This window comes from Chelmon rostratus, chromosome 24 (genome assembly GCF_017976325.1).
Source record: "Chelmon rostratus isolate fCheRos1 chromosome 24, fCheRos1.pri, whole genome shotgun sequence".
Classification (NCBI taxonomy): Eukaryota; Metazoa; Chordata; class Actinopteri; order Chaetodontiformes; family Chaetodontidae; genus Chelmon; species Chelmon rostratus.
Genome location: NC_055681.1, coordinates 10,411,525 through 10,555,703, shown reverse-complemented (window position 1 = coordinate 10,555,703; position 144,179 = coordinate 10,411,525). Strand labels below are relative to the sequence as shown.

Here is a 144,179-nt window from a genome sequence, read left to right as displayed (position 1 = left end):
GTGGAGTCGAGACAAAGATAGGCAGCAAACTGACAGTTCACGCACACACACACACACACACATGCGCGGCTACATTAATTGAGGGAAAATCAGCAGGTGCGCTCAGGTAGCGCCGTCCACTGTTGGGAAGTGCTGATGCTTCAAAAATGACCACTGCTGCTCGTAATGCTCCCGTCACGCATCAATCAGTTGTGCAGGTATCATTATAGGCATGTAGGGAAGGGCGAACAGTGTGATTGGTGAGGGCTGACTTATTGGAGGTAAAGTGCAGCGCTGCTCGGGAGGATAAATCTCTCCTGATGTATCATCTGCAGGCATAACATCCCAGTTTTAACGTACCTGACAGATGAGCTCACATTTGCGCCGTGAATTTGTTTACGATGGATGCATTAAAAAACACAATGTCAGCACATCAACAGCTGAGAGCATCGCTGATTTTTAATCAAGCTGTCCTTTTTTTCAGTCTATGCCTCATCCCCCCAGCTGCTGCCTGTCGTCTGACTTGTAAAAAAAAAGGGGGGGCGTTGAGGGATTTAATTGGCTATTGCAAATGCTTTGGATGAAAATGTGAAAAGGTTGCACTCTCCAGGTGTCTGTCAGTTTACACTGCAAACAATGTTTGATAGCAGGGGTGGGTGGTCATGCACTAAGTAAGAAAACTACTTGTCTTAACTTGAGTACAGTCATGCATTGTTAATTAAATTTCCACAAATCGGGCAAAATAAAATGCTGTTTGGATGTATGAATGTCAGGGGTTGCGTGCATCAACATAAACAGCAGGTGGCACTAGTTCTCCAAGCGGCACCATTAAAACATTGCAGAAAACTTTTAGCGTTTTAATTGCTGAACCTAGATCTACTCTATTTGCCATAATCACGACCTCAGTTCCACCAGTTGTCATGAGCAAATATTGGAGAAAAAAGAATTAAAAATGGTCTCATTTGGACGTGATCAAAGGATTTGAACAATCGTAGAATAGCACAGGGTTTTGTGGTTTTCCCACAAAAAAAGTGTTCCACTCCTCCAGTTCTGAGTACACCTTTGTGAAACAGCAGGTGGTGTTTGGAGTGAAAGGCCAACGGATTGATTTTACCCTCCACTTCCATCGTCGTCTTTGACTCCAGACAGTGCACATTTGCAAAACTAACAGAGGCCGGGTGGCGCCGCCGCGGGTCAAAGCAGCATTAGCCCGACGTTAGGCCGAGCCACCCCGAGGCAATCAAGGCAAGCATCCCTCGAGGCTCTGGTGTCTGGTGAAAGGAAAACTAACTTCATCACCAACAAGACGCAGGTAAAGAGACAGAAATGTCACGGAATGAACTGGAAGGAGATGCGGGCTGCCAACTGTCTCACTTGTTGTCTAGTGCTCAGGGCAATTACGCTAAGGTACAACAGTTAATGCGAAAATCACATTTGATCGGTCTGAAAATGTTTCATGCAGCAGCAGTTTCTTTTAATCACCACTTTAAAGCCATTCATGTGATAAAAAAAAAACACGGCCTTACAATACAATGCACGCTGTGTAAAGCAATCATCGAGACTTTAAGGAGATTTAAACTCGATGGCGTACTCTTTTAGCTGCAAAGAGATCTTCAAAGGGCCCCCTCACGGAGAGTAAAATCAGAATGGAAAACCTTGCAATTTAATGCAGAGGCCAAGAGAAGTAAATTATAATGTCTGAATGGCATGTCTTTGGCCTCAATTTTCCAACTCCCCCAATACAAACGGCACCCTGAAGAGAGATTTGGGTGTTGAACAGCTTTGAGAAGCAAAATTAGCACAGGTCACCCACTTATGAGAGCTGCTCCGAAGGGTGGAGGGGGTGCCCCTAATAAGGGAGATACTGCCTTTTTTAGAGGGGATGCGACCACATAAACACTTTTATGAGTCTATTACAGGAAGTGTGCCGAGGATGAAATTCAACAGCCGTTTGCATCCGGCCACGCTTGGCTGAGAACTGGAGGGTCGCGGCTAATTGGTTGGTAAATTTAAAGAGCGAGGAGTAGCGCTCGCCGCCCAGTCATGAGGAAGACTGTCAGGAGTTCAGCAAACAGGGCCTGTGATGGTGCGGCGCACGAGGGATGGGCTTCATTCAGTAGGTTTTGGCCCCGTTAATAGGGGCCTCCTCTTTCCTTTGCAGGGACGGAGCTGGATTCAGATTGCGGTGGTGGTCACCGGTTGGATGAGTAAACCGCCGAGCTGGTCGAGCGCTGCAAGGCTGAATCATCTTTGTTGTGCAAGAAATGTGAGCAACATGCAACCAATTTGACTTTTCAGCCCGGGCTGGGGTGTTAATTTCCTCACCCTGCCAGATTCCAGATGGGACCTTGCTAAAAAAAAAAAAAAAAAAGCGCTAAAGAGCTTCAAATGTCCCGGGTCCACCTCCAGACGTAGCTGGCGTTGTTGTCATCTTATTATGTCGGCGAACGGCGACGGTTTGCTCGGCCGAACCTCGAAAAACACTCGAGCAGCAGCCCCTCGTGAAATGAATAGTTTTTCACAGCAGTTGGCGAACTGTGAGTCACCCAAACACTTTGCTGCCTGTGAAAGTTGTTTGATCCGGCTCCAGATATTAGCCGTTGTCATGGAAACGTGACCGAGACGAACATCGAGCAGCCGCTCGGCGCCGAAATGCGCATTTTTGCAGATGTTTGCGAGCAGATTTTCCTGCCACTCGGCTCATTATTTTGGCGCTCCCGCTTTTGTTTGCCGACGACGATCTCGCCGAATCCTTCATCCCTCTCAACCTGAGAGCGAACCACCTCAGACAACAATCACCCAGACATCCCCCTCCCTTAAAAAAAAAATCTATAAAATCAATGTGTGCAGGCAAATCCAAAACTTCACTCCCGGCGCCGCCTGGACAGAAATGAAACGGTCCCTCCGCTCGGTTGTTTACACTGCTGCTGATTGTCTCAGATACAACTGGGTGAGAAAATCATACATATCGCCTGCATTCTGATGAGTTGTTATCGGCCAATTATTTTCTTCCGGCTGTCAACAGAAATGAAGCTGTATTTCTGCAAGCATGGCTAACAACCCGCAGGGAGGCCTGTCTGTCGGGTGTGTGCGCTGCTGGTGTGTGTGTGTGTGTTTGGGGGAGTTGCACTACATAAGCCAAACAAATAGACTCCCTCCTTTTAATGCACCCCTCTCTCTCTCTTTCCCCCCTTTTTTTTGTTCCTGCTCACATTGCAGCACTCTGTTTTACTTTTCCTTTATTCCCTGAGCCTCTTCCTCATTTCCCCTTATTATACTTCCACGGCTCTCTACAAGCAGCTCTGTCTCTGGCTTTGGTACACACTGTTCCTCCACCTCTTTATTTTTCTCCAGCTTTCTCTGTCGCCCTCTCATTTATACTGTTCCTGTCCCACCACATTCATGCGCTCTCTCCTGCTGATATTAAGCTCGGCGCTGTGATTCATTGCTCTTTTTCTCCTCGGTTTTCTTGCATTTGCTGGCAGAAATGCTCAGTCATACGCACATGCGCCCTCCACGCAAGGGGGGGGCACATCGGGGCACGCCCGAACGCAGACGGGCAAAATAAACAGCAGCAAGCAACTGACACAGTCTCAGACTCGGTGCAAGGGAGCACAGGCATAACAGGCCAGAAACAATTAAGCACAGAGAGGAGACGGGCCCGCTGGTGAGGGACATTTACATTATTGAAAAGGACTTTGAGGGGAATGGTGGAAGCTGCACGCCCAGAAAACACACACAGGCTGCCTGCTTCACTGTTGGACGTGCCAAATAATGATCTCTCCTCTCCACCCGTCCCTCTCTCCCCCTCCTCCCACTCTATGTTTCTGTCTCTCTGCCGGATGTGCCCTCTGGTGTCACCCGAATCACGGGCCTAATCTTTACAAATGGCACACCTACGCGGCTGCATGACGTGACACTCCGCATCACGAGCCAGGCCCCCAAACGCGAGCGGACGTCCATTGTGCTTGACATTCCCCTCCCTCCGCTGTCATTTCGCCACGTAAAATGCCAAAGTGTGTGTGTCTGTGTTTACGTCGGCGGGCATGAGAGTGTGTGTGTGTGTGTGTGTGTGTGTGTGTGACTTTGCTCGCGGAGAGATGCTCATGTGTGTGAAAATGTGCTGTTTTTGTCTGCGTCCCTTGCTGGTGCGTCCCTCACAGGAACATGCTATGGGGAAAGGGCCGCATCAGATACCAAACTGCATGTGGTAGTGAGTGTGTGTGTGTGTGTGTGTGTGTGTGTGAGAGAGAGACAGATGTATGATGCTTTGGCATGTAATTTTTTTTTTTTGTGGGGGGTTGTATGTAATTGATAGAAGGCGTGTGTTTGTTAGCATTAGATGCACTTGCATACATGCAGGTTTGCATGAAAATACACACACACACACATAGTCATGTTCCATCACTTCAGAGGATATCACATTGACTTTCATTCATTTCCTGGAGACTTATCCAAACCATAACCAGACCACTACTCCCTTAAACTAAACCTAACCCTAACATTAACCAAGGTCTACACCCTATATACACGCTATTTAGATATATGCTATGTGTGTGTGCGTCAGAGAAAGATTAGTTCTGAAATGCAGAATGAAAAAGTGACGGCATTTGAGCGAGCGAGAGGGAGTCTGACTGGAACAGGAGGAGACGGGGGACTCATGGAAACGATCGGCCGAAGCCAGCTCACAGCCAACCCGCCCCCCGGAGGGGAAGCATTCAGAGCGCTGTTCTTAGCAAGAGCTTGTCAGCCGAAGCAGCCAGGGGTCCAAAAAAAAAAAATCACAAACGATTATATAATCTTTAAGAACACACACACACATACACACACAGGCGCGGACACGTGACGAGCTGTTCTGGAGTCGCAGACAGAATTTCAGCCACAGGTGGTGAAAAGGGTTGAAGCTGCATGTGTTTGAACAAAGCGCACTCATTAATACTGCAGAGGTAGTTTACCCCACAGGTGTTTTCAGTCGGCTGTCATGTTGTAAATGCTTGTTCTTTTTATCTTTAATACGCCGTCGCGTTCTTATCTGCAGCATATCCCGCTCCCCGCTTCTGCCGCGTCCCAATTTTCCTGCAGGGATCATTAAAGTTTCATCTCACCTCAGCTTATCTAATTTCAAAAAGTCACCAAAATAACATCTTGCGTCAGTTCCGTGACATCAACACGCCTGCCCCTTTAATTTAAAGACAGGGTGAAATTCTCATCTTGTTTGGCTGCAAAGTGGCGCGACTCAGCAGGCTCGGGGCTAATTTTAGACACGGAGGCATTGACCTTTCATTCGGGGGGACTCTGATAGTCGCTGTTTTGGTGTATCCTTGTTTGTATAACTGCCTGCTGGAGGAAAACAAGCAGCAGAATAGCAGGTTGGTGCTCGGCTGGCAGCGGATGCAAGGACAGGGACAAGGCAGGAGCTTTGAGAGGCTTGTTGGTGAATATATGTAGGCTATTAAATCTAAACGCTGTTGTGTTTATGCTAAAATATCATTTAGCGACTGAAAATATGGCCCAGGAATCCCATTTGCCAATCCCGTAACGCCTCGAGTCCATGCCAGCGGCGTCCGTGCCAACACGCGCTCATAATCGAGTGCACCTTTAGGCTACTCAGGGGCTGTTGGATGTGTTTGGACACAGCCGGGGGCGAGCTCCTTCATACCCCTCGGAAGGTGGGCAAGGCCACTCTTTTATGTTGTGTCCTTTGCAGCGCTGCAGTGGCTCACGCCGTTCCTCGAGCACCTGGAACAGAGCCGCAGAAATGCCTTTCACGCCCGTCACCATGTCCCTCACGGCATCCCGGAGCCTGTTTGCGTTGCCACTTCATCAGAATGCATAGGTGTTATTCTGGTTGGGTTCATTAATTAGAAAAAAAGCACAGATAATTGCAAATATCATCTCGGATCTCATCACTTTCACCACAATTTCTTGGAGATATTCCATTTATCTCCAGTCAATCGTCAGCCTGGGCAGATCAGGCGAGCCTTGTCCTCCACCTGTTTCCTGTTTCTTTGTCTTCTGGTCTTTTATTCTTTCTGTCGCATCAACTTTTATGTCAAGCCATTTTTTTTTTTACCCCAACCACAGCCAATATCTCAGGGGATACAACATTCACTGCCTCGTTTATTGGAGCCCGAGCCCCGTTTTTTGTTTTTATCATCGTCACTCCCGAGGAAACACAAAGTGTGCCTCTCCTGGCTTCCACCTCGGACTCGATTGTTTCAATTTCTTCAGTCGTGAAATTCCTTTGCTTTAGGGTCGTGCAACATCTTCACTGCTCTCTCGAAGACACACCTCTTGGAAAACGCTTTTCTATACATCCACATGTCATCAATCCCTATTTTGTGTGCACAGTCAGAACATTTCTACACAAATATTAATGCATGAGATGCAATGCCTGATCAGACGAGATGCAGAGGAGCATCAATTGCTGGAATTAACTTTCAAATATGACGCCTGCTCTTGTCACTACTGCTTTACTGTAATTCGACATCCAAAATATAATGTAGCAAAGACAGAGGGACAAAAATTAACAGCTGTAACACTATAATTCTTTAATCTGCTTAATAATTTCAAAATAAGTCTGTTGATGTTCTACAATTTTCTTACTGTCAACAAATCCCATGAAAGGCAACCAAAACCAGCAATGAGTTGATGCTACTAGCAAGTGCTACGAACTATTAAAAACACACACGTGAGTCTGACTGTTGCACCGGGTCGACGTCCCTTCATCATGATGAACACAGCATTTTAGTTGAATCAATGCCAAATGACCACCCTGCTGCTGGAATGCTCACTGGAACACCCAATTTTCCCTAATTTTATTTTGTAATGCACGGCATAAACATCGCATATACACACAGCCCACAAAGCCTGCGCATGTTGAGTGGAAATGTTTAAATTCGTATCATCAAAGAATGGAATGTATCCATGTTTTGTGGCATTAAAGCTCAAATACCAAAAGCTATTGATGTGTGCAAAGAGTTTCAAATATGAAAGAACAATTGAGCACTGCACTCCCATAATGCTGGAGGACTCACCACAGTTAAAATTAAAGAGCAAGGCTTGATATATCCTGGCTTTTTGTGCTCAGTAAGGGTCAGTTTCAAAACCACCGGAGCCTACATTTCCCATAATGCAGCTTGGCAGTGTCTTTCATTCAACCCTCTATTCTGTTCTCTGAAACCCCACAGCCCTCTCCAGTGTGTATAATAGGCTTCCTGTTTGCATTTGTAAATCTCAAACCCAAGTCAAGAAAACCCCGATGACATCATCAGGGTTATTCTTTTTTAATATCGGAAGACACGTTGCGACAGGTCATTTATTTTAAATCTAAAATGAGCAACAGCCCCATCAGTTGTCAGTAATAAGGAGGACCCCACCATTCAGGTGTGGGTATGCATCCTTCTGCAAATACTACACTCCAGTCCAATGCACACACACACACACACACACACACACACACACAAGCACGCACACTCAGACATCTCATTCAGGCGCTCAGCCGCCTGCCTCCCCCACGTTGTTGCTGGGGAGTTGCTTGCTGAAATATCACCTTGAGTCTTGCCATTTCCCAAACTCATTTACTTTATTACAGCAAGTGTCTGCCATGAGCGGGGGGGAAAACAAATGGGAGGTATGGAAGACCGGAGATAGAAAACACACACACACACACACACACACGTTGTTGTGTGGACACCTATGTACGCACAGACCACCCTAATCAGTCTCGAGGGGGACTCCATGCTAACGCGGAGGAGAGAGATTAATAGAATGTGAAGGGGAGTGTGTGTCTGTTTGTATGAGTGTATGAGGGTGGGTGGAGTGTGTGTCGGGCTCGCGAGGGGGGGGGTGGCTCTGTTAGCAACAGCAGCACGAACCAGAAGGGAAATGACAGTGTCGGGGTTGCCACAGCGCTGTGTAAGAGATGCTCCCCCCATTCAGTCTCTCCCTTCCAGTCATCCCCCACTTCATCCATCAATCCCTTGCTCGTGCAATCTTTTTTCCTCTGCTGCTCCCTCCCCGTGCCTCTCCATCCCTTCGCTCCACTCTCTGTCCTTTCGCGCCGTCGTTTCCCCCCGCCATCGCCTGGCACAGCTCTCCATAAACATGCCAGGGACAGTGCCTCCCCTCTCCTCTTCCAAATTGTCTTCCTCTGTCTGAAACGGCCGTGATGATTGCATTCTCACACTCCATTGTAAAACAAACAAACAAACAAAAAAAAGGGGGGGGGGGGGGCTGGAAAGGGGAGAAACGACAGTCGCCGTGCAGCGTGGCCCTTTTGTGGACCGCTGTTGGGAAACTGAATTGCCTGTCAAGCGGGGGGACTTTCCGGCTCGGCGACGGGACACAATGAAGCTGTTTTGATGGCGCGCAGTCATTATGATGTCCTGACTCACTGCTTGGCGGCCCGCGCCATATTGCGACAAGCGCACACGCTCTCGCACGCACGCACACACAGGACGTAGCCCACGTAAATTATAGCTTGATGGTACAAATCAAATGCAAATTGCATACACAAACAGAAGGAAAGTGAGTGGATGTTAATGATATGACAGTCACAAATGTGTTTTGAAACGTCGTTTGGCAAATACCAATTAAAGGGCAAAAGGAGCAACAATGTGGAGAGCTTTCTTTGTATGAATGACGCTGACAACATATTTTGCACTGACATACATCCTCTTTGATGTTGTTTTCTCTATTTAAAACACGAAATCACCCAAATGCTTTGGGCAGGTTTGAAATATGCCTTTGTGTTTGCATGATAGGCTTCTTTTTATATGCATTTGTGGCATTTTTACACCCAGAGAGTGCTGAATGATCAATGGATTGAAATTTAAATTGTGATTTATTTTTCATGTGCTCGCTCTCATTCTGTTGGCAAACCAGATGCATTTGTGTCAAGCATAACCAGAAGCATAGCTTGCTTCTCCATGAAAAAAAAATCAGCTAAAATGATGCATTCGCTTGTCGGTGTTTTCCAAGGATTCTTTAACCTCTCAGTGCACTTGGATGGGTTTTTAAAGGAGACTTTTACTGACACTTGGATAGTTTTTCTGAAGAAAAAATGGCCAGTTAAGCTCAGATTTTTTTCAAATGCAATCATGACGTGACATTGACAGGAATAACTACTGCACAGCTCAAAATCTGATTGGTTGAGCTACAAGGAATGATGTGACACAATTAAAATATTAACTAAAGGCTTCCGCCTATTCGCCATTGGCCAGCTGCCAATCATTTGCCCTCGGCTACAATGAGCTAGCTGCTAGCTACTTATATCAAAATGTGATGCAATCAGCTACATTGTTTCCAAGGCTCACCACTTTTGTTTCTTTTTTGAACATCAAAATGTGACAGAGTGGCGATTCATTCTCATGGAACTATCTGTTTTATTTTTTCTATTTCTGTTCATTCTGTAGTTTGTTACTGATGTTAACTAGCACTAGCTATTATAGCCGCAAAACTGACAAGCATGTCCTTTAGCTTGCTAAATGTTGATTTCACAGCCACTTGGGGGAAGCAGAACAAGCTAGCACAACATTGTCATGCTATCACTACCCGCATGTGTTATTGCTAAGGATTTAGCAGTTGCCTATTTACTCATCCAGTGAGCAACATTAGCATTTGTTTGCAGTTGTGTTGTTGTGTGTATAGCTCTTCACTTTCTTTTAGTATTCACCAGCTCCTTAAGGGAAAAATCTATTCCCCAGCTAGCCACTAACTTTGCTGCTAGCATGTATGCAGTTTTATTCAATGCGAAAACATGCTAACATACTCCGCAGTGCTGAGGGGAACTGCAGTCGGGTGATAATTCTCTGAAGCTTTGTCAGCACTAAGTGATAACTCAAAATGATTTTCAAGCCATTTTAACCCTAAATATGAAAATATTTATAGCATGTTAGAAGACAATGACATGTTAGCTGTTTTTAGCAAACACTAAAACAACAAAAACCTATTAACTTCACTGTTAGCTCTCTGACATAGCTGCATCAAGACTAACTCCCTTCCAGTATCTCCTAACAGGAAAAACAAACATCCCCTTACCTCTCTGCCAATCACAGGTGAGCAATCGCACACACATTTCGCATGTCACATTTGTCACAGGAAGCCGGAATGATTGACAGGCATCAAAGCCTCTCAGCTTACGACATGTTCACTGACACCCTGGAAATCTCAGCGACTGCATTTAAGTCCTTCTTATCTAAGATGTGGTTTTATCTCTGAACACAGCAACACTCGTAGCATTACAGTAAATTACTAACATGTCACTCAGTATTTCAAAATATTCATATTCATACTCATGCAGCTTAAGACATTCTTAATAATGTGACTCAATTGTAATTGCACTTTTTATTTAACTATAATTAAATAGTCAGCCCCTCGTCCTGCACTGTTCTGTAATTATATGACCTATTTGTTATATATAAGTATATATTTTATATGAATATGTTTTCAAAGGGGAAAGTCGTTAAACAGTTCCAGCTTATGAAAAACAAGAAAAAAGATAATCTTCACAAGCGGCACCAGGGGAAGGAGGGTCACACACACTCACACTCACAACATTACAGCTTGAAGCCAGGAGGCATCACTGACATTTTGGGGATAAAGGTCTTGATGAAACCTTGCTGTTTCACACATACACACACCCCCACACCCACACACACACACACTCACCCTGGCGCTGCTGACAAATGCTAAAACGAGCGTGGTGCCAAATTTCCCTGGAACCCAAATGCCGGTTTGGAAGCACCTATAAGGGCTTGCTTCCTGATCAATAGGACGAGCCTCTGCAAATCCTGAACCTTTCCTTTTTCCTGCAACTCTCCCCGCTCTTCCCTAAAGTAAGCTGAACTCTGCCTTCGCCGTGTCTTTCCCCCTCCACATTACTGCTATGTAGTCTTGACTCATCTAGGCCAACTGGCAGAATAATAAGCAGAGAGGGATATTTGGTGGGACTGTAAGAGAGCTGAAACTACAGTGCCGTATTAATGCTACTTTCACTCACTCAGATGAAGAAACACTGCCAGTGATTAAGCCTCTTGTGGATGTGTGTGTTTGCTCGTGTGTGCACGCGCGCCTTGGCTCTATTGGGAGCCTGTAGCAGAGCCTTAAATTATACATATGTTCTCATTCCATTACCAGTGGCAACTACTAAAGGCTTCCCAGCATTTCCATTACCAAAATGAAGGGATGCACGCACTCACTTACTCACAAGCTCTCTCTCTCTATCCACACACACTCTTATATGAGTGTGAGGATGCTTAAGGAGGACAGTGTCAAACTTGAGCTTTCACTCATGCACTTACGCCAAATAGTGACAACCCTGACAAAAGTGCAAGAAATAGTATTCACTTTAATAGCCTCCAGAGCATCTGTGACCAAACAGTTGCCAGTTCAGATCCTCAGACAGGCTGGCGAAATCTGGGTGGAGGGAATGAATGATTAATGCTCTGTCCTCTCTTAACAACTGCCACTGAGATGCCATTGAAGAAGGCATTTAATCCCCTTCTCCAGCGGAGCTGCTCAGTGGCCGGCGGCAGTGGGCTGCCCTTGTACTGGGCAGCACCCAGTCGCGAACAGCTCGCCGCGTGTGAGCGAAGTCAGACATCCAGTTCGCTAATTCTGTCAAAGCAAGAAAAAGTAACCGCTGTGACCGGCAGATCCGCTACGGGTATCTCGGAGAGGCAACATAACATATTTGTCCTTTTCATGACTTTTAAAAACATGAATAATGCATTTGTGTGATATGATTCCCGTTTCCAGTGTCACACTTGATGCGAACATGCATCTATAATGGGAGATAAAGATGTAACGCGAGAGGCTCGGCTCATGCAGTTGCGTGCCGGAGCGGCATGCATAAGCCAATAACATTACTTAGCAAATTAGATGCCACATGCATGTGTATGTAAGTGGTGAGATTATTACTGCTTGAATAGTCATTAGCGAATGTTACACATGTGCTGTGCTGAATCCCATTCACTTTTTTGCTGTTTTTCTGCTTGCTGGAAGCTGTTTTCACCACTGCTTTGGACAGGTGGATGAGATACATTGGAGAGTAGCCTTAACAATTCGACTGTACTGTTCTGTGCGGTGAACCTTGCTCCACTTCACTCCATCCCACTCCACCCAGCTGGGTGCCAGATCTTAAAGCTTCTCCGGTAAACACCGGTACCTCGCTGTGGCTGCTTCTCATCAGCTTTCAGATCAGATCGGAGTGGCGGGCTCTGAGGAGAGGTGTTATCAGACAGCTGAACGGAGAGGCCCGGGCGGCCGGCGCTGCAGTCATTTGAGCCCGGCTACGAGCTGAGACAACATCAGACAAGGATTAAATCAACAAACCGGACTGACCCAGGGTGACGAGGCAGGCTACTTACAACTCTGTGGAGAGAGGAGTATTTAGCCTTTTGGGGAGGGGAAAGGATCCAGAGAAGGAAAAGTGGGACAAATGAAGGAAGGAAGGTACATTCAAGGGGACAGCTTTGCAAAAAGGGTCAGGAAGCAGCCATTCCCAATATCTGTGAGTCATGCGAGGAATATGGAATAATGATTTAATAATAAGCAAGTGTCAGTGGAATAGCGCCCAGGAGCTGATGGCATATGAGGTTTTTTTTTTTTTTTTTTTTGTCGGCTCAGCTTGTCAAGAGGAAGTCTCACCTCCCCAGCTGCATCTGAGATGTCAAACTGCATCCTGTTTACCATATGAGGCTCTGGCTTCGGGGCTTTAATAACAGTAAATATCCCAGAAGTTCAGTATATCAAAGCATCCAGCATTACCTCTGACCCCCTGCTGCGACACAGGACTGAGAATCTTAGATATTATCGCAGCAATGTTGCAGCTGACCCCTTTTGACAGCGTAACATGACACGACTCTGACGCCACAGTGAAATTTGATGTTGTGCCCCCCGAGTCGTGCTCTATGCAGTATGGGCTTTTTCAGGTCCAGTAACTTTCTGTTCATCTCAGCTGTGTTTAAGTGAGATGGACATGCTTGTAACCTCTGGAGGGCGGCGGGTTTGACAGAGTTATGGTCTCAGACAGGCTAACAGATCGCTGTTTGTCACACCAGATATCAGGTCGGCTTTAAAGGCGAAGCTGTGACACACAAGTTTTAATATTGTATAATAAGCAACATTTTGCCTCAGGTCGGCAACTTTACAGTCCAACATTTAAAACTTGTCCTGATGAGCTGTTTGACGGACCCACAGCTACTTAGCTTGGTGCCCTTTTGCCTCCTCGAGTGCCAGCACAAGAAAGACATTTACACAAACTGAACAATTTACAGAGCAGATGTCAAAGTGCGACGCAGATGTGCCTCGGCTGTTGTGCACTCAGCGCCGCTCTTCATTCCCTTCTTCAGCAATGTGTCCACTAGGCATCTTTTGCTGGCGGGGAGGCACTGAGGGGGCCGTGCGAGGCCAAGTGCCCCGATTAAAAAAAAAAAAAAAAGATAAATAAATAAAGAATACTCAGAGGTGCTTTTAGACACTGGGTGAAATGCAGTAATGTTCGCTAGCTGGTTGGTAGCCAGCGCTATGCTACCACAGGGACACACACACTCAAACTTAGCGGGAAGATTCATTGTCCAGCTAAAGAGCCGCCATTGAACATCCTTTCAAAACGCTCATTACATCTATATTTGTATTGCTGTCCATGCGTCCTGCCGCTGTAATATCCACAGATATTGAATAATAAATGTTAAGCACATTGTAGTTGTAATTTGGTCGTCCTGACCGATCAGGTCAAGTGGACTGAATAGTGGCTGCGGCGTAACGTTGTCTGTGTTCGAGGTATCCAAGCTCCGGTTCATCCAGCTCACTTCTTCATCTTTTTTGCATGAGCGGCGGCATAAATGAGCGAGGCAAATTGTTTTTTGATAGCTTATTTTCCCCTCTCTCTTTCCCCGTAAGCTCATTGGGAAGTGCACCTGTTATTGCATGTGAATACATGCCTGTCACAACAAGCGTTGTTATGTATCTATGATGTCTGTAGACTCTAAAACTTGCAGATTTCAAGATCCAAGTATTTAAATTCTGTGGCTTCTAATAAATTGTACATATGAAGGAACAGGAGCTGAAATCGCAGTTTCTTGTTGTCCCAGTACCTTGTAAGCACTCAAACCCTCTCGGCAAACACTAGTTTCATATGCAGCACAAGTTTTCAGCACAGGTTTCGCCCCTCGGGCCGAAATCACGATATCATCCAGTCGAGTAAAATAAGCAATTTTGCGGCGGGTTTTTGGAGATTAGACTGACTCGAACTTAAGTATCATTCGCAGCCGCACAGATAGGAAGTGAAAACGGGGCTGTTGGCCGTTTTATTCAAACGTTCACGATTCAGCCGAACCGCTTTATCAGATCCTTCCATAATGGCGATGTGGTTCAAAGCTGCGGGTGGATTCAAAATAGGTTTCTGTTACAGTTCGTAAACAATCTGATCATTTACTCGGCACTACAGAGGAGCGAGCAGGAGGGAAGCAGAGTTAGCAAAGCAGAGCCGCTGAAAAGGCAGGAGGACGTCTGCCAATTCAATGATAATTTTTGAACTCAAATCAACAAGAAAAAAAAAAAAAACATATTGAGCTATGGATTTCGGCCTGAGGTGAGGCGCTGACAGTATCTCTCCCTGCAATCTGAATCTGTCACAGAGCTTATTCCTCAATTTTAGTCCTCTGGAGTGCAAGAAGAAGTAGAAGAAGATGATGAAAAAACTCCCCTGCACTAAATCTCACCCACGGGCGAAGCCATCACTCACACGGTCACATTTGAATTAGATGTCTAGACATACAGTTTGCCAAAGGACTCCTCTGCTTTGTCGCCGAGGGTTTCCGTGCAGCCCTTATCCTCTATCAAAATGATAGAGTCCCAGAAAGGATCCAAGGCTAGAAATGAATGTGGGTGTAAATGGATACGATCTGGAGGGGTTTCCTGGGAATAGGAGTCTGAAGTCCTGTAAAGCCTCTTTTTCAGGGAGGGAAAGGAAAAGAAACATCCATAAGATGCAATAGAATCAATACGGTGCTGTGTGGTATTCTGAGAATTGACACGGCAACAGCAATAACGCTGCGCGATAAGGGTAGAAGTAACCGGCTGCTCGAGCGATCCTCGCGCTATTTGTCACGTTTTCATGGCATATTAAGAATGGGAGCCATCCCGCTTGGGGTCTGGTCATGACTCCAAATCTCAACGATGACCTTGGGAGTGAAACCTAAAGAGAATGTCTGAGCTCTTGGCTGCCGCGCCGGATCACATTTGCATCGGATAGCTGTAAAAACAGGAAGATGATGCCTGGGCCACACTGTTCTTCAATTTTATAACATAGAAATGATCATAAAATAAACAGTGAAAAAGCGTTTTATCTTCTCATGCTTATTAAGTCAAGTTTTATGCAAATTGTCTATTGATAATGATCAGCTAATTCTCAACTGAATATGTCAGTAAGTTCAGTTAAACCTCCTGAAACAAGTTGATTACTTGAGCATTGTTATATTGATTTCTATAGTGGATTGTGTGCCAGACTACTAACCAGACTCTGCAGCCATGCCTGTGGCTCTGAGAGGCTTTATTTAGGCACAGTTGCGCTTCGAGCTAAATGCTAACGTCGGCATGCTAGCATGCTCACAGTGACGAAGCTGCTGATGTCAGGCTAATTTTTGGATCTTAACACCTGCTAATTAGCACAAAAGCACAGCCGATGCTGATCGGGATGTGATTAGTTTCTGGGTATTGGTTCAGAAAGTGTTGGACAAAGTCAAACTTTTGACTAGATGAAGGTGCTGGATGACAAGTAAGTGGGTCACTAAAGGTGCTGAAGCTCAGCCTGATGATGGCCATCCATCCGTGGACTGCCAAGGCACGAGCAGAGCTGAAAAGAGATGCTTTCCAAACGATAATCGGTATTGGAAGGTCTAACTCCATCATTGTGGTCAATTATTGTATTTGTTTTCATGCTACTGGACTCTACAAGACAGGATTTTGTCTGGTGAGACACAGCAACATCGGTGCGACATTCATGATAACCATTCTTCAACATTACAAACAGATTTGACTCACCGTCGCAAACAATATCAAGCGATCCACCCGCCTTTCCCACTCACCTACACTTGACTTCTACGATTGGGCGACAGCTTGCCCACACTCCTGCATCCATTTCCACTCATCTCAACCTGGCAGAGATTGCACCTCCTCTCTGATTAGCAAGCATTATTTATGCACTCATCATCCTCTGTCTTTCGCCTCTCCGCCGCCAAGAAAATAGGCCAGCTCCAGCATTTCATCCAGATGTGCGTGGGGCTCTGTGTGTCTGATTATGCACAAATGTTTATGTGCGTACACATTTGTGAGAATGAATAGGCGCCTCTGAGTACGTGCGTGGCAGGGTGGCAGTCAATTAAAGGAACAGACACCGTCCGTGGATAAGCTTTCCGGGTTCCTCAAGCACCTTGCTTCGATTCGGGGAGCCACGCAGGTTTTGTGTGTTCAATTCCCAGCTGTATAACTGGCTCCATCATACATGCCGAGCATAGAAAGAGGGTGTGAGAGAAAGAGAGAGCAGGGGAGGGAGGTAAAGAGAGGGAGAGAGGGAATATAAGGGGGTAGAGGAAGAGACAACATGAGATAGAAACAGACCTAGAAAAGGGAGGAGAGGACGAGGATACAGAGAGGATGGGGAAATTAAATCCACCACACAACAGTGCCATCTAGTGGGCTGCCTCTTCATCCATCCCTTCATCCCTCCTTCCTTCAATTCACATTGTTCCTTCCTCGTCCCCTCGCCGCGGCGCCTCCCAAATCTTACACCTCGCACTTCCTCCTTTTTTTTTTTCTTTCTTTCCTAGACACACATACATCACACACGCCCACATGCGCACCCGCACACATTAATATGCATGCAGGGCAGTGCATGCACGCCTGCACAGATTCCTGATTTGGCATGCTACGGCAGCAATGACTCGTAATCTTCTCTGTGTGCTGTGCCCGTGTACTGCGATGATTCAAAACAAGCCAACAGGACCCACACACTCACAGGGAAGAAGTTGCAAGCTGGTATAAAAACACTTGTTTGTCCCTGCTGTCCTCTTACCCTTGTTTACCTCTATTTCTCTGTCCCCTCACACAGCTTTTTTGACCTCCCTCTTTTCCCTCACCCCTTCAACACATTCCCCACCTCTCTCCCCAACCCTCCCTTCCTCTCCCTCTCCAGAGCGCCACCACCCAGACTGTAAACAGCGGTGATGGATTACTAATTGTCCTGCTCTAGATGCAGGGGGTGGAGACAGCTGCAGGCGGGCGGTGTGTGTGTGTGTGTGCGTGCGTGCATGACTGTGAATCACGCAATCAGCACGGATAGGGTTTATAAAAAAGCCTCAACACACACACACACACACACACACACAAACACTTCAAGTGTAGCATGTTAGTGTGCTCTGTGTCATACATGCCGTGGCTACAGAAATGATGATACGTCACGTGGCAGGACATTTGACCTTCACACTAAGCATATGGCCTTTATCGAGCATTTGCAGTTTGATACCTTGCCCATTAGTTTTGCTTTGATAGCTGTAATTAGGCCCTTGGGGGATCTGCTGCAATCTTCAAGCAATAGACTCTGTCCTGCAACATAAAAATGAAGCAGGGCTTTACTGCAAAGGTGTTTTCTCTCAAGTGAGAGTCTTGCTAAGATATGAAAACGATTTCAATAAAAACTTTGCAAACACACAGATTTAGTGTCTCCTTTTTTATGATGGAGTGTCATTGACTTCCCTCAGTGGCAGTTTTAATGCCATGGTGGACAGTCTGGAGGATTGCCGTGGCGCATGAAAATAAAAGCAAACAAAGACAGACCAGACTTAATATAAAAACGGGGCAAATAAGGGAGCTTAGCGAGGTTACCAGCGGGCTGCATTCCCTGTCGAGCCGTCAGTCTGATCTCTTGAAATTTTGTGACAGGCTCGCCGTTTGTCCCTGCTTCCAGTCTTTATGCTAAGCTAAATGGAGCTAATTTACTGCTGGCTTCGGCTTCATATTTACCATACACACATGACGGTGTTATCAATCCTTCACCTCATCCTCAGCAAGAAAAGGAATAAGCATGTTTCCCAAAACACATCTGAATACATGTTTAACTGTTCACATGGTACATTTTTAACAATAAAAGATGCCTGTGTTACAAAGCAGAGGCACAGCGTTTGAATGACATACGTACCAGGGCTGAATGAAAATGCGTTGCATCATGGGAAATGTAGGATCCAGTATCCAAAAATGTAGGTTTTCTCAGTCTCTATGAATTGTCCTGCAAAGCACTCACATTTGTTTGTCTGTTTGTTGTAAAAGTGTAATACAAAATTGCAGTGATACCGTTTTATTTAACTTATTTTCGAATCTTAAAGACGCTTTTTTTTGGGTTTTCAGTGTGTTGTATAGTCCACGCCAAAGGGAGTTATTTTCTCTCACAGAAAACACTGCTTCTGAACTGCCGAAACACCCCGTCAGTAGTCCAGTCTTTTCTCCCGTTACTTGTTTACATCACCGAGTAACACAGCGCCGCCTCCGGCTCGATGAACCTCTGCCGAGGTCGCTGTCTGCCTTTGCCGTACGAAGATGCAGTTAAGGTAACGGTGCGAGCAAAACAGCCAATTCTTCTGGCACTGACTCCAAGGTCAACACAAGTTTTCATCTACTCCAACCATCTGAGGTTAGACACAGTGGATTGACTTTATTTTTAATGGAAAAGTGATGAAAATCTCCCCACCAGTACTGGAAAACTGTGTGTGAGTTACTCTGTTGGACTGCTTTGTCAACGAGGGCCGGTAATGGTACAAGCTCAAGGACAGATCGATACCGGCTGTGCACGGCCTGACCTTTGCTATGTTTTAGGTTGTTTTACTGTTTATTTTGTTGCTTAGCCTGTTTAGCATGTTGCATAGCTATTGTGGCTACTCCCACAGACTGGGACCAATGCTGTTGTGTTGAGGGACAGTCGAGACAACCTGTGTCTCATTTGAAGCCAACTAATTAATGAGAGTAGTGGGTTGGATGCTGGTAACTATTTTTTCATGTTTTTTGTGTGTGTTTATGCTGCAGTGCTAGCTCAGCTAGCATTCACTAATGTGGAAACTCCCATAGACAGGGAGCGATGTTTGACTAGTGTAAAACTGAGCGAAAGTCAACTGTATGAATATTAAGCCTCATTTGAAGCAAACTAAATAAGAGTAGCAGATTGGATGCTGGTAACTTTTTAATGTTGCTTTTCAGCAGCGCTAGCTCAGCTAGCATTAGCTTTTTTGCCACAGGGTCCTCACTGTTGTGTGTGTGTGTGTTGCTGCTGAATGTACATTTACTTGATAGACGTGCCTTGAAGGTAATGATGTAGTTACGTGTTAATTTGCTTGGCAACATTGTGTGACTTCAATTAGCACCCTGCAGCTAGCTTGCTCAGACCATAGAAAGACCATTACAAAGCTGTAACTTTAACTTTGGCTCAGGCCTGTGTGAGCTGTCCAATCAGAACACTCTGGACTTCTCAGGAGGGCCTTAATGGGGTAAAACAGTATCAGCCTGTAAATAAAAGTATGAACCTGAAATAAGCATCATTTGGCCTCTTTCACCTTAATTAGGTTATTTGTCTGAACCTTTGTGCATGAGTAACAATGGAAAATTGCATATCCAACACTCACAACACTTAATATTCATGTCCACAATGGAAAATCACACCATTGTTGAGTTAAAGTTGTTAAAGTTCCTGGTGAAGTTTTTCTTGCCTCTATGAATCCAGACAGGGTGGTTGTCCTTTAAAATTCTCCGACACATTTTACTGCGCCTGCACCAGTTGTGCTGCTGGATTTACAGATCGTAGAACAGTGCTGCTGTAAAACCCATAAACTGTAAAGCCTTAATGCCACACTAAAACCGAGCTTGAGTCAGCACACGCGCGCCCACGCACGTCTCCTTATCTTTATCTCCACCCTCCAATCCATCCTCCCCTCTGCTTCCTGTTCCCTTCCTCTCTCGATCTCAGTGGTCACATCACCCATCAATTAAAGTGACACAGGCCAACAGAGATGTTGTCTGTGTGGGGGGTAGAACGAGTTGATTGCCCTAATGAATTATATATGCATTATTGATAAGGTCTACTTTTGCCCAGCTTCTATAAATATATATTTATATAACGTGTCACTTTGTCTAATCGTCACCGGCTGGCCCTCTGTCCTCAAGCTTCTGGCAGGGACGACGGTCCAGGAGTGGTGCCAACTGTGTTTATATGCAGGTTTGCAGCTTGGATTATTTGGAAGGGACTGTGTTTGCATGCAGACTAAAAATCTGGTCTATGCGCAAATTCGCTTGCATTCAAAAGAAAAGTTTCTTGGAATAAATATTCGAAGCAGACAAGCTGAAAATGACTAATTTTCCCCTATGCGATACAAATTGCATAGATACATAGACTCATTGATCGAATAGTTGATTTTGCCGGCTAAGAACAACCTCCATCTTCTTCTGGCAGATATCAAGCAGCTCCGCTTCTCGGCAAATGTCATTCATAATTAAAATGGACCAAAAAGATGAGTTCGGCTTCAGGAGTTCAGGCAGCAGCCCAGCAGGCCGGATCTTCTTGACTTCTTTGCAGCTATGAGGATTGACTTGATCAATCATCACGCCCGCCCTCCCCTCCGAAATCTCCTCTGGGCTCGAGCTGCTCGGTGAATAATTTAAATGCAAACTTTGGCAGCTTCTATGCGGCCGTCTTGGGAGGAGTGGCTTAGCCGAGCAACATCAACATTTGATTGTTGTGTCATTCCATTCTGAGCAAAGCCGATCTCCTCATTACCGCCTCGAGCCGCAGGCACATCAGAGCGAATTCACAGGCGCTTTCATCAATAGTTTCTGCTCATGCAGACATGCAGAACAGTTTGGGAGGGTGCAGCACAGCAAGTTGTGCACAGGATGAAGATGTACTCATTGCATGCACGGGAGGCTCCCTGTCTCGCTCAGATGTACACACGCGCGGAAACAGAGGTACCACTCTCGATTCAGAGCGAGAGCAAACACACACAGCACGTGCGAGACAAATGAACTTGATTCAAAGCATTTGTTCTGCCGATTGTCCTCTGAGGACAGGACAAAGCGTGCAGCACGCTGACTCATAAGTTATAGCAAAACGCACACCGGCGGACGTCTTCAGATGTGCTTCGTAAGGCAGTCGGAGCAGATAAATTCCCTGCCTCCGATCATCATTCAGTGCAACGTGCAACAAATGTATTGTGCAGTTGCGTGCCGCTGGTGAGAATGCTAATTTGTGCTACCTGTCAAACCAAACTGCGTCAAAGGCGCACAACAAGTTGTGTCGCTGTTTTTATTCAGTCAGCCGCGGTACAATCTCTATTGTTTGCTGTTTACCAGCAGTCCAAACGGAGACAAAATGATATGTCACCAGCGATGTGGATTGGTGCTCTGATTGGAGCATCGCGGTGACAAGTCTGTCGCTGACTGTTGCAATCAACAGCGGAGCTCTCTCTTTCTCCGCCTTCTGATCTTAGTAATCAGGAACAAAAGAATCCCCGTGCCGTCAATTGTGGTGACATTTCTTTCCGTACGTCTGACGGACAGCAAAAGAGCTCTGCATTTAAGCAGCTCCAAAGTACAGTAGGTCTCCTGTGAGGCAGGAATTGTTCTAATTGCCATCATTTCCACGCCGGAGCCCCTTTCATTTCCCAGCGTGGCCCCGAGAAATTCAACTTGACATTCTAAGAAGCATCAAGCCACTTTTAGACCCTCGGCTCCATCTGCTACCATTTACTTTGTCTCTCTGCCCCTATGTCATAATTTCGCTTAGTTTCCAGATAATTTTCACACTTTTTGCAGAGGTTCTGCAAAAAAAATCTGTCGCAATTACATTTTGAGGCTGGGGGGTGGAGAGGGGAGAGGAAAAGGGTGGGGTGAGGGGAAGAGAGGAAGTTGGAGAGGGTTGAGGATATCTGGGTGCGATTGGTCATGCCTTACCCTCCCTGCTGAATCTCAAAGAGACAGAGAGATGAGTGGAAAGGGATTGCCCATTTTGTTCCTGGATAGAGGAATATAGCGTCCTCCCCGGATCCACGGCTTTGAACCCTCTCACATGTCAAAGATAGACAAACACACACACACACACACACACACACACACTCAGTAACTACGCCCTGTGGCCCAAATGATGACTCAGTGCTTTAATCGTATTTGAAGGGGATTGATGCCCAGAGAGGAGTTTCCTCGCTGCAGAGTTGGGAGAGAGCAGGAAAGAGATGGGAGCGATAGAGGGCGAGAGAGAAAGACTCCGACCAGAGCAAAAAGAGAGAGCCATCAGAATCAAAGGTGCAGCCATTGAACCGCAACGACTGTTTCACAGAGAACTCATTATTGCTCCCGCCGATGAGAAGAGACGGCCTTATTATTCTCCTGTGCATAACAAGAACTCATAACAGGAGATTGCTGGCAGCGTTTATGGAGTAGGGATAATGCTTAGGTGCTTCTTGTCCTTACCTTTGGCACACTCCTTTCTCACATAATCCAATCACGGAGGTATTCTCGAGCTTATTTTACTTGTTAGTGCTTCTCATTCTCCTGGAGAGGGGAAGGTGAGGGCGGCGGGAGGCAGGAGGAGATTGACGACGAGGAGGGAGGTGGGAGGTGAAGGTAGGGGATTAGAATTTTTTTTTTTTTTTTTAAATGTAGTGCACTCTGGATTGTGCTTTGGTGTATTTTCTTTTTTCTTCTCTGTTTCTGTTTCTACCCTGACAATTTGGCATAAATTAACAGCTGCGCCGTCATCAAAAAGAGCCTGCGCACTCAACGCTTCAGCGCGGTTTAATTTCTGACAACGTCCTTTTCTAAATGTCGCTGTTACACACACCTCTTATGCTTCTCTCCCACTGTTATCTGTTATATTACCTGTTTAAATTTTCAACAGTAAAACAGTCACGAGAAAGCCTCAATTATTTCCATTCACCCAAATTCAAATTTACTGCACTAATCCAAAATTGGGGGGATTAGGTACAAACAGGGATAAAGCCCCTGAACTGTGAACCCTGTCAAATACAACTCTTTATGCTGAGCCATTATAACTGGCCTGCGGATGTGAAATCACATCCGGAGGTTCGGACTGGCTTTTCCTCAAGCAGTAAATAACAACTGATGTTGCAAACAAGCTCTGAACTAAAGGATATGACGCTGCAATGTAACGTTTAATGGTTTCATGCAACATTATGCGACACAGTGGTTATTCTAAGACGACAAAAGCCTTTAATGTCATGTGACCCGCGGTACATATAATACAGCATATGTGCAATGCCCAACAAAATAAATAAATAAACATGCCAACTATGGTCCATCTTGACTTGAGAAAAGCCACCTGTCCAAATAAGGATTCATATTAAATAAGGATAAGTTGCAAAAGCTGGCCAAAACTTGGTCAGGATGTCTTTTTCCCTCATCCTCCTGTCCTTTGTATCCCGAGATCAGGCCCCAAATGTTCAAAAACAACCTTGCTCTATCCTGTGATTTAAAGTTCTATTCTGGGAAGTTTCTCCTCCTCACTGGAAATGAAGAAGAATACAGCCGCGGGCTCGCTCTGAATGGTTCCTGGCAAGAAAGTGCCCCTTGGTGATTACAGTAATGATACTGAAAGGACTCCTTGACTCAGTTTGCTATTGGGAGATGCTCAAGATGTTGCCATTTGCATCGGCACTGCAAAGGACAAAATACAGAGGCTCTTAATGGACTTTGTGCATTGTGAAGCACCGTTCACATGCGCAGTCCATCCCGGAAATGTTCAGGAAGTTGTCCTGCGCGTGGTCCCGCATGAATGGGAGCAGGGCTCTGTATTCAGAGAGGTTTGCTACGACACCCGGCCTTGCCTGATCTCTTTTTTTTTTTTTCTTCTTTTGACTTTTATGGCAGTTGGCATCCATCAGTGTTGCATTCCCGCCATCTGCTGTTACTGTCCCTTGCCCTGTCTGTTCCAGGATTTGCAATGCATGTGTAACGAGGCACAAGACGGAAATGCAGCCGCATGTGCGAATGCTAAAAAATCACCAGCGACGCCGTGATTAGCCATGATCGCATTTGCTGTGCTCGGAAAAGTTGCTCATGGACTCTGGCCTTGTGTATCCATGCCGATGAAGGTTGTGTTCTCTAATTTAAGGCGCACCTCTTTATCTATGAATGATTAGTTGCGAAGTTTTCAGCTCACTGCTCCAGCAAACTAAAACAACTCCAAGAAGGTTGATTTCAAAGGAGTGACTGTGCACTGTGTCTGCATCTGCACGCGACAGGCTGCTCAAACCCGAGGTCACGTTTAATCTCATATTTTTCAAAAAGATAATGGGAAATCAAAGCGTTCACGGCTCCGGCACAAGCTATTGACAAAGTATTTGCCATGCAAGGGGAATGAATGTGGAGAGTTTATCTGTGTTTCTCTGCTTCCACACGCTGCTGCGGCTGAATGGGCCACTGCCATTAATACTGTGAGCACCACTTTGAGTGTTCACTCAAGTCAGAAAGCAGTCTTAAGGTCCCTCAGTACCAGGACTGCTATCGCGAGGGCTGTCTGCCAAGTGGCTGAGTGCAAATATGCAAGGTGTTTTACAGAACCCCATATATAATTCCCAGATTTTTAAGGAATGGGATTGTTTTTTTTAATCATCTGTTTATTTATTGTTTTATTTTGCAGGAGTTTGTTCGCCGCAGTGGCAGCGCTGCCTGCGGAACAAGGGAGAGCATTAAACCATCTGAATTCTCTTGGAAAAAATAATCAGCCGAGCCGTGCAATAAGAGCAACAAAGGCTAGCGTAATGAGCACAAGGCTTTCACAGCACCATTATTAGCCAGTGCGGAGAGATGAGGGCCCTCGCACAATTACAAGTCGCGCACTTATCTCGTCGAAGCAGATTCTGCAGGGGAGAGCGAGAGGCTTGTGTGTGTGCTGGTGGGCAGCAGGGTGCATATCCAAACCTTTGAACAAAACCAACAAACTATCAATCTCTGATGGTCCACTATTCTGCAGAATTCCACAAAATAAGCAGGACACGATGATGTTTGCCGATTCCTATCGTGTCATATGGGCCAGTCATTATGTCAGACCTTGGCATGATTTATATCAGGCCTTGTTAACCATTATAAAGTGCTGAAATGTCATGTAACGATGATGGATTGGGTCATACAGCATTTATTATGGCTGCAGCATCTGTGTTAAAGGGTAAACCCACACTGAATCACGCAGGGCGGAAAACTGCTGCTGGCTGATTCTGTAATTGTGGTACATATCATGTCTGTGGGATGTCCTATGATGCACTTTTTCGAAAGCATTTTCCCACAAAATGCCACCGCTCGTTATAGCAACTCCAAGGTGTTAAAGCTATGCTGTTTTTATGAACAAACAGAGCTATTTTTACATTCACTGTTGCTCACCAAAAAGTGTCTCCTTGAGGCCTCGTAAAGTCCTTTTCTTCCTCACAAAACATTTGCAGACCCGATTTCTGGAAGGTTTTCAAACCTGCTTTGTTTACATCCGTTTGCTCGCTCGCAGTCCTCCTCTTCCTTGCCTTTCTTGGCACATTGCTGCATTTCAGATTTTCTGACTGGCACGGAACCGTTGGCTGGACTTCGCATCGCCCGCTCGTACGGGCGCGTTCGTGCACGTGCACGAGACACAAACAAACCCACTTTTAAAAGCACTGCTCCGTAGCCATGAATTCAACAAGGTAGCTTTAATTTTAAAAGGTGGAATATCAATCAAAACCCTGTTTATCTTGTCTATAGGAGAGCATTAACTATTAATTTTTAAATCACAACTTCCGATTTAAAGTCGCAATTGAGATTGCATGTAAATGAAAAGAAAGCATTCTGGAAATAGTTGTTTTAGTGTTTAAGATGTCTTATATGTATTAATTATTGAGGTAATTTCCGATTGAACAGCACTGCTCTCTCTGGGTTGATATTTTCAGGCATACTTCCCGGCTGGTCACACCCCAATCTGTGATTCACTGCGGATTTACGAAGAGCGCAACACTAACACATCGGTTCTTGTGGCCGGTGCAGCGCCATAATGTTTGTCATTGCCATGGAAGAATATGAGGATTTCCCTTCCAACCAAACTGTACAGCATCTGAAATCAGTGGGATTGTATGTTTGGCTGGAGAACCTGCGTATTCTTCCACTGCAGAAGGCTGAAGAGCCATGAATCACAGAGAACAATGACAGTGTTCACAAGTAAATCTCATCACCCTGCACGTGCATCTCTGCACTTATTTTCCATCTTTCTTATCATTCTCTGCAGAGCCGTAAAGAGAAAATAACAAAAAGCTATTTCTTATCCACCAAAAGTCCTTGTTAAAAATGAAAAATTCTTCACTGTAAAATTTGTCCCTATTGTGTCTCTGTGAAACCCAGCGACTTCTTCCACTGAATATTTTTCACTTTTCTGAATAAAATATTGAACAGACTCGAGTGTGGCGACTTGGGCTACATTGCTGGGCATGTCCCCCGTGTGCTTGTTAGCATGATAAGCAGCTAATTGTGAACTTAGAGACCGTAAGAGTTGATTTATGTGAGAGCAGGCAGCAGGACCGTGCTCGTGCACACCACCTACAGGCAAGGAAAGATACAGCACCGGCAATCGTCACTTCAGAGCTTTCTTTTCATTCTTGTCTCACACTCTGCCTTTATTCCTCTATAGGGAAATGTTATTTTCTGCTGTTATATTCCTCTATGTCTCTTCCTCTTTCCCACCCTGTCAATATCCTTACATTCTTCTTCATCACTATGTACTTGACCAACGTTCTTTCTGCTCCCCCCAGTTCACTCCCTGATTGCTGTTCTCTCATTATAAAGAGAGGTAAATATCAGTAGTTCCATCATTCTGTCTTTTAGACCTACTATTGCTAAACCCACCTCCTCCACGAAAATAACATGCACAGCGGCTGCAGCGTGGTGCAGAACATCACGCACTCACGCACGTATTACTGCTGAAACCACTCCACATTCTTGCTAAACATCCCAACTGAGGACGGCGGATACAGTCGAGTGTGTGGACGGGTCAGTTTTGCATTACAAAGGTCACCGCCCGCTTTAAAAAGTGTGGGTGGGCTGCAGTGTGTCTGTGTTCGTAGCGGCGGTGGTTGTTTAATAAAGTTCACTTGGGTGTATTTATGAGACTCTTCTTCAGCAGTCTTATGGCTTCAGGGCGAAATCTGCTCCAGTCCAGAAATGCTGCAGTGCCATTTGCGAGACAGCAAGGGACAAAACAGTTTGTGGTTTGGGTGGGTTAGATGTTGCCTTCCTCCCACACAGCTTCTTGTAAGCCTTCTGCACAGGTGGGAATTACCAACAGCCGATTCAGAGGCCATGCAATGCTCATATAAAGCTGCAGTGCAACTAAAGATTTCCCTCTCTGTCGTGCATCTACTTTTATGTGGTGGCTTCTCGGGTTCCTGTTTCCTTGCAAAAGACGCTCCTTTTCGACGTGGGGTTTCGAGGAACTTGAACCTTGCAGACTTTGTCATCCTCAAGCTCATCATCAAGCACGCGGTGTGGTCACTTTGTAGCCTCCCGGTGCCAGCTTTCGGCTCCTTTGTCTTGTCGGAAGGGACAGATTGTTGTCTGCGCGCCACGACTCGCGTCACGAACCCCCTGCGGGCTGATTCATTGCAGTCTGCGAATTGGCACGCCACGGCGGTGTCCTCTGCAAACTTTCAAGTATCACATGCGCATGGTACTATTGCTCCACAATGGAAAAATCTGACCAATGACGATAATGACATGGGATGAAGAGTAATGCTGTGCAGGACAATGGGAAAAAGCCAGTGTTTTATTCCAGCGATTGAGCCCTCGAGCCAACAAATCACTCCTCTACAGTGACCTCTTACAATGTGTGATTTAGTCGTTGACATTCCCCCTCTGATGTTGATTCTGGCTTCTGGCTGGTGGTTCACTCAGCAGTATTCACATCATCCAATCCCTAAAAGATGTATTTAATCAGAAACACTTTGGCACCCTCTGAAAGGCTTGGGCGATCAGATGGGGATGTGGGTTGGCTTGTCAAATTTGTGAACAAAATCATTTATCAGTATAGACTTATTTTTTGCCTCGTGCCATATTTTTTGTCTTGAAGCTGCCCTCGTCTTAGAGATATAGATTAGATTTGTCCATGGCATGGTGCCCCCCAGCAGCCTGGTCTTTTTCTTTTGTAACCATCAAAAACGGCGACTGATGACGAAGTTTTGCTCCGCGTCGAAAGAGAATTAGTTTGAAAGAGTCACAACTTTCTCTGCTAACAGCTTTTGGGAGTTTCTCAGATGCGCAGCCAATTAATTGGAATGGACAGAAAGATCTGTCTCGGCAACAAATCAAAAGATCCCTCAGATGTTCTGCAGTTCAGAAGAGGAAACCGTAAACCGCGGCACAGCCAATCGCCGATCGTCGTGGAACAACTGCATTGACTCAGAGTTGTCCTTTTCTGTTCGCAGCTTCAAGTCTGGTGGCTGTTTTCACAGCATACACAAAAAGTTGTTTTACAGATGGCATCTGCATCTTCGCTGCGAAAAAGCTTGAAACTTTGAAACGGGTACAACGCAGAGCTTGTTTTGGCGCTCGCACACTGGCGCTTTTAATGCTAGTGCCGGAGAGGATATATAGTAGGTGACCTAACACGGAGGCTTACTACTGATGGTCACAATGAGAAGGCTCAGAGTCAAAGCCATTATACAAGCCTCTGAGAAAATACACACACGAATCAACCTCTGCCGGGATGCCAACATTTTTGACTCCACACACAGCCTTGGGGGAGATTTCCCTTTTCATCAGCTTTTCTCTTCTTCTCCCAACCAGAACCGGTTAAAAGATTGGGATTTGATATGCTGTCACTCATCCTCCCGCCTGATCTGGATGACAGGCGGGCTCGGGCGCCGGCGCGGAGCTGATGCGCGCCGAGCGGGCAGGAAATTTCGAGGCTTCGGAAGATTCCCCGCTGAGCAGAGAGGCAATCATTAGGAATTAGAAAGGGGTGGAGGAAGAGGGAAAATAGTTCAGGGGAAAGGGGAATAAATTTAATGGCTAGCCAATAGGTATTGATTTTTATGTAAATTCCAACGCAGCAGAGAAGCGCCTCTTCATGGGCTATCAGGATCCAAAATAAGACTGAAACAGATGAGGGGATATTATTCAATATTTGTTCTGTCGACTATTTTTGACTATTCTGCATCTGCTCTGCTGCCTCTCTGCTCACTGACAGTTTCTCATTCACCACCGCTTCACCTTTCTCTGTCTCATTCTCTTTCCCTCTCATTCGCTCCCTCCCTCCTCCATCCCCTTTGTATTACTGCCAAGCAGTCAAATGGATGTTGGCATATTTTAGAGCCCTGTTGTCCAACTCTCTCTCATGCGCAGGCCAAGTCCGTGGCTCAGCAGAGTGCAACTTGGCAGCCGACGAGACAAGCACACAAAAGCAATTAGCCCGGCCACCAACAGTCGCTTGGAGAACCGTGCATCCGTTCTGTTCACGAGTCAAATAGAGAGTGTTATTTATATCCAAAGGTCAGAACCCTCCCTGTCAAAGGATTTCAGATCTGCTAATGTGGGACGTTTACACTGCGGGCATATGAAAAAAAACAGAAGAAGCCCAAGCAGAGTCATGTTAAAAGGGCAGGGCTGCGACAACGCCGCCTCCCCCTGCACGTGCACGCAAGCACAGCAGCGGTTGAAGCTCGGTGGCGTTGAAAGATCAGGATTTTTAACAACCTCCCTCACACACACACACGCAGACAGAGAGTGCACGAGAAGGCGCGCCCGAGCAAAGAGGTCAGTCAAAGCGGCGCACTGTTAAAGGCAGTGGAGTACGACAACCTCAGAGGGGCTGACTGCCCTTGCTGTCAGAAAAGATGACCCTCATCTCACAGTCTTTGTTCCGAACAAGAGGGGAAGCAAAGCGGACAAAAATGACAGCGGAGCCTAAGAATAGTATGTGCTGCTGGGATACCTGAGAGTGGCCGGCCTGACGTGACGTGCTTGGCATGAATGTACTGTGCAGAGCTGCAGCGCATTGCTAAATAGTTGTTTCTGGATCTGTGATCGTGGGGGCCGTGTGAAAATTAGCAGCTAAGGTGTGAATATTTATGACTTTCCATGTGTAGAACTGTGCCCCATCCTGTGTTGATAGTGATGTTTTTCTGTACAAAGACTTATAGCTGAGACTGCTGATGTCTTGCACGTTTGAGCACTAATTCCCAGGTGGTCCATGACGTCTGCAGAGAATATGCATGTCGTACCTCCTGATTTTCACTGTTACAAACATAACCCTGAACAATTCCCTAATATTTCAGACATTCAGAAAGCGATGCAGCGTTTGCTTTCTTTTATTATTTAGGTACTTCTCAATAAATGTAGACTCCCCATTATTCTGAAACCCCAATAGTCTGAAAAATGTCCAAAAAACCAACTCAGTGTCCCTCTGACGAGCTGGTGTGCATTGCTTAATTTGGGTTAATGGTTGGTGAGATGGTCAGGGTTTGAAAGAAATGTGAGGGTCCTAGCCAATCAGAAGCAGAGTTGGGGCAGGTCTTTGCAGAATCTGAGCGGGGATAAAAAAAAAAAAAAATAGCGCAGGGAATCAGAATAATGGGCCATCAAGTGCCGACATATGTGACTGCTGACTGATCTGAATTTGTCCTTCAGTGAGGTGTTAAAATGTGGTTTGCTGCTGATTCTCTTGAAATTATCTATAAATGCCAGTTTGTTTCTTTTTTTAATTGATTATTGCTTCATTAAGAGTGCCAGCAGTGCCTTCAGTGCGTCTAGCGGTAAAATTAAGTATGACCACCTTGTTTCTGATCAAAGCATGGCCAAAATATGTTCAAATATGTTCGATTTTAAGTCTCTGCATCTCCAGCTGGCGCATCATTTTGCTAATGCAACTTGTGATTTATGATGACCAGTTTTAGTGAGCTGAGAGCCTGGGGCCGACGATGTCAGTCAATACCTGCAATATTGCCTCATTTGCAGCAGCTGTCAAAATGACTTACGCCCGTGCACACGCACACATCCACATGCACACACACAAACACACCTCCCCCACTGTCAAAGTAAATTGGGTGCATGTTCTCTAAACCCTATTTATGGGACTCCCATTGTTTTTCTTGATGCTGTGTCTGACACAGGGAATAAAGGGCAAAATTCATCCACCCATCATCCGGGGAGAGGGGGGAAAATATATATATTTATTTGAAACTGAGAGAGAGACAGAGATGGACGGACAGGACAAAGAAGACGGAAAGGTTGAAACAGACTGGCAGGCATAGGAAAGAGATAGATGGATAGAGAGGAGGTGAGACAAACACATAGACAGACAGAGGGATAGACTGCATGCCATGAACCCAGCTGTCACTCCCCCCACCTTTCTTGCCTCAGCTTCCTGCCACTCACAGCTGATGACAGGCCCCATCCTGTCTCTGCCTCCGTCACCTCAATCACACAAGGACCTGATACTGTCATCACACTCTGAGCGCCATATCAAGCTAGTACACTGCTATGTGTGTGTATGTTTGTGTGTACCTGATTGGGTATGTGACCCCTTGCTGGGGGAAGAATGTGGGTGTGTGTGTGTATGTGTGTGTGTGCCAACGCCTGATTGTGTGTCTGCAGTTTGACAAGCAAGCCTTCTTGAGAAAAGTCTGTCCGACTGTCGGTCTATCTGACAAGCTCCCATTCTGAGGAAAGCCTATGGATTAGGCCGGGCCAACAAATACACCCGTCGCAAATCTCCGTTGCTTACACCAGGACAGCGAATGCTTCGATCTCTGTGCCGCATTGAATACAGATCAAACTTCGTGATGTGGGATTGCAACTCTTTCAAGGCTCCTGGAAATTTGATTGCAGATCCAGAAGAATTGTTCTAAATATCGGAGAAATTGAGTGTTTCCAGTCTGACAAACAAAATAAATAACATTGTTAAATGTGCATTAAATGCTATTTCGTTTTTACCTCAATCACATGCTCAGCTGTTGATTGATTTGCACGGTTCTCATCAACCAGCTAACGCATGCAGACAGGTCGAGTTTGTGCTCCGATGCCTTAGCATAGCATTGACTAGTGAACAACGCTAAGAGTCAGTAGCAATGCTGGCAGCGCTGCGAGGCTAGAAAGAGCAGTGCCAGAACCAAATGCCGATGTCAGCGTGCAGCATGCTCACCATGTTTAGCAGGGATAATGTTTTCCATCGCCATCATCTCAATCAAGCATGTTAGCGTGCTAACATTTGCTGAATAGCAGAAAGCATTAAGTGCAGGGGTTCACCAAAGTCAGTAAAATACCCCGATGATGTCATCAGGGTTGTTTGAGATTTAACATTAGCAGTGGTGTACTAGCCTTCTGGTACACTGGGAAAAATTTTGAGGGGCCAGCACATCGGTGGGCCATTCATCCGTAAAGTTTATGCCCACTGTCCAGGCCAACTCTTTTATATGCCCATAGCGGTCAAAACTCACTTAATGCAAGTTTTATTAAAATAGATTCGAATGGGGCCACACAACATCAGCTGTTAGCAGCTTCAATGAAGCAAACAGCTGCATAAAGGATCTGAATGAATGTTCAGGCCCTTGATGACGACCCTTAAAGCTAAGTCCAGCCAAGTTTGAAGGCTGGACCAATAAAAGGTATCCGCTTCCCAAGTCTGAAGCAAGTGCCAGAAGAACAGCAGGACCGATAGAACTAGTTATTCTTTTCACAGCCACCTCCTAATGGGGCTTTGGGGGGTAAGCTTGATGGCTGCACGTCTGCTGAGACATGGTTACACTTCCATTATTCTGGCACTATTTTTAGTATCCTCAGTGGAGCAGAAGCTTCAGTTGACGGATGACTCACATGCATCATGCATGTTGGGATTCATTTTCGCTTTGTCGCATTTTGCTTTCGTCGATCCGACGACGTTTCCACCCTGCGTTTGGAGTTCCTGCTTTTTTCGGCAAGTCCATCCGGATGTTTTTTTATGTGCAAACTGAAAATGTGCATAAAAACAAGGGATATCAAAAGCATCTTCAGCTGACTTCTGAATCTTGTTCGTGACCAGTTGTGTTTTGTTAAAGCACAAAAGCATGTGTGATGGCTGAATTTTTGACTTTCTGAAATCTAATTAATCAAACTTTCAAAGAAACCCTTGCTACAGCCTTAAGCAAAGTGGCTGGGTATCTGTTTTTACCGCAGTGCTGATACCTGCTCCTTCTCCTCCCAGCTGTTTTCACCGCTGCTCACTTGGCCTCTGTTTTGGTTGCTCCCCTGAACCTCCCCAAGGCAGCCTTCTCGCCCTCTTGAAGTCCATGCACATATTCAGGGAAATGTCCTTTCCTGCCTGTGCAGGGTGTCCCATTTTTAAAATATAAGTTATGGATTTATTCATTAACTTTCATTATGTCCACTCAGAGGGCACAAGAGGAGACAAGGAGGAGAGGAGCTGGTGTGTGTTTCTGTATCCTCATATATGGACAATGATGTGGAGGATTATGGCTAACCTTTAGTTTTGGCCATTTTAAGATGATTAATTTGCCAGTGTGTTTTTAGCTGGAGGGCAGATGCAAGCAGAGAAAACTTATAATTGCCTCAGTACTGCATACCCTTCTCAATGTCAAGCCTATGATAGAGAGCCCCTATTCAACAATGCCTAATCTAGTAGGGATTTAATCAGAAGACTGATACAGTTGAAAAAACAGGGTGAGGTCATTATAATTAAGTTGTTCTCCTTCCGCTGAAATGTTTTCTCGTTTGAAAAGGCTTTTGATACCAACACACAATAGCTTAGGAATTCATAAGAATACTACATCTTACTGTATCTTACCTAATATCTTGTAAAAGGCAGACAAGTCTTCATATATTTGGCTTCATAGGAAAATTTCCCGCATGGTTCATTTTCTGGCGTGTTTTATATTCTTTCTGAAAGGCGTACTCCAGTGAATTAGTGGCGCATATTCAGAAAGCTGCAGCCTACATTTCCCTTAATGCAACCTGATTTGTTTTATTTGACCCTCTTTGCCCTTTAACTGGTCGTCTCTCTCAATTCCATTTCTCAGGCAGGTGTTCTGCTGAAAGTGTGTCCTTACTTTCTTTCTCTTGGCCACATGCAACACTCACAAGCTGAGTAGTCACATAACAATGACAAAATGATCATTTTAAGGGGCAACTTCACCCATCAAATACAAGCAAAGCATTTTGCCAATGGACGAAGACATTTTCTCTTCTTCGTGTCACATTTTAGTATTTTCTTAGACAAAAGGGGCAGCATTCATAGCAATTAAGTATGTTTTCACACATGCATGCTGGCCTACAAAGTTGGGATAGCTGCATTCAGACCACAAACGATTCAAACTATCTGCTCACTGTGCTCTTTGCTGCAGCTATCCTTCTCCTAGCTGCTGTTAGCTCAGCTGGCTCTGCAGCTTGTGGCCCTGTTCAGGAGGGAGTCTGCACTAGGGGAATGTAGGTGGGTCCCAGTCCCAGCAGCCTCCCAGTCAACACAGCCGGTTCTGTAGCGACCGAAAAATGCGTGGAAAAGCTGCATCTAGACTGGCTCATTTTCACATCTAACCAGGGTTGGAAAGACTAGAGGTATTCAGTGCCTGAGTTTGAGTGAAGTGTATTTTATGATGAGTCAACAAGGAAATGAAGCTCGCCTCAGTTCTGTCAAACTTGAATTTAGAGGGTGTTCTGTCAGAGTATTTCCTTTCTTGACATTTCGTGAGTTCATTTTATTTATTGGACTAAGAGAGTTGGCTTGCCACTTGCATACATCCCCCATCTGAAAGTAAAGCAAGGAGGCCTGAGCCTCAGACAGGCTGGGTCTGGGCTAGCTGGTTAGCATGCTAGCTTCAGTAGACATCTCTGCAACACAATACATGCACATCTTTGACATAACACCAGAACTGCTACTTCTTCACACTCTCTTTCATCATGCATACCTGCTATCTTAAGTCTGCTAATAGAATCCATGTTTCGATCTGCTTCAGCTAGTGTGACATCTCCACAACAGCAGCAATTAAAAACAGCAACAATATAAATAATACCAGTGCGGCACACATTGCATCCATCCTCAGCCATGCTATTTTATCCTCATCTTGTTGCACTCCTCTTGTGCAATCCTTGTCCTCATTTGCATTTTAATTCCTGTGCTTGTGCGGCTCGGCGTGGCTAATCCTGTGCTAACCTAAATGAGGCCTGTGTTCTCGGCTAAAGAGTGTGTGTTCCTGTCTCGGCCTCGCCGTTTTCACTCTGAGAACCCTTTTTCGCTCCTGTCAGGAACGCACACATGTGCCTCCCGCACACGTGACGGCGCGCTTCGCCACACACACACACACACACACACACGCACGCACGCGTGCACACTGGCAGCCATGTAAGCACGAACACACAGACAGGCAGACACACACATTTATCAAAAAGGCTGGAAATCTTTATTTCTCTCTCAAACACGCCACATAACCTCATTTCTTTTTTCTTTCTTTTTTTTCCACGCAGCATCATATCTTAGTGAGGGAGACAAGATAGCCAATTAAATCAGTCCTCGCACTTTGTGTGTATGCTATGCAAATACTCCTGCAGCTGAGGGAAAGAAAGGGGTGACAAATTCTGGCTCTCAGCTCCCTCTCTCTCTCCTCTACCTACAGTAAAAAGGTGCTTAGATGGAAAGAGGATTACAGCTTTGCTACCCACCTGAGACGCCTGTTGGGGGCTTTATTGTGTTTGTGCGTGAAAAGCCCTTTTACTAAAGTGCTGACGAGCCATGGCGAAATGCCGAGACAGAGTGAGGGAGATGCAAATTGTGCTGTTGGTGAGTGCATCCTGATTGTATTTAGATAATGCTTAACACAGCAGCTGTTCATTTAGGTGCGAATGTGTGCGCGTGCAGGCCGGAGCTCAGGTGCAAATGCATCATCTTGTGCAAAGTTCGTGTTCGCTCACATACAGTACGGGCGATGCATTTGTCACCAACCCCTGCTGATTTAAAAGCTCTCCTCCACTGCCATTTCCTATCCCCATTTTTAGCAATCTATCCCCTACTTACTCGCTATTTAAGAACATGTTGCATACGTGGCTCTCTTTCTGTTAACTGATCTCTCTCATATGAAGATTTCATACCTAGTTTGAGTGGAAATTTGGATCAGCCAGTCACTGCAGGCCTACCATTCTGGATCCCAGTCCAAGACCCCAGTCAGCTCAAGTATGTGCTACCACCAGGACAGGAGCTTTTAGGATCAGTCTGAGCAAGACAGGTTGGTGTTCCAAGCAAGTCATCAAGAGCCAGGAAGCGATATGTATGAAAATCTTATCCTCTGGTGTGATTTACATGTCTCGAAAAGTTTACTTTGCATAAATGAGTTCGGAAGTCGGGACTGTTTCAAGGTTTTCGGCATCCTTGCCATACAAGCCGTGGACTTCTGGTGGACCTGACAGAATCCTGATGAGCCGGCTGACTCGCCGGCCACAACATCAGGAGTTTTCAAACCTTTTTCCCTCTCCTGTTTGCTGTTTGGTCAAGGTTGCCGCCTGCTGTGCCTGCCGCTGGGCCAATCATTTGCCTTTAAACGCTTGCACTGGTGTGTGTCCAAGTGATGGAAAGAGGATGAGGGCAGTTTGCAAAAGCACATTGTGCATTTGGCTGTTGTTCGCCACGGCACCGACATTGCCACGCTGCTTCATTTATTATATTGAGAAATATTCCTTGGCCCGTGAAGTTCTTATTAATCACACACTCTGGTGTTTTATCCAGTACATAATAAATCAGGATTATATCTGGGGATAACCAGTCAGCCTTTAGTTGTTGCTGACTATGACTCGCGTTAACTTAAATTGTACATGTCAAAGTCAATGTACCAGTCACAGAGTAGTACACATCCTATACAAAAAAACACAGTTGTATAATATCTCACAAGGTTCTGGAGGAGCTTTGTCGAATCTGCAGCTTTTTCACAGAAATCTTGTTGAATCAAGTTTGAAAGATGGAGGCTTTTACCAGGCAAGAAGGGTCGAACAAAAGATGCAATTATTGTTTGCAATTATCATTATGGGAAGTGTATTATCTGAGTGTTTGAAGCTCGATCCATATTGGAGTTTAAAAGTCTGGGTATCTCAGCCTCTGGTGCATCCATTTTGACTTTACGGTCTGAAGCTGTGCTCTTGCATTCGCAATTGTGCGCGTGTAATGATAGCATTTTGGAGATATTTTAAGACGAGTGGTGAAAAGTAGCTCCTTGCAACAAGCGATAAAGCATCTTAAGATCGAACACAACACAGAGTTCAAGGAGTTTGCTCGCGCTTGCGGCGGGAAGCGACAACTAGCTTTGCAGCAAACGCTGGAGGAGTGAGAGAAAGTGTCCAAAAAGTGGTCTGGGTGCATCCCTAAAAAAAGTGTGCATGCAAATGTGCATGCATGTGCTCGTGCACTCGCATGATGCTCCATCGAGGCACTAGTGGTCAAAAACCACAGAGTACCTTTAAGTCAAGGCAAATATTAGATTTTCCACTTTCTATAAAGTCAGCTCTTGAAAATGTTTTGTCTGCATGAAGATCACAAACAAGCAACGCCATGACTTATGATAAATGCAAAGTCTCCGACAGACAGGAGGAAGATTACGGAACCAATTCCGAAACAAGAATCCGTTTTTGGACATATTTCATTTTGTGATTTAATGCCATGTTCTAGCAGAGCGGACATGGAGCTGAGGCTGAAAGTAAATTTACTCCCCGGACGGAAAAATAAATTAAAAAAAGGGGGGAGGGGGGTGGTTCTGTAAAAGAAATTTACATTTCATTAAAGCTACCTGATCTTTGATTTCGAACACCTACTATTTGCTTGAAAAGAGTTGCTGCATGTCCATACACACTAAGGGGGGGGGGGGGGGGGGGGGGGGGGGGACAATGATAAATCTGCTCTAATAGTAAAGGGAAGTCCACTAATATTTTGACTGCAGGCCCATACACACACACACACACACACACACACACACACACATCAGAAAGTGCAGAGCCACAGCATGAAAATTCGTTGAGTAAAAAAAAAAAAAAATTAAAAATGTTGAATCCAGACTAAACAGGAGGGGGAGATGGGGTTAAAAAAAAATCCACTTTTTTGTTCTCTTTTTGTTAGATACGGCACAGTCGGAGCCCTCGTACTCCTCACTCATCATCATTAACATGGCTTGCAGGAGAGTGGGGGCAATGCCTCATTTGCCAACCCCTCTGTAACCCTATTTAGCTCCCCACCCACCGGCAAACACACCATCACCCACTCACTCCCGTTCTCTCTCTTTGACACACCCACCCTTTGCCACAGGTTGCGCATCCAACAGCACCCAGGCGGCGGCGGAGGGCGTCAGCGACCGCGCCGCCGCCCATTTAGCATTCAACTCAGCCTCCGCTCTCAGGACAGCGGGCTCTGCGGGGACATCACAGCGTTCGAGGCTTTTAACATTCTGTAGACGACTCAGCACTGAGAGAGAGAGAGAGCGAGGGGAAGAAATACAGCAATGGAGGACAATAGTAAGAGCAGATCGGGGGCGAGGGAGAAACTGGGGATGATTCTGAGGGCGGGGGAAAGTGAGAGGAAGGAGTGAGAGGTGGCGGACACACTTTTGTTTGTGTTAAACACTGCAAAGCGAAGCGGCGTGCCCTCGTGTCGATCCTCGAGCCGTCTCCCCCGTGCAATCACAGTGCATAGTAGATTTTAGAGTGCGGGAAAATAGTCGCGGAGTGCATTGTGAATGCTCGGGTGAACATGAAGAATGTGTTTTTCATCTTCATCCCGCCAGTGCCATGTCTTCTTTTGATGCTGGTTAAGTGTCTGGCATGGCAAATTGCATTGTAGGGCGTCGATATACGAGACTACGCTCAAATCCATTTTCAACCAAGTCTGATACTCTCATATTCCGTGCACTCGACCTCCCATACAGATGCATCCGGAGGCGGCGGAGCTGTATGCCTTTTGGCTGGAAATCCAAACTTTTAAAATATAAATGTTCGATTATTACTGAGCCACATCTTATCAGTCAATAGCTTTTAGGCCTAATAGGCATGGAGAGAGAGGGGAGAATGGTGAGCTGGCTGTTTAAGAACAGGTCCTTGAGTGGCTGTTCTTTCAAGTGATATAAAATGGTGACCTACAAAACGACGAAGCAAAAATATATCAGGCGGCGCTTCTGGTGCCACGTTTTAAGAGCTCTGGTAAAGAATAAAAACTTTTTGATTGAATTGATTGCATGAATTGTTTGTGCAGATTCTAGCAGCTCCATGTGAAGCTTTATTATTATGAGAATTACTCACTATGTAATGTTCCACACCTTAGGTGGCAAAAAAACAAAACAAAGGCAAATCACAGGCATAATAGAAGACTTTGGGATTAGAGTGCGTGGCAAAATAATCTCCCCTCAAGGTCCAATTCTGAGCTTTTTTTGGACCTTTAACAACATCACATGGCATTTGAAATTAAAGTCCATGTATTTACATGGGCTTTAAAGCTGCTATTTTTATATTAAGAATGGATCAAACGGCAATGTGTTAAGTGCAAGTGAAAAATTTCACTCAACTCTCGCAGCAGCTGTTTTAGCATCTTTCAGCCATTTGGTTTCCAGCCACGCCCGGCAGCTACGTGAGCTACCTCGCTAGCAAATTTAGCAGGTGGGTGAACATAGTGGAGCATTTGCAGTCGAAGCTGAATGGCGACATATGTCCTCAGGAGTCGGTGGAGGCCGAAACAACACAAAAAGCAGGCTGAATATTGGACTTATTGGGCGGCCAGAAGCACAATTGAAAATTAATGCAGACATTGCCAACGGGATGTGATTGACTTCACACCCTGTCAGAAGTGTAACGGGACAATGCAACGCTGAACTCATGATTAAATGCACACACAAACCAGCTTCGTCCTTCCGCATCAGTGTGCTCGGTCCCTGCGAAACTCTTGTGCGTGGGGGATGGGGTTTGACTGCCGTCAGAATCAGCAAGTTGTAATGAAAGCTACCAGATGTACATGCAATTACTTGATGCAAATACATAGAGTGGCTATTTCCAGCCAGGCCCATAACGATGTTTGAGCACAATGAAGTCCTGTCCTCCTTAAACATGGTGGGTTTTGAAGGCAGATTCTGATGGTTTTTTTTTTTTTTCCAGACAGCTTCTCAGCTCTCCGCTTTCCAATGTGAAATCATTTGAAGTGAAATTAAAGCGGCGGCGGGCACAACTGGAGAGAGGAAACACTGTGCATTCGTTTTTCAGACGCCGCGAGAACAAAAGCCTGCTGTGACACCTGAGCGCGCTGGCGAGTGTGAAAGCTCCTTCATGCGTTTTGGCGAGGGGTTCCAGGAGATGAACAGAAAAATGAGCAAAAATGAACTGAACGTATTTGCTGTGCGGTTTAATGTGCAGCCGGCTGGTGAGCCTGACAACTTTGCAAAGTCTCAAGAAGAAGAAGAAGAAGAAGAGGAAGAATGGCTGACCCGAGCCTGGAAAAACTTTATTAATCCCATGTGACATCGAACGCCTCATTGTCGCAGAGTTTCCTGTGATCAAGCTGTTAAATGAATGAATGAAATGCAAACATTTATTTCGCTATTTTTTAAGAAATCAGAAGATTTTTCTCAAAGAAATCAACAACTAATCTAATCATGAAAGGAAATTAAAATGTCAAAAAGTTGACGTGTCGGCGGTGACAATGAAAGTTGAATAACACAGTGATCTGTTGCCAAGGCTCGCCTCCTAAAGCGAAGAAAGAGGGCTCCTTGATGTTCACCGGCGTTTCCTGCAACACACCTTCTCAGAGCTCACCTGTCACTCCTGTCACTCTTTACAGTGTGGGCGGGACCGTGATGCCTTTAACCTTCAATTTCTTTCCCGTCTGTAGATGAAACCGGAGGCGCTCTTTGTTCGGTTCATCTTTCGGTTTTTCCTGCACAAACTGCTTTTTTTTTTTTTTTCACCTCTGAGTGAAACATGAAACGCTTTGCTTCAAGGTGATTTTTTTTTGCTCACCCCGTTCAGAACCACAGATGTTTATTAAAAGCATATCTGTGGGATGTGTTCACCATACTGTGGCTTTACTTTCCCATCGGGTCCATAGATACAGGCCGCCCCACGTATGCATTTGAAAAATCCCCTTCCGGTCATCAGTTTCTATCAGCAGTGGTCACCTTGATGTCCTGCAGACGACATCCTGTTGGTATATTTTCATGAGTTTTTTGGCCCAGGGAGCAGCACCAGGCGCTAAGCACACTATATCAGTGTTTTGAATCATATTAAACCTCTAATGTAAGACTTATCTGCTAGCTAGAGGCTACAGTGGCTCAGACGAAGCTACTGTATACTGGCCTTTCACCAGTCCCGACTGGCTGATTAGCATTTCCCCAGAGCGAGCCACGGAGTTTAGCACCTGGGCTGCAGCCACATACAGTACAAAGAGCCGGCTGCACGCTTTCAAAGGTCAGAATGCAGCGGGACCAGAAGTATACGGATATTTTCATTACATCAAGCGGCGTGTGAGTTCATATCGTCTGCAAAGTACATAAAGAGGAGAGGAAGCAAGCTTTGCTGCTCACGCACCCAGCAGAGGACTCTTTTAATGCTAATGATAGAGAGTTTGGTTGTTCAAGCACGAGTGCAAAAAATAAAAACCCTCCTGTACAGTATTTGCTTGAGGCCAGTTTCTTTCCCGGTCTAATCCTGCAGTTTCACGCAGGATCCAGTTTATGATCAGCAAAATCCTCGACATCATGGCTCCGCATCCCTCCTCCTCGCCTGTCTCCCCTCTCCCGCTCCCCACGGTAATGTAATTCTCTGCTTTCCAACCGCAAATAAGATCTCCCCTTTCTTCTGCCTGCCTATTTATCTGCCAGCCGTCTCCTCCTCACAACGGTGCTCTGATTTCCTCTTCTCCTTTCACCTCTCTCCCCGTGGCTCCCCTCCTCGCCTAAACAAAGTCAGCGTGGGTGTGATTGGGCCTAAATTTGCATTAACAAATCGCGCAGGCTGTTGCAGCTCGACAGCGGCGGCGGCGCCTTTTTCGGATGATTCAGCTTCAGGTGGGTGTGCGTCTGTCTCTGTCACGTCGACGCCGGGAGTGTGTGTGTGTGTGTGTGTGTTGACTTCCCTGTGCGGGCGTCCTACTTCCCAGCCACCAGTCATACACACACACACACACACACACACATTCTTACACATACCCAAATGCTCTTGACGTATTAATGCTTTTGGAAATATTAGCACGCTTGCTGCTGCTCCTGCCAAGGATTACTCCATCTGCAACAGCCCTTTTCCAACCCTAATGAGAATTCATGTTACATTTTAAACAGCCAAGGAGACGTCGGCTGCCTCGCTATCATCCTCTCACTCCTTTCAGCCCCGTATTCCTATTCGACTCTGAGGTGCCAAATTCAAATTCATTTCCAGCGAGAAGAAAGTACATTCTGAAATACCGGCGAAGCAGGAGAATGCACTTAATCCAGCAAATATGTGCGCTGTGTTAGTTTTGCAGTTTAATGGAGCTACTGTATTATTCAGATAGGCCTGTCTCAAGGTCTGCACAAATGAGAAACGGCAAATGAGCGTGAAGCGGAGTTTCAGCTCGACTTGAAAGTGCACCCGACTTTTCCAGAAGAGATCCGAGGGAGGCTCCGTTCAGTGGAAGGAGTGTGAGCATGTGCTTTGCATGTGTGTGTGTGTGTGTGCACCTGTTGTAATGAACAATAAACACTCTTGAAATCCCTGAGAAGTGTCGCATTTTAATAAGCCTGTGAGACGAGTCTCAATTTGCGTTTGTGTGTGTCAACATGGCTGCGCACTTTGAGGAAACAAGACATGGCGGCACATCCACTCGCTCTGCTTGGGGTTTTTTTTTTTGTTTTTTTTTGTGAACTAATAGCAGGGCAGCATCCTGGTGCGAGGCAAGGAGGGAAAAGGACATGAAAATTCGAGCTGATGCGAAAGAGAACGAGGTTTAATCCGCATTCTTTCGTTTTTGCATCAAAACTAATGAATTTCCTGCCATCTATGTTTGTAACAGATACTTTCATTCCTCCTTTTCTCCCTCACTCAGCATGTGTTGGGTCGTGTAAACCTGCATCCTGCTCGCTGCTACCTGGGGACTGACATAAAATGGGCAGCACTTTCAGCCAAATTGCTCTGGAAGATGCCTTAAATGACACCTAATTTACCCGGCACAGCATTTTGCACGTCTTCTCCCCCTGCTGACAGACTTTTTGCCTCGTAATGTCACCAAAAGCATTACCTGCTATATTACATCTTTCCATCTCAGTCTGCTCGAGCATCTGCGTAAATGAGATTGGTGACATTTGTAAAATTGCAATACAAAATCAACACTATCATGAACAACCAGAGAACATCTTGCTTGGTTACACTGAAAGCCGTGCCTCCTCCTTGCAGCTTCACACTTCTTCCCCTTCCATTAGAGCCGTGTCTGCAAGTAATGATGAGTCCGAAATGAATATTCATGAAGAAAAACAAAAGAATCAAGATTTCCTTTGAATTGCTTCACATTTTATGATAAAATGTTGAAAAGTAGATTACACATATATATATCTGGCATTAATCTAGCCTCAGTTCACCTAATTTACATCCCCTTCAGGATCACTCTCCCAGCTGATCTTAGATGCATCCCGTTCACCATTACAGTGCCTCTGGAAGTCGACTGCAGTTCACTTGCGACAAATGCAGTTCATTCGGCGTGATTTAGAAAGGCACACACTTGTGTAAACGCAGCCCACACCGATTCAGCGCACATAAGATCAAACACAAAGCCTCAAAACCTCACTGATAGAATCATGTCAGGGTAGCGTTCAGGAAGAGTAGCAGACTCTGTTGTGCAAAGGTACAGACCGGCACCATGACTCAAATTGGTTGAGGTGATGACGAACATAATGGCAGCCTTAACCAAGCTTTGGAAGGCCTCTATCTGAAGAGGTGGAGGGATCTGCTGGAGGGAAACCCATTTCTGTCGCTCGACATCAATCAGGACATAATGGCACAGTGACCAAATAGAAGCAGTGCTCAAACTCATAAAGCCTCATCTCAGCAGAACATTTTGCCATGATCTCTATCCGAATACATTATCTGGATAACGACATTCAATTTTATTCAACTTTTATAGATAAATGAACATCCGTTACATTCAAGCCCAAACAAGTTTGCATAATGCTGATTAAGCCTCTCACCACCAGGTAAATCTTCCTGTCTTTTTGCAGTCGACTGCCGGTTTAAATCCGGTGTCTGGTGACATTCTCACGCTGGCGGGCTGGTAGTGACGCATTTATTTCTTTTGCCAGAGCTGAAGGGGAGAGCAACCTTAGCAGTACCAGCACATCAACAGTGTTTGTAAGTACACTCACGACCAGAAGGGGGGAGACAAAATTCCCGCACTGCAGGTTTAAATCACTTTTTTCGTGAGGGGAGGTTTGCTGGTTACTGCTACTTGGAGTTAGGCGACATTTCTACCTGCTGGGCAGCACACTGTGTGAGAATGTGCTCACACAGCGTCCACCTGAGACCACGCCCACATTCGGTCTGACCAATCCCATCACATTCTAATAACAACGCGTTCTATGTACTTTTACAGCTGGCATTAATAGGCAGATTTTGCACGTTAAAGTCTGTTTCCAGGTCTTCGGGAGCACAACAGCTCAGTCTATTCAGTCTTTTGTGGCCTCAAGTGATGTCACTGATCAATGCCTGATGGGGCTGAAGACAACATGTCTGAAAATGAAATATTCTGGAGCCGTGGAGCTGGAAAGAAGCGATTTTACCTTCTGACTTCTGCAGCCCGCTCTTCATCTCTGCTTGCAGCCTGCAGCTCCAGCTGCTGCTAGCATAGCATATGCTAACATGTACAGCTAAGTGAACCGAGTAGATTTGAAATCCAGGTTTTGATCAGAAAGAAGAAGCTGATCGTGATTTATGAGCGCCAGAGATATTTATGATAACTCTGGTGGAGCTCTTTTAATGCCAGGTGGAAATGAAATATTGACAGCACATCAGGCTCAAACTAAAGGTGAATTTTGCATAGTGGATGGCCTCCTTGCACCTCGTGCATTCAGCAGTTATAAATACACAACCACGGTCTTTGATAATCGAGTCAATTTAATTGATGTAGCCCAACACTCCAAAGGGGATTCACAATCTGCACAGCATACAAGAACCTCTGTCCTGAAGTATGCCTTTGCATTCTGTTTTCAAGAACACAAAGTGATTATACAGAAAAGATGTTAATCAATTGCATTTGAACCGTTTTCTTTCACACATCAAAGAAATAAATATATCTGTCCTTGACAATCCCCCACGATAATCTCCATACGAAGCGTCTCCTGCGCGGCCCTCGCTCCAAGGTTGACAAACTTCTGTGTTTTTTCCAGCGGGAGGCCGAACTTTGCTTGGCAGAAATAAATTAATGACAGAAATCCCGGAGGGAGCCCGCTGGAATAAAAAAGGAAATAAGAGACAGGGTTTTCAGCCTCTCAAAGCAGGGGGTTTTGACAGCTAGAGATGAGGCTGGCCTCCTCTTTTCATTCACCTCAGCTATTCATTCCCCTTATTGGGCTCCTTTCTGATCTGTCTCTTTTTTGCCATCTCTTTTCTTCTCACCGCGGCGCGAATGACCCCGGAGGGTTGGCAGGCTGCGAGCGGAAGCTAGTCAATCAAGGGCTTGGGAAGAGAGGGAGAGGATCGGAGACACGGTGCCGGATCGCGGGGCGGCACGCCGGCGCCGTGCGAGCGCTCCAGCGGGGGGTTGTCAGCACAGGTTGGCCTGACACAGGAGTCGGTTTCAGAGGTTGCCTGGGAAATGAGGCAGAAACGATTCCGCTAACTCTGTTCTTAAGACAGACAGGGAAAGTGACTTTGGGGAGTTAACAACCGCTCTGACAAAGGACAGGCTCAGCCGAAGTTAAAAAAAAAAGTCTTATTTATATATTTTGTTATGTTTCTCATCTGTTAGAGTTTGGAGGAATGACCTAGACTTGGAGAGAGAATTTGTAATTACCTCTGGAGCGTGACGTTTATCTCATTTCGACACCTTGACTGCATTACACATCCTGGAGACAAAGCAAATTAAAAATGCACGGCGGCCTGGCTGTTAGACAGGTCGCTCGCAGCTCCTCAGCCGATGACTCGGTCTCTCCTGATGAACGCGGCCCGCGCTCTGGTTTGCCGGCGTCATCGCCGGGCCGCTCACATGAGTGATCTACGTGAAAGGTCAGATTTACCTGAGGTCCGACGGGCGTCTCTGGAAGCGACGGGGGGGATTCGTCTTGGAGTTAATGAACTCGGGGAGAGATCCAGGTTTGCTTCGCAGAAGTGAAAGAGGCTGAATCAAAATATGATTAAAAGCTAATTAAACACACCATTAAATCGGCAATGAATGTGGTTGCCTGTAGTGCACAATGAGGTTCATGTATCACGCCCGGCTGTCCGGCGAAGCGCGGGCTGCTTCATTTGTCACTGATGTGAGGCTTCAGCACTCGCAGAAGTACGTTCCCTGTTGATCCACTTTCCCGCACACGTGCAGAACTCCGATATCTGCCTTTGCGCCGCGTCACAAAGACGCACATCAAATCAGTTTCACCAGTTCTCGAACATCTGCGCGTGTGCTCGAGTACGTCCATATTCTATTTCCCACACGGATTCCTTTGATCGGGCCGCTTTTATAGAAGCATAATTTGATCCCAGCTGGAAAAGCGTTGCGGAAAAATGCTTTTTTCTTAATCAGCTGACATGAAACACATAACTAAACATTCCCTATCTGCAAAAGAGCCCCTCTGTGCTCAGAGAAAAGCTAAAGAACTTCTAGCTGCTTCTATCCGTACCCCGTGCGCATCTATGCTGGGTGTTTTTGGCTTTATAATGTATAGGCCTTATACACGGCAGGCAGTCCTTTTTAAAAAATAATAATAATGAGATGCAGCGAATGTACAGCTCTCCCGTCGTGCTCCAAAAGACGCTTCCGTTTGATCACGCGATAATTTGGCAAAGCTGTATCTTCGATCTCTAGGTTGTGCATTTATCTTTATGGCTTAATGCACCCAACCTGGAGCTAGAGAATGATTCATAATTCATAAATTAACAAGCAACTACACATCAGGCATTTGTAATTACTTTAAAAGATTTTCTTATGTGTTAACTGATGTTTCTTAATTGCACCAGCAAAAAGGCCTTTTATCTTTTCCTTCAGTCGTCCTTATTTCAGTGAGTCAGTTCACATAAATTCTGATTTCATCTGTTTTTTTGTTGTTTTTTTTTCACCTTTTGCATTGAAATGGTGGTTTATTCAGCCATGCAGGTCATGGCTTCATCGCTGGCCCTTGAACACCCTTGTCAAACTCTCACATCCAAGCGTACAGATGCACGTTGAGGTGTTGGCACGCAGCATGAAATATGTTGGAAGAATCGCCCGTATTAGCATCACATGCCAGAAAGAACGCATGACGGGTAGAAAAATTCATTACCTGCGAACGTTCTCCACTGAGGCGTCAGTCAAACCCGTGTGGGTGGCGGACGCCGCCGGCTTGCGCTGCTGACCGTCTTCTGGTCTTCACATCCCCATAAAGTTTCCATCTACGCCCAGACAGAGCCATCTGTCACAACGCGACGCTCAGACTGTTGAAAGGCGAGACTTGTCTTTCATGCTGCCAGACAGTTAAGTGAAGTGAAGCAGATGAACAGAGCGGCAGAAGGTAGACAGAGAATTGTTGCTGGGCTCGCCTCAAAACTGTTCGACAACGATCAGGCGGATGAGTCTCTCTTGAAAATGTGTGCGCAAAATTCCTGATTTCTGTTTCTATGTCTCTGCTATTTCTGCTATCATGCATTTGATGCAATCCTGTGGATCTCATCCGCTTCATATAGAAAGTGGAGGGAATTTTTGATAGCAATTGAAGTTTAGTTGAATGTAATTTACTTAAATGAGAAATGAATTCATGAAACTAAACTTTGCTCGCTATGCTAATAATGTTAATCCCTCAATTTGATCATTACAGGGAGCGATTTGGTTCTAAAATGTTCTGTCTGCCGGTTCCAAAATCTATATCGCAGTCACTTTAGCACATATGGAGTCAAAATGAGACAGAGTGGCGCTAAATTCTACCATCAGCGCGGGAACACGCGCGCCGGCAATGCTGACATGCCGACGTTTAGCAGGGCTAATGTTTACAGTGGCGTGTCGCTGCTGAAAATTGGCTCTCGACGCATTGCTCGCAATGATGTGATGTTTACATCGATTCGCGGTCGGCCGTCCGTGACTGCAGACACATTTGGACGTGTCAGCCGCCGCCGATCTCGCCTGTTGTGACGTTGGGCCTGTGCGGCGTGAACACACGCCATGAAGGGAGATAAGGCAGCCGTCAGTTCAGTGAGCTGCCAGTATCACCACAGCAGCACATGCTGATTGGTCAGTAAAGCCCCAGTAAGTGAATATAACTTGATCATTTTGCGCAATCTCTCCTAAAACTAAAAGTTTAGATTTTTCCAGCATGAAAAAGCCAGAATAAAATCTTAATCCCTCCTATTACTTTTAATACAAGGCAAACTCACTGGTTTAATAGATGCTGCAGCCTGTGCATAATATGTTTAGATGGAAACCCAATGCATATTAACGAGATGCAATTATAACAATCTTCTAAACTCATGCATCTGATCTGTGGACTTTCCCTTTGTGCGCGAGGGTTGCAGCGTTCGCTCTGATTCATTAGCGCGCTGGAACATCCTTTGGTATACATGAAGTGCCCCGTCCAGTTATTGTGCTCTGCCATTTTGGTCGTCCCTCCGGGTGGGGGGGGGTTGAGAAAGTCCACACATATCATCATTTCAAAAGTAGAGAGTTCACACATGTGTGTTTAATCACCCTTCGCACCACTGTTAAGCGTTGGGAGGTGTATTTTTGAAACACCATCTGTTCTTTTGTTCTATATTAGAAAAGATACATAATGTATAAGGCTAACTAAAGCTAATTAACTGTTATCATGGCCTTTTACAGCATGTATGAATAAAATCAATAATAATGCTAAATCTTTACTTACATATTCTACTCAGACGCGTTCTGAATGTTATTAGCTGGTATTTTTTATGTGTGGCTCAGAGGGATCTTTTAATTCGCCGCGCAGCACTGAATAACAAGTACTCTCCGGCCCGCTGTGATTGTGTTGTATGGTTTTTTCTCTCCGGTGTTGCCGTAAAAGATGGTGAAAGGAGATGGAGGAGGGCGGAGGGAGAGCAAAGGGAGGGAATATTGCAAAACTACAAAGAGCTGCAAACAAATAATGTTGGTGTCAGCTAGAAACACTTCCTAAACCCATCCCCAAAAGATAATGACCTGGACACACCTCTCTGTCAAGAAAAATAAAAGTACTGCTTCATCAGCCTGTTCTTTTTATTATCTGTTTTTGGCATCAAGGCGTGTTTACAAGACAGCTCCTTATTGTATTTCCTGATCTTATCCTCTGCCCCCTTTCATTTCCGTCTGGCGCCTTTCATTTCGACGCCACGACGCAGCACCTCGCTTTGCCAAGCCTTGTCAAAGCCCACTGCTAAATATGCAGTGGCCTCAAAAGTGCTCTTTACCTCCATCGCCATCTCTCCATCGCTACCCCCTCTCCCTCTCTCCCCCTCTTGTTGTTTCTCCCCGTCTTTCCTTCCCCTCCGCCTTTTTCACTCAAAGCTCAAGAGCAACCGGCGCTCTCGGAGGAAATACAGGCCCCTGCCAAAGAATTCATTGAATTTGTTGTACAATTGATCCCTCGGAGGCAAGCTGGGGTTGTGAGAGGGATGGAGGGGGGAGGGTTGGAGGTATGGAAGGGTCAGGAGAACAGGGAGGGAGGGTTAATGTGAAGAGCTGGCCACTGCATCAGGGGAGTGTGATTGAAAATAACACGGCAAAGTCTCAATTGGAACAGATCCTGTTCAAATTTACTCCCCCCTCACCCGTCTCCCAATGCTGTGAAGTGGGCAAAATGAGAGACTGCAGCGATGGAGACAGCTTGTTTTTCTTTTATTTTCTTTATTTATAGCATTGCGCACCAGAAATTGGATGAAGGCAATCCAGAAAGAGGTGAAAAGCTCCCTCCTAAACCCCTAAAACCTCATATCTGTTCCTCTAAATTACATTTTCAGAATTCTCCAATGAAAAAAATCCCAACATGCCAGAAAATGGCTTCGATGTAACTTCCTGTGTGATGCACGAATCTAAATAGCGCCCGCTCCAACAACACACAAACCTCTGCTGGTTTTCTGCTTCGGCGGCAAGTGTGCGCGACACGGTGGGAAGGGGTCATGTGAAATGTAGCCACGACGTTGTGCGCAAAAGGTTAATTCATTTCTGTGGTAATCATTCAGCGGATTGAGGTGAGTGAGGAGGAGAGTGTGAGTCCGAGAATGGATGGGGGGCAAGGGTGGTACAGTGAGGGGGGTGTTTTATAGGTCCGAACTTTGCAACACCTTTTGAGGTGGAGCGCATTTGTGAGCTTGACCAGCGTGGCTCATTTAAAATGACACTCCTCCCAGAGAGGCACATCCGCGATGGCCCTGGTGGTCCAAATACCGCCTGATCAGCCTGCACGCCTTCTCTTCACGCCTGCGAAATAATAAGCATGATCACACGTGATTACGGGTTTATTGCTCTGACATTATACCGAGAAGTCATGACACCCACCCGAAAGGCAATGCTAAATTCGGCTAAAGGCAGCAGAGCACAATAAACTGTGGTACTGCGGTCCCTCTGCAGCTTCAGGTTGTCAGCGTCTGTAAATTCTGCAAAGTCCTTGTCGAGCTCACATTCGTTCGTGCTGAAAACAAGAGAAGAAGAAGTTTTGTCAGAGGTCTCCGATTGCTGGCGGTGTAATTATGAGATTAGAGTTATGAGGGTGCGTGCAAGGGGGGAAGCGGGTGAGAGTGTGTGTGTGTGTGTAATCTCTCCCTCTCTCAGTTACAGACAGGTGTCGGCAAGAGATTAATAGCATATTTCTTATTTTTGACATTTACCTTTTGTCAAAGTGGCTTTATTTCCCAACTAAAATGTCCTCCGCTGGAAGTTTGGTTGCTTTAATGCGACAACCAGCGGCAGGCTGGACATGTGGCGGGTTTCCTCTTGCATGATCAGAGTTCCTCGTAATTGCAAAACGGCCTCCAAGATTGGACTCATCTTAAACTTGCAGAAGTAGGACACAGGTGGACAAAGCATGCTCCCTCAGGATGAATTGTAACTCCCTTAACTTTTTATCTTGTTCTATCAGGTCAAAGTTTTAAATTAATCCAACACTCATGACCAGAAAGCTGCAAAACTAATAACATCCATGATATATATTCAGAGTATTAGCACGAATTAGCAAACATTAGCATGCTAACATTCAAAAATGGGCAGCATGCCAAACAGTGTCGCCGGCGAGGTCACGTGTTGAAATAACAACAAAATGCGTATAAATCAGGTTTGATCGCTTTTTTAATGTGAATAATAGGCACAGACATGGTGGCAAGCACTCTTTTCTTTGAGATTCTGCTCACTGCTGTGAGCGCAGACACCGATCAGACCAGCGTCTGCGATAGGAATCCGATTTTTCATTGTGCTGGTCGGGATTTCGCCACAATTTTCATGTATCTTATCCCCGTTAGCGTGTCCGCTGGTCAAACGCTGTGCAATTTTGTGATTGTGAGACAGTAAAAGTTTAATATGCATCCCACCCATCACCCACCCACCCACACATGCACAGATTTGGTGTTATTACAGTGTTCAACACATCTAACCACAGTAATTGAAATCATAATATTCGGGTGCCTCTGACAGGATTTTTGATGGAGTTTCAGCAGAATAGCAGGCTAATGGCTTCCACATAGATTTGATCATTAGAGGGAATGAAAGCTAGCTTTTTGTAGGGCGCTGGTGATTATCCACCTGCTCCATTTTGAACCGAAGAAAAAATTGGACCTCCAATTTGTATCCGCACGGCTCGTGTTCATTTTGAGGTCCCCGGTGTCATCAAAGGGCGGGGAGTGGCGCTTGTTCTCCTCTGATGAGACACAAGAAAGCCAATCATATTACTACACAAAGCATAATGATGGCAGCTGATGGGCAATTTATACAAACACTGCTTTTTCAATACACCGCCCATTATGTGCATCAAATTAGTTGCTTTTATGTTTTCCTTTTTTTTTCTTTTTAACGCTGCTGCCCTCTGGAGCGATGATGGCGAAGATTCGCCATCATTAATATCAACATTATCCTCCCTTGCAAAGCTTTAGGGTGTTTTTCAAGCCAGTACCTTTAGTTTTCTTTTATTGTTTTCCTCTCTCCTTCCCTGTTTGGACATTCTTTTGGGGGGAAAAGCTTAATTCTTTTCACCTTTTCAACGTTCTTCCGAGTCAAGTTTCAGAGGGAGGCAAGCAAACATATCAGGGAGGGGGATACAAAAAGAAGGCGAGATGATCTATCCTAACGAGAAGCGGCTAGACTGAAGTTCTGCGGCCTCCAAACGCAGCAGTCTGTGTTTGGAGAATAACCAAGACCAGGGGCGAGCTGCCTGTCTTTGAAGGCATCGAAGCAGGAGGGGAGACGGTGAATAAACTCGAAGTTAGGCCTTGTTTTTTGGCGTGGAAGTTTTTTCTTTTTATCTTTTACTTCCCTAAATTGCTATATTCTCTGCTCATCGTGCTTCACGTGTTGTAAAGGTAGCTAACTCTGACAGGTTTTACAAGCTGTGAGGCGTCCACGAGGGGCTGGAGTCCCTCTATTTTTGAGCTGATCCCCCCTGTTTCACTCTCAGCCCGACTCGTCCTCGTAGCGCTTTGAAGTACCTCGCCCAGCGCTCTGGCAGCCTGCAGGAGGCAGCTCTCCAGACGCGCTGAAGGAGGAGGAGCCGGCGAGCCGAGACGCACGTCCTGCACGTGCAAGCGCGCCTCGCCGTGCATTCCTTAATGAACTTACTTTTGCACTGAATCCTGACTAAATGTCTTCCCTCATAATTCACCCTGAATTCGAAATGTGGGTGGAACTCACAGCTCATTATTATAATGGTCATAATAATAATTCACTGATGCATATTTCATTTCAACTTATTTAGAATTTTAAAAGTTCCTGACTCGCCTGAAATGACTTTTAATTGACTCCAATATCTTCCCGCACTTCAAAATCTACACCGATTCTCCGGCTTGAGTTTCACTTGCAGCCGGCCCCGCTGCAATTTAGCCTCGCTCTCTCCAGTAATAATATTACCATCATTACACAGATGACTATTCCTTCCACCTCTCAGCCTCAAATGCTCCTAAAATCCCCAAATCTCTACCTTGAAATGCACTTCCACAGCGCTGTGAGCCACACGCCCAGAGCTACAATCCATCTGGGCAATAATTCCATTACTATACTGAGCATGGCATATAAGGGCATCGCTTCTGCCTCAAAACACTCTGACTCACCGGATTGAAATGTGCCTTCAGTCTGCATTACTTCTACAGCATTCACCCCCGCAGTAGCATCTCCAAGGATGGGTAAACATACACACCTTGAGGAAACTTGCTACTATCTGGGTTTAGCCTTTTGGTTTTTCAGAGCAAAAATAACAAATGAATGACAGAGTGTACAATAAGAGAGGGGCTGAGCTACAGCATGGGACTTGGATGGATTATGCATGATCGATGCCTTGTTTCTGTCCACATTTTATTGGCTGAGACCCTGCTAATGGAGGCAGGTGCATGCTACTGTTTGTTAGTCGTCAAAATTTCGAAGATAGGATCACTCAGTGTTAATTGCATGCTTCAGGACTGTGAACAGGTGTTTGTCTTGTCAGCATTATTTGCAAAGGCGATTCTTTTCCTGTGCCTCATAATATCCGGCTGCACCATCGGTGGGATTTTTCTCTCTAGTCTTATATGTAGTGGTTTGATGCAGGTGCACAATGAGTAAACAAAGCAGACAATCCGGTGACTGTGGGACTTTAAGGATTTAAAAAGTACTGAGGCATTATTTTCATTAGCATAATCAACCAAGAACATGTAGAGTGAGAGACTGCTTGTAGTTGATTGTAAGCTCTTGGACGCAAAGCATTCAAATGAGAGGGGGAAAAGTGTATTTATTGCTGCGGGCGAGGCAGAAAACGAGAAAGCATCAAAGTAAACACAGTAGCGTGTGAGCAACGCAAGGGCCATTACAGAAGGAACGCTGTTATAAGTGTTAACCGCGGCTATTTAAAGATGTGTAAGTGCAGTGTAGGTGTTCTTTTGTTGAAAGAGCATTTTTATCACTGGTTTGTTTAAGCTGTTGGAGATTACATTCACTGTGGGTGTAGTGGGCAGCAGCGGTGCCTTACAGCTATACGGTTTCAAATGTTAAAATTTGAATACCGTCAGGGATCATGCTGGTAAAAAGGAAAAAAAAAAGTTAAATGAGGCCTCAGAATTCTGCTTCGTCATGCTCAGTGACACCCTAAATCTAATTATAGTTGCAAGCAGTTATTCAAACTCACCAGTCAACTGTTGTGCTGCCAGCACGGATTTGCTCACAGCTTTGAGGGAATGAACTGGAGGGACTTCTAACCTTGAGTAGGCCACTGTCTACCTCGCTTTGAGCAGCAATTCCTCCTCAAAATTATACTATCACTACAAATAACCATCCACTGCGCTCCCATACCTCCAAATGCGCTGTGACTCAGCCGATTGAAACCCGGGCACGCGGGCTGCAGCACAGCTTTAATCCCGCGTGGCAGCGTTTCAGGAAGTTTGTCGGATACAAAGACGCTAACGCGTAAACACACGTGCGCTCAGGCGCACGCATACATGAACACAAACTGTTACAGGATGCCCAGGGAGCATTGCTATTCAAGGTGTTGCTGGAGTATTTATGCCCTTCCTCTGGTGTGCAGTTGACCCATAAAATTACTAAGCCAAATGGATGTTTGACTCAAACAACACCCTCAGGATGTTTATGCTGCACTGCAAAATGCAGTCGGCTTCAAACCGCCCTGGAGTAATTGCGGGGCTTTCCAAAAAAGCCACGATCGCTCCCACAAACTCCGGCGTTAACATGCGTGATCTGGAGCTGAGATATAAAGGTGCCTTGAATGTGGGATGATTTGGTTAAAGGAGGGTTGGAAAGGAAAGGGATCCGTGTGGTTACATAAATCCACACCTAGGGCGACGTCTTATGTTGGAGCTGGAAAGGGGTGGGCGGAGGAAGCAAAAGCTTTGCAAGCTGTTGCACACGGGGACGGGGAAATGATCCCAGGCATCTTGTTTGCATTGTCTTGCGTGGCCATTGTTTGTGAATGTCAGGCAGCAGCTTCCAGCTCTCACTGTGCTGGAGAGGGTTGAAGCTCAGCACCATGACAGATACACACATGTGCGGGTGTGCGCATGCACACACACACACATTCACACAATTGCGCACACACATACACACACACACAGTTTCAACTCCTCTCCATTGCAGATGGTTGGAGTGTAGCTCACAGCTTTCCCCCAAAGCCGCAGTCTGGAAAAGCTCCATTATAGTGTGTGCATCGCCCTCTGCTGGCCGTCTGTGTGAACTGCACCCACACAGCTCCACTGATTGACCCATATTGTGTCATCCTCAATCCAAGCATTACATATTTTCTGCCCTTTCCTTGTCATAATTGCCAGTGGGCATAATCAGTTCTTTCTGAGCCTTACATTAACTCTAATAGTCTGTTTGGGGCCCTGTAGACCCCGTAAAAAAACACACTTCTTACATTTTATGAGATTTGCGAATAAGCATGACTTTGAATCGAGGACATCCTTCAGAAATCTGCAACAGAAACTGAAACATTACTTCTGTTTGGGGCACCCCAGTATTAAAGCAAGGATTAATACAGAAAATATGTTCAACTGACTGAACAGATGTCTGTGCAGTTTTTGGTATTAGACATGAGATCTTGCCATTTACATCTCATATTTGGATTCTCCAAACACATTTTTTGCCTCATTCCTACAACATTAATGTCACCAAAGCCGATGACATAGACCAGTGCATCAAGCACACAACCGCACTGTGGTTGTGCTCAAGTAAAAATACAAAGACCACTGAGTTTTGAGCTTATCCCCGTCACCCCTCATCTACTTCAGGCCCACCACGGTTCAGTACATACTGTGTGTGGGGAGGTATGTAATTGAATGTTACCTGTACCTTTCACTGCTCACAGGATCCCAGTGAGACTTTATCAAATACCCAAGCCGCAAACAGCCACCTCGGGTCTAAAGGCACCTTCAGTACGAGCACTGGCCGCTTCATCCATTTCAGCTGTGATTTCCTGGTTTTATCTGCGATGACAGGCGGCATAAAATAACATCACTGGAGATAATAGCTGTTTGGTTATTTCCTCTTTTCCTGTGACAACAAGCATATAGACTCACATTCTGAAATCATCCTGGAGATTTAAGGTTCTTCAAGGGTCACATGACCTTCATAATTTGGCAGCAAATCAGTAGGTGTGAGGTCATTCTTGAGTCTTTGACATGCAACCTTCACCCGTGTGCTTAAAGGTCACTAAGATACTTTTTGGGTGATGGATCTCTGCTGGAAAGGTATTTTAGAACATTTTTCTTGCTGTCATGTCACCCAGATGAAGGGATTTCTGCCAAACTGCCTATGCTTTTATGTGACAATAAAAACATTTGCTGCAGAACATTCATCGCCCTCCATTTGTTGCAGAATTTCCTTTCCTTCCATTTCAGATTTGTAACGGTGACAATGAGCCAAAGAAGTCCTGAATTCCTCAATAAAGTATATATTCAAGCAAATGAGGGATGGCGTTGCAGGGAACTGCACATTGTCATTCACTTCCCGATCTCACCTTGCAGTTCAGGGGCATTTATTGAAGTCCAGTCAATTATAAGGAAGGTACTTGCAAGAGGACGTATTTCACTATCAAATCAATAAATGTTCCAGCAAAAAGACCTCTGTTCCCCACTTTTATACCAAGTCGGATTATATATTTTTTTGTCAGTATTGCAAAAATGTTTTATTTGAATCAGTAAAATGACCTCTAAACTCTCTACTTACATAGTCATGATAGCAGCAACCTTCCCAGGCACCAATTGTTAAAAGTGGTGACGTTGGAATTTGCTTTAAATCAGACATCGACCTTATTGAAGAAATTTGCAGCAACCTTTATTAGCTTAAAGAGAAAATGGCCAATTATCTTTTTTTCCTCTAGTGTACAGCTCAGCAAGCCTGAGAGCTAAGAAAAGCATTTAAGTCAGTCATGTCAGTCATGTCTGCCGCACGTCATGGATTATATTGCTCCCCCCCCCCCCCCTTCACCAGCTGTCCCAGCTCTTGTATATTGCAATGCTACATGCAGTAGCTTGCCAGGCTAGCAGGAACACAGATGCAACAAAGCAGCAGCAGGGAAAACACTCGTCTTCAGGCTTGAATGGCTTGAGGAGGCTTGGGCCCCTGGACAACAGCACAGCAGTTCTGAAACAATAAAGATATATGATAGCAACCATCTTCCAGGGTCCCTGCTCAGCTTTTGTTCTCCTAAATCATTCAGGGTTCCCCCTTCGTGACGCCTCAGACCTTGAGGGTTCCGAGTTGAGAACCTACTGCACACGTCTGGTATGTGTCGTTGCAAAGGCTCCCCGAGCAAGAAAGTGTCAGTGGAGTGGCACTGAAGTCGTTCTTGTATTAATGGAGTGCACAAACCACCTGGATCGACTATACGTCAACACAATTAGTACCAAAATGTTTCCGTAATAAGTCCGTCAGCTGTTACCACACGACACTGAGCTGAGTCATAGATGATGGATTTGGAGGAAGTAGGTCTACGTGTGTTTGCCGTGTTGCTTCGTACACGCTCGCGGACGCGCGATAAGCAGCTGTGACGTCTTGCGTGTCAGTCAGCCTGATGAAGGAGACAATGCATCCCCTTGGATCTGCAAACGCTCTCACACACACACACACTCACGTACGTCACGCAAAGCAAAATCAAACTCTCGCTCGCACCGGATATGAACATGATTCAAGGAGTCACCTGGGAGTGTCATTTCTAAGTATCTCCAGTGGGACTCGCCTCAGGTAATCCATAAGCAATTATTCTGGGGAGACAACAGACAGGCCTGTCATATCCGTTCTCCTCTGTGCAAATGCGCTCAGGCAAGAACAAACGCTGCCAGGAGCGCGCACACGCACACCCTCGCACATCCATATACAAATGCGCATCCTCCTCTCACCTCTTCTCCCTCCTCCCCTCTCCTTCACACACAACTGCACCTAATCTCACACGTATACTCTCTTCGCTCTCCTCCTTGCGTCACACACATTCGGGTTTTCTCTCATTTCAACCTTCTGTCTCCCTCTCATCCTCACCTTCTCTCCTTCACACACACACTCATGTCGGAGTTGCATTTCAGTCCCAGTGAGCTCTTTCCGGTGACCACATTCACTCCTTCCTGACAAACTTCAAGGGGCACTCTTGAAATTGATTTCAAGAGTGCCCCTCTTTGATTTTGCACCAGGTTCAGTTTACTTGTCACCAGAAATACCGATCATGGACTTTTGCACTTGGTATCAATGGGCATGATCGTGTTTCCATCCACAGTGTGATGGGATCTCAGTATACACAAGACAAACATGATGCATCCGAGGTGAAGGGATGCAGTGCTGCTGTATGCGCTGGACTGTTTGCCCTTTGCTGAAGAATGTCTGTAAAGGAGGACGAGTTAGTCAGGTTATGCTCTACTAGACTAGCTGTGCCACCACTTTGGAAAACAGTTGTGTTCACACCTGATGTGAATGGCCGCCCTGGAAAGTAGAGTGACGGCGGGGGTGGGGTCAGACATACAGATCATGTGATAATGCATCTGTAGATGTAGTTTATTTCCTATTTTTAAGAAAGAATTTGCACAACACATGTAATCCGGGTAAACAAGCATGCTGTGACCCATGGTAACAACAACTGAGTGTTGCTTCAGCATCAGGTTCTGGTCGGGTTTGGACATTAAAAACAGAATGCCGGTCGGATTCAGGTCAGGCTCGCTGACGACTACCGTAGACTCGGATCTGGGTCGGACAGGAACGCGAGGCGTGAGACGCACTTTAATTCTTAATGCCGCCTAATTGCAATCTGAAATATTCATCCCACGCTGACGCCCAAACAAAGCCAGCTCAGGTTTCCGAAATGTTGTCACTCCAAAGGTCTAAAACTCAATTTGTTTCTCACAGGTGCAAAAGTACAAGAACGCAAAGACACAAAGAGACACCTTGTTTGTTCTTCCACCTTGCCGGGTCAGGCGCCCTCGCTAGTACTTTCCTTACAAAAATGAAAGACGATGTGTTGCTGATACAAGCGACGCTCCCCTGAATTTAAAAAGCACATATGAAAGACACCGGAGTCCTTAGACAACCTACGTTTGCACGCTGCCCTGCTAGGACTCTTTAGAAAAATGTCCAACCCTTAGTTTGGACTTAGTCAAGGGAGAAATGAGCAGAAATGGCTCAAACACCTAGCTAACACCCTGCTACCTTTTAATTCATGCCTTTATCATCTCTCGTCGCTTGGTTGCTCCCCTCTCTTGTCTCCCTTATATTTTTTTCCAATTACTTGAGTGCACAAAAGCTCTCGCCCATTTGGAGTGCAATAAATTATCGTCTCTTAATTAGGCAGTAAGGCGGTAAAAGCATGTCTGTCCAAGTTTGTTTCAACCCGACTGAAGATTTTATGATTGAGAGGTGCAAACTAATTGGATTCTTGACTGGCTGTCTGGATAAAATTGCTACACTATCAAAGAGGGATTGAGTGAGTTATTGAGAAGGTGGGAGAGAAATGCGGCGTGTGAGTGAGTTTGAAGAGCAGAAAGGCAGAAGTGCTGAGAAATACAGATTGTCAGAAAAGAAAGAGGGAGAGGACAGAGGTTGAAAGATATAGGCGTCGTTAAGCGTCGCTAGCGGATACCAATATCAGTCAGAAATTCAGTCAACAGACGTCATCTCTTAGGGTCAAAATCGGGGTCTCACAGATTGAATATACTGCCAGTTATTACTTTTTTCATGATAAATGTTTAACTGAGAGTTAAACTTTCCTCGCCAAACTTTCCAAAAGCCCCATCATTAGTCAAGCGCTCATTCCTTCCTTTGGCCTTAATTGTGCCCCAGGCCTTATCTGATCAATAGAAGCCTTGTCTGGAGCAACAGAAGAGAAAGCAAGGCTGGCGCATACGGAACAAGTCTCTGGTAAAGAAGGGAGTATAAAAGGGAGGTCTCCCTCCAAAAATGCTGTGAAAAAGAGTCAAAACAGGAAGTGGTGTGGTTGAGATAGCAAAAGGGGGGTCCTGATCAGAAGCTGCGCTGCACCTGACTCTCATTAATGATCCTGTATCTGCCTGCTCTTCTTTCTGGGGGTGGCGTGTTTGGCAATGAAACCGAAGCTGGCGTGGGTGGAAGGAGAAAGCCACGGTAGTTTTCTCAAGAAGCCGCGATTGCTATTAAGCCACGAGCTTCACACCTGCAAGGGAGAGATGATTTAGTTCTGAGAAGACGTGCATTGAGCAGCGGCGAGGCTGAGTGGCGCCGAATGCCTGGACGAACAAGGCAACAGTGGAATACCTGCTCGCTGCCTCCAAATCCCACAACAGCTAACCTGCAATTAGCACGGACTGTGTGAAGGCTATTGAGGGCTAAAGGAGCGCTCTACCCTCTTTTTAGCTTCCTAACCTTAACATCTTGAGAATAAAGCCAGGCAACCAGCCCTGATAATTCTTGGAGGATTTTCCGGGGGTCAGCAGCAGGTATGACTTGCCAGACAGCCTTTGGGCCCTTGTGGCCACTCCGCCTCCTCGCTGATGGGCCCAGCTAGCAGCCAAACCTTGGAGCATCCTCCCAGAGGTACTTAAGCCAAGTGAAGAGGGCCTCTCCAGATCCAGACCAAGCACCTGCCAGCAACCTGGCCTTTGCAGGTATCAGCCAAGTTCCTGGATTCCTGCTGGCAGCAAACTCATCGGGAAGCTTGACGAGAAGATGGGACACTTTGGCAACAGCATATTAAAGGAGGTGGCCTTCAGTGGCAAACCTCTGCCGCACAGCAAACAGAAGACCACGTCACCCTCCATTCACCGCCAGCTGCTCTCTCCACCTCTCTGCTAATGATTGCCCTGAAACCTGCAGTTATTTTGTCAGAGTGGGTGTGAGATTTCTCTAATAGTGGCGAGAGTGCATGTAATGTTTAATAATGCTGTGACAGTGAAATGATTCCCTTGAGATAAAAGGGAGAAACCGCTGTGGCTTCAGTGCCTTGCTCAAGGAGGCCACGGCAGGGCAGTGCGCTCGCTGACACGGGACATTAAGCCGCTTTCAAATTGCTTGAAAACACTAATAAAAATAAAATGAATGAGTGGAACGCCGCAACTGAAAAAGTAAGCCTCATGCAGACTTGGTTTTCTGGAGGGGGGGTCCATTTGATATACACAGTAAACCGCAGAAGTTTGAGTTGAAATTATACACCTGTCAGTTCGACTGTTTGCATATGATGATGCTGATTGGGTGTAACGATGTTGCTCGACTACAGTCCATGTTGCACGGTGGGAAAATGCACTCAGTCTCGTCTCGACTCCCACAGGGAGAAAAAAAAAATGACCGCATGAACGCTCCTGATTGCATATTGATCTTTTCAAAACACTCACGAAACATGGCGACTGAAGTCAAGCTGTGTGACTTATTCTGGCGTGTTTTCTCTGGACCCGGACTCGAAAACAGACACTGCCGTGGTCTCTATTAGCGCGATGACTTGTGAATAACGGTCTCCCAAAGAACCAACCAAACTAAGGATTTAATAGATAGTGACTCGGAGGAATCAGATAATGCTTGTTGGAGAGCCAAAGGTGACTGACGCTTGTGTAAAAAGAGCTGCCCGCACTTTGTGAGCAGAAATCGGAAGATATGAGGAGATGACATATGGCATGTGATACCTTTAACACATCTAATTTTTCTGTTTTCTTTAGCTACACCAGACACCTCAGCATTATTGAAATACATTAACTTAATACACATGGATTGCTTATAATGTATTAAAATTAATTGATCTTTCTCCTTGTAAAACACACATACACACCAGGTCTACGTAGAGGGAAGCTCAATCGTCATTCTGTTGCCAATTACTGTCCACAATCCAGTGACATTTCTGTGGGCTGCCTGTGTGCTGGTTTTCCTGAATCCTAACAGTGACATCTGCTGGACGTTTCGAGGATTGGCGTCCCTATTCTGCAAGGCGCCACGGAGGGAACAGCTTTCGCATAGTCAGACCCAGATATACATGAGAACTGACAAGAAATGAAACAGCAGAGTGTGCAATATTTTCATAGAAAACAACAGAGCTGGATCCAGGAATGCAATGACCTAGCTTCATTTTGTCCTTGTTGTTACTGTGCTCCTATACCAACATCTGTCCTATTTTCCAGACCCACTCCTCAGGGAGGTACTATTATTGCCCCTCTGCTCATATCTCAAAATGAAGCCTTTGCCTATTGCCTTGAAATGCCAAATTGTAGCTACTGATACATGCCCGGCTTCGCTTAACACACACACACATTCATCAGTGGCAAGGGCCTGCAGAATACATGCGCAGCTCCCCCAGGAGCTTAAAGGATGTGTCTTTTTGAGTCTTGTCTCTATCTCAGTGCTGTGGCTTGGCTGTAAGAATCCTCCAGGGAATGCAGAGCCTCACAACCGCCCGTGCCAGCGGGGTCGCAGTGGCACCAGCACAAACAGCAACACACCGAGCCGGCTCTGGCTTAATGTTATGTCTAAAAGTGGGACAGAGTTTGCCCAAAGGAAAGTGTAGTGGTCTTGTGAAGGAAGGTCAGTGGTTCAAATTCCGAGACCCATGGGGGAAAACTGAATGAGTAACAGTTTCTGCTGCTTCCTAAAGTATATTCAAGGTGCCCTTGAGGCAAATAAATAAATAAAGGCCCGAGCTCTGAGCTGCTGGACCTCATAGTGTAGTCCTCGCTCCGATGGTGCATCAGTGTTTGTGGAGCAACGCTGTGTAGAAAAAACACACAAGCTCAGCAAACTCCTCCCTTGATACAGGTTAATAAAATAGCTGGTCCTCAACCTTTGCGGTGCATTTCAGCCCAACAGCAAAATCCCAAGACGCATTAAGTTACTGTATCGATTGTTTGAAATGTCACACAAAGTCTTGAATAAGAGCACGAGCGGGTCAGTGAGCACATTTAACTGCTGAACTTGCCCAAAATTGTATTAACTTGTCGGAAAAGGTCAGAATTTGGGGCCTGGAAATTGTATTTTCCATTACGTGAATGTGATTGTTTGATGACTTCAGAAGATCTCAAGGCGCCCCTCCACCGTTGACGGCCGACAACGAATTCCTTCTTATATTTTAAACAGACTCGTCACTTAAGAGCGGAGTATGATATATTGTGTGCGGAAAGTGGTCTCAGAGGCAAGTCTTAAGAAGGTAATTGCTCTCCGTGGACGTGCACACATCAAGAAATGACACAGTTTAAGCTTGGCTGGCTCCTTTTAGAGAGGCGCAGATGGCCTCACATTCATGAATTTATACATTTAATGTGCAGCGCATATATTTGTGTCATCGATGACACATTCTGCTAATTGGAGTCAGCAACCCAAATTTCTGAGAGGCGCAATGTAACGTTTCCGCATTAAAATGCACAGAACTGACAGCACCTATGTCAAGTATCCTAATGAGACGGACACTCAGACCACTGGCGTCCAAGAACAATCGTTCCTGGAGAGTCAGGAGGTTCACACGATAAACTCGATAAACTTCGTCATCCACGGGACGTTCATAAACTCAAGTGAACTACGCAAGCTGAGGATCCTGGATGTTCATCATGTGGAAGAAAAGGTGCAGGTGCTGTTGAGTGCCTTTATACCCTGTCTGTTCCAGTCGAAATTGAAGTTTCAAATAATGGCACCACACAAAGGATAATGACATTTCATTAGACGGCGGTTGAGATGATTAGACCCCACTTTGATAACTCTGAATAAATCCAGCCAGTGGTGATTCAGTGTTAAACGCATGGGGAGAGTGGTTTTGTGATCAAGCTGATAGGAGACAGAGAAGGCAGCTGTAAAACACATTTCTGCAGAAGAAGAAGGGAGAATCGCCGTTTGATGAAACAGGTCACAGCTGCAGACACGGGCGAACTGTGCTGCGGATTTGCAAGTGCATTTTAGCTTGTTTTTAAGTTGTCACCTGTCAGAAACCTTGGTCTTTGGGACACCATCCGTCCTGTCGTGCATGTCAGGACACGAACATGGTGGATTTTGGCAGAATCTGGATGCGACCCCTTTCACGTGTGCAGCAGCTTTAAAGGACCAACATGTGAGATTCAGGGCGATCTATGAGCAGAATATGGCAGAAATGCAATAAAATGTTCATAGTTATGTTTTGCTGAGTGAAATTAGGAATCGTTGTGCTTCAGGTATCTTAGAATGAGTTCTTTATATCTGCAGAGGTGGTCCGCTTCCATGGAGTCCGCCATGTTGCACTGCCGAATGGACAAAACAAACTGCTAGATGCCACTAAGTCCTGCACACTGGTTCTTTAAATGGCTGATGACTGACATTGTTTTTTTTGTTTTTTGTTTTTTGGATAACTGGGCAAGTAACTGAGAAGGAAAAGATATTCACGCTTACATCAATGACTGCACTTCCTCCCTGAAGGTCACCAGTAACTTTACTCGGACCAAAATGCCATAGTCTGCCATAATATATTGAATCTAGGATGACTTGAATCTTCTCAAAGTGTGATCTTCATTTGTTCACCCACTGCCAAAAAAAAAAAAAAAAAGGCTCCTGGCATTTCACCCCGTCCCGCTTTATGAGATCGGCTCTTGACATTCTCACACCGCTACGAAAAAAAAGAAAGAGAGAGAGAGAGAGAGCCCTTTAACGTGAAAAGGAACGTTTATTTCTGACCTTTTCATAGACATATCTCAGACGACAGTGATGCAAGCACTCATATCCTGTTTTTCCATAAAAGATAAAAGTGTCCACAGAGACAGCGCACGTCACACCATGGTCATAAAGTTCAAATGGGAACATTAAATTAAGCACTACGTATTCGCGTCGGATACAATGAAAACATACAGTTCAATTAATTGCTGAGGAAACACAGAGTTAAAGAGCAGGTTGCTATTTCTCATCAGACTGTTAAGTGTACCAGGTATTGAAACAAAGCAATAACCAGATCTCTGTATTTACACTGAGGAGCGCCATTTTTGTCACTCTTAAACATTATTACACAGAACAATATTATCGCATGTGGATATATTCCATTGTTAGGATCTAAACCTTTGAGAATCACATGTCCAAATCTCTAGGCTGCTGTGTCCCCTTTTAAAATAGCAAGGAAGGAGGGAAAATTCAAATCAAGACTCAGCCAATCAGTGAAGAGCGATGTGCAACAAGTCTGAGGGCAGCTCCCTGTGCATGGATGTGCAAAGTGAAGGAGGGGTGTAATTCAACCTTTTCAATGTGCTGCACGTAGATTTGATGAACAAAAGACTCCAATGTGAAAAAGACGTTTAAAATTTTTAATTTTTTGGTGGTAAAACGAAAGAACGCTCTTTGTTAAAAGCGTGTGGATGGTTCTGGAGTGTTGGCGCACCAGAACAAACAGGTCTCGCTTGTTAAATAGAAAAAAAGAGAGAGAAAAAAAAGAAAAACACACGCAAATGAGCTTTTTACCCCTCAGCTCCAATAATAACCCGGGGCTACACAACTCACACACATCACATCAGAACGGCGGGACTTCTCCGGCTGCCAAAAAAGGAAATGAGCACGATAACTCACAGAGAACATGACACATGAATGAATGAATGCATGTTAATTGCACCAGAGTTAGATTTTCAGGCTACAAAACTATGAATAAAGTATGAACAATGTGCAAAAACAAGGTCTACCTTTAAGGGAATCCTGCATTTAATATTAGCATCGTGCTAATTAAGTCCTCTCTGCCACTTTTTAAAAATAATTCAGCATTTATTAACTTTATTTAAGTAAATTAAATCTATGTAAAGACATCTGGACAGACGGCAATGGCTACTTTGGTTTCTTTTTAATGAACGAGGGGACAATGGGGGGTGGGAGGGGTGTTAAATTTACAAAATATACATTTAATATTCTGCTTTTTCCAGCAACTGTGATTGATTGAAGACGGAGTGGGGTGTGTGTATTTGCACTTGTTTTTTTTGTTTGTGTGTGTTTGTATGCAGTGGAGGTGTTTGTGTGTCTGTTTGTGTGTGTGTGTGTGTGTGTGTGTGTGTGTGCTTTCAGGGATTTCCAAAGTGCTATATCTGATAAGGTGAAAATTAGAAATTGATTTGTGGCTTGTTTCCTCGATGCAGCGACACAAACACGGGCCCCAGAGCAGGAATTCCTGGCTCAGCTCAGTCCATTTGGTCTCTTCTGGACCGCCTCCAGCTCCACCGTCACCCATCTCGAATACTTTTCACTGAGCCTGAGAGTCAAAGACAGCATGAGCCTGCATTATGTTTGCTTTTCTGAATTTGAGAAGCTTGATGGAATAACGCCTCACTTTGCATGTCGAAGCTGCAGTTGCGCGCTAGCTGCTGTTTCACTCGCCGTTTCGTGACTGCCTCTGGGTACAAAAAAGTGCACATGACCAGAATTGAATTTAGGTAAATCAAAAAGTTAAGAGCAGTTAATGCTGATTTATTCTTGTCTGTTGGCAGTTTTCAGTCCTGGGGCTCCAGCCCCTCCAGGTGGTCGGGGATGGGGAGACCGGTCAGGATTGTCAGACACTTGTTCCACACGTTGAAGACGGGACACACGGGCTGGACAAAGGAGACGTGAAACGTGTGCAGGTGCTGGGAGCCCACGGCGTCGTAGAAGGTCAGGTAGCCGGCGTCGTAGTCCAGCAGGACCCCGACGCGTCGCAGGTGGGGCGAGGGCTCGATGGCCAGCTCCTTGCTGTTGTGGCGGACCACCCAGGAGTTGTTGCAGCGGCAGAGCACCCAGGAGGCCGAGTTCTTGCCGATCCACTCGTGCTTGGGGGCTGATTTGTAGGCTATGCCCACAGCGTACCTGAGGCGGAGCGGGAGATTCCGTCATCGGATGCGACAAACTTTCACTCAGACTACATAAACTAGAAATTCATGGTACAATAAAACTCACCATGTGCTCCCTCCAATTAAAGCCTCCCAGTAGTGGCGGCCGCTGTCGATGAAGACATTCCCCACCACGCCGTAGCTGCTCTGGCTGGTGAACCGCTCCTGGCTGTGGCCCTTCTTGGACGTGGTTTCGTCCCGCTCCACTGTCAGGTTGTCGTGGGACACCTTCAGCTTCTTGTGGGCAGATTTGGGATCCAGCTTGAACGGCTGGCCTGACGGAGGAGAAGGAGGAAGCGGGAAAAACAAATTGATTTTGAAACGTACTCAGACCGATAAAAGGCAACATTCTTTGAAGAGCAGCTAATTTCTTTTCAGTTAATTGAATTTCATATTTGCCGATAGGAAAAAAAAAATCAATAAAGCTACCTCTGTGTGGGTGTTTATACATGAATTTTTGTTAAATGTCAATCCCATGCGGTGTTCTTTTTCAGGCGTCTTGTGCTTACTGTTGGTCTTCAGCGTCCCCGGTTCGCTGCTCCTGCTTCCCGCTTGGTTAATGGCCTTGACTACAAAGATATACTTGGTGCCACTCTGCAGACCGTGCACCGTGTAGTGGTTCTGCTTTATGTTGGGAACAATCATCCAGCTCTCCAGTGAGTTGCACAGACCTGAGAGGGGAGGGGGAGGAGGGCGAGAAAGGGATGATATAATGTGCAGTCACTTAATTCAGTGACTCTTTTAGCAGACAGAGAAAATGTGTTTTATTTAGTCTGTGGAAAACATTTGATTGTAACTCCAGGAGCTTTGAGCGCGAGATAAACAACAACCAAAAGGAGGAAAACCCTTCAGTGAAAAGCTTCGGAGAGGGGAGTGATGTGCAGCTGTGTGAAAGGACGATGATTGGCTGTGTGTGAGCCTGCGGCGGCGGGGACAGGTGAGAGCGTGTGAAGAGGCACAAGAGGAAGCCATTCGCACCTCGACAGCATCGCGGCCGCACTATGCTCTCTCTGCTCCGGCGTGTGTTTTATTCAGTGGAACTTCAGGACTCGCCTCCTCAGGCAGGAGTGTGTGATTGAGCGAGTGTGTGTGTGTGTTTTCCTCCCATGCCGTGGCTTCGTTCGCCTGGGGGCTTTAGCAGGTAGTTACCACTGTACTGCCGCTGTTTACCACCCACAGGGGGAAACAATCTTCAACAGTGAGCACCCTCAGTTTTCCTTTTAATGTTACAATGTCACATAAAGATGTGTTATCGCCCTGTTCATCACCCTTCCTGGCAAAAACACCTGCCGACTTGACCAAATTCGCCTTTGAATTGCCTTCACTAAAGCTAAAATCTACTGACTGTTCTCTGCCTGTTGATTGTAATTAAAAACATGTGAACTGATTAACTGACATCTTGGTATTTAAGCACAATTCTCAAAATGTAAATTCCAATAATGATGCCGGACAATTAAAACACAGGTCCAATTCTGCCGAAGGTAATTAGCTTAGCAGAGTAGCAATAATCATCATCTGGTGGTTGCACTATCCTTTAAACACATAAACGTATTAGAATCTGATATAATTTATGACATAAATAATAAATATAAAAAAAATCTTAATTGCAATCGACTTTAAGTCATCAAACTGAAAGTTATTTTTTAAATGAATTCATTAAATCGGTCAGAAAGCTAGTTTCTGCTTCTTTTTTTAAGACAATTAATTTTTGGGGGAGTCAAAACCTGCCAACCTGCAAATATATTAATGCGATGCAATAAAAATATTGAGAATTATGACCCAAAAAAACACTAAAATGAGTCTGCGTTTATTGCAGCTCCAACCAACCGCAACACCAGCATTTACCTTAATCCTTTAAAATGGATTAAGACAAATGTCACTATCGTGTTAACACAAATCTCCCACAGGAGATCCACTTCAGAGGGCTGTACTGAACAATTATGCACGGGGGTTAAGGATGTTGTTGTTGTGTTTTTATTGCATTAGCGTGAGACGCCTTCCACCTCTTGAAGAGTGAGTCATCTGAATTGCTCCGGGGGGAATTTGCTGGCGTGCGACTTTGATGCCGGCGGCGGCGCCTCTGACGTTATTTAATGTGAAAAGAGGAGGTGAGAAAGCTCACAGCGTCGCAGTGAACCGGGGGAGACGGGGACGTGAAAGCGACAGGAAAGTGGATCTCACATTCGTTTAATGGCTGCTGGTTCGAAACATGCCACACGGTGAAGTAATGAGAGGGCAATGATGGATGTGTAGCCTTGCAAAGGTGGGAAGGGATATAAGGAGGAAAGTTGTCATCCTTCAGATGATCCTGGTTGATTTGGCGACACCTGTGGTTACTGGTGGTAACTCCAGGTTTGTCAGAAATAACATAAGAGAAGCAATTTGATTCTGGTGCAGCTAAACGAAATATAGTCATTTTAATAAAGAACTCAGGCAGTAATTGTCCTTTTTCAGTCATCCTCTGAGCAACAGTGATCTGATTTTATGTTGCACATGGCATGAGTCTGCAGACAGCAGGATACAGTGAAAGTGAAAGGTGTTGTTACCTCACCTACTCTTCAGCCGACCGAAATCTGCACATTATTAACTAAAACTACTGTGGTTTTGATGAAGCCAATCATGGCCCTGCAACGCCGAACTCATCCGGACGTTACCCGTGTGCCAGGGGTGTCGGCCCGATTGCGCCTGCGTGAGCAGAACAGGTCACTGTCCGGAGAAATCACGGCGAGCGCGTGGGCGTTTTACTGCCGTGAGGTAAATCTATTTGACAGAGAAAAGGCAGTTTGATTGAAAGGGAGCAGGGGAGCACGTCTCCAGATGTCCTGACCCCATTTTCTTCCTCGTAGCTGTTGCTCACTGGAGTGTGCTCGGGATTTTCGTGCTCTTGTCTGCACGGCATGTGTGCGTACACTGCATGTCTTGTACTACAAGACGTTGTACGCGTGTGTCTGTGACGCTGACATCATTTTACAGCTGCCATCCCTCCTAATGTGACATCTCTCTTCTTCTGTGCTCAACCTAAACGCCCCGCATGTATAGACACACGAACTCAGTGGAGCCACTGAAGTCTCGTCTTTTTACTGAGCGCTCGGCGCCCGGTGCGAATTCTCCACCGCGCTATCGTCAAATCTTATTCTCCTTCCCGAGCTACAGCCATTTGATGTGGGGGTTGATAGTAGTATAAAGGCCAGAGGCTTCACTTCAGGAGGCTTCACTTCCACTGTTATCGCAGCCTTTAGAAAAGCACTCAAACTCCCTGCTGCCTTAGGGGAGCTAGTGGCCACTGCAGAGCACCATGATTGTACTGAGCAGATCTCAGGTCTGTAAATTGGATTGAAATGGTAAATGCATAACAAACCTTTGGAAATGCATGTACATGCAGGATGTTAAGGCTTTATTTATTGGGTCAGCTGGGTCTGAACACTGTTTCCTCCAGCTGCAGGAATCACCATTGCATTTTAACTTCATAATTCAGTCAGACGACTGCCAGTTTCCATCCGGGAGTGCGTGTTACTCTGTCAGTGGTATCTAACATTCAGGATTCATCCAAAATTCCCACCAGGTTGCTAAAATTGCCAAAAAAACACCCACCACATGACTTCAGTTTCTTCAACTGCAGCTACAACCACAACTAGAAATGATTTCAATCAGTTAATTTGTGTTTCAAGATGCACCATGCCTCGCCCGAACCTTATCGGACTCGAACATCCCCTCCCAGCCCCGTGTACTTACTGGCAATGTTGGACTGCCCTGTGAAGATGGCATACTGGAGCTCATAGGACACCACTGTGAACTCATCATCGGACGTCCAGTGGACCGCGATGGTGTCGTAGGAGGCCGTGCACAGCTCCTCCCTGATGCACGGAGCGTTTGGAGCTGCGGGGGGATGAAATGAGAAACGTCAACCAACAAGATGCTGCAGTCCAACTCAACACAGCTGCAAATTACATTAGCGACTGTCCAAAGCGCTAACACTGTCAGTTGTTATAACACAGCAGCCCCAATTAACCCTGTACATGTTCATTTGGTTCAATTTATGAATGCAAAGGCTTCATTACACGCAGGATTTAAAATGTTCTTTCCAGTAGACTGGTAGGTTGAGCATTAAAAGCAACGCGGGAGAGAAAGACTAAAATATTCAGAAACGCATTAACACAGCGGGAAGAGTTGATACCTCAATCCTTTTTAGCAGGAACAAATGTGGCTTGTTGCATAACCAGACATGATAAATTGGCTTTCTAACGCTCACTTTTTTGATTCACGTGCACTCCATTGAGTTATAGTTGTTTTTGTACGACAGGGAAATAAATAAGACATTATTTTTTGTGTCTCCAAAGCATGAAGCCTGACGTAGAAAGAGAATGGACTGAGGTAAGAAACAAAGACACAAAGGCGCAGCTCAAATTGATTGCAAAGCCAGTTCCTATCTCTTTCTGTGTCTGTCACTCTCGCCCTCTCCCGAGCGCTCTGTCATGAGTGGCTGCACACAGTGGAGTGATTCAGGCTGATTCACTTAGCAAAAAGGCCCTCCAGCGAAACCCTCATGCATCGCCTCGAATAAATACGAGCGAGCCGGTCTCCCCGGACCTCCACGTCCTCAGCACACGGTGCCTTGTTTTTGTCCCCGGCGATGCTCAGAATTCACGCGGTGGCATTTTGATGAAGCGGACATCCGAAATTAATGTTGAAAATTGATTTTGGATTTAATAGGCTTTTAATAAAAAAAAATCTGAATTCGAAGCGGGAATAGAATCCTAATTAGAGGTAATGGTTGACGAACTGGATTAAAGGTAGTTACCGCACACGATGGTGCACTGCTGTCTGATTTTCAGGTATAAACAGGGATAAATAAACTGTTTGGAGTTGAATCAATAAATGTCCCTCTGAACAAAAAGGCTGATGAAATCCCAAATGTTTACCAGTAAGATAATCCAGACTCTCCAGCAGCTTCTTCTCTCTGCCGAAGTCGAGGGCGAAGTTGTCGAAGGTGTCCGTCAGATGTATCTCGGGGATGAGCACTTGGGTTGATGCAGTCGCCATGGAAACCCTGGATCATGACCAATCAAAATAGAACACCTTTTCACACTTTATTTGAGCAATTAGTGCCTTTCAAATAAAAGACAAACTGAGGAACATACAGTGAATGAGAGTTGCTAAGCTACGCCAAGAGAAATGAGGTATTTCAGCATTATTTTAGCTGATGAACAACACAGATATACAGTCTTAACAGTTGCTAAATTAAAATACTAAATCTGAAAAAAATCAGCCGGCTAATTAGTGAGGCTGTGCAGATTAGATTCGGACTGAAAGACAACTTTTGTGTGAAGGACTAAAGGGTAATGATTTCTTTTTATATCGCTCAGCTTTGTTTCTCCTGATAATGCCCGTATTGGACACCGGGTTTTGGTCTCAATTGCTAAATCAATTAGTCAGAGAGCTTAAGCAGGGAGTGGAATAAGATTAGGCTAAATAAAAGATTAAATTCCCTCTCTGCTTGCCTTTGCTGTTGGGGAAGTCAAGTACACAAGCTTCTCAAATTGGTTCTCAGCATCTATGTGTGCACTCTTTGCCCTCTCCCTAAAGCTAGAGCACGCTAAGGTGAAGAATTCCAACGTGTGGGGCCGGTCTGACCTCTCGTTGATGCTCTTGGCTGTCTGCAGGAAGCGAGCGTGGTCGGTTTCTTTGAGCGTCTGATCGGCCTGCACGATGAGGGCCGAGGACCTCTCGATGCACTGCTTGCAGTTGGAGATCTGCTGGGCGAGCTTCCGGAGCCTTTGCGCCTGGAAAGAACAGCAAAGTCGGCACAGTTAGGCTGGATCAAATAGCCAAAACAAGGTTGCGTGAAAATGTCCTCATCCAGATTAAGATGTCATGGATCATTAGGGATGAGAACATAAGCAGCCCTGAAAACAACAAATTACGCCAAACTGTAGGGTTTTATGGGTACAAGGAGATGGATGAAGTCACCCATAGATGAAAAGGTCAAATCTAGAGTTGCCTGATGCACATACAGTCTTCATCTTTGTGTTGTGTTCATTGGCATGAACATCAAAAACGGTAAATCGTAGCAAAATGTCTAAATGCATCCTATCTTACTGAAGTTAGAAGTCAGAAGCTGATTTGTTTTGACCTCTCTTTTTTCTTGTCCGATGAGGTTTTGTTCAGAAACCCTGCTTCTTTTGGAGCTGTGAAGGTAAATGAATGGAGACCAAGTAATAGAAACCATGGGTGTGATCACAGGCCTCATACGAAAGTTGATTTCTGTTGAAAAAGTGGCTTAAAACACATGTTGCACCAGATAAGCTCCTCCCATGCACCTGCTGATGCTGAATTTTCTTGCTGAGTCAACGATTCTATTCCCCGAAATCTGATCTTTCGTTTCCCCTTTTTTGTGCCTCGGTGTCACCCCCTCTCCCGACAGCATGAGCCGAGACTTAGAGACAGATTGAGGTCAGTGGCTGAATTGAGGTCGAAAGACATTTCATCAGCAGTTTGGCTTGTAAAGCACCCTAAAACACTGTAATCTCAGGCCAAATCCATTGAAATGTGCAAGTCATTATCATGTCCAAAGAATAAGAACATAAGGCAGGCAGACAGCAGGGACTTGGGTTGCTATTGATTATGTTCTTGCGCTCCACCAAAAAGCAATTTGGAGAAATCTATCAGCCTAAAAGCAAATATCTCTGCTGAAAAATCCCTCCAAGTTTCATTAGACACAAATGAAAAGGAAAAAAAAAATCATGCGGGTTTAGAGCACAAGTAAACTCGACCTCCCATATGCTCCGGGATCTACTCTTGACCAGTCGGCCTGTTTTCGCCGTCTGTTAGGAGTGCGTCAAAGGGTTCGCATTTTCAGCGGCTGAGCAGTCCGCCGTCTGTTCACCATGCAGGGATCAGGTCAAGGGGCTGCGGCGAAGTCTCGCACTCGACACGAAACGGGGTCTGATGGTAGCCTGGAGGGTTTCGAGTGCACGCGTGTGTTCGAACAAAGGTGACGACGCTCAGCTGTGGCAATGCAAACCTTTGGATTGCGAATGCTTGCCACCCAGATTGTACCACATATGCACATTACATTTTATGCACCGCTGAATATATCATATTATTAGGCATATGAGTGTGGAAAATTACATCTGCAGACAGTATTTGCCCCTCGATGATCGTTATACCTGCTGGAATGGTGCACTAATGGAAGGAAAAATCATTTTTAGTGATTAAGGAATAATGCAAATTCACAGTGACACCACATGGCTCAACTAATGTTAAGCATCAATAAAGCATGTGCTGCTAGTGGTGGAGGAGCATAATGACAAACAGCTGCATCAGCAGCTTTAAAATGGGCTGCGAATTTGAGTTTTTCACCATTTGAAAGATTCTGATTGATGCTTCTTTTTTGCCCGGCAGAGGTAAGGAAAGGTGAGAGGATGTGAAGTGAAGGGCGGGTGTGGAAAAAGGGAAGATGAATGCTACCTGCTATCAACGCGTTCACCTCACCTTCCCCTCCTTGATCTTGTTGCCGATGATCTGCCTCCTCTGCTGGATGATCTCGATCAGGACGTCGCACTCCTCCAGGAGCTTGCCCTCCTGACGGGACGCGTTCACCTGAGAACCGAGTCACAGACGGGATTGGATAAACAAAGATATTGATGGATGCCAGGCGCCACATCGTGTCGGAGGAAGGACAGGATGTCGTTTCCATCCGTCAGCCGAGGCCCTCCTGTCAGGAAGCAAGCTCTCGAGGAAGAGGAGGCATATTATTTTTATGACACCCAGCAATATGCTGAAGAACTATACTATTTAGTGCACCATATATAACCTCTGCAAGATGGAAAACAGACATTTGGCACTTAACACATTAACCACTGAAACCCATATTCAAAGAAATCAAATCAGTTTGTATTTTCCTCTTTAGAAGGTAGATACTCGCCATGTCCCGGCCAGAATCACGTAGCTTCTGCAGTTTCTGCTCCTGATGCTGTGATCAGACCAAATAAATTTTCGTCTTGGATTCACCAGTTTGTCAAACCGGCCGAGACAAGTCCACAATTGTGTTGGAATCACAGGATCGGTTAAAGCCATCGTCTTTTTATGACTCGCTTCAGTGTTTTAATGTAGCTTTTAAACAAAATGTATTCCAGTTTTAATCTAAAAGCCCCCGCAGATCCCAAAATGTGTCCTTTCGGATTCACGTTATCAGACTTTTGGAGCAGTTTCTTCATAAGAGGTTTAACAGTGAGTTTGAGCTCCCTGACGTCACTGCGCTGCATCGCACGAGTTCATCTCTCTGTCTTTGAATGAGGATTTTGCAGAAAAAAATTGACACGTGTGTGTGCACAGGCCATGTGTGTTTGTCTCCCGAATGACAAGTGCAGTCCTGATCCAAACATGAAGAAGTAAAGCTTAACTTCAATGAACTATGGAAACAAAGTCATTGTCATACTTAATGCAAGTGGGACATCAATATTAAGAAGTGTTGCATTCTTGCAGAACACAAAACCTGGTGCTGCAACTTGTTAAAAAGCGTATTTACTTTTGTGGCTGCGGGTTTGACGCTGCTGCGAGCGTCACCGAGCCGTCGAGAGATCTCTTCAGACAGCCTCACGCAAGTGTTGACAGGTGCTTTAATGACGACATCACTGGGAGTCATTTGCATTTGCACTCCAGCGCGGCACTTACGTGATTTTCTGGGATGGCGTTGCCAACAGGAACAATTTCGCAGCTATTTGCCAGCTCAGTGCTTGCAGCATGTGAGGCATGCTAAGCTGAACACCTGACATGCACATGCACCGCCACAGCTTGTGTATATGTTGTGTATTTGTGGAAGTTTGCACACCAATTAGCATATTATACAGAGCTTAAAGAAGGGGCGTGGGGGTATTTCTTTCTCTGAATACAGACCACAAACATGCTCAATGAAGTTCATCTGTTTTTTGAAAGCCAGCTCTTTTGGCCTGCAGCAGATTTTGCTTATTTCGCTGTTTTTTTGTGGGTTTTTTATGAGTTTCCAAGAACTTATAAATGACAATTAAACCAAACTGGAACTGGAGTGAAAGTTTGGGTTTCTTTCTTGGCTGAGACAGACATTAGTTTCCACCGGAGCTCTGACTCTCCCCGACATTTCCCGACTGTTAATCTCAAGGACTCGACGTGAGTAAGGGTGACACTGCTCATCTGGCTGGAACAACCGCCCACAAGGCTGCACGGACACACACACAAACGCAGGCTGCGGCCACTCCACCTCCAAATTTACGCATTCTGGTAAGAAAATGTATTTTCACGTTCCAGGAAGGCCATTTCGTAGCCTCAAACATAATAATCGTCATTCTGTGAGTAAACGGTTAAATTGGGACGCACTAGTCGGTGCACCATCACGCACAAACACAGACAGTTTGTGACCAGAGTACATCATGTGCCATGTAATATGTGGAGCATCTAATGACTGTGGGCAGAGCCCTCTGGAGCATATGATCAGTTTGACAGATTGTACCCTGGCAGCTACATTAAGTGACTCATTAAAGCGCAGAATCACACACACACACACACACGACTCGGTCCTCGGGGGTGTCTCAACTCTTGTAAAAGCACGTGAACCAAACTTTCCGCAAGGGAGGCTTTTGCTACTGCGCGAGTATTGATTTTCCGAGCAGAGCAGCATGCCAAGTATAGTCAGTTATTGCATTTTAGAAACAACTATCAAATTACGCTTTGATTTGAACACGATGAGTCAGAGAGGGGTGCAGATATTAGGTGGCGTCAGACTCTTACAGCAGCATCTTGAGCCCATTAGCCGACATATGTTGCCAGCTGAAAAAGGATGCCGGGATTTGACGCGGTGTGGTGAAAAGAGCATTAAACTGCGGGCACGGCTGCACCGCAGCGCAGACAGCGACTCGGAGGAAGTGGAGTCCTTTTCAGAAAGCCGCTCGCCTCCGTTTGCACTCCCCACCCCCTCGTTGCCCTCGATGCTGGCAGGAAGCAGTGGGCAGAATTCTTGTTAAAGGAGCTGCCCATCCATGGAATTTGCAAAAAACTTTTCAAAGTCTGAACATCATCCAGTTTTTATACAGAAAGCTTTGGACTACGTAATCTGAAATATTCAGAGAGCTGCCCGTGCAGAGCTTTCACCGTGCGACCCCTCTCATGTGTAGCTGCATGTGCACGTCAAACAGCATCATTTACTAAGTTTGTGTGACTTCGTGCATTTATTTCTGGCTCTTGATCACCACTTTTTTTTTTTTTTTTTTTTTTTTTTGGATGGTCCATCTTCTACTTGTGCTTCTACTTGACTTTTCTCACCTGAAGGCAACGTGCTATCGCTGCACACTCCACGAGCTATTTTCGGGCTTCAATATAGTAGAGAGTGTGTAGCTGTGACCATAATGCACTGGAGGAAAAAAAAAAAAACAGGTCAAGCATTTTTTTTTTGCCCCTCCGTGTTTGCATCATTTATTCATTCCTGATTTTGAAAGTGGAGTGTTTTTCTTTTTTCTGGTGCTTTTGTGTTAGGAAAGGATCAGAGATGGTGTTTTCTTTTCTTTCTTTTTCCCTTTTTCCACCATCGATTTAAAATTCCTGCATCATCGAAATTCCTCCGCCGGCTTAGCTTGCAGGAAAACATCTTTGCGTGACGGCGACACAAAAACATGCTCGCAAAATATGCGGGCAGCGCTTTCGCAAAACAAATAGATAAATAAATAAATCTCCTTAATAAATCACAATCCTCTTTCCTTGCAGTGTGTGAAGGCCTTGCCAGGCGGAGAGGCCGTGCTCCATTATGTCTAAACTAAGATGTCACTGCCTTTTAACCCTGTGGCATCACTTTATTTAAAGCCTCTTAGTGGGCCAGCCAAACATGAACAGGCAGGCTTAGCACAGTTGCCTTTGGTAGAGCTGAACACACACAGGCATCCACACACATTGCTATTATCCTAACAATGCACACTTTACACAAAGCCAGATGTTGAGTAATTGCAAAAAACAAAGCGATGCACTGCTTACGCCAGTTTAAACACAAATAAAGCTGTTTGTGAAAAACAGAATTTAGCTTTATGCTAGCAGATTGTTTTAATGGAATATATTATTCTAAAGCAGCTGTCGCGAAAGTGCTTATTTTCACACCTGATAGGTGAAAGCAGAGAGTGCTGCAGATGTAACTGTAACTTGAAATTAGTAATTTCTTAGCACCATTGCATGAGAATTACTTTCTTTTTCTTTCCACAGTTCCTGTAGCCAAGATGTCATCTTTCTTCTCCAAAACCAAAATAAAAAATCAGCAAATCCTCACAACAGAGAAGCTGGAACCAGAGAGTTTTGGGTTTTTTTTTTTTTTTTTTTTCGCTTGATTGGCAGTTAACAAAACCTTTTAGCTCTAAAATTCATTTTCAAATTGCACAATTGATTTACACAGCATCTGTTGTGTGAGTTTAGCTGCTAACCTTAGCCACATGCTAAGCTAAAGGATGCTGATTTCAATCAGAAGTCACGTAGGAGATTGGGACACAAATGAAATGCAGATATAAAATGGGATGCAGTGACAATGATAAGCTTATGATGAAAATTAAAACATAGGAAAACTTCAGATAAACATCTGGTGCCATTAAACTTCTGCAGACAAACAGTGTAAAGTCTACACAAAAATGGCATATACATGAGTCGCAGGCAATATTTAGGTCAGTGTTGAGAGGACCACTGGGACTGACCTCTACATGTTGACAGGTCTGGATCAGCTTCCCCATAAGCGCCTCCAGCTCGTTGTTCCTCTTGATCAGATTGCTGAGGTTGGAGTCCAGGGCTTGCTGCAGCACACACAGATAAAAGACAACAGAGAGAGTGAGGAATAAAAAAGAAAGGGCTGAGACGTAAATGCAAAGGAACAGACGTGAAGGGCAGAGCCGTAAATCAAAAGAGGAGAAGAATGCAACATATTTCGCCCGAGATGAAGAAGTTTTCAGACAACCTCGGGCGCTGCATCCCAAAACAAAATAAAGTTGCAAAACAAGTGGAAAACATTCTTGGAACACGAGATAAAATGAGCAGAAATGTTTCAGTCCTCAGCACCAAGATCCAGCAAAGAGAAGCACTGTTTTTCCCTCAACTCTTCTTCCCAAGCATCCCCACGAGTTGCACGCTTTTCTTCTTCCTTTTGAAGAGGTGCGTTCAGTGTCCACGTACCTCCGAGCGCTGGTGATACCCCTCGTCCCTGTACTGCCTCCTCATCCTGCCCCGTCCGAGCCTCCGACAGAGGATCCTACTCCGGGAGAGGATGTGACTGGGACAGCCACTCCAGTGAGCACCAAGCCATGCGCAAACCCGGCCAAGCGGCAAATTAGGCTTCAAAAGCTTCCCCTATGAGAGCACGCAGCAGAGCTCTCGGTTAACGAACCGGCAAACAGGTGACAGCACGTCAGCTCTGTCCCTTAACGCCCCTCCCTGCTATTTTTTTTCTTCCCTCCCACTTTTTTTTTCCTCTTTCGCTGCTTTTCATCCGCCCGGGCACAAGCTGTCTCCTTTACTTCCAAGACCGTCATATTATTGCCAAACCGAGCATGCTTAAGCCGCTCTGATGCCACGTCTCCACTGTCTCGTTCAAAAAAAAAACTTGTTTCCGGATGAATCTGAGCTCAGAGTGGGCGAAAACTGAGATTTCCTACGTTTCTCCAAAAATGGTGCGAGGGTGCATCGAGGCACCACGTTCGGGACGGCAAATGTGAACGATAGCCTCGCTGGGAAAGCACAGGTTCGCTGCAAATTTCTCAACTTCGAATGAAGGAAGCCAACTAGCCAAATATGCAACATCACAGTTCAGTAACCACTTGTGTAGCAGCACGGTAAACAAAGGTTCTGATGCCGTGCTGAGGATTAAAAAGGAGTTACCCCAGAGGGAATATTCAACAAACAACAGTAAACACAGATAGAGATGGTGGGATTTGTGTGTTTTTGTGTGTGTGCGCTGTAGTGGCACTGGGGGCTTAATGGATGGCCTTAATACGGCGATGACACACAAAAGCAAAAGCGGCATAAAGGTCTCCTCGGAGAGGAATCTGACGCTGCCATCGCTACCATCGTCCGTTGGGATAAAAATAAACCAAACGTCTGACGAGGAGCTGCGTCACGTGCAGGCCGGCGTATGCAGCCATATTCATGCATGCATACTTAAATGCAAAGAGGAGGAAACATATTCCTAATTACGTACCAGCATATAGTTCAAATGCAAATTTCACATCTCTGCATGCACACACACACTTCTTCACAATCTTTGGTACGTGAAACACAAGGTGACATGTACACATGGAGGAACATAACCAGTCAGACCTGGATTCCCCCCCTCCAGTAAGAAAACAATGCCTGTGCAAGATTAATCTCTGCTCTGAACCAACTAGGCCAAGCCATGCTGATTTGATGACTTTTTAGACATACAGTAAGCCACTGCATTCAGATTAACTGCATGGATGCAAAATCCCTTCGTAAACTCTACCCAGTGGTGGGAAGTCATTGAGTACATGTACTCAAATACATTCCTTAATACTGCTACTAATACTTATACTCTACTCCATTTCAGAGGAGCATATTTCACTCTACTTCACTTATTTACAAGTTACTTGCAGATTAATATTTTACACATTAAACATCATTTAATATAATGCTACTGCAGTTACTGGTCATAAACAACTGTATTTGAGACATGAAAATGAGAGCTGGAGCAGCCACTGGTTTATTTAACTATTTAAGTAATTGTGTTTTATTAGCTGATCATGGGTTTTACCTGTGTAAAAAATAATTTGAACAGTAAATACTACAGCTGTAAAATAAATATAGTGGAGTAAAAAGGACAATATGTCCCTCTGAAATATACTGAGGGAGAAATATAAACTAGTGCACAATGGAAATACAGCACAAATACCTAAAAACTGTATTGAAGTCAAACACTTGAGTAAAAAACACTTCTCCTCACTCGTATTAATGAAGTATTTAAACTGCTCAGAAATAATAATAATAATATAATAAATGTTGTTTTAGGTTAGCCTGAAGATGCTTGTGTATTGAAAAATGGCCTAAATGAATTCAGATTTACATAAGAAAGTTGTTTTTCTGACAAACTGGATCTGACTGAGATGACATTAGATTCAGATTCAAGTTCAGAAAACTTTATTGATCCCCGCGGGGAAAGTGCTTTGTTGCAGTACGAATTGCTCAACACAAAGAAAGGAGGATGACATACTTCAATTCAAAGTTACAAACTACTGTAAAGATGGAAAGTAAAATAACAATTCGATAATAATGCACAGTGTTGTAAAAAATAATAATAATAGTCATAGTAACTTGGCCTTGATAGATAGCCAAGATGATTATTTTGTCAAAGTTGATAAAATATTGACAATGCATACCCGATCTAGCAGCTCTGTTTGAACCATGCTGCAGCTTTTGCACGTCCTTCCAGTGTGTAATTGCTGCATACACTTACTTGCATTTGTATTTTTACATCGTGGCATTGCAGCTTGTACTTTAAGGCTAACAATAGGCTGAGGAGCAGTGCTCTTTCTGGCTGAAATCACCCAGTGATGCTGCGCTGCATGTGTAACACCCTGAATTACACTTGCACTGTCAGGAAGGTGGGGACTTAAGGGAGACTATGAGGGGAACTAGGGGTGAATTTAAGGGTTGAACCCAGGTGCAGACACAACGGGAAGCATGGATTAACAACACGCAACACAACGAGACAAGACTAGGACAACACAAGGAACTCACTAACACACAGGGCAAGACTATGGATAATACAATAAAAGGAAAACTCAATCAGGACATGAACACAGACAAACCAAGGGACAGGCTAGATTGTAATTAATAAATTTATTGAGACAACGAAAACCTACAACTAAGGAAACTAATTAACACACTCAATAAACGCAACGGGGCATGGATGGAACAGGGACAGCACAAGAACTAACTAACTTAGAACAAGACTACTAAAGACACCAAGACTAGCAACAGGAGGTAACATAGAACATGACAAAACTAAAACACTATGGCTACAAAACTAGAAAACCAAAAACGCTCCTTAAGGAGGAAAACACAAAAGGCTATGAAACGGACTGACCAACTGAAGAACTTGGTAAGAGAAACTAACAACTCAAAATGCACTCCTAGCAAATTGAGGAACAAGAATCTGAATAACAAAAGTAAATAAACAGAAAATCGCTCTTAAACGAGGAGAATAAATCGGCTAAACTATAACTTAAGACAAGAACACAGAAACTAGATTATAATGTAACAAACAAATAACACTATGAAAAGAACATGGCAGGGAACGATAACTAACGAGGGAAACGCAGACAACAATAAGGACGCAGACTCTACATACGACAAGACATGAACAAAGACAAGAACACGGCGATAAACAAACCAGAACTGTGGCAAGTAAAGACAAAGTCGAAACAAGGAACAACTCAAACCTGAACAGAAACGCGGACAGGAACAAAGGAAACGCAACATGAAACACTTACATGAAACAAGACAACACTCTTGGAACTAAGGAACTAGGGTAGAACTATGACTATGGTGAAGATGGGTGGCAGCAAGGTTACACAGACAATGACCCGACAAGGACAAAGGGAAGACACGGACTTAAATACACTAGGGGCAAACACTAATGACGCACAGGTGGGAACGATCAGACAATCACACGGGAGGGAAAACACAGGAAGTAAAGTAACAAAAGACACATAACATGAACCTTCAAAATAAAACAGGAGGTAACCAAAACCAGGCAAAGACAAGACACAATGGGGAACTTAACAAAATACGAACAAGACAGGGCAAGGGTACAGACTAAGACAATACAGAACTCTAACATAAAACATGGCATGACTATGAGGACATTAGGAATACACAGTAGAACAGAGAAACGAACCTGAACAAAGAAGACACTACAATGAACACTTACAAGGAACAAGGCGAAAGATCAACAAGAGAAAAACTAAACTAAACCGCCGTGCATGGCACGGGTCATGACATGCACATCATTGCCAGAAGGTGAGAAGACCACTGGAGGTCACCAAAAACGTGAGGTTTAGCTGGTGTTCAGTTGCTTTTTATATTCTGGATATGAATATTTCTTGCAGTTCAAACCTTTATTGAAACATATACATATACAAAACACATTCCTCATAGATGGAGTAGTGCCCTAGTTTTGAAAGAGAAATCCCAATAAAGACAATGTGGTCAGTCTCTAATCCACACAGAGACGCTCATGGCCACTTGGCAGCCGCAAAGAAATATCCCGTGGCTCAAGTGAGAGCAGTGAAATCACCCGAAATGTAAATTTAATTCAAAAAATAAGATTTAGTTTGATTAAGTGCGGTCAGCGGACTGAGTTGGAGCCAGTTTTGTGAGTTTGTCAAGGGAAAGCCGGTTCCCTCCACAGCATCTGCTCTTAATCAGCGAGAAGCTGCTCGGCGGCAGCGCGCTCAGATCCCCTCACAGCTTTTCTTTATATCACCCAACAAGAATCCACTCTTTGACACCGCTCCAGTCTTTGCATAATGTTTCATCACCCAAGATCTCCCCGCCGGCTTAAAAGTAAAGTTGCGCGGCTCTAGATTCTTCACTTTTTTTTTTTTTTTTGACGTTTTCAACCATTTCTAGCTAAATTTGTAAACCCCTTTGTAATTACTGTGTGCATTGTTCCGCGTGTGCAACAACGGCGGCTGTGGGTGGAGGCTGTGAGTGAGCTAAACCACCCCGAAGCGGTGCCGATAAGCTGGGGATGTATGCAAGGGGATCACAAGCGCACCCAGACGTGGATGGAGACAGGTGGGCGACTGAACTGAAACCTTCAGAGGAGCTACATCATTTCGAGATTTGCTGTGACACTGAGCAGGATTGTGTTCTCATCCGACTGCCAGAGTTTAGCTGATTTCTTTTCCTTGTTGCTCCTGTGTGTGTGAGAGAGAGTGCGTGAGCACAGAGGGAACAAAGGTGGACGATTTAACAGCAACATAGAAATGAAAGGGGAAGTGGGCAGAGGGAACACAGCAAGAGTGAGACAGGTCTAATCATAGGAGTCATCATTTGTTTGTTTACTGCTGCGCGTTCACCCGTCTTTGCAGACATCTCCACTATCTCCTCTTGCTCAGTCATCACTGTACCGGGTTGTCTGTGTTTGATGGAGGGCGCTGGTGTGTTTGCTCAACACCCACTCCTCCGCAAATTGGAAACAATATGTTTGTGCAGCAGTCTGAGAGGAACAGAGACGACTCCTGCAGGAAAAAAAAAAAAAAAAAGCGTCCCTGACTTAAAAGCAAAGCCCAACAGAGAGAAAAGAAAACCCAGCGAGGAGGGAGCGCTGTCATGGGGGAAATTGGGAAAGGATGGAGAGTGTGTGATTGTGTGTGTGTGTGTGTGTTTGATTGGGAGACAAGGGGGCCCAAGCAAAAGGAACATCAGTTCAGAGCGACATAAAGTAGACAGGGAGTGCCGCACGATGCACTGTCAATGCTCGAGTCGCGGCTTTTATTTACTTCAAGTGAAGAGAGCATCAGGTCTTTCTTTGAGACAGGCTTCTATTACAGACGGGACGGGGAGATCTCTCAGAAAACTGGGACAAATTTCATGATACCTGACTTTACAGTATGAGTGGTGATCCTTCACTGCAACGCATGATGGCAACTTAAGAGAAAATGTGGCAGATAATGGTAAATATGGCCATAATATATGCCTCGTGATTGCTAACATTTGATTTTTTAACACCACTTGTTCACATCCTGTTCAAGTTACGTACCAGTGACTGATGACAATTAGACTCGTAAAAACAGGTCTTGTCAACCTGTAACATCTTTGGTCTAGAAATGCATACGGTGCAGGTTCCAGCCCCTAAATTAGATTCCTTAAACTGGCTATAATCAATATTTTTAATGACTACTTGTGTGTGAAAGGTATCGTTCGTAGTGACGAACAAACAGGTACTCAGATCTGCTTTTCTTTTTGTCTTTCGGATAATACTTTTGCTTTTCGACCTTGCAAAATTACTGATTCGGTTCACTCTCACCACTCTTATCAACCCTGCATCCAGGCAGAAATCAACAGCTATCTGGTGAAAATAGTGAAGTTTTAAGCAGCGTAAGTGATTGGGGGAGTGGTGGAGACCAAACCAGGGTTAAAAGGAGTTATTTAGGTACCTGTATTTGCCAGGTGGCCAGATAAATTAACGTTAATGTTAATTATATCTGCTGGATGGCTAAACCAGCATCTGTTTGATACACCCCCCTATCAGCTTGCAAGTTTGAAGAACCTCAGCTATAATAAGGGGTTTGCCATTACTCTGTCATTGCGAGTTTCAAGGCTCTGTCCACACCCTCCCTCCTGTCACAGTGGACTGACAGACCGTGAAGCTCTACATCACCGCAGCGAGGGAAGGAGTTAAACCACTGGAGGTCAGACAAACAAGACGTTTAGCTGGTATTGCTCTTCGATGATTCACTTCAAGTTAAGTTTGACAAAGTCAAGGTTGAGATTTAAAGGCGGAAATTGTCAGCATAATAGCACGGAGTGCATTAAGGAAGTGAGTCAGGGAGTAAGTATATTCGCGATATAAAAGACGAATGAGAGAGCTGGAGGACATAAAAGTAAATATTGTGCTTATCAGTGTGGCCGTGAATCAGATGTTGTGTTTTGTGTCTGTTCATATTTTATTGTGCGTGCCGGCGCTTGACAAGCCAAAGTATGTTGTTTCAACACTAAAGGGCAGCTGATTAAACCAAAAGGATTGCTACACAAACACAACAAACCTTTGATTTGAAACTAAAGCTGCACAAACACACACACACACACAGCCATGCCTATCTTTTATCCTCAAGGTTCTTTCTCCTCAGACCCAGAGCCAAGGACTTTAAAAGCTATTTCCAGCTGCCTTCTCAGTCAATTTCCTGTGACGGGGGTAATTTTATCTCTGAGAAAGGATGGGTGTTCCCACAATAACCTCCACAGCTCTTATCAGACACACCACCACTGCCACTGTAAAAAGGAAACTATTCCAATCATCTGATATTCGTTTTCTTTTTTTTCCCCCCCTGTGCCGAGTGGGGATATCTCCAATTCCAGCAGATCAGGGCAAAAAGTGATATGCATGAAATGGTCCGGAAAATATGACCAAAATAGTTTCGCCTTGTCAGGCTCCAAAATGAAATAAAACACATCGTATCTGAGTGAAAACGAGGATAAAAAAGGACTGAAAGCAACATCATTGGCGTTTCAAGTTTTAACCATTTGGGCTCCTTGACAAACAGAAGCTCGTCGGCCTGTGCCGTGCCTCCTCTTCTGTGAAGTTCCCCCAAACTTTGATGTCTGTATGAATTAAAAATCAAATGCATTGTTCAGCATGAATATTGCACGGCAGTCGGGTTGTTTCCCGCGATAATTAGCTTCCGGCCCTGTTTGTGTCACTCGTTCAGAACTCTAAGCGCTTGCCTCTTAAAAGCTTCAGCTCATATATACTGTAAACTGCTCAATTAATCCAGCTGAGGAATTATTTAAGTGAGCGGTCACATCATCGTAATTGAAGACGAGCTCGCCGTTTCTGTCCGGATTTGTTCGCCTGCTGTTTGCGATGTGCCACGAGATGCTGCAACGCACACAAGAAGAAGAAGCAGTTTGCTGAAATGAATAAAGGTTAAGCGAGCTGACATGTACATAACTCGGCTTTCGTCTTTGAAACAGAATTTAGCCCGAGGCTGAGATTTATTTAAAGCCTCCCTGTTGTTGAAGAAGCTGCAAAACAAGTCAGTCGGCGATAAGAAGAAGTGAAGATATTCATTTTGTTTAGGTATAGTTTGCCTTTATCTTAAGTGTTATTGCATTTTTTCCTTTTTAATACAGCCGTGACAATGAAACTGAGCTTAATTTGTGATGGTAAAACCCAGATCTAAGAAAATAGAAAAATTTCTCAAGAGGGTTAAAAAAAGTGATGCTCTGATTTCCGCCACAGCGAGACAATCATCAGGGTTTAATGTCAGGGTTAGTTGTCGTGACAAGAATCCCTCCTAATGCCTGGATTCTGTAAGGTCGGCTCGAGGCGAACGGGGTCTTAACCCGTGGTTTGTATCAAACTCACGTCATGTGCCAGCTGGCCGGCGTGAGGGTTTTCAGGCGCTCACAGGTGGTCAGATCCCCTCGAACTTTTTGGCACATTTGTCTTCTGTGCGCAAAGAAAGAAGGGGCTGCCTATGTTTATCTTCAGATTAGTGTAAGGCCAGAGGGCAGAGGGGGTCTCTTAGTGTTTGTGTGTGTGGGTAAGACAGAGGGAGCGTGCTCGAAAGTGAGGAGGCAGTCATACGTGCTCTGCTTTCCCATCTGTTCTCCCCAGGCAGAGCGTCTTATGTCAGATGGCGACGTGTGATTTGACCCAGAGTTTTACTCACCCAGCAACTCCTTCAAACTAAATGTGAGAACGTGTCGTTGTTGTTATTTCAGATCACTGATTTCTGATCTGTCAGCACTGTGGTTTGGTGAGGTGTAAGCACAAAACCCTCTTGGTTAAGGTGGGCAAGGTTCAAAGAAGGCAGTGAAGTTCAGAAGAAATAAGTTTTAGCTCTGGTCAGCAAACTGTGTCAAAGAAAGGGCTCTAGTGCATCCAATAAATAACTTGCAGAACCTAAATCACACCAAAAAGTGCACTTTGCTTTTGGATTTTGACAGATCTGCAAAAAAAAGCTTGCCTAGTTGCTTCTCTCTGAGGCCAATAAGTTCAACATTCAGCTCCAGTTCCTAACAGCTTTAGACATTGCAGAATAATAAACTTGTATTTTTTTTCCTCTTTGCACATATGGACGCCCTCCCACAGCTGTTAACCCCTCAACTGCTTCATTTGAAAGACACGTTCGGGCACTCAAACTGGAAAGGAGACACCGGGAGGGTGTGAATGACGTCCTCGGGCAATTAATTTATATTCAAACTTTGCAGAGTTCAACAAAAGGGTGAATTGCGTGCTTCACACGTGCTCCCTCTCATGCAACCTTTCAAGCTGAGATGAAATCTGCTTGCATTTCTTCAGGGAGGGTTTGTCACGTGACGCTTGTTAGAAAAGGCAGTGTAGTTGGATCATCTCGTTTGCTTTCATGGACAATGTTTTGCATCTTGAGAGCATGTCGAATCTGCTTTCGCTTTGTTTTTTGCGTTGCAGCAGATAATTGGCCTGTATGATAACTGCAGGGTGCGCTGACCTGTGATGTGCTACGCTCTCTCTCCGGATGAATGGAGGGAGAAGGAGAGGCACGGTAATTAGATGATGCGCTGACCTGTAGCTTTCCTGCTAATTATTCTCCTCTGCTTAAATTCGCTGCCGCACGCAGGATGAGGGTGTACGGAGGCGCACATCAGCCGCGATGATGAAAATAAAGGGCGCAAACCAGCAGAGGGCCCATAATCATAGAGGGGGAAGTGCATTAGTGGCTTCATGCACATTTAAGATGATCCAAGGGGGATAATGATCATAATAATCAACGTGAGGGATGCTTTTTTGTTTCTTTTTCTTGGAGGAGACAGAGAAATAGTGCAGATGATGGGAATAGATGGTTGTAATCGCTGATTCCAGTCCTTGTTTGGTGTTTTTCTACCCTTCAGATGGTTTTAGATGTTCAAAAATGTCTCCCTGCCATATTAGGCTCTTTGAAAATGAAAGAATTTTATTACAGAGCTGCTGTTTTCCTTTTGAGCTCTAACATTTTAGTAATTAGAGGACTGGTTTTCTTCTGTGGGGGCTGCAGCTTGGAATCAGTTGTAATTCAGTTTCTTCCATTATATCACGAAAAGCATGCCTCCTCTCTGAGGACGTATTACAAACTGCTTCACACTTGAGCACGTGTTTCAGACTTCTGGTAATAGGAAAACCTGTTTCTCGCAGGAGTAACGCCACAGCGTTTCGTTTAAAGGCTCTTCGCGAGGCTGAATAAACACTCTCTCAGAGCGAGCGTGCAGGAGGGTGTCGCTGAAAGTGCTCCCCGGGTAAATGACGCTCTGGAAAAGTTGGACGCATTTTCTCGCCCATTGTTCTGCGGGAAAATCTGACGTGCAACCAACGTGTGGGATGATCAGCGCGGTCAGCACGTTCATGTTGGATGAGTTCATCGACGCTGGGTTTGACCCTAAATAAAACTGCATCTGCTGCATGTTGGGGGTTACATAACTGGCACCAGGAGATACAGATGTCTATATGACCCTGCGCCAGCCGACCTGCAGTGGCTCCCTGGCAGATTTTCCATTGATTTAAAAATTATTCAGGTTACTTTTGAAGCCATTCAATGACTGTGCTCCAAAGTATATCATTAATTAGTTGACCCCATGTCAACTGATAGCATGTGCTTAGATCCATGGATGGGCTAAAGCTCATTTTTCCTACATCTCAAATGGGCAACAAGACATTTTATTTTAAAAATTCAATTAATATGCTAATTATTTTTTCTTAATTAATGGATTAGTAAAAAAATAGTAATAGGATATTCATCTCAATCTCTCAGAGCCCATGGTGATGTGTTTAAGTAGCTTGTTTTGTCCAACCAGCAGCACAAAGAAATTAAAATGTTTAATCTAGTTTAGAAAAGCAGGAAATAAATAATAAGATTTGGTATTTCTGCTTAACAAAATTACAGAAACATTTAATTGATTGTCAAAATAGTTGTCAATGAATTGAGTAATGGTGACAAAGCACTTCCTAACTTTGGAAAGTCCAGCAATTTCATACATTTAGCTCAGTTTATGAAAAGATGATTAAAACAACAGCATCCGGTGGACATTCTCCTGCACGAGCTCTGGTGGAACACACACACACACACACACGCTGCCTCCATGGCCATTACCAACACACTCTAATAGCCATGCTCAATTAAGCACACCTACACCCAGCAGGCAATTGGCGCTTGTTAACCTGCAACCTCATGGAAGACACCATGCCTTGTCACTAATGACACTCTGCATATTCCCTCCGTGTGCACGCCTCTGAATACCCTCCTGGCACACTGGCATGGTGTAGTGATTATGCTAATTGCTTAATTATTCAGCAGAGATAATAAGGCAGCATGAGATGATACAATCTCACTTGATAATTGAGTTAGATACCTGGGTAAGGATAATAGGAAATTTCGCATCACAGAGCAGCATAAAATTAATGTTGTAAAATTCATTATATCTGCTCGGTAAATAACGGAGGGAATCTATAACCTTGACGTAATTGTCATTAGAGGCCGCAGGTTAATTCGAGCACAGTTTTGGAAAAATCTGCATATTCCAGAAGAGCCATATTCACATAGAAGCATGTGGAAAAAAAACGAAAAAAAGAATCAACTTCTGTGCTTACCCTGAGTTTTTCATAGCGGTCGCTAAGTGCTGCCACCTGGTGGTCCCTGTGCCGTCCCACCAGTTTGCACAGCGAGCAGATCAGCTGATCGTCAGTGACACAGTACATGTTCACCTTCTCCTCCTCGTGCTCCAGGCACTGGAGCCCCCTGAGGTGGGAGTCCGGCATGGGCTCGATGAGCCGGTGGCCCGTGAACGGCTTCTTGTTCGGGTGAGTTGCTCGGAGGCACTCCTCGCAGTACGACACCTCGCACGTCACGCAAGTTTTGACGGCGTCCTGTGGTGGGTCCTGCTCGCAGAACTGGCACTGGACCGGTTCCGGGGGCGTACCCGGGCTGGACATGGCGGCGCTGACAGGGACCAGCGCCAGTCGGTTGCTCCCTTCCTCGCCGGGAGAGTTGGGCCCGCTGTGGGGCGCGGGCAGCGGCAGCGGCAGAGGCAGCCCAGCTGAAGATGAGGCCCGCTGAACTCTATCAATAATGTTCTGCAAGGTCACGTTTCTCTTAAGTCCTTCTAATCCACGCTCCGGACTCAGGGAAATGACATATCTACAGGTGGGGCACTGGAAGGCGCCGATGCTTTGAACGGATTCGTTGGTGGCACAGTGGGAGATGAGGATGCGGTGGGCGCAGCCGAAACACAGGCTGTGGGCACAGGGGAGCAGCAGCGGGTCTTCAAAGAGCTCCAGGCAGATTGGGCAGGTCAGCTCTGACTCCAGAGTGTCCATCCTGCTCATAGGAGGCCAGGCGGGACCGGGCGCAGTGTCAGCGAAATCCAGAAGAGCCGCTCAGCTGTCTGTAGGCCAGAGACAGAGAGAGAGATGGAAGAACGCACAAAGAGACAGGGAAAAAAGGGGGGAAGAAAGCACAGGGATTTGTGATTAAATGGTGTGAAACGGCTTACTCCTCACTGCTTTCTTGGGAGGGCTTATATCTCAGTGGAGCAGACCACTGAGTGGACTTAAAGAATGGCAGAGTGTTAAGTGCTGGATTTTTGAAGTCTGTGAGAAAACTTAAAATGAGGGAAAACTGATGCCTTCAAAGACTAGAATAGTTTAAAAAGTTCAGCACTCTAGCATCAGAAATCTGTATCATCAGAAACACACCAGAAAAATAAGCACCTAGGACAAAGCCAAGGATTAAACTTGATATCTTCACCAACATTGAAAAAGCAGCAAGATTCAAGATCTATACCCAGCTACACATTGACGGCACGCTCAGCAATTAGAGGAAGGAGGAAGACCACAAATTTCTAAGTTTCACCATTAAACACACTCATGGTGAATAGGAACCGGTGCAGAAAGAAAACACGAAGAGGAAAAATATGGCCAACCTGGTGAAAATGGAATGTAGAGTAACTGTATGTTTGGCCGTTAGCACACGTTACAGACGTGCTGTTGACCCACTTTTCCCCTCCCATCATTCTCACTGTTTCTGGCTCTGCGGCTGCGGGCGTCGCTTCAGTTCAGAGCAACCTTGCATGAACAAGACTGCTGTCTCGCGGCGGGCTTGAAAATGTCAAACGTCGTCTTGTTGTTGATGCACCATCAAGGGCGAATCGAGTCGTGCAACTAGTGCTCGCTGTAATGCGCTTGCAATCAAACTGTTTTGTTCTGTGGTATAGTCCATATTTTCCTGACTGTTTTTAACTGTTGTGCAGCATTGGCTCATAGTTTGTCATTGCTGAGGTTCATTGTGGAGGATGTGAAAGGAAAACAAGACCAGGGGCTCTGGAGAGCTTACTGTACGTCAAGCTCAGACTGTAATCTTATTCAAATCTTTTAATACACCTAATTTTTAACACTCAGCTCTGGTACGACAGAGGGGTGCGGCGTTGCATTCTCTGCAGCAGCAGCTGCAGGCATGCATGCAGCCAATTAGTAGCCTGTGACGTGCACATGCCAATTTATCCAAACACAAGACAGCTCAGTTGACCAGCCTGCGGAATTGGGCAGAATTTTGCATTTTGTGGATATTGTGGGAGCTGGGTGCTGTTTTGTTCATTTCTCTTGAATTAAACCCCATCTGGAAATACCATATTGACATTTAGTGCGATACAGACATCATGAAGCTGATAGATAAGTGCGTCTGGGATCTCGATTTGCTCGTTTCCAATCAGTGTTATCGGTCTGTCCAAAAGTTCACTCTGACTCTGTTTCCTCTGTTCCATTTCTTTGTTCCTTCGTCATTTCTGAACACAGCCGGAGGGCTGTTCATAAAACAAGTCAGTTTGAAGTCGGATTTCACAGCCGTTGAGAAAACGCTTGAAAAGAGAAACTTAGAAAACTTAATAGATGAAAAAACCCTCTTCAAACCCTTCAGGGTCATTGCAAGCTGAAGAAAATGGATCATTGCAAAGAAAACAATACAGATAAGACGAGCCCAAATTGATCTATTGAACACATAATGAGAATAAAACAATGCATTACAAATTTGTTTTTTGCATGAATGTATTGAAGGAAAAACTCAATCTAAAGATTATTATAGTGGACATGCCTAAGAATGCAATGAACGATGCTATAATTAAAGCTAATTCCAGTAAAAACCTCGACAAATTGCAGCAATGACACTGACAAAGAGACATAATGCTTTTTGAATCCTGAGCGTGCATTTCTGTGGCAGGAAAGGCATCCACTCTAAACCCCACAGTGTGGTATTTTCAGCAGATGTCACTGTTTACTGAGCTTCGGGCTTGTGTGCATCTGAGTGGACTACCACGCTCAGAATATCCCTCCTATTTGTTGTCAAGCTACGGCTGCGCATGGTTTCCTTTCATCTACTGCAAAAAGAAAAGAAAGGGAAACAAAAACAAGCGCTGCAGATTTATTGCAAAAATCAAAACTGATGTGAGTCAAGCAACTTTGATCTCTTATTTCCAAGGGAGAGCGGCGTTTTCGAGATGAAGCGAGCGTGGAAGGATGCAGAGGGAGCAGAGGACAGAAATGGAGCGGGGAGAAGAGGGAAGTGATTCAGCAATCACACGCTTCGGATGAAATTAAATGGGTGCGCGTGTTTGGAGGGACTGTAAACACAGCGAATCCTTAGAGACGCACAAACGCACGCACAGTCACATTTCCACTTGTGTGTGTTCCTGTGTGCCCGTATACATCAATACAAACTCATTCACACACAGTGTACTTGTGCCAAAGCACCAAAGGGCCTCCCTCAGGTGTTTGCATTTTCAGAGATATGTTGTCAGTGAGGACTGATGCTTGTTGACAGTCTAGTAAAAACCTGGAGAGCGTGTGCTGAATCCAGTATGTTGTGATGTATTTGGCCAGTTTGCCTGTAAAATCGTTTTTGTGTCATCCCTTTGTTTAATATGGCAATGACCAAAATTCATATAGGAAGCAGGACGTTGATATATATGGAACAATATGCGATCGTTCCCCCTGTGTATGTGTGTGTGTAAGCATCATATGTCACATGATGACCACCCGGTAAAGATCTCCAGGTTCTGGTCATTTGAGGTCTGAGTCACATGTCGAGTGCATTTAAGTATTTTGAATTCAGCATTGTTTCCATCTGTCTTCACTCTAAAATTTTATGATTTACATTGTGGGGACTTGTCCCCGTAAGGAAGGCGAGTCCCCGTAATGTCATATGTGATTGTGTAAGATGACGTATGTCCCCACAACAGGAGTATACATGTCCACACACACACAAACTGGCCCTTCAAGCTGCACCAATCAATGTCTCTAGATAAGCAACGGATCATATGGCGATGTAGAATGTTAGATGGGTTGCTACTCGCGAGAACGCGCTCAGCATTGTCACCGAACTTTGCGGTTCCCCTCAGGTTAATCAGCTAAAGAGCATGATAATTCATTCTGGAGACGGTCCGGACGAAGACACAGCTGAAGGAGAGCGAATATTGGACTTCCATTTGCTGCACGGCCAGACGCACGACTCCAGATGAATGCTAATGTGACGCCCCGTCTGTGTAAAGAGGCGACTGTTTGCGAACACATTTGACCACAGAGTCAATGTTGTGTTTTCAGCATGTTTTATTGCCCCCAAGTGGCCAAAAAAAATCAAAGAATGCAAACTGAAGTTGATGTTCACATTTTGGAAGCCAGCCTATTAAAATGCACAATGTAAACTGGTTTAATGTGGTTTTAATATTTGCTAATTTCCCTGCTAACATGGTAGCACCCTATTTTCACTTGTAAAGTCCTGCGTCACTGTATTCTCTCTTTATATGAGTATGAAGCCTGAAAATATTCTATTCCTAGCCTAGTTTCCAGGCGACATCTCCTTTTTTAAACCCATGTCTGGAGATTGATTATGCAAATGAGAAATTAGAATTAGAAATTCTTTAATTAAAGCCAGAGGAATCTCATGCAGCAATCTGAGTCAAAAAATGTTCAAGGCCGCGTTTTGCACTCCAGCCCAGTGCGGAGCCGTCAGCCAAGTTACATAAACAGAAGACGGCGTTTTACAGAAGCGAAGTATTGAAAAAAGTTCCTGACAAAGCCAGCAAAGTTTAACATGATGGCGCTCTGACAGGTGGCTGCTTGACGGAGGGAAAGCCAGAGGCACTGCAGGACAGAGAGAATAAATTCACATCACTCTGACAAAGAGGCACACAAACTTAAATTTGGGCTCAAACGCAAACACAGACAGGCACGCAAACCCAAACTGGCAGGTGAGACAGGGTGAAATGCCTCTCAGCACACCATAGGTGACACTGTTGAACCGCGCACTGCGGCGACAGAGCACGGAACAGAAGGGAGAGGAGGGAAGGGGAGCATAGCGGTGGGGGGACGCTGCAGTCTGGGGATGATGGGGTTGCGGGCGGGGGGACTGGAAGAGGAAAGAGGAATGTGAGACGGGGGAAAGAAAATTGGTCAAGTCCGGGCCAAGCTGTTTGTTTTTCCCACCACCGCTTTGTGCTTGGTGACCGCCAGAGCTGCCACTGCGTGTGAAAAGGCTCGCCCTCTGTGCTGGCACCACTGGAACGTCAGTACCAAGACTCCTCAGTGGGGGGCAATGCAAAGCTGAATGAGCAGTGAAAGATCCCCCCCCCACTCTCCTCCCTCTTCACTCTCTCTTCGCTCTCCAGTCCTCTGTGTTTACCCTGCAGCATGCAAGCACTGATGTGTCTTTCTTAACAGATTCATGCGCAGGACATGCTATTTATTCATACCCGTGTATGTTTTATGCATGCATTATACTGTAAATTGAATGGACTGGCTTCATAAAACTTGAAACGTTATGGCTAACATTCTCCAGCTGTCATGCCCTTTTTCATATCAGCCTTATTATAACATTAAAAGTGCCATGTTAAGAAAAAATAACACCCTGATCTTCCATATTTCATCATTGAGTGCTAACTTTCTAGCTTCAGTCAAAAGAACAAGAGCAGGAAAAGTTTGTGGCAGCACCATGTGGAGCTGTTCTGCTAATAAAGACTAGCTGATGCACCCTGAGGATGTGATTGAAGACTGCTTGTGCGTATTTATTTTGAATAGGCAGTGGCCAATGGGGAAGCTCCAACACTTTAGGATGATGCATCCTCTGAAGGTGTGCCTTCAGAGGATGCATCATCCTCTTCCTCTCTTTCTCTTCTCGTTGCTCTTCCTCCCTCCTGATGCAGGACTGTGGAGCACAAGTCCAAAATGCTACATTTCTATTTTGAGAGGAACAAAGGTCATTGCCCCGACGCTCCTCTCAAACAGTTTTTTTTTAGTTTGAAACAAAACCTTTTATATGGTCTCTGATACATAAATGTCAGCGCATAACCTTTAGCGTTCGGTCAGTATAAAATGAAACCTCACTTTTAAGGTTTTGAGGGATGTCCACCGGCTGCTTGGAAAACAAATAAGCCTCTCTTTGAGAACAACTGATGAGAGAACACTTGAGAAATTAAACCTCTTTCAACTCCTGAGCTCTCTTCCTGTTTATATTTGGCCCGAATCCCCCGATAGTCTGCGCTCTGCTTCTAAATCTTTCATTAACTTTGGGTCCAAGACGGTTGTGGCTTTCCCCTCCACTCGCAGTTTAAGCTGTTCAAATTTTCATGGGCGCTCTCTCCGTCCATTTTCTAAAACCCGATTCGAGAGAGCCCGGCGCAGGCGAAAACAGAGGCGAGGGAGAGCCTGCGTTTTTTTGGAAATGGGAAAAGAATGTGAGCGGTTCCTGTGGCCCTCCATAATACATGGGGTCGCTCATAATGCCGATGCGCTGCTAATGATTGCTCATGATTGCGGGTCCAGCCACAGCTCCTTCTTCTCCCAGGCTTTTAACAATAAAAGCTTCAGATTTTAAACGAAAGTCTGAACTCTGAGCTTCAGGGGGGATTTTACTTCACTGGGCTTTTCAGCTAAATGAATATTTCAGCGACGCCATCTTGACAAATTGAGCTTAAACTCCTGCAAGGCAGCGTGGAGCGATTCCGCTGCCAGAAAACTCCTAGAAAATAACGTGACAACACCAAAAAAAAAGACTCAAGATGTCATTATTATTATTACTGAAAAAAAATCACATTTGGGTGGGCGGAGGGGTCCATTTGGCGAGCTGACGTGAGCGGCTGTGGCAGACCGCGGAGCAGAACCCGAGAAGTAGGTCATCCCCATTGACCTGGCTCACACAATCAGCATACACTGCATGGGCGTGCGTGTGTGTGTGTGTCACTTTATGATTCGGCTGTTCCAATTCTGTTCCGACACAAAGCGAAATGTTGGAAGCAAGCGCTGTCACCTTTTAAAACGACGCATTTTCGGGCCAAATAACGCCGTTTGGTCTGAAATGTGTTCCCAGTGGGCCTAAAACTGAAGGTCATCAGGGCGTTTTACTGCTAGAATAAAACTCTTTTCAGATTCTTGAGCATCTGATTTAAAATTGCCCACAAACATCACCTCCTTCCATAGCGGGGACACACAGGGAACCAACTGCTCCTCAATTATTCACACTTTAGTGAAAAACTAAATAAATTATAACACGCTTTTGTGACTTATGAAAAACAACCTCGACCATTTTGCCCCCCCTCGTTTCAAAATGTCCCCCTCTCCACGTTTCACGGCGCCTAAACCTTCAGACACCTGTCGAAGAATTTTAAAAGATCTTTCGGCCGCTTATGGGATTTCCAATGCAGGGGGGGTTGTAATCTGCTTCCACTATGGCAGCAGCAGCAGCGGCGGATGGCGCGCGATGAGAGATTAACCCCCGACCTCGCCAGAGTCGGCGAGAACGGGTCGTCATTTCAGGGTCGCGCTCTCCGTGCCAAGGTTGAAGCAAATTTCCTGGGCAAATTGATTTTTTTTTTAAAACAATAAAGGATTTAATCGCTGCGTCGACTGTATGCACACTGTGCAGCCATGAGGAAAGAGTGCTGATACGCTCCCCCGCCGCGTGGAGCAAAGTCAAGACATTTTTCTGCAGCGCCTCCTCGTTAAATATTTGTCCTGGGCACTGCTTATAGGAAGCGGGCGATAAATCTTGCAGCGCAAGTGCTGGAGGAAATTCATTTTATGTCTTCCGCAGCATGTTGGCTCGCAGGTGTAGGTGCGAGTTCAATTAGGACAGAGGAAGAAAAGGCGCACTTGGGTGACGAACAGACCCAGAGCTGAAGCCAGAGAAGTCTAAATTCCACTTTCAGACGGGTGATAAAAAGCGTCAGATGTCGAATTCAAAGGAGAATTTGGTTTTAAAATCTCTCTCATTGACTTGCCCCCCCCGTCCCGTCTCCCCTCTCCTCCTCTCCCCCGTGCAGGGCGAGGCGGCGTTCTCTGGATTGTTCGCAAGTTAACAACGCCGACTGTTGCCACACGCGCACGCAAACATGCAGTCTTTGTCTGATTCCAGACACCCTGCCATGCTGATCCCTAATCCGCTTCCTACCACACCGGCCGTGACCAATCGTGGCCTTTCATGTTCCGGAGCGGTCAGTCACACCTAACAGGATTGGCCGGTCGTAGTCCGGGATGCCGAGGCTATTAGTGATTATGATAAAGGGTGACATTTGTGATTGTGGATTTGTGTGTGTGTGTGTGTGGCAGGGTCTGTCTGCTTGTGTGACCCAGATTGGATGGAGCGCCGCATGTGAATTTCGATTGTGATGTTTGGGAGCCAGAGATTATGAGGGACAAAAACAAGCCTGGTGCTGTCAAGGACACATTTCATCAGGGTGAATGACAGTGCCAGTTATTGTCAGATGCTGAACGCTGAACATGCTCTGCTTCAAGGCTACTTCTCGTCTTCTTGGTGGGGTAAGAAAACACACAGCGTTACCTGGGGAATGCTAATCAGAATGACGACCATGACCTGATGAGCACACATGCTATATTTCATTTTAAGACACTCCAAATTTAGTTAATGCCTTCTTCCTTGATCACAATTATCTTACAATGCAATAATGCTGCCTCAAAATATGTGCTTAGGATCCCCTGGCAGACATGAAAGTGATTAAATAGTGGTTATTCCCAAAAGTGCTAAACTATCATTGCAACTCTGATGGGATAATGAAATGTTTTCTGCATGAAAGCGGCCCGAGAGAGCTGGCAAAGCTGAGGTAAGCTAGTTTATGCATGTATGAACAGAGCACCGGTGGGATGAATCTAAAGCATGGCGCATCTGCCCGGTTTATTGCAGCGCAGCTGCAAGGGGAGTCATGTGACCGGGGCCGATTCTCTCATTCGATGTGAACTCTTCAGGTGTGTGCGCGCTGCAAAAATAATCTCCTTGTCAGATTATTTTTCGGGTGGTATTTGAATCCTTAAAGTCTTCATGCGTTCAATAGTTCCAACATGAAGTTTCAATTTTCTTTATTCCGCTGCAGCTGCTTTTTTTATTATTTCAAAATACTTTCAGAAAATTATTTATATATTTTTACTGCACTCATGTGTTGGAAGAAAACAAGGATTTTGATTCTGGAGATAAACAATTTAATGAGTAAGGGATGGTTTTGCAGTGCGGTCAAGGAGCAAGCATGGAGTCCTGTTTCCTGAGGTTTATTTGCACATGTGACCTGATTTTAACCTGAGCATACCTGAAATGACCCCGCTCCACAGAGCACCTCGTTTATCATAACAGCTAACATATGGGCAGCTTTGGAGCATGCTCAGAATTGCACTATTCCGAGCATGGCCGACCACAGAGGAAAAAGTGACACGTGAAGTCATTCAAAAGGAAGGAATGTCAAAAAACATCATGATATAGAAGCCGGGAGGCCTCTCGAATATGGTGGATATTCCAAAAATGATGCGATCTGCCGGCCTGCAGCAGATTAACCAAAACCCTCGCGCATACCAGGCGGCTGCGAGATATCTCCAAGCTCACAATCTGGAGAGGAGAGTAGCGAAAGCCGAGCCATGTCTGATACCTGTGAAATGTTGTTTATCGGGCGGCTCTCTCAAAGAAGAAGTGGTTATTTTGCCTCTGATGGAAAAGCTGTAAAAGGTCATGTTTTATCAGAGATTTCAAAGGAAGCTAGCTTCGCTTTTTTCTGTGGTCGGTCTTATTTGCCTTGCAGAACAACAAGTGAGCTCTGCAAGGAAATCATGAGATTACATGAAATATGGTGCACGATGCAACTTGTTTAGCTTTTCTATACTTCAGAAAGAAACCTCAGTGACCTGCATTGCAAATCATACAGGAAGCCAATGACGGAGCCTTCCCAGCCTGAATTAAGTCAAGCAAAATCTGGTGTTTTACTGCCTTTCATGTCTAAAATTACTTAGCTCATAGTTGAAATGTTAAGTTTGGGGGAACACCACGCTTGAATTTTTTTCAAGCAGCCTAATGTAAAGGCTCCTCACGACTGTAAAAGAAGTTTGAGGAACCACTTATCCTCTCCACAGGACTCCACAAGCTGCCGAGTCTCGCTGAACCGATTGTGTTCATTGTCACAGGTTTCCATGGCGACGTCGCGCTCTCATCGCATTCGGTTGGTGATTAACGAACGCACTGGGGCGAGGGAAACGAACTGAGCTCCAGTGGAAATACATGGCGAGGAAGAAAAAAAAAAAGTATTTCAGTCTGTCTTTGTCCTTTCTGAAGGATGTTTAGATAGCAATTAGCACTTTGCCCCTCAAGCGTGTGAAGTGGGAGACTGCTGACGCTTTGAAGATCAAATTAACCAATTAGGGAGAGATAAGACTCTCAGGAGTTATAACCCCCCCTCATTTTATCATGTAAGCTACGCACCAGTGAGATAACGGGATATTTTGGGAGCGACGTAGGTGGCTAATGCTATTAGCAGCCAGCAACAAAGTTCTCCTGGAAGCATTTTTTTTTCCAGCACTCATGCAACTCCTCTCCATTCGACCAACTTTAAACAGACTGACTGATGCGTCCCACGCAGGAAAAGAAACAATGCTGCCTCCTCTATATTTGTCCGCATGCTTCCCACAGCCGGTCTTCAGGTTGAAAAAAAAAAAATCTGAGAAATAAGATGCTTTTCTCAAGCCCTCCCAGGCTGACAATGCCACTAAAACGTGTCAAGGGAAACAGGAAAAGAAACAGCAACAGTGCTATTGTTGCTATATTGGTCGGCATCGTGACAGCTACAAACCAAACTTCAGACAAAGCCTTTTGTCCTTCGTCGCCACAGTTTATGAAAGCATGTAGGATATGCAAACTGCAAACTTATACTCACTAGAGGCAAATGAACTGTTTTTCAGAACATAGCACGTCTCTGTAGATCATTTTCTGCAAACGTTTCAAGCCTTTTAGTCCAAAAATGTGGATTTCTAGTATAAAGATCAAAAGAAGTTGCCACAAAACTTGCACATGCTTCAATGTAGTGCATGTGCTTTGGTCAAAGCTGCAGCAATGCTCATCATCCCGTAAACTAGCGCCATAAACCGCAGTCACCTTCCTCCCTTGAGTCTCCCATTGTCTCGCAGATCAAACACTGAACCTGGATTTCCTTGATCCCCGTGACCCCGTGGCAGGTGAGAAGGATCAGTAGCAGCACTGAGCCGCTGGCAGCCAGCTGTCGCACACACGCTTCGGCCCATGCACACTCACACACGTGCACGGATAAACACGCGTGGAGAGGCTGTGAAATTAAATGACTCCTGGGTTGGAGGCTCATAAAAACATTGTGCAAACGTGAATAGATGAAGTGGAACATGCAGAGCGTACAGCATGCACTCATGCGGCTGTGTAATGAGAAAAGGCGTGTTGCCTTCACATACCCACGCAAAAATTTAGAAAAATATAGTGCCGTCCAGCTCGAGCTGTCCTCTCTCCTTTAGCTGTTAAATTAGCACCGTGGAACTTCCTCCCTCTCAAGCGCAAAAAAAAGGCCAAACATTTGGGACCTTTGGAGCCACTCGGAGTCACACACACTTAACAGCACTCAAGTACACACACATTTTACGCATCCCTCAAGGCGCTGTCTCCTGTCTTTATGCATCCTGGGCTTCAAGCAAGCACCAAAACACACAGTGGCTCTTTGAAACTGGGTCACACAAAACAGACTCTCACATGTAACCACCCCCCTACACACGCACACACACACACACACACACACACACATTTTAATATGCTTTTTCAGGCAATACTCAAAAGTGTCACACTCCATACCTGTGGAACACAACTCACCACATTCAACTCTCTTCTTCATGCAAACACATGCAGAACATAGAGAATGAAAGTTTTTGCAAAGCTGAAGCTGACAAAGAGCTGATGCATTCAAAAGCGATCAGGAACAAACAGTCATCATGCAGACTAAAAACTTCTCATTACATATGTGAATTCAGCAACTGTTTCTGCAGCAAGTTTCTCCTCGACCGTGATACAGATGGCTCCCCAGCACTCATTGGCTGAGTCCTGGAGCCACTGCTCTGTCATTATCATTCCAGTAATGCTGGCACTCAGCGCTTCCACTCCTCATTCCCACTGAGAATACAGTCTGAGCTCAGATGGAGGGTGAAAGCGTGCAGGGAAACCCCCAGGGGACTCACAGACTTAAGTAAACTAAGAGGAACTCAAACTCCCGCTGAGCCAGGCCCCCCCTTTGCACAGCAAGCACAAGCAAACCAAATAAGCTCCTCAACCCCTCCCCCCCCCCCCCTTCCCCTCTTACCTTCCACATGATTAAAATCCCATCATCCACAAACAAAGTGAAAAAAAGAGGAAGAGACAGAGAGAGAGAGGTCGGGGGAGAGAGGTGAGGCTATCTTTGTCTCTCTCTCTCCTCTGTGGGACGCAGCAGCAGCAGCAGCAGGAGCGGCGGCGAGCGGCGAACTTGGGAGTCAGGGAGGATGTGGATATGTCTCCGTGGCTGTGTCATCACCTCTCATGACATGTTTCCTCCCCTGCCTGTGTAAGCCTTTCCATCCTGACCCGGCAGAGAGAGAGAGAGAGAGAGAGAGAGGGAGAGGGAGCAGCAATCTAGTGCACCGCCCCCCTCTCTATATCCCCTCCCCTCCTCCTCCTCTCCGTCCATCCCTCCCTCTTTTTTCTTTCCCTGTATTCAAATCTGCCAGTGGGCTGCCCTGGCTCTAACTAGGCCAATCACTGAACCCATGGGGGTGGAGTCTGGGCCGGCTGTGTGCAAGTATGAGTTCGCAGTCAGATGTGTCACTCTGACATTCTGTGTGTGTGTGTGTGTGTGTGTGTGCGTGCGTGTGCTTGTCCTAGCTTATACGCTTGCTTGCGTGCAAACTCAAATGTGGATGTGTGGATGTAAACATGCAGGCAGTCCAGAGCCAAATTAAGTTTTGCTTTCAGCCAGAAGACCTCCATCGTTTTAACCACTAATTCTCAGAAATTCACTTAATTGCAAGGCTGTGTGTTTATGTTTTTTTTTTTTTTTCCCAGCTTGAACACATAACAATCCGTCTCTCATTCACTTCAATTGAAGTGTGCGGCTGACAAATTGGTCGATTTGGCCAATCGAAATGCTGGTGCGATGCATTTAGCAATGAAGAAGTCAGAATTCTATGTGCCATCACTTTGTTTTGTACGAGGTTACACTACCTGATGATCAATCACTGCACCGCTTTTGCAAACTGTCGATAGGAGGCTTATGAAAATATGATAAAATATCAAAGATACAGAGACATGACACTCGTGTCTTGTGGGTAATCTCTATTCTCTCCTTCCTTTCCCATCCACTTCAATTGAAGCCCATATGCTCAGTGTATATTAGCCACATTGGAGCTAATACTATGCTAACACTGTTTTCATGCACTAATTAATAAGCAATTTAAAAATCTATCTAAATCTATCGAAAATAAAAATGATCACTGTCCAGGCGAACATTTTAGCACTGTTTCAGAAGTAATCCCTGCCCGAATTGACACACCTGAAAACATATGTCACATGACGGTTCAGGTACACTGGGCATGTGTGTGCCGGCGTAAACAGGAAGCAGATTGTCAGGACAGGAAAACAAAACAGGACATGATGATGTTGTCACTTAGGTAAATACAACATGCATGCTGCCTTTGTAAGTACGTCCTCGGGCACCCCCTTGTTTTTGTTGTCGAGTTTTGTCAGGACTCATCTGGACAAGTTTTCTCGCCGCTCCTCAGGAATCACAACTTTGTTGTTAAAGTTACCCCCTCCTGCACACGTAAACTGTAGCAGCATTATAATCTGCAGAATGTAACTGCACAACAGCTACTAGCATAGACAAGGTCAGCCACGTGTGTAATTCCTTATGCATTTTGAATTAACTGCAGTTAATTCATTACTTTTGGAAAAGTGTCACACGATCTGACGAGGCCCAATCAGGAAACGAACGTGGGTGTCTGAGTCCTCAAATCCGAAAGTCTCTTGACTAAAACACAATCGAGAAGTTTGCAAACTAAAACTAGGTCAGGAGCAAGAAACCTAGCATTCAGGCGTTCAGACAAACTTTTTCCAACCGGATAAAATGGAAACTTCCTAATAGAGGTTGAATTACTGGCAAAATTTGACCGAGTTAGGGAAAATCACCACAGATGGAGAGACACATGCTCATTACCTCAGAAGATGCACACAGAAAACGCTGATAGATTGTGAGAGTCAAGATTTTGGAAGCAATAGCCAGTACAGTCCATTATCTTGAGCTCTCACCAAGAGCAAACATCCATTGTTCTGAGACGCGTGGCTTTACGGGGAAAGCCTGAGATCAAGGAGCACTTCCTTTGCTTTGTAAATGTTGAAGCTACAACAGGCTCGAACCTGTCCGCTGTCATCTTCCATGAGCCGAATGAGCTGGTGATTCCATTTGAAGATTGCAGAGGGCAAACTTCTGATAATGGGGCCGACATGAAGGGCAAGCCAAAATCCCAGATCCGTGTTTGTTCCACGTGGCGCACATCCTCTAAACCCTTTCATGCTGCCAAATCTTTAAAAGAGCCAGTTTTTTGGGGGGGGCATGTGCAAAAGCTCTTCACCCACATTTCAGCTGGCACACAGAGTGTTTTGAAGAATCACATGAACGTGGACAGTGACCATGAAGCCATGGAGCGAGTCGGCTCCAAAGTGAGATCCTGATGCTCACTGGAAGCAAGACTGACGACCAACTATCCAAGCGGCCGCAGCACTTGCAGAGGTGTTTGGGTCCTGTAGCTTTTTCATTTGCTGCGTCATGTGGTGTGAGATACTGACAAGCTCGTCCAATCTGCCTCAATGCAGCTGGATACAGCAACGAATTTCATCGCAACATACCGGGAAACTGGAGGCCCAAACAACAGCCGAAAGCGTTTGTGCAGAAATTAATGTGGAGGCTTTTCTGAAAGAGAAGAGACTGAGAAAAACAGCATTTCAGCTGTGAGGATCCTGATGAACCAGTGACCGTTTGCACTAAAAAAACAAAAAAAAAAACCTTGACGTCAGCTATTTCAACACTGTGGTGGATTTGAAACACTCGAGCCTGGTGGAAGCCAAATATGGAGTGCCGCTGAACTTCGAGGCTCGGTGCACGGCAGCTAAAAAAACACTCAGAGGTGACTGGTGGCATCAGTGGGACGGATCTGCAGAGTTTACCCGATCTGCCATCAGATAAGATGAGCTGCTTTGAGAGAAGCATGGAGGAACCTTTGGATTTTGTAAATGCTGTCACTCTTCCAATAACAGCAGCCACGACAGCATGATTTTGCCTCTGGAAGGTGCAGACATGTATAATATAATGAGGACTGGACTAATTTCCAGGCAGCAGAGCCAAAGCTCAGTGTTATATTTTATTAATTCATGTGTTTTGTATTTTCTACTATTTATCATCTTAATCTGAACATTCCCTTATCTTAACAACCTTTAGAAAATATTGGAGCTCTGATCTCCATCTCATGTGATGTGATTGTGGCAAAAACACAAGAAAAAAGGGAAATAAGCGAATCAGAACCAATTGCAATTAAATTAGTGAGTCAAAACTGCTTCTTTTAAATGAAGGCATCTCTGCAGGAGAGCTAAATGACGGCCACTGATTCTGAATTTACAATATCAGTTTTCATCTGTCTCTTCTTTTGCATCCATGACACATCCTCCGCAGCAGTTCCCCCTCTGTAACTTTTTAATGTCTCCCCGCTGTCTCCCCCTCTACCTTGAAACTCCACCGTTTTGGCCGCCGCCCATCAAAACAACCCCCCTTTTTTTTTCCTTTTTTTATGCGGCCCACAAGGGAAAGCAGCTTAAATTAATCTCCGCGATGCGAGTCAGTGATTTACCCTCCCACACGAGGCACGCTGCCCGACCACGACCGCAATCTTTGATCAGAAATCTTCAGCACTCATCAGCTGTCTCATTGGAAACTGTTCCTCTCCATCGTGTCTGCCTCACTGTGGATGGTGCTCTCCGTGGTAATTGCGCATAACAGAAAGCAGCATAAAGGGAAAAATCATCAGCCCCGAACCATTATTCAGAACTTTACAGTCCATGTGATGTGATAGATTTGAATGCTGGCTGCTCATTGGTAGCTAGATCCCAAATAATCCCTTTGCCTGAGTGAGCGAGTCTTGTAGCTGGAAGCGTGGAACATACTTCGGAAAGGGTTGCGGCTTTAATTCCAGCCTGCATCCTGAACTGCAGGACTGCAGAGCCGGCGACGGCTTTTCGGCCAAAAATTCAGTTTTCTGCACGGAGTGAAGCTGTTTGTTTTGGTCTGATAAGTTCCAGAGTGCATGTCCAAAACCGAGCGCGCCACTGAAATGTCAAGCACTGACTGAGATTTCAGTTAGATAAAGGGGTTGGGAATTCCAATTAAAATGTGCTTTTACCACTACTTTGGCTCCAAGATCTCAAACTGAGGGTGTTTCGTAAAATCAGTGCAGAGTTTCAACACCAAAACTTTTCCTTAAGTAAAAAAGAAAAAGATGCAGCCCTTTCATGGCGGTGGATGGTGTGTGCGTGTTCATGCGTAGTATTTGGATGTGTGTGCCGTGGTGGGGGAATGCGGCCGCGCGTTTCTGGCGGCTGGAGCGCGATCAGTCGAGGTGAGGCCGCCGCTCAAGAATGTTCTCCTGGAAAAGGGCAAGGAAAGAGTTTCCACCCTGGGCCGGTTCCCGCCAAGAGCGAGACCGCTCGCTTTCCGAACACTCTACCAGCCCACCAAGACGTGAAACATGCCCTGACCGCAGCAGGAAGGGAAATATAAGCCCACACATCTTGGTATGGATCAGAAAAGATGTGTGTTTATATTTTTTTACACTTCGGAAAGTGTGTCGAACGTCTGAAGGTTATGCTCGAGCAAAGTGTCCCTCACATTTTCGAGGCTCACAGGTGAGCTACGCTACCTGTCGACACAGGCCCACAGGTCAGGCGCTTCCTTTCAGAGTCATCTCTCCGGTCTCCTGTTATGATAGGCAGCTAAATGGTTGCGTTTATGAACACAGTTTTTTCGGTTGGGAATTTGATTTTCATTACTTTTAGGCTCACACAGAAGCTTCATTTTTAAATATGTAAAATTTGAGAAAAAGCAAAGCCCAGACAGGTAACAGGTAAACTATGCTCAAGAAACTATTAGGTTGTACATGTACTGCAAGGTGGGGTAAAAAGCTGTTTGTCATAGATGTCTGTAAATCGAGATAATGGTGCACATTTCTAGTCTCTCCTGTAAGGAATTCTTAGATTTATTCGGTGTCAGGAAAATCATGCAAAGAATGGTAGAAAACAGAAAAAAGGTTTTATAGAGAACTTGCTTTCTTCATTTGAATGTGCCTTCTTATGTTGCAGTGCCTTGGCCTCTGTGGTCCACCTTAAAAAAAAAAAAGTTTCCTTTTAATCAAAGTTTTTCCTGCAGGGAGTCCATTGTGGAGCGCACAGGCTCAAATTCTATTATTCCACCGATGCCACAGTGTGGATAGAGTCACTGCATCAGTTATCTTTCACCTTGGAGGTTATCCAGCGGCACTCTTCTGAATTAAAACACGCCGGCACGAGGCCTCTTCACTCATTCAAGGTTCTCAGCAGAGGCAGCAGCCGAAGCTTTGTCGGGCGTCCTCTACCTCGATACTTCAAAGTCGAGCGGCTGTTTTTCACCTTGAACTATATGTTCCCGTCTTGCCCCCGGTGATATTTCGATTGTGCTTCAAATGACATTGTGCAAATAGAGATGGGGGGTATTGAGTTCACAATCATAATGACTGACTTCACCCAGCACAATGGACGAGTAAGATCTGCTTTATATCATGTGTTTGCAGAGAAATCTGCTGCACAGTGGGTGAGCAAAGTGAAACACCAACCATGCCGAAGTACAAAACCGATAAAATAATTTACAATGTTGAAGCCAAAAGAAATCTCAATGCCAGAAGGATGATCGGAATATTTTTGTTGTTGTTGGTCTTCAGTTCTCCTTGAACTGCTGTTGCATGCACAAAAACACAGGCATGTTGAAAATTTGCTGAGTTGTGTATGAGGTTTTGTTGGATGATGAGATCAGCATCTTTAAACTTGTTTCTTCTCTTCTTTGCTTTCCATGAGCTGCTAAAACCCTTCGACTCCACTCCTGCCTTTCGTTCCCAACCTTCCCGTGACAACTCACTGAATTTCGGAAAGTTGGCCTCAGCTAAGTTTTCGAGAGGTCTTACTTTTAACGACCAGGAATGAGAGGAATGCGGCGGAGTCTGCCTCCTCTCTCATGGCGAGACCATTATGGGGATAAAGCACGACAGGGTTATGACCAAGACCTTTCAGAGGGCACCGACGCTGCGGGTAGCCTGAAATTTGTAGGATTTATACCACACATACGCACAGACGGACACGTGACCAAAAGACTTTTAGGTAAAATAAGTGCAAATAGACACAATAGGCTATCCAACAATGCAAGTCAGCATCCTTTGATCTGTGCACATGCATTAAAACACCCCCACACACCTGAGTTCCATCAGCATATTATCTTCCAGAGGCATCTTTATGACTAAGATATAGAGCATCTTAAAACCTCCCCAGTCACTGATCACTATCCTGGACGGTACATTAGATGTGCATTCACATCGCATGAGTCACGGGAGGGATGTTCTGGAGTGGAGTTCTCGCCTCAGCCACCCCAAAATCTGAGATCGTGACCTTTTTAAAGAGTCCACGACGCCACAGCTCAGGGCCCTTTGGAAAATGCCAAACACATTTCCCCTCCAACTGACCTCCGGCCTTCTAAGTGAGTTCACATGCGAGCTGTAACGCGCTTGAATCAGGGAGGGGGAAGATGTACAGCTGGTACCAGCCGAGCACAGACACAGCAGCTGCTTCGAAGCACAGTTTGGGATTCGGAGAGAAGTAGGAAAGAGCATTTTTTGCAGCAGTTTTGCGTTTTTGTTAAGGAGATTCAGTTGGGCTGTGAGCTATCTGTCTCTGTCAAGTGGCCTCAGTGAATAAACTGATCTAATCGGAGAAGCTAATACATAGAAGAGCCCTGGAAACAGATTTTAGGAGAGGGGGAGAGGGAGCACAAAAACCCAGACAGATTAAGAGATCCAGAGGGAGAGGGGTGGGGGAGAGCAGAAGATAAAGAAGTCTAGGTGATAAACATTAAATGTAGCTGTGCTGTTTCCTCTTAAAAACACACACCAGCCTCTTCATGCGGTGCGCTTGAGCATTCTGATGCAAACCAATACAACAGCTCCACCATCAATTCTGCTTCAGTTCTTGTTGACGCTGTCAGAAAGGTAATAATTCAACTTTATGATTGAGGTCTTCGTGGGTGGCGGTGTAGTGTATTATACTGAAAGGTGTTAAGAATATTCTGGCCCACTCGGGTATGCAAAGGGGGTGGACAAATTATTGGGAACACCTCCTGCAGCTCAACATCACTGCAAACCACAACCTCGATGGCATGCAGTTAAATGCAGAATGTATTCATTATGGCCTACTTTTGCTTTCATAATGATTGTACAAAATTAAAAAAAAAAGCATGCAGCAACATCAAATGAGTAACTGGACCAAGGCTGGTGTAAAGATTTTTAAAAACAAGTAAAAATATCTCGTCTCAAAGAACGCACAGGTGCCTTTGGAGTAGGACAGCCAGACTGAAACCAAGCACATTTGTCTGCATGCAAAGAAATTCTGACTTGGTTTTCAACTAAACATTGTTATTCAAGCATAACGTTACTCAGAACAAGTAATAAAATCTCAGTCAAAAATTAGATCTTAATACAAAAATTAAGGGAAAAAAGAAGCTTGAAACAAATCTTGTCAGACAGAAAACAAGCATGTACAGGCCTAGCAGCCACTGCACATGGGTTATTTAAAGCTGGGATTTTTCCTCAAATGAATCCTGTCAAACAAATGGAAATGCTGTCAAGAGCATGCCAGACTGACAGGTGTATATATACATATATATACATGTATATTTTTAGTTAGGTTAGCCAGTGAGAGGCCTGAAAAAAGGCTTGCAACTTGCAACTAGTGGTCTGACCGGGTCTCATCCAAAACCAGCAACACCGGCAGCGCGCTCCGTGTCGTGGGAGTGTTGGATTATGTAGCAGTGACCTCCGTAGCACATTCTGACACCTCAGCTTCTCCATACATCTATGTGTAAACACAAAGTACACGCGTACTTCACAGAAGAAACCTCATTGTCACTGCCAATCACAGGGTGAATCAACAGACTCGAATCAAGGATTGCTGAGGTGTGTGCACAATCACGTCTCTCTGTGTATGTGAGCTGACTGTAAAACCTCGCAAACATCCCCCCCAGGGTGCTTCAAGAGAGTAAAGACCATGAGATTCTCTAATAAAGGACACGAAACATTGTGCATGCTGCTTTAAACCTCACGGTGAGTCAGAGAATCAGACGGAGGTCGGCCGATCAACGGAGGTATTTTGATTCACAGCTATTTGTGAATATCTAACAAGGAACTCGAGGCAACTGAGGTCAGAGCGAGTAATAATAAACTCTGGATCAACGGCGGTTGCGACGATCTTTGCCCTGCTGGCTCCTTTCAACCGTGGCATCAAAGTGGATGCGATAAAAACAACATCATCCAGGACGATGAAGGAAAGCATCCATTTTCAGATTCCAGATAAAGCTGAGAGCATGCAGTTGTGTTTTTGCACATTATGCGCGTGCACATGGAGATCCATTGCCTGAATCTGACACATTCAGCAGAGGCTCGGCGGCTCAAGGTCATTCTCTGTCACACCAGAGAAATTCACTGCAATATCAGGCTAATGCAAATATGCCCACACAGAGGCGTAAATGCCCAAAAGCACACACACACACAAATCCAGGCATGCAAGGATGCACACCCACATAGATGCTGATAACATACACACATGCAAACAAATGGACACACGCATAAGCACACGCATGTATGTGGGTGTCAGGCAGCATCATCATTAGCTGTCTCCCAACGTGCCCTCAAACTGTCACAAAAGGAGTCACGTCCTCGCCGCTCGCCCTCAACCCGCAGCAGCACCAGCTGGCACGTCACGACATCGCACTATCAGAAAGAAGAGGAAAGGATCTTTCCAAATCTATCGGAAAGCACACGCCTGCATTAGCATGAATGTCATCAAAGAAAAAAGCAAGTGGTGTCGAGCGCTAGGGATGAAATTATTATTATTTTTTAATGGAGACAGGGAGAAAGATGGTGGGAATTTAATTCGAGGTCACTTTCACTTGTTCTAAAATAAATATCCTTTTCAGAGTTAGCAGAAGACCATATATCAGTTTTTATGGACATCGTTACAAAGCAAGCTCATTTGCAAAATAACCATAATGTGAATGGTGATGCCTTCACTTGCTGTTGTTAAACAGGTTACACAGTTGGTACCTATGCGTCTTTGAACTAAACAACATGATTCAAAATCAAGTGATTTGTGAGGTATCATATTCTAAAGTGTGTTTTTGTGTTGGTGCCAGCACTACAGTATGGTATAATGAGTACATTTTTAAAACGACACCCGGCCCGATTAATCAGTGTGTTTTCCTGACCAGTCTCCTGTTTCTAAAAGCCCCAACCGAAACCAAAGCCCTGCATCAAGGCCAACAAAGCTGGAAAATTAGTGACCAGATTGTGATGTGCACTGGAGCATCGAAACGGGGCCATCTCAATGAATCATCCAGAACGTGACTGACTTCTAAAATTACATTTTCTCATCGGAGCAAATTTCAAAAATGTGCAAAAATGGCGAGATTGCTTAACCTACATCGTCCCAGGACACCTTCCTAAATCCCGATCGATCAATACCGAGAGAGAACTGCACACCCACTGAACATAATCAGTCACTGGATGTCATGGCAACACTTCACTGGAGCATTAGCTCTCAGGCGGACACTGTCACACACAGCTGAGTTTGTCTTCAAGCTAATGTGCTTTTTCAGGCGTCACTACATTACCTATTAACATCCTCACACAAGAGCATAGTGCAGTATAGCTGCCATCTTGTATCGAGTGACTGAGGCATTCAGAAGTCTTTTCTCCTCTTCCTTTGAGCGCATCGTAGAAGGATATCTCATTCTAAATATATATGGAGTTCATAAAGAAGCCGGGATCATCCTGTCGTCCTATAACGCGGTTACTCTCCGCAATGCTCTGCTTGCATTTCGCACCGAGCCACCTCGCCGTTTGTCCCTGGAAGTTGCATAACTCAGTAACTCCTCATTCTTCGGGAAATGGAGGTCAGCAAAAACAGTTCACGGAGGACAGCAAACATCACTGGCAAGTAAAAAAAAAAAAAGAAAAGCATTGCCTTTCAGTGTAATCGCAGCCCTAATATATCAAATCTGAAGCACTTCACCCTCAATTGGAACGAAAACCGGCTCAAGTAGAATTAATGTCATAATTTATAAGGCCATGAAATAACCTACCAGGCAGACTGGAAGTTATATCACGCGCTTGTGACCTTTCAGGATGAATCTTTCCAACCCGGTGCCAATGATTCAATCAGCTGAGCCTGAAACTGCTCCAGCTGGGGCGCCGGTTCCAACTGCGGGCACCCAGGAATAGATAATGCCACGCTGCAGCCTGGGTCGAAAATAAAGCACATTTCTGTCGTTTGGAGCCCTGAAGGGGGGTGAGAGGAGATATTATGTGAATGTGTTTGAGGAAGTTGTTATTTTAAACTCATGTATGACTGCTTTAGATGAGCCTCCCCGCAGTGGAAAAAAATGACTTTTTCCCAGGTGTGCTGAATGACGGCGTGAAGCATGAATAAGTTATAAGTGAAACTCAGGCTCCCCGACCTCCCTGTGCTCTCGTCCCTGCAGTGTAGCGCGGCTCTGTGTGTGTACGTGTGTGTGTGTGTGTGTGTGTGCTTCATGTAATGCAGTGGTTAATGCACTATCGTCCACATGCCAGTGAGGAAATATCCTGATTTATGCGCCTGCCATCACCTGTGACAGGGAGAGCGCACGCACACTCACACACGCGCACGCAAAAGCAGGAAGTGGGAACATCTCACTTTGCTCACATTGGACGCAAAAGCGATGTATCTTCCGCGGCCAAAAAAAGAATCAGAGACGCTAGCCGGGGATGCGGATGGCGGCGCAAAGTCAGGGAGAGGAATCGAAAACTGCGAGCGTTAATCAAAGGACATGCATTTTTTATGAAGGTGGGGAGGGGGCGCCGTACAGTGTGACTACAGTATAAGACAGCAATGAATTATGAATGGAATAAATGATGGTCTCAGTTGGATCATTAATGGTTTGAATTATGAATCAAGCCTTTTGGACTCAGGTGTGGTTTTAATCACGGCAAATCATCAATATTACTAGGCTTCGAGCTTCTTAAAGTCCCAATCTGCGATCAAAAATAAAAAACAGAGGAATGGGAAGCACTCACTGACTTAAACTCTTCAATTATGTATGTTTGTGGCCGCACCTCCAGATTGGCTATTAAGGTGTACATTATAGACAAGCTCAACGTAAAGAGGAGCTTGATGTTTTTGAATGACAGAAGTAGGGCACGCAGCCGTCATCGCACCCTTTGATTGGTAATGGCGGTGCAATGGAAGGGTGCATGTGCGACCCTGTCTTCCAGAAATCGCGTCTTCCAGGATTAATCGGTCACAGTCACAAGTGTTGTCGTGTTTTAGCTGCGAGGGCAGATACTGGAGGTAGATTCGAACCCTGGACCTTCTTGCTGAGAGGCGACAGTTGCAAATCGCTGAGCTTCATCTGGATAATGAATAACTGCTCACACATTGCAGATGTGGGTATTTAAGAAAATCAGTTGCTTGCAGATATCTGCCTCTTGAACCTCATGCAGTGTTCGGACTGACAGACAGTCAGGCACGCAGACGGGTAGTTGTGCTGGCCCGCAGAGCGGCACGCCAGGGCGACAAAGCTTCTTAAAGCGAATGACATTTGCTTCCAACATGGTTCCTCGCCCTCTCTACATGTCTCGTTTCTCTATCGAGCTCGAGCCGTCCCCGGCGGCGGAGCCAACACCTCGTCTCCGCTCTTCTGACACCAGCGCAGATAAATACTGCCAGCCGCAGACACACAGGGCCGGCCTCACTATCTCTCTGCTGCTCACACACACACACACACACACACACACTCACACGCTGACCTCAGAGGTCCGATCGATAAACCACCTACAGCACTTTTCCAAAGCTTGGAGAGAGACATTGCGGCACTGTCTGTGTGTGTGCTTGTTGCTGCTCTCCAAAACAAACAAGGCGATCTATAAGACCATTACTGATATTGCATTACTCTCCTTGGAATTCACAGCTTCATGCATCTCAGTATAGGTTATCTGTTTGCACAAAGGGACCCATTCTTAACAATGGGGCTTAAAAAAAAAAAAGAAAGAGAGACAATAGCAGTGTTTTGTTCAGATGTTTGACTAAGGATCGCCTTCTATTTAACACTGACTGGATCAATCGAGCCGAGCCTATGGTGGGAGATGAGTTGAACTGCTTGTGGCGCCATTGTGGATCATGTGCGGGAGAGCATTCGGATGCACAATCCTTCACTTTGCTCGAACACGGGCAGCTCGCTACTTCTATGGATTTTCATGGAACAAAATCAGCTTGTGCTGTTTCTGCTTCTTCCGTTCTCTGGCCTCCAGTTTCACAGTGGGAAACTGACAGAAAAGACCAACAACGGGTCTTCATAGAGTCTCCCATTTGTGCTGGTTCGTTTGCGGCAAAAGTCTCGATATAATCACTTCTGAAAACACAGAAATATCATATGATACTAAGATCAGACAGAAGAATGGGTTTGAATAGTAGTTCTCAAAGTAGATGCCATGGGTCTCCTGAGGATGGGCCAAGGTGGCCACAAGATTTATCTGTAATTATTTTTCCCACATTAAAAAGAACAGGGCGTTCGTAATAACTGCATCTTTATGTGCATAAGAAACAAAACACTAATCAGATTTTTAAGTTGATGGACCAAGTGTTTTTGATTCTGATGAGGTTCATAGCTGATATGTCAACACAGAGTGAGTCACCCTGCACATTCTGAGTCTCTTCCCCCAAGCTTTGAATGTAATGGTGCCGCTCAGAGCAAGTGAAACAAGAGGCCTATATATATATTACTCGGGCCAAGCAATTTCCCTAAAAGATGAAGCATTTTATGATGACCAGTCTCAATAGCGCTGTCTGTGGTCATGGCAGAATGCCATGGAAGATTTACAGCTGATGAAACCATGCCCCAGTCGACTCAGTAGCCTCTTAACTGCCTGCCACTCCTTTCTGTGGTCCACCCAAAGTTAAACTGAAAGCTGCTCTTCAACAATTTGTTTGAACAGAGTTTGAACACGCTGAAGTAAAAAGGCTTTTATTTCTACCTGAGAATTTATTTTGCGAATAGATTCCTGCAGATGACTATTTCTGGGCCCTATTAGCTGGGAAACACAATGGGACAACATCATGAAGCCAAGTTCAATCAAATCTGACAAAAATACCACAGAAAATGAATATTTTAGAAAAAGTATCAGTAGGTGTTCTCCAACAAAATGCCATTTATGTCAATGGATTTATATTTAGGCAAGCTATATTCATATTTGGGTACCTATACTCATATTTTGACTATACATCTTTATACTGAGGGTATTTTTTTTATTATTTATCATTTCCCTGTGTAATTTCCCTATTAGTGCTTGATTTGGCTGTAAATTGTCCACTGAAACAGCATGTCCTTGTCCCTGTCGTCTGCACAATTATTTGCAATTGGCTTGATCTTTGCACAAAAGAAGACAAGGAAGCCCTTCCTGTCAACATGGACTCCTGTTGGCCACTGTCAGCTCGGGAGATGAAATGGAAGATCCTAACGGGTCGAGCGAGGTGTCAATCAAAACGGCTGAGCACCATCTTGAGATGAACATGTCGCCTATGCATGCATGCTTCCAGGACTCCTAGCAGAGAAAACATGGTGGCTAATTTGAAATGATAAACATGTTTCTGTGGATTATGATGTTTTGTGTGTTTTAGACTAAATATTCACTGGATTTATTTGTGTGACCTCTGCCAATGTAACGCGGCCATTTTTGTCATGGAGTGTTATCAGTCAATGGATGACTTTTGAGACTTCATCCTTGAGTTGCCTTAGTTTTATAATCCGTTTTTGTCATTGCTGTTGATTGTGGCTGCTGTTGTGATTGTATCTTGGTCAGATTTATGGTTTGCATCAATCGGATCACAAGAATCTTCAGTTTCCAGTGATGCACGGCATGAATGTGTACTTAAACGTAGCGGTTACTGACATGGACATGCAGAGCACACTGAACGTCCGCGGATGGGTCGTTGGAGTCTTAAGAGTTTTAGTGTGTGAGATTTAGGGGGACATATTGGCAGAATATGGCAGAAATGGAATATAATATCCATATGTATGTTTTCACACTTAAGGATATTATACTCAAATTCAGAATAAGCATAAATTCACAAAAATCAATGAAGTTGATCAGGTCAAACATAAAATATATTGTCTTTGCACTGTTTTTAATTGAGTATGAATAAAAAGGGATGAGCAAGCTATCACATCCTGTTGTATTTATGTTTAACACAATGTCCCAACTCAAACTTTTCCGAGAGGCCTCTAGATGACTGTGATCTTACAGACTTGACACATTATTTCATCCCCTCGCAGCAAATGTGGACCAAAAGCGATGAAACCTCGGGTAAACATCTCTCAGACAGCTTCGCTTTGTTCAGGCAGCACGCAAATCCAATAGCTTTTTATGACCGGTCATAAAGGCTGGCTCGTCCACTTGTTATGTTACAAGCCTCCGCACTGGATATGTGTTTGGACAATATAATCCTTTGCTGTCATTACTGAATTGGTTGTCTTGGTAACAGCACATTTGTACATGCTGGCTAAGATTGTGTTTCTGGACCAGAAACGCTGGGTGCACCACAGTGTTTAGATCTTTGAGAATTTATCGGTGGCATAACTGTGAGACATGACATAAAACATCTCATTGCCTCGCTGAGTCGCCTTCGTTTATGCAGTCTTGTTGTTTTAGTCGCATCTGACTGTTATTTTCTTTCAGTTGAGCGGAACAAGCCGAAGCATAACTTGAATTTCTGTTGTCACCCCAAAACATGCAGTTGTAATGAATGAGAGCAGGCTGGCACGCTTTGAAGTTACAAATCACAACGGTGCACCTGGAGAACCTGCTCCCAATAATTAGGCAGCTTCTTTTCCTAGAATCACACGGGGGAACATGATGTAATCTCATAATACAGTGATAAAAATGCTCGTTTGTAGCCACATTTGTAATGTTGAGCTCGCTCTGGGAGCGCCTCTCCCCACACTGCTCTCCCAGTTTATGAATATTCTCCACAAGGACACATCGATCCACTTCTGCTTGTAGGCCAGACATCGACTCTGAGCTTCAGCTAATCAAACAGACAATTAATGCAGGCAGCAGTTTGCACGCCGGGCTGCTGCGTTAATCAGTGACATACTAAGCTGCACAGGGACAAAGACTTTGTGAACTAGACGAGACAAATCCTGTCAGCTGTTACATTGTTGAGAATGGCCTTCAATGGCAATACCCCCACACTACTGAGCATTCATTCAGCCATTGTCTTGAACTCATTCAGGTCAGCATCATCCTATTGCATGACCAAGAAATTGGCAAATAAATAAAGACACGTGGGGGTTCCATTTTTGACAGAACTTTAGCAAATTACAATTTTCCAAAGTCGTTTTTTAACACTCAAAGTCAATTGTTGTTTTTTCCGCGGGTGCACTTAGTGAAGCATAATCCCCACAGGCAGCCATTTAAATCACACCCCCGCTGTCTACCTGCTGTGCACTTATTAACAATCTCTGTAATGATTGATCGAGGCTCCAGTTTCACCATGAGCTTTCTGGTTTCCGGTGAGGGCATATAGAGCTATGGGGGAAATGAAATTAACGAGTCAATAAGTGCGGTTTTGTTCCTGTACACTCCTCGTGGAGTCTAGTGAAGAACTATTTTCATCCTGTGAACTTCAGTTATTTATTGCCAGATTATTTCTAGTAATTCATCATCAAGCAAAGACTTGTCTGGCCACGGTCCTGTCTCCTCCCCAGGAGCTCCGCTGCCAGGAGTTGGCTCCGGGGACGGTGACGCCATTGGACCGAATGGACAGATGCTTCAGTAGCACCTTCACGCTGGTGACGTCTTGCGTCTGGCGTGAATTTGCTGTTAAGATGTGGTCAGGCAGGCGATCCAGACAGCACCGCGTGAGAAAACACAGCGTCTCACCAACACCAAAAAAAACCATCCCCCCACCAACAAAGTATAGCTTTAGCTATAGCCTTAAAAGTTTCAACTTGGGAGCCTCATAAGCTACAATTGGAGGTGAATGCAGTTTTTTTTAGCAAAGAAGATTTCACTTCTATTTCTTCTCTAGTCAAAATTATTGTCACTCTGAGTGTGAGATCTCGTAGCAGGAGTGTCTGTACAGGGTTCCCAGCACATTTAACAATAGTAACACTCCACTATTTGTCCTGTAGTGGTTGGCATAAGCACACAATGTATTGAGAGAAGTTGGATCGCCGACACGGCCGAAGCTACAGTGGAGCCAGAGCTCTGTGTTCAGCCGAGATGGAACAGAACGCGGCACTTGACAAGTTCACGGTCCATCTCATCACCGAGTGTCTTTGGCTCTCTCAAGCTTTGTCATTGTGCAGCTAAACATTCAAGTGCCATGTTTGGTCACCCGTAGAACAAACCAGCCCATTCATACAGTCCAATAGCCCCAGGGTGGATGAAAGGGGGTCATTGCAAATAAAATGCCTCCACATGCATTTAAACTCCCCCCCACTCTCACCAAGCTCTCCCCTCTGTCCTTTCTCTCCATTCAAACTAATTTTCTTGAGCTTTGCTATAAGACAAGGAGGTGGCCAGGAGCCAGAGTTTGGCTGTTGGGGAGCTGAAACTTGAATGCCAAGCCCTCGAGTCCTCAGAGGAGAGATGGGATTTTATAGCTGGAATGTGGGGGGTTTGGCTGGGCATGAAAAAGATTGGACACATTGGCAGGCGCTGGTGCCAGGGCCTCCTAGCTCGATACCCTGCTGAGCTCCAAATATGGCAAAGATGCTGTTGTAACTGAAAATAATTTGAGCATCCTGGACATTTTTGTGTTGAAGTAATGTTCTGACATTTAAATCAACGACTGTCCCTTTTCAGAACAAAAAGTGACTGAATCTGCAGTTTATTTTTCCTGGGGAAAGGAAAAACACAGCAGTGCGAGGAGCGACAAAAGACAGAACTGGGTCGTTAGCGTTAGCAACAGCAGCTATCAAACAAAGATGACTTTTACCTCCAGGAACTCATAAGACTCAGATCAATGTCACAGCACTGGACACGCAGTTTGATTGCAAAGTGGTCTCTGGAAACCACAAAACCAGACCTTAAATTACACAAATACCTACGCTTAAATCCACTATCTCGCCATCTCTGGCTTCCTGCAACGCCTCAACTCCGCTCGCCAGGAACTCGCATCTGTGCTTCAGGTTACTGTCACGTCTCCAAACCTTCCTCCACACACCATTTCACTTCATTTTAGCTGTGCCGCGGCGTCTCCAGGTACGCAGCCGTCACATCCCGCTGCATTCGCCGACACCTCCCTCTCCACATGCCGGCGCTGATAACGGAACGCAGTGTGTGGAAGCCATAATGGGGTCTCGAGGGACTGGGAATGTTCTGAACTGCGAATACCTCCACAGCAGTAACGGCGACGTCGAATGGTTTCTGTTGGCTCGTTTCGAAGTGAATAACACTCCGTTTATCTTAAAGCAAAAGGTCAATGCAGGACTCATGAAAACATAATCTTCAAATGATGAGCGTCATTTAAAGTGCCTCGGGCCTTCTGAATTAAGTAAAGCATTGACTCAGTATTGGCACTGATGTGTGAAAACCTCCTAAATGAGTCAAATGTAGGCGATTCTTGAAAAACTTCCTCGCATTTGTTGAGCTATCCGCATCAAAGCCCATGTGCATGAAGTGCAATGTAAATTGCCATCAATTTTTTCTGAGTTTATGGGGGAACAACTTACATTTTTATGACATGTAGTTTTTTAGTCCACTGCAAAGATATATTTCATTTATCTTGCACTTAAGTACGCTGTCGATGCATGCTGCGCAATCAGCCATAGAGAAATCCCACCGACTGCACCGGCAGTTAAATGCATTTTACATCATTACTCAATATTTAGAGCTGTGCGGTTCGTTGAGGGCCAGCGCACAAACACATTCCAGAAGACAATACTACTGCATCAAGCGTGGTGACTTTTATTAGAAGCAGGTAATCATTAATATGACCTACTAAAGAGTTATGTAGGTAAGAACATGTTCACCATAGCCCCCTCCGCTCAGCGTCCAGCTTAGCTTAAGTTGTCCATAATTGATAACAGCATGTATACACTATTTGTATTATTCATTGGCCATGTCAGTTGCAATTCACGTCAAACACATTGCATTGCAGTGAAGCATGGGAGGGCGTTTAATGCTGAAACCTCACAGAAATCCATGTAGACCTTAAGTATTTTAAACTACTTATCATACGAAGCTGAGGCCGAACTGCACTTTTAAATCTTTGCAGAGTGCATATTTGCATGCATTAAAAAGGCAGCAGCGCCCGAGATTGTGCTTGCGCTCTCGAATCATTGCTGACATCATTCAGCATTCAAAACTTTTGACAGCTTGTGGAACAAGCCAGTAGATCCTTCAGCTCTGTAGCTTCAAGTTTCTGTCATTTTGCCTGGCATTTTTGACTAAAACGTAAGCTGCGTCCTTCTACCTCAAATACTCTGAAGTCCCCACAGAGACTAACAATGCCAGCAAACAGGCCTATTATCCTGATGAACAGGAGATGTAGCTTTATGAGATATCCAGTACAAATGTGGAACATTGGCTTCCATGGATGAGTCCAAACAAGCAATTTGTCCCATGACTTGTGTACACGGAGAACAAAGAATAAATTGGATAATATTTTAGTATAAATAAACAAAGGCCCTTTGGGTACTTGCAGGGTACAGCTAACAAGCTAGTGGTAAAACAAAAACATGGCATTCTTTAAATTTAACATGCATGACGGAGAAGATAGCACTGATATGATATGATATTGTTTAGTTAATGTGAGACGACTATATGTGGACAAACAACATTTGCTGCATGTACAAAGAAATGATGGATGGGAATAAAGAGATTCATCAAACATTGCTTTTTTGGACTGTAAAATTGTTCAGAACAATTGTTCAAGTAGTTCAAGTCCCTAATTTACAGTTTTTCTATTTAAACAACAAACTATTGAAATGCTTGTTCACATATGACTGCTTTGTTGTTAGCGTTCATTTCAGAAATGCGGTGCATAATCTATTTACGATTTACTTAAGGATCTTGCAGAGCTGTAATGAAGGATCTTGAGCTTGTGTTTACCAAATACAAACAATGCAAAGCCGGCCAGAAGTCAATGAACAACACATGCAGCGAACCAAGTTGAAAACTGAAGACAAAGCTGTGAGGAGGCTCCGCTGAGACAATGACAGCAGCATGCACGTGCATTCAACTCCCACGCTTAGAACGCATGGAGCAATCAAGCTCCCTAAACACCCCCACCCCATCCCGTCCCGACCCACTCCACCCCTCCGATGTATGACATCCCATTGTGCATGTGCTAAGAGGGGGAAAAAAAAGACCCTAAACCTACTGCCTCTAAAGGAATGGTCCCATTGAAAGTGAATTAAGCAACAAAGGAGGCACTTACATTCAAGCGCCTCACATGGTCCTCCGACAGAAAAGAAGAGAAGCGTGCAATGATTCCAGTCTGAGAAAACAATAGCAACCTTGGAGAGAGAGAGAGAGAGAGAGAGAGGTAGAGAAAGTGAGGGGGAAAGAGAGAGATGGAAGAGAAAGGTGAGAGAGGACGCAGATTCATGCATCCGCACACCCAGCGTACACGCAAATCAAAACACTTAGGATCTCTTCTTGCATCTCCCCTCCTCCTCCTCCTCCTCCCCCTGTTCAGCTTTTCCCCCCTCACTCTATCACCCGCCCCCCCCACCCTCAACCCATGCCTTCGGGTTTTACTTGTCATGTGTTCAGGCTCAGGCGAGCGTGAAGCGGGCTGAGGAAACCAGCGCTGCAAGTGCTTTGTCCAGCGGTTGGGGAACTCATGCCTCCATTACGTGGAACATTGAGCTCCTTGGCCCCTTCCGTGTGTTTGATCCACAGCAGATGGATGGCGAGGCGGGAGACGATATCCAGCATCTTGGCTCTTCTAGCACACCTCATCCTGAAAATAAAGAAGAATGAAAAAAAATATTTCTCCTGTGGAAAATGTTGATAAATCTCTTTCACAGGCATGTGTCCGGTTTGCACAGTTAACAACAAGGATAATGAAAATCCAAAATGCATTTTGAGTGCAGAGCCACACTCCTCACTTCAATTAAATGGGGAGAACTTGCTGTGCAACCATTTGCTGATTATACAAGATATTACACTGCACATATATATATATATATTTCTTTTTCTCTCATTTAAAGAGCTGATGCAAACCGCCTCAATTTTTAGTAATGTTTGCAATTTTCCCCAGCTTTGAGTTGCTTTTAACTTTTAGAGGTTGTCACCCAAGGGATGAGAAGCGCAGAGAGGCAGGATCAGCAAATGTTTTCATATTCAAACTCCGGAGTTTAGCTTTTAGCGCTTAGGGCTGAAGCTGCGTTTTTAAAAGACTATAGAGTTTATCAATTGCTGGCGTTTAAATTTGGCCATCCCAGCACCAGAAAATGAAATGATTGTTAATCCAGTGGAATAAAGTTGGTCTTGGTGGCGAGGAATAAGCGTGTAGACTGTCGTGGGGCGCTGAGGCGCCACATTTCAAGGCAGGTGATTGAAAAAAAATAATTCATTTAGACTCTTTTTCTAACTTAAGAATGCAGTTCCATATCATTAGAATCTTGTTCAAGACGAAGACAGTCTCTGTTTGTTTGCTGATGATATCACTGTGTACACATTTTCTGCATATGTGGATAATTTGATCAAAACTAAAGCAAAATTAATTGATCTTTTGCAGAGTTGTAGAAAATTGTGTGTTCATGCAGGGCCAGAAGAAACTGCCTTCTGACTACAGCCATAATTAGGTGAACGGACACAATTAAAAATCTAGAAACATAAACAGATTAAAAACAGGTGTTACCTTATGGAACATGGGTGTCTTCATGGTGAATAATAGAAAAGCAAGGGTTAAAAAGCAGTTTGTTGGCATGCTCGCTTGACTGACAGGTGTCTCAGACTATTACACTCAACTGTGGTGTTTACCCCAGCGGAGCTTCACCGAGTATTTGGATTATTTTGGTCGCTCCAGCAAAGATGGTCAGAGCAGATAAACCCAAATCCAAGCTTCAATCATTTCTCTATAGTCTGTGGCAGAAAGCTATAGTAGGAGCTGCCCTCCCTCTGATGTCTCTAATGACAAGAAACTTCAGGCTGAAAACCGGGCTGCAGGTCAGTATATTCACACAAACCAGGGCAATGAAGTCAAACTCAACATAAATGCATGCATGTGTCCTTTTCTTCAAGTTAGCATCGTTTTGCTGCCATTATACAGCCAGCACAAAAGCGTCGGGAGAGGAATTCATGCGGCTAAGTCATACAGATTAACCCACTTGCTTAAGGAAAGCAATTTGGACCCCCCCTCCTGCTGATAGTGGTTAGGATTTGTATGACCTAAGCTGTTCTAACAGCCCCTAACAGCATGATCTGCAGCTAAGTCAATCTCCACCAGGGAGCGTTAGACATGCTGATGAGGGCAGGCATGCCTAATCATCTACTTCAGCGCTAGTGATTTAAAAAAAAAAAAAAAAAAAAGATTAAAATGAATGCGCCATGCTTTTGAGTGGCGGCTATGTCATACTCCATAGAGATTAGAGAGGATGTAGAGCTGATTTTCCATGTGTGCATCTTCTCTCCCTCTTGCCCATGGACATGTAGGGAGATAATCTTGAGATGTGCCGGCTTGCCAGCGAAGTGGTAGGATAATCTTACAAGCCACCCAGGAGAAGGCCTTTGGTCTTTCATGTGTATTATCTGAGTCGGGTTATGCATGTGCATCCATTTTTGCAACTTTGCTGAAAGGGCAACTTGCTCAAATGGCCCTCTTGTTGCACATTGCTTTGATAAGGGCTGTCCTGGTGTACTATAAACAATGCTCCAACATTGTTAGCGTAGTTCCCATGAGACGTTCAAAGACATTTCGAAGTTGTGTTGCTTTTGTGCCGGCTTGCAGCTGTCTCAATATCTCCCCCGAGCTCAAAGATCAGTCTCTATGTTCCATGCCAACCCCTGGCACATATTAGTGCTTTCATTCTTTCTTTTCTGCAATAGAACATATTATAAAAGGCCTGTTGTGTCTTAAATTACTTCAACCTCGAGGTGAGTGAGGCATTTGCTTTCATTTTATTACCAGTGTGCCAGCTGTGTCAGGCTGTTGGAGTTTCAACGTTTTTCTTTTCTCTTTTGTTTCGTGCCCAGTTCATGCAGATGGCAAACGCACAAGCTCTTTGTCCAAACACATGCCTGCAGGGCATTAAGGTGACCCTGTACTTGCAACCTCCCTCGTTCGATCGCGTCCCTGCATGCATTTCCGCACCTGCATAACAAGTGGTGGCTGCACAGACTCGGCGAATGAATCACAATGCACATGAAGCATGCGACTTAAACGTCGCACAGTGTTCCACCGGAGAGATGGAAAACGAAGGCATCAGATCTGTAAGGATGGAAATGTGCGTTCATTTGCATTATCTTTGAGAGATTTTCTGCTAACTTCGCTAAAATGTGTGCCACATTTGGATGAAGAGTTTATAATTGAAAGAGTGAAACGCAAACTTTTTTGAAGAACATAAGTTGGAACAGAAGCTCTGCCACGCGAGCAGCCACCAGCCACTCTGGAGAAACTTAAAAGGAAATTGCAAGGAAACTTCAGCTTAATTACATCTTGTTAAGTGACTTCTGGGTACTCGAGTGTCACAGTTCACTACCTCGCCGCCTCAAGGTGCAAACCTGTCCTCACGCAGCAGGTTCATAACCTCCAAAGTGCCGCACATCAAAGAGATTAATTCATGCCATCAGGATGTTCCAAAGTGAGATGTTGGTTTATTTCGGTGCCGGCACACTGTCCCACGCAGATTCCAGCTGCGCACTGTATACAGTTTGAAAGTGAAACAAACAGGTCAAGGCTGTGTGAGCGTCAGCAGGCAGGAGGTCAGCTCTGCACCAGGAGGGAATCACTGACACACATTCACCGTCTGTTGACCTATTTAGCCCATCTGTAGAGCAGAAACAGGCAAAAAAAAGTGCATGACTGGTATTTGGAGGCGATACAGACGGGTCTCACAGGTCACTGTTATCAACCTAGTTCTGACTGCTGCTTCTCCCTAATGAAATTGCCTCTTTCAGCGGCATCAAAATATGCTCTCAACCCGTGCACCTTTACAGCCGTAGAGCTGAATTTTGGGTTAAACACGGTGCTGACAGGTGGTAGCCTTTTTTAGAATAAAAAAACAACATTTCACATCCTGTATTAGCTAAACCGGCAGCAACAAATATTCTTTTCTCTCTGAAAAGCCAGTACATGGCTGACTGCAGAGGCAACGGTTCAGCATGGCAAGGGGGGCTGCCCGGCGCAGCAGAGGAAGCCAAAGGGGAAATGAAATGTTTGTTATTGCATTTTTCTGAAGAATTGTGGGAACAAAGAAGGAGATGCTTTGCATAATATGTTCAGACAAGGTAGATGGGCTGTGAATGAGCAAATTCGCCCCGTTACCTTTCTCTTTCCCGCGAGGGGTCCCCTTATATAACTCAAAGAAAACAGCGGGAGTCAAAGGGTGTGATAACTGAGGGATGACGCAGAAGCGCAGAAGTCGCAGTGTCCTCGGGGACTAATCATAGTAAGTACATTATCATAGCAAAGGACAAATGAGACAAATCCCCAGACAATTTAAGTGACTGTGTTGCCTGTAGCCCATGCAACAGCGCATGGGTGACCTATTTGCTCTGAGAAGTGCAATACATCTGAGCTTATTGCATTAACATTGAAAAACCCGATTAATTCAAAGGCACAATATTTTATAATTATACAAAAGCCTGGAGGTTTTCACAGAAGATTCCTAAATCCAAAGCCACTTTTGACCTATAATTACCCACTGCACTCCACTTCCGAAACAAAAGGGCGCCATTGTTAAACAGATGCCAAAATACAGGAGCAGTCAGGCAATGAAACAAAGCCCCAGGTTCACCGGGCTGATTTGGTAGGTAAAACTACATATTGCAAAACTCTGGACCAACTTGGCAGATCAACTCTCAGCTACACTTAACATGTCTGCACATTAACAATTCTTCTGTGCAATAAAGGCTGAAATTCTGGCTTCACCCATTTTTGATGTCACCACCAAATAAAGCGGCTAAGATAATCTGGCAAAATGTTTTGGCTCCTTCAGCTTCGACTATCCATTGACGCTATAGGATTCAGATCTTTCCATTTGATGGATCTGATGACTGTTCAATCATCTTGTGCATCATTTGATTCCACATTTCCTGGAAAAATTCATGCCTGAGGCCTCACAGCCGCTGCTCAAGTAGTCAACCAGACTTGATCCGCTTCACCGCATATGTGATCAGCGGTGGCTGATTGGGGTGTGTAATTTCCATGGTCTTATTTTTTTATTTTTTATTTTTTTAAGGAGGAATAAATTGAACCTTGAACCTCAAAGCATGAAATTCAACCTGACATATTGGGTACCTTTGGAAACTCCACTGGTTCTCCACTGGAATTTAAAATACATTTCTGTGGGATTGAACAATGTGTGCGCACAGCGTGAGTCTGTAATGACTGGCCCACTGGCTGCTCAGTGAGGTTGGGTCTTGAATTTTTTGAGGCTTCATTACTGTCGTAGCAGAGCAGGTTTTGAGTTTTGCCTGTTCAAAGAGGGGCTGCGTTATGTCCTGACCTCTCCGTGTCCTGGATGTGTTGGCACTACTGCTCCCTCCTCATGTTCCCGTGCATTTTTCCTCCCCACCGCTGTAATGCAACACCAACAACAGTAACTGGCATTTGCACTCTGCCTCTCCAGGCCCGGTCGTCTGCGGCTTTTTCACTTGCCATATCATTCGGCGTGCATCTGCCTCTTCCCTGAGCCTTCAGAACCACAGGCGATGCCTCTGGGCTTTGGAGCATGTGCAGGGGGGAAGGGCAAGCATGTCATGACCGCTTACTCCTCTGTGCCAGCTTCTCCTGCCCGACTCCCTTGACCCATGGACCGCCTTTAATTATCCTATATGTGCTGTGCTAACAGTAGGCAGCGAGACTCAGCTGTGACAGGCAAACAAGCGAGCTGACCTGGAAAAAGAATGCCTTTACTCCAAAGGACCTGGAGGGTTTAAAGGGCAGTATATAGGAGAGCGGCTGGCAATATCACTCCTCGTGTTTGTTCACCACAAACTGCTGTTTTGAACCTCTTGTGCTTCATATATAAGGCAGTCGCTGTGCTGCAGTTTTGCTGTTTGCCAAAGACTTTGCTTTTCTCTGTGCTAAATCCAGATATTATAGCAGTAAGTGAAGGACTCCGAGGACACTTTAAGACCTTTGAGCATCCCCGTGGCTCTCATTCTCATTAGATAAGGGATTGAATGCTTGCAAGGCTCTGTTTTACAGGGCGATTTCCCACTGCTTCCTCCCTCCTGCGAGCGTGCGTGGTAATTTAATTAAGTCCACTGACTTTTCTAAAGGGCAACTGCTAGAACCAACACAATTAATAAAATGGGTGACTCCTCTGCTCTTTGTTGCTCTTTGTTCCCCTTTCCTCATTTGAGTGGCTCGGCACAATCCCCTCGCGGGGCCTCGTCTCGGTTTGCATTTAGAAAAGTCGAATCTGGCCTCTCTCGTGTAATTATTCACAAACTTTAAGTACAAAGTAAATAGCTAATGAAGAATTTGGCAAGGGGAGTTCTGACAAAACTTCCCTTTCAGGAATTTACACAAGTGCAAAAATCATTCGTATGCAAGAGCACACGGACGCTACGAACAGGAAGCTTAATTTTGTGAATACATTTGCAATAAAAAGCATTTTTGTGGGCTAATTTGGAGCTTCTGTAGCATGATCGAGAAGCGATGTGGAAATCGGTGCAAATGCCGGCGTGTCAGACTGTGGCTCTGGCACATCCTGTGGGAGTCGACTTATCCTTCTCAAATGTCAGCGTTCAGCTGATGATGTCGCTCCCAAAATGGCCGCTTCTCTTTGGGATTTCTCTCTAAAAGTGAGGGTTATTAGCAGGCTGGCTGTGGCTCAGAGATGGCTCAGGGGTCCCATAGGACAGTTCAAAGTGTAACGAGGTTAATTAGCAGGAATCACGAACGAGACTAAAGAAAACCGCTCATAATACACAGGATAAAATGTGTGGGCAATTTATAACTCGTTAATTTGAGACTTCCAACAAAGAGCTATATGAGTCAAACAATAGATTTTCATTCATCTAAAATCGGGTTTGACTGAAATGGGATTTTCAAGGCCAGAGCCAACATATGCCGGCAAATTACTTTTTTGAAAATCATATTTTTTGTGCTGCATCTTCACATTTGACCATATGAACTAAATCCAAATCAAACACAGATCCGAAATGACAAAATGACAAATTGCAAGGCGTCCACGTTGTGTAGTTTGGATTATTTATCCAATAAATGTGCATTTAACCTGTGTGTTATCCATCAGAACAGACATGATTTATTGCACACGATTTTTTTCCTCACACTGGAACAAAATGTGAAGGCACATTTGGGATTAATCCATGGCAACCCAGGAGGAAATCAAACAAGGCCTCGCTTCATACTGGGCACACACTTATGACATTAATAGTAAATTCTATATGATTCTCTTCCAGGAGTGAACAACTGTCCAACTTGCTGTTGCGCCAAAGAAATCATTCATATCATGTAAAGTAAAATGTAGAGTTTGACCTGCAAAGAGGATGAAAATGATGAAAATGTGCAGGATCTGGATCTTTGTGTAAATGGATTCAGATATTTTTGTTGGCCCGACGTCAATCAAACCGCCAAACTGCACGAAAACACGAATAACAATCAAAAAGCAAATTCTGAACAATGAAAAATACGGGCTGCTCATTTATTCAAGCCCGCGAGGATGGTTCGAGGATACACTGGCCATGCAATCGCCAGTAGAAGGTCAGCGTCTGGATGTTTTCCCGACGGCGGGAAAGAGAGAGGTTCTAAGGTCAAAACACAGAACAAGCACCCACATGGGAACACAGACAGAAAACAAGCGAATATATGTGTGGGTGGTTCATGCGTGCCTGGTCAGCTATTCCCACAAATTCAAATGATTTCATTCGTGGTGTGGCGGTCAGCTCTACTCGCCGTATTTCATCGTCCTCCCCCTTCCGCTCGCAGGAGTTTATGCGCACGTGCGGCACCGCTGACACATGCGAGACATGCCGAGGGGATTACTCGTCTGTCGACTTTGCAGTATACCAACATGTGTTTTCCATCGCGCGCCCTGAATTATGCATCTGCTCACCTGCTTTTAGCATACAGTCAGCCGCGCCGCTTCCCAAACAGACGCTACATATGGCGCATGTGTTTATTTCTGTGTGTCTGTGATCTTTTAATGTTGTAGTGCACGGAGAGGTTACTTATGTAGACCTCATTTGGATTCCCATTCATGATTTAAAAGTTATTTTTTTCTTTAAGCTCATCCACTCCCCTTTGGGAGGCTTATTTCCAGATTTTAATCATTATTTCAGCTGTATTTCCCTCCTTTTAATTTACTAATTGAATTTGCATCTTTTGACTTCAACTGCACCAAATGGTGGATCCTCCAATAAAATTCTCTGATATCCCACAGCAAAAAATTGCATTTCTATATTTGCTTTATCTTCATCTAAATTCCCAATCGAGATCATGTTGAGAGCTTTTCTAATAAAAAAAAGCAAACCACAGCATCCACTTCCCCTCATGTATATTTCAAGCTCTCTGATTCTTGTACTGTATTTCTACATCTGTAGAAGTCTATATTTTCACTTTTTACCAAGCAGGTCCTCTGAACAATGCAGCCTTTGGCTCTTAGGAAGCATTAAGGTCAGTCAGATGAATCGGAAAAATCACGCTTGGAGAGGGAATGAAAAGCTCTCAAAAGCCACATGAAATCTTAAACACTTTTTCTCTCTCTCGTTTTTTTTTCTTCATTGCTAGGACTGAACTGACTTAAAGGTCTCGCTCTGTGGGCGTGCAATGCTTGCCTTCTGTTTGCAGCTTGTTGTGCTTGTTTTCTGATCGGGCGAGAAATGGTTGCCGTCGACGGGGCAGAACTCAAAAGTGTGAACACGTTTTGGAAAGCGAGCGCTGAATGAAAGGGAGGCGGTTTTTGTCACTTAGAAAAGGGTGCAACCAGTGTGACTGTGCATGTTTTGTGAATAAGTAGCAGATCATAGTGCGCTCAGTCACACTGATGCCTCAGAGATGTGTAATTTGAAGTGTTTCCTTTAAAAAGGCACTTCAGGCATATCCAGGGCCGAGTCTGCTCATGTGCAAACCATGCACTTGCAGAGATAAAAATCCCACTTCACTGTCGCATCGTTTAATTTTCCACCTATCTAAACTCCAGGTGCTTGAAAAATTCATTTGGGTTGAATAGTGTCTAACCTACTTTATTTTGATTTGGCGGACATTCATGGGGTGGTTAATTTTGTTTCGTCCCAACTCAGAAATGAAGATCTGTGCATTGCAGTTTGCGGCTTGTTAAAGATTCTAGCAGTTGTCATATTATTTATATTTAACATGACACAGAGTCACCTGACTCCAAGCTTTAAAGCAGCTAATTACTGCCAACAATCTGCCAAAACAAAACTTGCCTGAGGATGTACAGTGAGACTGCTCCAAACATACTTTCACTTTGAGCAGCTTTGAGCAGTTGACTTCTAAATCCTTTGAAATACCTAAAAATATCCCTAAAACATGTCTGGTGGGTCATTCAAAGGGCAATTTATGCAAACCTGTCCCAAAATTAGTTCCGCCACAAAGTTTGCTGAAAATCCTCTTGAAAGTGTTGATTTAATGAGCTTATATTTTGTGCTCTTGCCCCTGATATGGAAATGTCTCTGGCAGATGGCGCACCCAAACGCGCTGCACTGTCTCGGGGCATGCAGGTCCTGCACATCATGCTGCCCCCAACCCAGACGAAGGAGACAAGCACACACGCAGGGGCGCGTTTGCATGTGTACGCGCCACAGGACAGAGGCGTGCCGTGTATGAAGTAAACGCACAACCAGTGTAAATGTGGAATTGATGTTCAGATCTGTTCGAAAAAGAGGCAAAACATCTGCTTGTTACACTAAGCGGCGAAATGCCGCGACCCTCTGCCGCTCTGAGGCATGCGGACCCACAGCGCGGAGGATGTCACGCAAAGCTTTTTTCTCTCAAACACAAAACCGGCCTGCGAACGATGAAGAAATAACAAACAAATTAGAGAATCCAAAGATGAAAACTTCTATCAGTTACCAGATTATTGTGTTCATGAGGACATAATCCTGTGTTGGGACTGATCCCAATGTGGGATCGGGATCTGTGGTTCTTTGGGCAAGGCTCACACACATACACACACTTATTTCTAACCCCATTTCTTGGAGACTTCACTGTAAAACTGAATGATTTACATTATAGGGACTTGGGTTTTGTCCCCATAAGGAAGGCAAGTCCTCACAGTGTGGCTGTATAAACAGATTAACCTCCGCACAACAATGCAGGTCCACACACACACACACACTCCACAGTAGTCACTTTTTCCACTGTTTCCAGAAGCCTGTGGCTATCTTCAGCAGTCTCTCTGGCAAGTCTAAAGCCCAACAGTCGTCATGTGCTCCAACTTTCCAGTAGTCATCTTCCATCTACACATGCGGTGTCTAAAACGTGAAGGGAATATCACCGCATTTCAGATGTCACTTTTTGGCAACGCTCTGCACCTTCCTCATTAAACTCATGAACCCAGAACAGGTATTTACCAGCAGATCTGGTCGAGGTGCCGCAGAAGTTACTTGATAAGTGTGCAAGGACTTTTTTTTTTATTCTGCAACATGACTGCCTGGAGACTGACGAGAGCAGAGTGTCATTGTCTGACACAATGATTCACACAGTGGGAGGTGGATACAGGGTATTTTAAGCCATGCTCATGGCACGTCTCTAGGGATGGCGACGTTGGATGGATTAGTGATTAAAAGTCACTCTTTCATTCTTGGAGTGTTTGTTGCTCCCTTCACTTCCCATCTAGCATCATTATTTGGTCAAAATCTGAATTTTCCAGTATTTTGGTTTGTGGCCAAATTAGCACTTTGTGTTTAGCATAAATGTTAGCATGCCACACCCTCAGCTAGGATGGTGAGAATGATCATGAGATTGTTAGCTTCGCCAACATGCTGACATCAGCATGTACCTACAGCGCAGACCCATGTTTCCCCAAGGCTGACAAAATGCGTTTATTCCAAACTAATTCGAATGCATTCAGTGCTGGCGTCTTATTATGGTCTGACGTATTGTACCAGAACTCAAAGTAAGCAGGGAAAAACATGCTGTCTGCAGAGCTGCCTCAGCTTCATGAGGCACGATCTCCTGTGGAAAACAGGACAGCTCTCACTGTAATTCTATCCAAGATGGTTTTTCCCAGCATGTATAATTTAGTTAAGTAAAAGCTTGAACTATCACAGAAAAAAAAGCCAATTTGCATGAAATTGCACAGTCTGTGGGATTCCACAAAGACAGTATCTCATTCATTGTTTGTACTTTTAACAGATACAGAATGACACAGCAAACTGAGGTCCTGGGAAAATGCGCGTTGGACATAGATTGTTGACAGATGTGCCTTGAAATTGGTAGGTTTAGCCCCCACAGCTCCGACCAAATGGTCACTTTGGATCTCCATCAGCAATTGACAAACGGAGTGTTTGACATATTCAAAGCTACAGCGTCACATGAGCGCGGTCGGGGCGAAAACAATGAGACGGCTGCACTCCGTCAGGGAAATGGAAAGGACTGGACGCCGGTGCAGCCGTTTCTGACTCGGCGAGCGGCCGCAGATGTGGGCCGACACGCCCTGCTCAAACCACACGGTGGATATTTCCACTCACAGAGGACGTGAAGAATTTGAGCAGGGCTAGCTCGTCCGAAACTGAGATAGTAAGGGAGTATGATTTTATTTAACATTGATCATACAGCTTTTGCTTTGACGCAAGAGGGGAATAAATAATGCAGCAGTGCTCTTGTAATGCTCTTAAGGTATTACAAGCTGGGTTTTTCTAAAAGCAACTTGGTGCAAAGTATGGAGAAGTATTTCGACTGACTGTGTCTTTAGCAAACTCTTCAAACAGTCAGGCAGCAAACTTAAATTGTTTCTGCTTTTCTGTCGTTCATCGTCCAAGGATGAAACGCTAAAGAATATGGCAGGTAATGTTTAAAAAGCCCTTGTGACCATAAAGACCATTCATTCTCCTCCAGCCTTGAACACACCTTTAGTTCCTTATAAGCCGGATAACTCATGTATGATTGCATTCAGCACTTTATCCAGCAGGTTCTTTTGAGACTTGCCATCCAAGGCCTCGCCGGTCTTTTTTTATAAAGCTGTAAAAGAGAATGCAAGAAAATAAAAGACCGCGTTAGATCAAGCCGCAGGCTGTGCTTGATGATGATTTTTGGAGCCATTTTACCCGAATTTGGAGTGAATTTGCTCTGCTTCTGTCTCCTCACTCCTGCTGCAATCACGCCTCATTGACACGGAGGGAGCCGGCCACATAAATTGTAACTGCTGTGGCGCTGCGCATTGAATTTTAATGTCGAGACATTAATTCAGAGGCATTTGTAAAATTGTTGTAAACAAATAAGGCCCTGGCCTCGAGGATCACCAGCCATTAGTCATCTCGCTGGATTCTGCTGGGTTCATTTATTGCTTAAAAGAAGATTGCTGTTTTACTATGCAGGTAATAAACGGCTTGATTTCAGTTCAGCTCTCCTCACGCTGCAGAGTTTCAGCTTCACATTAGCTGACCTTGTCCCTGCAAAATCGACTGCCAAAGGCTCTTGTTATCGATAGTCCTTGTCCTCGCTCTTGAAACCAAAAGCGGGATGCGGCTCTTGCATCCCACTCTTTGTGCGCAATGAGAGCATTTACTGGAAATAAACATTTTTTATGAGAAACGTAAACCAAAAAGCCTTTTGTCTTGTTAGCTTGTTTCCCTGCAGAGTGTCCGGATTCCAGCAGCTTGCTTGCCAGAGATGACTGAAAGCGGTCGGTAATGTGCAGTGTGCAAGGATGATGGAAATTAAAGGCGCAGGTTTGTTCTGCACATCATCTTTCATATTTTAATCATATTTTAAAGCAAGACCAAAATACTGCTGCCACGCTCGGGTCCCCGAGAGGCTGTAATGCTCAACGATGGATGAAATATGAAGTAAAACTTCTTTTTTTTTTTTTTTTTTTTTGCCACTCAAGGGGTAAAAATGGTCAAGTTTGGCCAGAAGGTGACATCAGCATAGTTTGACTTAAATCAGACGGGTTTATTCTCTTTACAGTGGCCTGATTAGTGGGTTCACCCACTGGAAATTTCAAGACATCCTCTAGCTGCTGAAATATTTCACCATGAACCAGTGAGTTGGACTGACAGTCTAGTCGACTGGCTTTGCTGTCTCCACACTCACACAGCTATCGTGGCTAAAAATACGGATCGTATAAGAGATCACATCCCAGAAGGGAAAACCCCATGTAAAGTTAGATGCACCATAACCAAAAAGCTCTATTATAGATTACAAGCTCCTGCGGCTTCCATGCCTCACAGTTAAGTAATTCATGAGGAATCCTGAATCCCGTTTTTTTCCTTTAAGTGAGAAGGTCGAGGAAGACTCTTGCAGAAAAAGGAAAATTGGAAAGGAAAAGTGCAGGTTGGAAAAGAAAAGCTGGAAAAAAGTCGACGACCCACAGCCCGGCAATGAAACATTAATATGCCCGCTGTGTATGGCGCGGGCATCTCTGTGCTGTTCTGTCAGACTCATTTCCTCTTGTAAAAAAATGGAACCAGGCTTCTAATATACTAGAGCACGATCAGTTAAAGACGCTCTCACAAGCCCAATTTTTTTACTGCAGGAATGTATATTTTTGTGCAATTTCCTCATGCTTCATAAACACATGGGCGGCTGGCCGTGGGACAATGAAAATGTCAGTAAGCTTCCCCTCTGAAGAAAAGCAAAACACTTCCCCTGGAAACCGGCGGTGAGTTGAGCAGCATGTGCTGGAATGTTAATTGTGAATGTTTCGTGGCGAGCGATCTTTCTGACGCGCCAGGCGCAGAGAGTGGGAGGATCTGGCGGACACGCAGGAGGAAGGTACTGAGTGGCAGAAATACAGGCGTACAGCGACATCCATCATTGGAGGCTGAGAACATGAGGGGAAGGTGGAGAGGAAAAGCAACAGAAAGTGGACAATGTGCATCCTAAAAGAAGGGAACGGGCTCGAGAGGAGGAGGAGGAGGCTAAAAGAGGAGCAGAAGTGACAGCCAGGTTCTCATATCCTATAATTATAGCCCGACCATCACTTCTCCTCTCTTCACCTCCTGTCCTGTCATTCCTCCTTTTTTAGCCCCCCACCTCTCACTTCCTCTCCACACTCACCGTCTCCCCCTCCACTCTGGCCCCGTCGTCTGTCGTTTCCGTGCCACTCTTCCTCTTGCCCTCCTCCGCTCCTCCTGGAGAGATCCGGGCCACTTGACGTTTGCGCTCGCCCGTGAGAACGGCTCGGCTTTTTTTTTTTTGAAAGGGGGCCGCTGTTTTGTCACACACAACTGCTCTGGCGAGGCAAAAATTGAACCGGATTGAGGCTGAGAGGTGCTTCACTCTGGCCTGCTGGGACATTTCCTTCAGCACTTTTCAAGATGCTACGTGTCCCATCTTGACACATGCATGATGTGACATTGCCAACTTATTATTGATGATAAAAAACTACACACAAAAAGACCTCATAATATACATGCTGTTGAATTGTGTTGCATTAAACAGAGGCGTTTCTAGTATGTTATCCACCCAATATATATATGTATAAGTATTCGCACCTATAGTATGTACAATTGTCTAATTTCCATTGACTTGCGCCAAATGCTTGCCCCGTTTCCTGGAGGAGAACATCCTTGCATCTTGCCTCCCTTCGATGCCTGATGGATTGATCTGGAAACCAGTCTTGAAATAAAGTACAACTTGTGATTTGACTGTGTCCTGGAATATCAACATCACATTGCACTGAATCAAATTACCATTTGTACCATCTAGCATTTCCAGCGTCTCCGTCCAGACTGACGCAGTTTACGACGCAGCTTGTGAGGAACCTTGGGCCTGAGGTTTGCTTAAACCTGAAGTGTGTGCTGTACGTCCAGGGCATCCTCAGCCTGTCGAGAGAAGAAAAGTCTCCATCCACATCCTACAAGCTGGGCAGCATCCACACAACAACTTTTAAGAGGTGAATCAATATTTCACAAAGTCTCCTGCGCTGCGCCCTGGGCTGCAACGGGCCTTCACCAAACAATAGGATCCTGACCTGCATTATTCATCCCTCACTCATTCACTCCTCTCTGACTCAGACACACAGGGGGATTCAACTTTCCCAAACTAAACTTCAGATAAGAAAACCTTTCAAAACATCTGCCCCTCCATCCTCGAATCTCCGTGGTACTTTGAGTCGCCTCGCACCACCCCTAATAATGTTAACCTTGTTGAATAATGCATCGCTCACTCGTATCTCACAGTCCGGCCGTGCCACAAACCCCTCGGCTCGACCGAATGCCAATGAGTAAAGTCAATAAAATTTGTTGGGATTTTTTTCCCATTTAAAGTGATTTCACCTCCAGATGGTGAAAAACAACCACATGAGCCCACGTTGCATCACAGATTGTCCAGTTTTATCAGAAATGTGTAAAATCATCCACCTGACATCAGTGATATGGATCTATTTGTAGAAGTACTCCAATCATCATTAAATCTAACTTTGGGGATCCAATAAGCACAACTCTGCTATTACAAAACGGCTCAAATACTGGCAGCAGATTTTTAATGAACTTGACATTTAATGCTTCATGGCTTTTAGAAGGTTTCCCCTAATGCCTTTTCATAATGTGTAATTTGGCACGGACTTTAAATTATCTGTGCGTGCAAAGGTTCCTAACAGAGGAGATGAAGATAACTCAGCCTCAATCAGTGTATTATCTCTGCTCCAGACCATTACTGAAGCTGGCTACTTAATAGCCTCTGAATTAGATGTGGAGCTGATTGCACATTGATTATAAGTGAATGAGGGCAGCGGGTGTCAATCGTCACATCCAAAGTGACTTTAAGGAGCATGAAGAGGGAGACCGGAGGAGGATGCTGCACATGCAAACATGTCACTGAACTTAACCCTATCTTACAAAGCGTCTTGTAAAAGTGAGGCCCAGCTGGAATCGCAGAAGCTTGCGTCGCTCTCAAACTGGTTCAGTCGAAGACAGAAGTGCAGGGACACACTCCCTCATCGAACTATTTGCATTCTCGGATTCGGGTTCGTGTGCTGAGGCTGTCCTCGCTCGAAAAAAGGACAGCAGCAGTCGCACGCTCACCTGACAAGAGGGTTCTTCTGGTTGTGTGAATAATGGCTGGAACTGTTGAGGCATGGGGACTATAAATCTTTAATGGAGAGCCTCTTTTGCAAACTGTGGGCAACGTTGTCCTCCGCTTCGGTCCAGGCTGAAATATCTCTACAGCTCCTGGAATAATTGCTGCAAAAGTACAGACATTCATGGTCCTCAGAGGATGAATCAAATTGACTTTGGTGATGTAGCGCGACCAGCAGGTCAAAGATTTCAAGGTCATCAAGTGAAATATCCCAGCAAGATGGATTGGCACTCATGGTTGCCAGACGATGATCTCCCCTCGATCCTCCAGTGTTGTAGTATTGACTAAAATGTCTTAAAAACTGCTGAATGGATTGTCATGCAGTTTGGTAAAGACACAGATGTCCTGCTCAGGATGAATTGTTATGTCTGTAAAAAAGTGCAACTTTTCTAACACTTTGTTTTATGGTCAAATACCTGCAAATCTAACAATATTTACTTTGTGTTACGTGCTAATTAGCAGATATAAGCTTGCCAAAACAACAAGCTCTGATGGTTGACATCGTATTATGCTTCTAATCATCAGAAGCATATTAGCATGCTGACATTAGCATTTACAGAAAGCCTCACAGATCAGAGAGCTTGGCTGTGAGTTCTTTGTCCCATTTTGGGTTTTTTTTAGCTGTTTCAACTTTGTTAAACATTAGGCACAAAGGTACCAGATCCAGTGAATGTTCTGCACAGTTTTCAGAGCTATGAACAGGTATCACTCATGAGGAATCAAACTCCTTCAGTTCAACCAAAGGGAACCCAACAAGAAGCAGCGATACTGTCATATCAGCATGTGACCAGTCCCTGCTTCCTCTTAGGACGACCGTGTCCTGCTTTAAAAGCCAGCAGGTGAAAGTGAGGTCACCTCGGCGGAGATCTGGACGTATCGCGGGACACGGTGCAAAATCAAAGCCAAACGGCCGGCTGTGATGGTGTGCCAGAGGCTAACTACAGGCAGGATCTTCCCACTATCACAGCTCCGCACACAGCGCAGCCGAGGACACAACAGAAACCGGCTGGCAGCCACGCCGAGGCGCTCGTCCCTTAAAAGAGCGCTTGGATGCTGAGTTCACAGAGATTTCCAAAAAGGCCCTTTTGGAGACTGAGTCCTCAAAACAGCATCTGTCCGGCAACAGGCCAGAAGAGGGATGAAAGCAATGGAGGAGTGGATGCGATCGCATGCACACACCTCAGTTCATTTATCCGCTCTATAAATAGCATCGCTGCGCGGAGTGTCACTTTTGCTAACATCAGCGCGCAGCAGCAGAACGTTGCATCCTGTCGCCGTCAGGTGCTGAGAGACAACTGTGACATGAGAGACTCCACGAAATCACAAGCTCGCACCTGGATTGCGTCCAGAGGGACGTTGATGAGCTGCACCTCTTCCAGACGTGCAAACAGCAGAAGCCCGAATCGGAAAGGAAAAATTTAAGGCGTTTAAACTGCGCTGACTTAGCTGACTAATTTAACAGCCCTCGCAAGTCGAGTCTTCATCTGCAATTTATCATTCAAATGTTTTATTCAGCCACCATGATTTATTCACGCCAAAATTATGAATGACTAACAAAGATGTCTCACTTCTCTCCTACACACATACCTACGGGATGAATCACCAGGTACGCAGATTTACAGGATACGGAGGGAAATGACTGCGTTCAGAGTTGTCCTTCACATCTGGCTTGAAGTGTTCCCCGCGTGTGCTCCGAAGGCCTGAAGGCCGCTCCGCACCGTGCAGCTTCAGGCTGCGGCAAACAGCAGGTTCCACTGACGATTCAGAGGATTCAAAGGATGCTGTGACCACAATCTTTCCTCCGACAACTAAAACCAAGTGTTAAAATGAGCCAATGTAACTTTTATTGACCAGCAGCTGATAAAGGAAATTTCCACACACTTTGCTCTGACCTGAAGTGTTTTTTTTTTTTTTCCATCAAGATTGTTTTCCTGCTAGTAGCCCAGTTCTGGAGATATCAGCTGCAGAGATGTCGTCTGCCTTCTCTCAAACGTAACGGAACTAGAGTGCTATTTCCAATGTCAAGAGTGAACTTCCACGCTCAAATGTCCTACTACCAGCTAAACCTTCTATGTAATGATTCGTTGTTCATACTGCAGATGCAGCGAGACCACTGGTTTCCAGTACAGAGAACAACGAAGCGTGACCCTGTCAGCGAATCCAGCTGAATCAACTGTGACAATTCTATCTGCATTGTTACGGAACTGGGCCATGTGGTCGATGCGTCGGCCGATTACTTTCCATAAGCGTGAGCTGCTGACATAGGCTGCGTGTGTCGGTGTTGATGTCTGTGTGTGTGTGTGTGTGTGTGTGAACATGTGTACAGCATGCCTGTGCATTTCCGCTCCTAAGGGCAGATTAGAATATGTCACGGCTGAACGGACAGTGTCCTCCTGTCACACGGCTGCAGGAGTCACACACACTGCCTCCTTACAGTAGCATTTCTGCGGCTGCCTTAAATCCGACGGCACACACACACCTCGAGCGAAGCTCAGCCAAAGTGCATTTCCAGCAGGCCATTTTTGTTGATTATTTTTCAAGCTGGGATGACATTAGTGTCGCATTTGACGCCCCAGTCATCTTGACTCATCTGCACTTTTGGAATAACATTTGAATGCATCACACACAGTCTGTAATCTGTCGCTGACACTCATTACATCCTCTAATGCAGATACAGGTCAGGTCCCAGCTCCTATTTTGGCGGTTTTTGAGAGATTTTAATGAAATTTGGTTTAAAGGACAAGGACAAGGTGATGAGTATTTGTGCGGATTAAGGCCTTTTTATTGGTTTAAAGGGATTCTGCTGGGTCGGCAACATTCTACATCTCTTAAAGCCAAAAATCCCATGAAAAGACTAAAACTAACAATGAATTTCAGCTTTCACTGCAGAACTTTTGTGTCAAACTTCTGGCAGTGAGAGTAATTAAACGAACACCGCTGATGAGGTCTTGACGCCATAGGCTCTGCTGCAATATGAGTTGCTTACTCCATCACTAAGGTTGCTCCCCCGTCATCTCTGGCAAACTAATCATTGCTGGTTGAGGTGAAACACCAGCGCACCACAGACACCAGATTTAAAAATGCTGCATGAGGAGACAATGGGAAAAGAACATTTTAGAACATCACCAATCCTGACCTTTCAGACTCTGTTCGGGCGTTCTTGAACATTTTCGTCACTCTCTCAAGAGCTACAGTCGCCTGAATGGCAGTAAACGCCTCGCAGTTGTCTGTCACAAGAGCATTTTGATGCCAAAATACTTGTTTTGCAGCACTTTTGTTGAATAGGATGGGATAATGCAGCCTTGGTGGAGGTTTGTGATCTCAGAGTACATTTAAGGCTAAATTTGGACTTAAAAATGTAGCATTTGCTGAGCCCTCTCTTGGCAGTCATCCATCTATGCCTGAGCGAGAATGTCCCGTTGTTACATGATGGTCTTTGTGTTTCTGTATTTTCTCAGGCAGCGATGCGATTTAGCCAACAATGACTTACAGATGGGTTAATTCGGGTCAGGAACCTTTTCTTTCGTTTCCATCCTCAGGCCAGTTTGTGGACCGCATGAAGCAACACGTGATGAGAATAAACCGACTGCGCCTGCTAATGAGGACCTTGTGGGTACAAATTCCTTTCTGTGTGTGTGTGTGTGTAGGCAAAAAGAGAAAGCATTGTAGATAGCTGCGCTCATAAAACATGCACTCCCTCACACGGCCCTCCAAATTGTGATAAAACAAACCGAAATCCACATTTTGTTTACTGACATGCATGAATCCTGAGCTCCCTCCAAGAGCGGGGCTGAACTCTTGTACTGGCAATTACTAGCGTCTCTGTGTGGATGAGTTCATGCATACCTCTTTGTGCATGTGTATTTTTCTGGTTAAATTGTCTTTTAGCTTGGCCAACTGGCTAACGTTACTCCAGGCCAAGTCATTAGCCACTGAAATAAAGCAGCTTTGTTTTGTCGTCATGGTCCACAAAATTCTATTTAAAATCAGGCTCCCTTCCAGAAACCGACAAAAAGAGGACAAAGGAAAGTAGAAGAAGTGCACTCAGAGAGCGGCGTCTGAAACAAGCTGCCTCCGCGCATTCACTGATCACAATTAATCAGCACCTCCTTGAGCAGAACATGACATGCTCGTTTCAAACATCACTGGCGCGCAGCTTTAATTGGTGTTGTGAGGGATGGACGCCGGCGTGAGAGCGCGCCTCCTCGGCTAAATGGTGGCTGCCGGGGGGGAGAAGAGGAGTCCAACTAATAAAAAGGTCCTCGGGTTGCTCTTGTGGATCGAAAGATGCGAGAGAAAGATTCTAATTACTTTCCAAAGTTTCCAGAGTTGATCAGAGCTCTGATAAAGAATGGCGAAATCGACTTTATTCTCATTATTCCCCAAGTCCATTTAGGAGGCATGAAAGAAAGCAAGTGTTCACACTGCACATTATCTCCATTTCAATTATTAGCTCACTCCCATCTGTCAGTCACACACACTCTCTCTGTCTTTGTCCCCTCACACACAGAGTTAGACGCCCAAATGCTCATCCATTACCTTTTCTAAAATGTCTAATGGTCTGCGAGCGGTTAATTTCACTTCTCTGGGGGTCTGCGAGGTGCTATCAGGCGGGGCTGAAACCAAAAGCCATGACATCTTTTTCATCTTTCTGTCTCCATCCCCTTTTCCTTTCTCTTCGCCGTCACAAAACCGCAACATGGCCGCATTCATTCCTTTTCAGCTTTGATTTTTGGCTGTTCCTTTGATTCATTCATTATCAGTTGTGGTTTGGTTGGCGTGCAGCGAGGAAAGAGAAAAATTAGTTCAATTGGCCTTGAGAGATAAAGCGGCTCAAACTTTGTGTCTGCTTCAAAAAGCCATTCAAGGCTCTTGACTGACCTCTAGTGGTCCAGTGGTGAGGGTACGCCCAGCACTTTGAAACTCCAGCCCAAACTTCAGTTTTCTGAAAATGCTCCACATGCTTTTTAGTTTTGTTTTTCCAGCACTACAGACACGTTTAATTATGGATGGTCGCTCAAGGAATGAAAAATAATTAATTTTTATAGTGGACCATGGACCACACAGACCACCAAAATGGCTACATGAGGCCTTGGACTTGCAGTTTGTGGAGTTCCCCTCCAGGACTTTGACATCATTTTCAGACATCGTCGTCTCTGCAGGAAACAAGCCCTTCATTTACTTCTCTGCCTTTCTGAGAGATGACTCATCCGACCGGCTGACATTTCCCCATAGCTCATGAAACCAATGCCTCTGTTCCATTGCACCCCTTCACTCGAGCTCATGTATTTTTCAGGCGTAATAAGGGGTTTTTCGCACCGCAGCCCAACCTCTGCACCCCTCCCCGTCAAGTTTTCGAAGGTGAGACTTTGAAACCGTCTGCTCACGCCTCGCTCTGACATTTACAGTCGAGCGGCCCGGAGCCGCCTCCTCTTTTCTGTCAGCCGTCAGGGCGAAGGGGCGAGAATGACGTCTTTCTCTCACACTTCCAGGCTCACGTCGCTTTTGTCACTCAACCTCAACGGTCCGATGTCCCCTTCCGCCTCCTGCATCCGTGCGGTAGAGCTCTGTGAAGCCCTGAGTGGACCAATTCGGGGAAAATGACCTTGCTGTAACTAGACACCACACAAACAATAATGGTAAACCACCCAGCAGCAGAAGAGCACCCAGAAGCAGCGGATACAACCTGCACTTAATTTGGAGCTCTTCAGGGATCTTAAAAAGCACCTCACTGTTAACCTTTTGACTTCAAAACGAAATGGTGTCATGTGCCTCATATCTACAAAGCACAGGACTCAAAGAACTCAACACACGGCTCATTTACAAACTAGAAAGCTCCACTAGAAATAATGATTGACATTTCCTCTGCCGGCTGAAGATAACTGACATTGACACTTGCTTTATTGGATAAAAAGCATCATTACCGCAGCCAGTTGACAGCTGTGATATCTTTTTTTGGGGCCTGCACGAAATATTAGATAGTTATCATTAACGTCCACATTAACACATCAGGCTGTGAGGAAGTATATACATAATGCAGTGAGTGTGCTTTAAGGTGTGACAGAGGTGTTGGGCAGGTTTGTTCAGAATATCTGATCGTACAGGACAGTATTATTCTGATATGTTACTGCATGTGTGTCATCCTGCAGCATGTGACTGGAACACGTGACACATCACAGCACCATCATCGCTGACGGCCGGTGCATCCCATTCAGTTCAGCCATTTTTAATAACCCTGCAATGTGCACGCCGGCTCACTCATGTGGCTTCCTGTTATTT

The 144,179-nt window shown here is 45.1% G+C and overlaps 1 protein-coding gene across 3 annotated transcripts; it reads right to left on the bottom strand.

Annotated features, from left to right (window-relative positions):
- Positions 1 to 64,906: 64,906 nt before the first annotated feature.
- On the bottom strand, positions 64,907 to 121,981 carry LOC121627265 (E3 ubiquitin-protein ligase Midline-1-like). Of its 3 annotated transcripts, XR_006008016.1 has the most exons (11): positions 102,442 to 102,669; positions 90,410 to 91,203; positions 78,768 to 78,863; positions 74,563 to 74,670; positions 72,703 to 72,851; positions 71,991 to 72,118; positions 70,804 to 70,947; positions 67,581 to 67,742; positions 67,139 to 67,346; positions 66,540 to 67,048; positions 64,907 to 66,461 (listed from the first exon to the last, which is right to left on the bottom strand). XR_006008016.1 is itself a non-coding variant. In XM_041966081.1 (10 exons), the coding sequence occupies exons 2-10, from the start codon at positions 91,142 to 91,144 to the stop codon at positions 66,700 to 66,702; spliced, it is 2,079 nt and encodes a 692-aa protein (XP_041822015.1). In that variant the 5' UTR covers positions 91,145 to 91,203; positions 121,932 to 121,981; the 3' UTR covers positions 64,907 to 66,699. The 3 variants fall into 3 exon arrangements, 2 of the variants coding, with proteins under 2 accessions (XP_041822015.1, XP_041822014.1); XM_041966081.1 differs by lacking the exon at positions 102,442 to 102,669 and adding an exon at positions 121,932 to 121,981 and having other exon boundaries at positions 64,907 to 67,048; XM_041966080.1 differs by having other exon boundaries at positions 64,907 to 67,048.
- Positions 121,982 to 144,179: the final 22,198 nt, after the last annotated feature.

What these genes read in the sequence shown, in the direction of transcription:
- LOC121627265 (XM_041966081.1), bottom strand. Translation starts at nt 91,144, where the DNA reads ATGAGCAGGATGGACACTCTGGAGTCAGAGCTGACCTGCCCAATCTGC. An exon ending in GAGTCTGGATTATCTTACTG is followed by an intron (nt 70,948 to 71,990) that starts GTAAACATTTGG and finishes ATCCCCCCGCAG; the next exon opens with CTCCAAACGCTCCGTGCATC. An exon ending in TTAATTGGAGGGAGCACATG is followed by an intron (nt 67,049 to 67,138) that starts GTGAGTTTTATT and finishes GCTCCGCCTCAG; the next exon opens with GTACGCTGTGGGCATAGCCT.